The sequence below is a fragment of the Tiliqua scincoides genome, chromosome 1 (genome assembly GCF_035046505.1).
Source record: "Tiliqua scincoides isolate rTilSci1 chromosome 1, rTilSci1.hap2, whole genome shotgun sequence".
Lineage (NCBI taxonomy): Eukaryota > Metazoa > Chordata > Lepidosauria > Squamata > Scincidae > Tiliqua > Tiliqua scincoides.
This window is the reverse complement of record NC_089821.1, coordinates 294248394-294392572: the sequence shown is the minus strand read 5'-3', so window position 1 is coordinate 294392572 and position 144179 is coordinate 294248394. Positions and strand designations below refer to the sequence as shown.

Here is a 144179-nt window from a genome sequence, read left to right as displayed (position 1 = left end):
AAGAAGCAGCAAACCAACAGCTCTCTGCACACCCACTCGGAAGTGCTTCGCTTTTCTGAATTCCAGTCATTTATATGCCCTGTGGCTGGGAAAAGGATGGATCAACTACCCCATAACTCTGATTCTAGTCAATGCTCTAGTTTTTGGATTTTTTCCCCACATGAGTTTTCCCTAACTCCTTATGGCTCCCTTTGTGTGCAGACAAGGCCATTACAGTATACTGAATGACCAGGCAGCTATGAAAAATGGGCAGATGTAGAAAAATTCTACATGAAGCCCAGTAGAAAAATTCTATTCTATAGCTTCCTTTTCCAATGTGAGATTCCTTTTCCAATTTCTGCACAAAAATCCAGGAGTACAAAGAAAACCAGTTTGCTTCCCGCCTCCACTGAATGGTGCTTGATATGGAGTCCTCATAATGTGCTAGATGCAAGGAGGGCTGTGAGTTGTAGTCTTTTTGGTGCTTGGGCCAGTTGTTGTTGGCAACCGTCAGTCTCGAAAGACTATGGTATTGCGTTCTGAATGGTGGTTCTGAAACAGCGTCTAGTGTGGCTGAAAAGGCCGATTCGGGAGTGACAATCCCTTCCACACTGAGAGCAAGTGCAGTCTGTCCCTGGTCTGTCTCCCTGGCTATGGGCCTTTGCCTCTTTGCCTCAGTCTGTTGGCCAAGTATCTCTTCAAACTAGGAAAGGCCATGCTGCACAGCCTGCCTCCAAGCGGGCCGCTCAGAGGCCAGGGTTTCCCACTTGTTGAGGTCCACTCCTAAGGCCTTCAGATCCCTCTTGCAGATGTCCTTGTATCGCAGCTGTGGTCTACCTGTAGGGTGCTTTCCTTGCACGAGTTCTCCATAGAGGAGATCCTTTGGGATCCGGCCATCATAGGGTTGAAAATACTACTAATTCCCATCCCCCTTTGGGTCTGGCACACTGTGATGACTCTATGGCTGCATCATTGGGAGGAGGGAGAGCAATGACTCTCCATTCTCCTATCTCCAGAATTAGAGGTAGAGTGCTACTAGTTGCAGTGATGGGAGAGGAGGTTTCTTCATCTCCTGCTTGGGAGTTACCCAGAAACAGGCTCCTATGGGAAGTAAAATGCGAGATTAGATGGAACTATTGCCTGATCCAGCACAACACTTCTTAGGTTTTTCTGCTGCTACCACTAGAAAGGTAAACATGGGAAGAGAGGGAATGGTTGGGAGAGAGGGAGACTTTAACTCTAAATTGGGCAAGAATGTGTTAGATTATCATTTTTTATTTTCGCACTAGAGAAGACATGATAAAAGTGTCAGATTTGACTTCCAAAACTGTGTGCACGTAACACTCATCTGCATCACTAGTGAAATATATCTGTGTTGGCATCCTTCAGTCTCGGAAGACTATGGTGTCACACTCTGAATGGTGGTTCTGGAACAAAGTGTTCTCTCCAGTGAGCGAAGCCTGGGTAAAGTAGGTATGGAGGATAGGCTGTTACCCGTGCAGCAAATCCCCCCTCTCCACGTCGCTGAAATGGCCCAATGGAAAGGCAGAGGCCAATACGGTTGGTTCCAGCGGCGTCGCAGGAGTTGCCAGAACGTGACTGTGTTCAGCCATGAACTGCCTCAGGGACTCCGGCTCCGGATTTTGCCTCGAGGTTGACTCCTGAAGCCTTTTCCTTAACTGGATGTAGCCACAAGGCAGTGGAGGTTTGGGATCAGAGTTTTCCTTCTCTCAGATGAGCTGCCTTCCCAGGCTAACAAGTCCCATCTACCCGCTGAAATATAGTGAAATATAGAATCCAGGTTAACTGTACTCTACCCTTGTTTAAAAAAAAAAAAAAAAAAAAGGATTCTATAAGAAAAAGTGTCCATTACTTTCTGGTCCTAAGAACACTTGTACCATATATATATATATATATATATATATATATATATATATATATATATATATATATATATATATATATGGTGAATTATAACTAGGATGGTTTAGTGCAGTAGTATTCAGACTGGGGTGTTGTGACTCCCCAGCCTGAGGGCCCTGGCCTCTGCCCCCTTAAGGGGCAGGGGCAGGGGGGAAGGCAGTGACACAATCCCCAAGACTGCATTACTAATGGGGCTGTAGGGACTGGGATGTACCCACCAGTCCCTGCAGCATCATCCTGGGAGTGCGGGGAGCCCTGCATGAGCGCCTGCAGGGCTCCCTAGCTGGTTCGAAGTGAAAGTAGAGCGATCATGCTGCAAAACCGGAAGTGGAGTGTGATCGCTCTACTTTCACTTCAAATCGAGCGAGCTCCTGCACAGCTCCCCACACCCCCAGGACAATGCTGCAGGGACTAGTGAGTGGATCCCAGTCCCTGCAGCCCCCCTGAGCGGCGCAATCCTGGGGATCACGTCGCTTCCTCCCCCCCCCCGCCCCTGCAAGAACTTACTGTGCTTTTCAAACTTCTGGAGAGTTACCCAGGTTTAGTGGCTAGGTATGAGTAGCATGAGCAAAGCCATCCTAATTAGGAAGGGTTTAAAAGTCAATAAAAGGGTAAGAAGTTCTGCCAAATTAAGGTCTTCACACCCGTGTTTGTGTGTTCTCTTTAATAGGGATAGTATGAAAACCTATTTTCTCAAAGAGGTCCCTGATTAGACTAATAAATGTGAGTGAGGGTCAGCATTGGATAAAATGATGTTACAGTGAACCCTACTGGTTTTGGAAACTGTTGGAAATTGTGTAATTTTGGCAAAGTTTTGAGATGAAGCCCCACCTGTATGTAAATAAAAGCCAATCAATGGTTTTGCTCACTTGTTGCCCACCTATTTTCCATCTTGTATGTAAATGGTATGTTATCTATGTCCTATTAAAACTGAGCCCCATTTATGATGTCAAACCTTCCGCGAATGAGAAGTCTGGATTTTCAGACAAAAAGATTGTGTAGTATAAAGGTTAAAACCCACCAGTCAGACGAGGTCCATGCTTTGGACATGAGTCCGGTGGACCAATTGTATACAATTCAATAAAAGCCTGTGAACTTTCATCCTTGTGTACCGAGTCATTCTGAGTTGCTTATTTGAGTGGCTGTTTGGCCTTGCAACAACCTCACAGGATTGTTGTAAGGACAAAAGGAGGAAAGGAGCCATTTATACTGCCTGAGCTCCTTGGAGGAAGGGCAGTATAGAAAATGTGAAAAATAAATAAGGTTACAATCCTATGCACTTTCCTGAGAGTAAGCCCTATTGACTATAATGGAACTTACTTCTGAATAGACATGCATAGGACTGGGCTCTACGAATCCAATCCAATCCTATCCAATTTTGCAGTGCCAGTGCAACCATGCCAATAGGGCGTGTGCTGCATCTTGTGGTGGAGGGACAGTCAGAGGCCTCCTCAAGGTAAGAGGACATTTGTTCCCTTACCTCAGGGCTGCGCTGTGGTTGCACCAGTACTAGAAAGTTGGATAGGATTTGGCCCTAAGTCTTGCAAACTCTATTATAGTGTTGATTGCCAAAACAGAAAACTATGGTACATCTGGTGCCGTCTGAGAATGCAAACAAAGGAGGAAAGTTGACATGCTGGTTAGAAGTGAATGGAGACCCCCAAACGTGACTTGGCATGAAGACTCCTAGGTTGTTCAAGCAAGAAAAACCTCAGAAGATATTTGCCAGAATGATTCCTAGTAGTCGGCATAGAAGAAGCTCCATAGATCAAAAATAATAATGAAAACAAACTTTAAAAGGAACATTTCACCTTCCTGAGCTTTCGAGAACTACATAATGCCACTCACCACACACACAATCCTGGGATCATAGATATAGCCCAATCAAGCTGAGGATTCCACCATTGACTCCAACTGAATCATAATCAGGAACATGTTTTGCAATATGAGAGTACTCCTTTGGCGGCAACATAAATTAAATTTAGCTCCAGTTACATAAAAAAATAATAACCTTAACACTTTTAATCAGCATAAGAGGTTTAGAGACCCACAAGTGATTTAAAGTCTGTTGGCCTGGGTAGTGATGCATTTGCAATATTGTGCATTAGTCAAATCGCAGGGATTATGTTGGGGGTGGGGGACCCTCTGAAGCATAATAAATGAAATTATATAAAACAATAAAAGCTGTACAGAGCATATGATGGGCAAAATCCTGCTTTTACTAAAGATTTTAGAAATTTCCCTTTAGAGTAATACTGTACATAAGGAGGATCTGGCCCTATTGAAAGTAGTAAAGGCTGGAAGACATTGACTCTCTGGCTAATACAGCAGGATTATCTGGTGTGTTAGGAAAACAGATTGCAGTGTTTTTATGCAATGTTAACTTATTTGACCCAACAGTGAGCACAGGGCGAAAGCAGCAGAACTTCCCTTCCCCCATATCCTACAAAACACAGCTACTGATTCCAAAGGGTAATAAAAGAGAACTGATTTACTTGGCAGTCAGATACAAAAGCTGTTTGGCCACTCATTGGCCACTCATGGTACAAAGATATCTGAATACAAGAGATATTAAGGCCACAAGCCTATACAGACTTGATTGGGATAAATTCCGCAGGTAAAAGGAGGGTCAAAAGGGGCCCAACAGATATAGTGCTTAAGTTCGCAACTTTTCTCCCCTGCTATCCCTGGGATGATGAATGATGTCCTAGGATCATCTGATTGGATGTTAGAGCCACCTAAGCATCCCACCCCTTTTCCAACCAGCTGAGCTTGGCTGCCCAATCTCAGGAGAGTTGACCAAAACCCTTTGTTTTTTGGGGAACTCAAGACATGTACTTCATTCTGTGGTTCTTCAGTATTGGAGCTCAACTCAAAAAGGACAAAGGAGGATGTATTGATGACTAGTGGCTTCACCAAAGTATCACAGAAATCTTGGGAGGGGGAAGGGGATAGAAGCATCCAAAAATAGGAAAAAAATATATACAAAAAATTAAGGGTTTAACCCCTGGGGGCTGGGGATAAGAATAGGCCCTCGGTTTGGCTGTACTTGTCATAAGAAGCGACTAAACAGCCACCAGGTAGATGGGACTCGTCAGCCTGGGAAGGCAGCTCATCTAAGAGAAGGAAAACTCTGATCCCAAACCTCCACTGCCTTGTGGCTACATCCAGTTATGGAAAAGGCTTCAGGAGTCAACCTCGAGGCAAAATCTGGAGCCGAAATCCCTGAGGCAGTTCATGGCTGAACACAGTCACGTTCTGGTAACTCCTGCGACGCCACTGGAACGAACCATATTGGCTTCTGACTTTCCATTGGACCATTTCAGCGACGTGGAGAGGGGGGATTTACTGCATAGGTAACAGGTTTCTTCTACTTTACCCAGGGTTCGCGCACTGGAGAGGACACTGTTCCAGAACCACTATTCAGAGCACAATACCATAGTCTTCCGAGACTGAAGGATGCCAACATGTACTACAACTCTTGGTGAGATTTATTTTCAAAGTAAATGTGCATATGATAAAACACCTTTCTCTTAAATGTGTCTGAATATTGATATGCAAAGTTGCCTAGTCCTATGTCTCTGATCCTCCTTCCTAATTTCTATTTTAATGGCAGTTGAACTGTATTGTATTGGCAACCTTCAGTCTCGAAAGACTATGGTATCGCGCTCTGAAAGGTGGTTCTGGCACAGCGTCTAGTGTGGCTGAAAAGGCCAATCCGGGAGTGACAATCCCTTCCACACCGGGAGCAAGTGCAGTCTGTCCCTGGTCTGTCTCCCTGGCTGTGGGCCTTCCTTCTTTGCCTCTTAGCCTCAGACTGTTGGCAAAGTGTCTCTTCAAACTGGGAAAGGCCATGCTGCACAGCCTGCCTCCAAGCGGGCCGCTCAGAGGCCAGGGTTTCCCACTTATTGAGGTCCATCCCTAAGGCCTTCAGATCCCTCTTGCAGATGTCCTTGTATCGCAGCTGTGGTCTACCTGTAGGGCGCTTTCCTTGCACGAGTTCTCCATAGAGGAGATCCTTTGGGATCCGGCCATCATCCATTCTCACGACATGACCAAGCCAACGCAGGCGTCTCTGTTTCAGCAGTGAATACATGCTAGGGATTCCAGCACGTTCCAGGACTGTGTTGTTTGGAACTTTGTCCTGCCAGGTGATGCCGAGGATGCGTCGGAGGCAGCGCATGTGGAAAGCGCTCAGTTTCCTCTCCTGTTGTGGGCGAAGAGTCCATGACTCGCTGCAGTACAGAAGTGTACTCAGGACGCAAGCTCTGTAGACCTGGATCTTGGTATGTTCCGTCAGCTTCTTGTTGGACCAGACTCTCTTTGTGAGTCTGGAAAACGTGGTAGCTGCTTTACCGATGCGCCTGTTTAGCTCGGCATCGAGAGAATGAGTGTCGGAGATCGTTGAGCCAAGGTACACAAAGTCATGGACAACCTCCAGTTCATGCTCAGAGATTGTAATGCAGGGAGGTGAGTCCACATCCTGAACCATGACCTGTGTTTTCTTCAGGCTGATTGTCAGTCCAAAATCTTGGCAGGCCTTGCTAAAACGATCCATGAGCTGCTGGAGATCTTTGGCAGAGTGGGTAGTGACAGCTGCATCGTCGGCAAAGAGGAAGTCACGCAGACATTTCAGCTGGACTTTGGATTTTGCTCTCAGTCTGGAGAGGTTGAAGAGCTTTCCGTCTGATCTGGTCCGGAGATAGATGCCTTCTGTTGCAGTTCCAAAGGCCTGCTTCAGCAGGACAGCGAAGAAAATCCCAAACAAGGTTGGTGCAAGAACACAGCCCTGCTGTGCAAGAAGCCCTGTTGGTGCAAGAACACAGCCCTACAGTTGAACTGTACAGTGCTGGAAAGCACTGACATAAGGGGTTAGGATTGTGCCCTTTATCATGCACGTAATTTCTGTTTGCACAGGGTAGGAATTATGAAATTCTAGAACATAGCAGACACTTGACCTTGCATCAATGGTCTTATGAAAAAAAAAAAAGTTACACTGTGAAAAAAACATAGAACACTTCTGAGCTGAGCCACATCACAGATTCATCACTGAGTCATTTTTCCTGGAGGATGTATCCAAAAGTGGGCAAGAACACGAATCTTGATTAACCTCAAGAAATTATCATGAATGAAAAACAGAACTTTTTAAAAAGTGTGGCTGCAACAAGTGTCCTCAAAAAAACCAAAGGATCAAACTAGATTAGAATGGATTTTCAATGTGGATGAATTTTAAGTCAGCCATAGTATTTTCATCTGATTGACTAATTATATCAGCACAAATAATATATGTCACCTTTGGATTTTTTTTTTTTAAAGAAACTAGGGTTATATTCCTGATACACGTAAAAGCAATAAAATTAAGTCAGATGTTTTAATATTTGCTTATTATTACACCAATGCTTCAGAGCCTTGTTGGCTTCTTACTGCTTTTCCAAGGGCTAATTTTAACTCCTAACAATCTAATTGGCTTAATACACCTAAGCTCTCCTGCTCATTTTGCATTTTCAAGATGGTTTTTATCAAAAACTATGGTTTTTATTAGACACATGCTCATTGCTAGAGCATGTGTCATATGTAGAAAAGAGCAAAGGGTACCGCCCTCTCAAGACTGTACCAGTTTAGTTTGCAAGTGAGAGAATCAGCCAAGAGATCACATTGCAAAGATAAGCTTATGCCCTACCCCCCCAAAAAGACAGAATTCCTATTTTTAATAATAAAATTTTAAAAAGCAGAACTCTTTTCCTCAGAACACTTAAGAAAAGTGAAAGATGCCTTTAGATATATTGCAAGTCTTTTTTAAAAAAAGGTACTGCTTAGAAGCCAGGATTACGCTGATATGGAGGTGGAATTATTCATTTTTGTTATAAAAGAATTCTTGCTTGACATTTTTGTGTATGTGGTTTTGAATTTATTGTAAACCACAATTAGAAAAGGAAAAAGTTAAATTACCAGTAAAATAGGAGAAGTGATCAGAATTTCAGCAGTAGTAGTACTTTTCCTTCCACTTTCAAAGTTTCTTGATCTAGTAGTGATATCAAGAAAATGTAGAGATAATGGAGACTTGTGCAGAAAATGAACAGCTCTTAAGGGAAAAGTTTATATCAGCCTGGTTTTCTGAGAACTGTTGGTTTTTATGATTTATTAGCAACTACTGTAGTTCTAAAAAGGAAAGTTAGGTGACAAAGTAGAACACTTTCCAAGCAGCCACTATTTCTTTATTATACTTTCATATCCCCTTTTCTCCAAGGAGCTCAAGGGAACATATACAATTATCTCTCGCCCACCCCCAGAACTATAAGATAGATTAAGCTGAGAGAAGGTTTACTGGCTCAAGTGAACCAGTATGATTGAGTGGATTTAAAAATCTAGAAGCACAAAAAGATACTCAGTTACTTCAACCAAAAAATTAGGACCCACTATTCTAGAGATAACTGATCCCCATCGAAATGACAGCAATCCATGCAAGTCAATTTCAAGATCAAACTTGTTTACGGATTTTTAAAGTAGCCATGAATTGCTCTCAAAATAGAATTTAAATTCTCTCTTGCCTATTGAGAACGTATTTCTTGCAACACGCAGCATGTTCCACAATCTACTAACCAAAGGAGGGGGGTTGATTTTGTCCACAGATTTAATAGGACGCAGCAAGTTCTGATTAATCTGGCATTGAGATAAACTCATGGACACCATCCAGCCAGCTAGTTTTCTCACTTGATTTTTTCTCAGAAAACAAATATATTTACTGTAAACCACAGATGTACTGATTGAGCCTCTGAACCAAATTTTGGATTCTTGCAATGTCTCATGGGAAGCCTGGTTTGTATTAGCAGGAAAGCCTAACCCTCTCTGAACTTCAAGAGACAAGAGATTTGTCTGAACAGGCCATCTATTTTCTGAGAATTGGCATTCTCATGGGCATTTGCAGCTGTATATCCTTCTGCCTAGAACAGCCATGTGCTTATTATGGTGAGTCACCTGAAAATTGGGCAACTGGAGTGTACCTGATAGTTACTATAGGTCAGAGTGAGCTCATCATTCAATGTTTGATATAAAACATTGAATATCATTGGGGTGCCTCTTTCAGTTATGCTCAAGGAAAGGAATTGTACTTAATGTATATAATAATTTGCTGAGCCCTTGGATAATAGATGTGGGTCAAACAAGAGGTTTTTTTTTCCATTAGTGAAATTTAAATTGCAGACCCTAATTAGATCTATTATAAGCTTTGATGCTTCCTTCTCTCCTTAGAAAAGAAAGCACCTGTTCTCTTGTTTCTTTCATTTATAGTTCTGTGTTTCTTAATTATTTTATATCATTGCATTTAGTCATATTAATTTTTCTTAATTAATTAAATTCTTAATTTCTGTGTTGGCTCGGTCATGTTGTGAGAATGGATGATGGCCGGATCCCAAAGGATCTCCTCTATGGAGAACTGGTGCAAGGAAAGCGCCCTACAGGTAGACCACAGCTGCGATACAAGGACATCTGCAAGAGGGATCTGAAGGCCTTAGGAGTGGACCTCAACAAGTGGGAAACCCTGGCCTCTGAGCGGCCCGCTTGGAGGCAGGCTGTGCAACATGGCCTTTCCCAGTTTGAAGAGACACTTGGCCAACAGACTGAGGCTAAGAGGCAAAGAAGGAAGGCCCATAGCCAGGGAGACAGGCCAAGGACAGACTGCACTTGCTCCCAGTGTGAAAGGGATTGTCACTCCCGAATCGGCCTTTTCAGCCACACTAGACACTGTGCCAGAACCACCATTCAGAGCGCGATACCAGAGTCTTTCGAGACTGAAGGTTGCCAACAACAATTTTTCTTAATTAAATCCTTTGAAACTGAGTGGACTCTGAGAGCCCAATCCTATTCCTATGCAGGCCTACTCAGGAGTATGCCCCATTATAGCCAATGGAGCTTGCTCCCAGGTAAGTATGGATAGGATTGCAGCCTGAGGGCCCAATCTTATACAAATTTCCAACACTAAGGCAGCCACAATGCAGCCCGAAGTAAGGGAACAAATGTTCCCATAGCTTGAGGCCTCCAAGACTGCCTGCCCAATACAGGAAGCACTGCATACCCCATTGGCATAGCAGCACTGGCACTGGAAAATTGGATAGGATTGGGCCCTGAGTCACTTCTCCTTCGGTTCTTACAGTGACAGTTTGCAGGAGTATGCATCATGACCCAGTGGCGTCACTAGGATTCGAGTCAAGCACAGGTGCAGGAGGCCTGCATGTCACCCCATGTAGTGGGCAGGGCAACACCCCAGGTGGGCATGGTGATGTACCATTGCCCTGCCCCCACCGGTTTTTTGGCTGTACCTTTTGTTATAACAGATATTTCAATGTGCTTTGTTTCATTGCATTCTGCATGAAATTATGCATTGATTGATATATAACATGATGGACTTATTCCTCCAAACTCTGATTTTAGTGATTTTGAAAACTTGTAGAGTCTCACACACACACATACCCCTTGTCAGCTTACTAACAACTTATTGCAGCAGTTCTCAAACTTTTAGCACTGGGACCCACTTTTTAGAATGACAATCTGTCCAGGACCCATTGGAAGTGATGTCATGGCCAGAAGTGACATCATCAAGCAAATTAAAATAATTATAAATAATTAAATTAAAATAATTAAATAAGGGGGAGCCAGTCCTGTTCCGCCAAGTGAAACTACTCTGAAGTAAGTCCTATTGTGGTCAATAGGGCTTACTCTCAGGAAAGTGTAGGTAGGATTGCAGCCTGTGAGCCCAATCCTATGCATATCTACTCTGAAGTAAGTCCCATAGTGGTCAATGGAGCTTACTCTGTAGTCTGCCTGCAATAACAACCCCCAAAAAGAATCAGTGAGATTTCCAGCCCTCCCTAGTGCCCAGCTTAAAGTTCTTCTGTTTCATGCATATCAAGATAAGGACCCTCCTGGCTTTGCAAGTGCAAAATAGAAAACTTCCCCTTACCAGTTCAAGCCACTTTTTTATCCTTTTCGGGGGGGGGGGGGAGGCTGCCTCCTTGCATTTGTTGCACTCCAGCTCCATTGGATTCAGACCATTCTGGTGTCCTCACATTCCCCTTTGCCTGGCCTGACCACCAGCCAAGGCACGTCTGCCTACTCACGCGTAAATGCAACATGAGGCTGCTTCACTTTCCATAGGACTCCATACTGGGAGGGGGGACCTCCTCCAAGTTTTTGGGGGCTGCATTCATTGGATCAGAACCATTCTGACCTCTTTGGAGTCCTCTCAGCCTGCCTCAACTGCCGCCTACTTGTGAGTAAATGCAACCACATGGCTTCGTTTTGAGCACAAACTCGCAGCTGGGAGGGGGGAGCTTCTCAGGTGTTTTGGGGGGGCTGCATTTCTTGGATCGGGACCATTGTGGTGTCGTTGGATTCCTCTCAGCCTGCCCTTTCCGACGGACTATGGCAAGTACACCTACTTGTGAGTAAACGCACGATGCGGCTCATTTTCACTTTCCATAGGGCTCCATGCATTTTTTCCTTCTGGTTTTTTGGCCATAACTTTTGAACAAAAGGAGCTATTTTGATTGTTTTTTGCACTGCACTCTGCTGGCCATTTCACATCCAACAGTGTATGGCATGAAGCGGTAGCTCCTAACGCCACTAAATTAGTGCGTCCTTCCCCCAAGGCGCATCACCCCCCCTGCACATCACCCAGTGTGGACCGCACTCCCTGCACCCCTCTAGCAACGCCAGTGTCATGACCAAAGATGACAAGATCCATAGAGATGCAGGTTTGGGGGAATATGTGAATGAACAATATTTGTGTCTCCACAGCATGTAAGAACATTACAAATGACAGCTGAGAAACTATTTTGCTAATACGCAAGAAACAATCGACATAGGTGATGTCCCTGGAAGAGGCTATCAGCCACCAGTGGCTGCTTATTAGGACTGGGCAATTCCTACAAGTTGGGTATCTTGTGTTAGAATAATAGATCTGGAATTTATGATCTACAAGCTCATCTAGTCCAAACCCCTCTCAATACAGACTGTCCCCAACTATAACAGAGAGGTGGCTATCCAACCTCTTCTTAACAGCCTTCAATGATGGAGAGTTCATCAACTTCCAAGACTAGACTGTTCTACTGCCAAACACTTCATACCATCAGGAAATTCTTTGCTATGTTTAATCAAAATCTCCCATGTAATTTAAATCTGTTTGTCCTGGTTCTACCCTGTGGAGCAACCAAGAAGAAATTCTATCCGTCTTCCACATGTCAGACCCTGAAATATTTATAGTTTTGTCACCTTTTAGCCATCCCTTCTCCAACAAAGTATGCCCAACTGCTTCAACCTGGCCTCTTAAGACAGTCTCCAATGCCCTCTAACTTAGTATCTCCTCCATATACAAATTGGGGCATTCCCACTGCCATCTCTGTGTTGCTTATATGGAACTTTTTCTTTATCTACAGATATAAGAATCCATTAACTTGACAGACCACTTAATGTATCAAAGTGGACTGTAGTCATGTCACAGTGCAATTGCTAGCTGCAAAGGTGCCACAGAGCAGACACAGCTAAACAAAAGATTTGAGAAGTCAAATAAGCTTTAAAATGTTGGTTAAATCAAATGAGAACCTGTTGGAATGAAACAGAACTGTCACTATGAATTGCATTTCAGGTGTAAACATTGCAGACAATGGTGAAGCTTGTGGCAGCTTAAACAGCTCTGAACAATCAGAGGTTCTCCATAACATGGAAACAAATCTTCAATGCAATACCATAAACAAACCTTTAGTATGAGATTTCACTCTAATGGCTCCACTCTTTATCATTACGATGTTTTTGTAGAAGAAATGAGACAGCTAGGATCCAGGGGGAAAAAAGCAATAGGCAGGAGGAGTGCTTGAAAGAACTGACCTGCCAAAGCAATTTGCAAAAATTACAGACACTCACCTTTAAGGGAACACTGCCAGTTAGCATAAGGTTATTTGCCCAAGGTTATAAACCACCCAAGAAGCCAATTTTATTATATTTATACTCCATGTTTCACCCAAAGCAGCTTTCAGTTAATATGCTTGTTGGTTATGTCTCTCTGGTCATGCAACAAGGTGGCAAATGAAATGATGAACAACAAAATGTTACTTGATATAGTCATCATGCTGCTTCAACTGCAGGCACCCTATAAGTGAAGCATCAAGATGGAAGCCTTGGTGGAGGACTGCTAGGTAAAGCTACATTCATGCGAGAATACCAGTAAGAGATCATCTGCATGGCCCTAACTGCTTTACAGAATAACATTTTGCTCTGACATTGTCAACTGAACTCCGTTGTACTTTCCTACTCCATTCAACTTCCTTTATATATTATATCTTTTTAGCTTGAAAAATGGATATTCAATAAACCAATTAGTCCGGCTACTTGGATGTGTACTGGATGGAACTGGTCTGAATTTGGATAATTTTGTGTAGCAGACGTTTGGCAAGAGAAATGGCTAAAAAGTACTAACCTATATTATAACAAAATGTATTTTGCTACATATTTATTTAGCTCTACCACATAGGTCACTCTCACCCAGAAGAATCAGTTTTACTCTAACTGGGCCTGTGAAACTCCAATAGATTGTCCCAGAAAAGTCTGGGAAGTATTGAGCTGGGAACTTTTGAGAGCACAACTTATTCCAAGGCTAAAATGCTGCTCTGTGTTCTTAAAAGATAGGTGGGAAGCTGATACAGGAAAAATAAATTGTTTAATCAATTTATATTGTCATATCCTTCAAAAAACCTTAGGGAGCTAGCTACAAATCAATAGAATAAAATCAATTAAAATAAAAAAAAGTAAATAACAGTTTCAAATTAAGGAGAAACAAATTCAATATCTAATTCTAGAACTTTATTATTATTTTTTTAAGAACCAGATCTCCTCAAATAGTCACTGAAAACAATATGAACTTAACGGACCTCCTAAAAGTCTGAGCACCCAACATGAATTTCCAAAGTTTGAATTTCAGGCATCATGAATTTCAGGCAATTCAGTGCACAAGAGATTCAAACTATCAGGCCGACAGAATGGGGTCTCCATTCACACACATACCTAAGAAAATAAACCTGCTGTCTTTACAGTGAAATGTTTCTACAACATTTTTTGAGTGGCGTTGGAGGTCTTGTGTACTGCAAGAACACATCAAAGAGAGAAATGAACTACAGAAAACATTCCTAACAGGATACTAAAGAACTTCTTGTGACAATTATTTTAGGGCCCAGTGGGGTATATCTATTTGGTTTTTTTCCAAATGAACTAGTAAGTGTCTGAAAGCAATTAAATTTACTTCAAAAGTAGCAGGCATCCTGCAGTCCCAGTTGCAAAACATATCTCTAGTGTTCGGCAGAGTCACCTTTCTTTCTTAATAAGTGCTTATTTTGAAACACTCCCACTGGTTCATCCGTTTCTAACGGACTTTAAAACCTCATGTTTCAGTGTAAGCCAACCTTGGGGGATTGGAACAAGATGAAAATAGTGCGCATAGTTTTCCCACACCTTGTTTACCATGTTACTATTCCATGGTATTGTAAGACAACACCAGAAAACATGAACCACCAAGCCCAATGAAGGATGCTAATATTGAATGCTTGATGTTCAAGCCTCTGCAAAAAATACTGTACACTGCAAAGTATGGCGAGAATCAGCCCTGTCTAAGGCCTTGCGATACATACATTAATTCTAATATGAGTGTAAGTGTTAGGGTAGTTTCACACTCGCATCTCCACTGTGTGCACAGAACCACACCAGCAATGAAGCCTGCTCACATGAGAAACCTGTTCAGATTGGAGTTTGAACAGGAGCTAAGACTAGGAAGAAGTGGAGGCAAACATCAAGGGTCTTAGACTGCAATTATGTAATCATGCGCCCCTTCCTTCAGCCACTTGTCCTTCCAAGAGTGAATCCCCCCATCTTAATCAACTGAAACCACTTTAACAGCACAGTAGTTAATGCTAAACCAGTTTAAGGATTTTGATCAGAGTTTGGAGCCAGTTAAAAACAAGTTAAGCAGAAGGTCTTGGTTGCAGTTAAAAGTAGGATGTAGGAAGTTTGCCTCAGAGACAGAGCACTCATTGTTTTTATCCATGGTTTAAGGGACACCAACTATGCCTCTACCAACCATAGAAGAGAACACCTCATGATTCTTATGAATCTGAAAATTTGCTTCAGCTTATTTAAAACTACAATTTTAAGAACATAAGAGGTGGCCTACTGGGTTCATCTAATCCAGCTATCTGCTTCCCACAGTGGACAACCAGGTAGCACTGAGGACGTCACAGGCAGGGCATGAAGAGAGTAGCCCACTCCCACAACACTGATTTCCAGTGGCATATTTACGTCTGAGCCTGATGGTTTGATATAGCCATTGTGCAAATACATAGGAATTTATGTGTGTGCAGCTGATTGCAGGATGGTACCCTAAGTGCCTGAACTTCATACTCTTGGTTTTGCTTCTTTAATATCACAGGGAGCAATAACAGCAACAATCAGATATACTCAGGATGATCAATTACAGGTTATCTGGGGAAACTTCAAGCTCCAAATGATTTAACTAATCTGTAACTTTGAAACCAATTTTAGATTGTCAAAAAAATCCTTGAATTGTGAGACCATCTTTAACAACACACCATATAGACATGTTTTTCCTCAAATTATAAAAATACACAGAATGTATTAAGTGTGAGATGGATTTATTACCCTTTTTTAAAAAAAAAGCAGTAATATAACATTAAGTTTCTAACTGTTTTAAACTTCAGCAACGTTTAATTTATAATTTGGTTTCCAACTCAAAAGAGTTACATATTTTAAAAAGTAATTTTTCATGGTGCAGACAATCAGAAAGACACTTAAAAGGAAGAGGTTCCAAAATTGTGGTATCACTGAGATGCAAAATTGCTCCCTACATTCAGGATCAAAGTCCTCTCTGTCTATTAGGTAAAATTCACCGATTTGACAATTGGGGAAAAATGTGAAAGCCAAATATGCATTATTTAGGTTGTACAGTATATATTAAAATAGAAGTATTATTGAAAAGAACATGTAATATTCATACTATCAGGATGGAACAAACAAAACCACTATATTCAAGTGTAGAATTGTACCCCCCCCCCCAATTTCTTATTTGAATATAAAGTAGATGGTTATCAATTGTGACACTGCCCAAAGTGATGGAGTGGTGTGAAAAGTACGTAGTCACATTTTTCCATCTATCCAACTATATTATTCTATCTTAATCTGGCATCCATACATGGAGAGCGACACAAATAAAATAAATGCATTTTCTCTCATCGAACATAACTGAATGCAGAATTCATTACTCGTTTTTGTATCTAGCATACATTTTCAGAACAGTGATAGAATGATTATTCCAATTTTTTTTAAGCAAGGTAACAGTCATTATCTAGTTACACAAATGTGGTCCTCATGTCATTCACAGCTTATAGGGCTCCTTAAATGCCTTTTCCTGCTTCTTTTAGTTTTCGTAACAAGCAGATAGGATTAATACCAAGGAATTCAAAATTAAAGTAAAAACTTTAAATCAATCATTTTGTTGATCTAATATCAGTAATAAGATCTACTGGATTATTTTCACCACCTTGGAGGCACTCATTTTAAGAGTTAGCAATCATAGGGTGCAATCCTAACCCCTTATGTCAGTGCTTTCTAGCAGTGGCATAGCAGTGCCAATGGGACATGTGCTGTATCCTGCAAGCACTGCCATAAGGGGTTAGGATTGCGCCCATAGGCTTTTAAATTGGTCCTGCAATCTGTTCTGAGGTAGAGCTCCAACTTTGCTAAGTACCTCAGGGTTTTCCCCATACAACATTCATTGCAACACTGGAAGCCAACTCACATGCACATTTCCTATGGTCATCACTAATTGTGGGTAATCAAGTAGTTTGTGGTTCGCAATAACGAAGTGGCCAAAATGATTGTCCACCAAAAGAAGACACCTTGAAAGCATCACCAAAAGTACTTTAAATGTCCTAATATTTAACTACATCCACCCGTATACTACCATGTTGCAATATTAAGATGCATGTTAATTTTCAGGGGAAAGAACTATCATCAAGACGACTAATATTTCATAGCCTACTGAATTTGGTTTTACCAAAGCAACAGTGAATTTAAAATTCCCCACAAAATCAAAAGTGAAAGGAAAGCATTTTAATTGCAAAATAGACTTCTGACCTTTACATTTACACACTTTGAATTCTTACATAAAATCTTAATATTTTAAAGAACAGTTCTCATAAGAATATCTGTAAATGAAATGCTGTCAAACAATGTATAATAGGTATTTTGTAACAAAAGTTTTGTATTTGTTTGAAATAAAAGTTGGTGGAATGTACAGGATATCTGTATACTGCTACCTCTGTAACTCATACAATTACTCCAACATTCCAACAGGCAATTTTGCTGGAAACCTACATATCAGCTAAATGCCCTATAAAATGTGCGCTGCCAAACAATCTCAAAAAATTAACAAGTCCAGGTGTATCATATTTACAGTTCTTCTTCAGACAATGGCATATTGCTCATATAAAAGGTCTCTAATTTTATAGAAATCTTCACAGAGACAGCCTTCCAATCCAATACGTCCAGTTTCGGTCTGTAACAAAAACATAGTCTGTTTACTTACTGATTTTACAAAGAAGAGATTTGCGACTTCACTATGGGACATAAAAGCAAATACACATAAACGGAGACCACTTACCCTGCGAACAGCCACCACGTTGTTACATACAAGGACCCCTCCTACAAATTCAGCTTGAATTCCTTCTCGCAAGAGAACTTGCTTGAAGTCAGACAGTCTTGGTTCATTCATGAAGACAGACTGATGTCCAGGAACCTTTTGTGAAGAAGGTGCAAACCAGAAGTTCATTGAAAAGATGTGAACAAGAAAAATACTCTTCGCAATGTTAAAGTTATATGTGTCATGATTAATCCTCATATTGCTAGGAGTATGCCAAAACCATTCCATTGACGATTCTGTTAATTGAAAAAGAACATGTTTTATAGGTGGTGGTTGGTGGCAACATCAATGAGAACACCCGTTTTCAGTAGTGTAATCTTGGGCAAAAGAGGACGTAAGTCTTTAGGAAATTAAGGATCTTTAACAAAGATGTGTTGGGTCAACTGGTGCTTAATGTGCCACTTCTAACCCACAAGGCTATTCCGTGTGACTGAGCGCAGTCCAGACAAATGTTGATCAAGACAAGATAAAATCATCCAGTTTTCATACCTCATTTGGTGGCAAGGGTTCCAAGGTGGGTATGATCTCAGTTTCCTCACATACTTCTTTGTCATCTTCTCCAAAGAGGCTCTTCATGGCCTTCTGCTGGGCAACAACACTGGAATCTGAAGAGGGTGCATCCACTTGCATTTCCAAATCTTCTCCATCATCTCTCAGTTCCCCTTCTTCCAAAATGACCCCAGTGTCCACTTTAGAAACCCGCATATCCAGGACTCCGTCTATCCATGCCAGTTCAGCATCTTTAGCTTTACAAAACTGAAGAGAGCTGACCAGAGAGTCTTTCAACCTGACCTAATTAGCAATTAAAGAATATTTTTAAAAACAAATAAACCATGGTCCATTTTTCATGTCTGATACTTGCACTAAATGAAAGTTTACTTTCATTTACTTGCACTAAATGAGTTTCATAGTTTCATTTACTTGCACTAAATGAAAAAGGATCCCTTGAGAAGTCACAGTTTGGAAGACACTGTGAAGGATTATAAATCACAATAATTCTTTAATCTTGCAGTTATTGTGGGGTCTCCAAGAGTCCAGCCCACATGTGAAACAGGTCAAACAATTTCCTACAGACTAAGAAGAAAGAGGCACCTGAATAATATAGCCTGTGGGGCCAACAATCGTATAAATAGCACATTTGATCAAGGAGCTGACTGAAGATTCAGATATGCAACTTGGTTTGGTATACTTTTGCTTTGAACAGGTCTGGTCATATACCTTACCAAGAAAGTCACATCAAACAGGAAGTGGTTTGTTATCAATCCAAGTTGTATGAAATGAATGAGGCATCATTACCACTGGCAACAGGTTCTTGTAAGATTTAGGAGTTGCGTTCCTTGATATAGAAAGAACTTCAAGGTTTCATAACTTGTTTTCAAACCTCTTTCTCTTGCACTCTATAGTGCATGCCACTATATAATGCAAACTGCTATGTAGCAACAGCAGCCAACTGCTTTGTAAGATGAAGGCTCTAAGAAATACCACATAGGAAAAGGCAGAGCAGAGAAAAGCTGCTTGAGATGAACAATACCACCCATGAAGGTAGATGAGGTTGTACATACTATCTGTCCTTCCTTCAGTAGAGTACAGCAGTCTTACAGACACACATTTTCCAGTCTGCAGAGTGTTAACCACCTTGTCTGCGTCAACTTGTGTATAATAGGGTAGCTTAAACAGTAGATCTAACAAGCAATTTAACCGGAAGGAACGGTTCTTTGTCTATGCAAGTAACTAAGGGCGCAATCCTAACTAACTTTCCAGTGATGACCTAGCTGCAGTGCAGCCCCAAAGTAAGGTAGCAAACATGCCCTTACCTTGAGGAGGCCTCCTTGACTGCCTCCTCACTACAGAATGCAGTGCACACCACATTGGCTCAGCTATGTCAGTGCTGGAAAGTTGGTTAGGATTTTGCCCTAAGTATATGTTTGAAACAGAGTAAACACAACAGGGTTTTAAAAAAAAGTTAATATAGCTGTCCAATCTTGTTTACCCAATTCTAAAATCTTACCTGGTATATGTGAGTTTCACTGGTTGCATCTACAGTTTCATGCAGTTTGGGCATGTAAACTTTAATGTCCTTTCCACCAAATGCTCTACAGCATTCTGCAAGATCCTGACTGGCGTCAGGAGGTCCATGGACAATGATCAACTGCCGCGGCTTCATCTGATTAATGATTTTTTTGATGGAGTCTCCATCTGAGCGCCCTTCATAGTCTATGTATGTAACACGAGCTCTAAAATTTGATGTAAGGAAAAAACCCTCAGCCATTTATTTACTGAATGCATTATTCATTAATTTGATTACAAGAAAGAGAACAAAACTCACAATGACAGAACAAAGATTACTCAAAAAAGAATTTGAAAGGTAGCCTCTGAGCACTTCTTCTAATGACATTACCCACTGCAGAAGTAGTCCCAGAGCTCCACTCCCCCCACCTCCCATTGACTACACATGATCACAACACACTCACTTTATTTCCATTGATTCTGTTGCTGAGATGCATTTGGTAGGAACATCTGCTAGATCCTGATCCATAGGTTCTTCTCCATTTGTGAGTCCAGATTCCAGTTTGTTCTTTTCTTCTTCTGTTGCTTGAAGTTCTGGAACAAGGAAATCCTCTGGTCTAAACAACGGAAAATCGCTAATGGTGAATTGGAGATATGTCAAGGAAATTTATGGTAGAGATCACAATATGCATAAATAAAATAACTTCCTTTGCTGTTCAAAAGCTCCCAATCGTTATATCAAAGCACAACAAAAGAATATTGATCCAAATCCAGGAATTCATGGGTTGAGTTCATAACAGATTTCATGGACTACATGTCCTTTTAAGGAAAGCTTTTCAAAAATTTGGAATTGAAATATACTACAAGATACACACTGTGGCATTTTTATTGAAGGCAGGCAACGTTGTGTTGTCCTTTAAGAAATAAGAAATATTTCGAACAACAGCAAAATGGTGGCTACATTGTATGCCAAACTTGCTGTTTCTTTCCTAAGGTATTTATATGACGCTTTTAAATATTTTGGGATATCTGTTATTTACTAGAAGTCTTGGGATGCAATCCCAGTTCAAATAGTATTTAAGCCATTTCTGCCCAATGCCGCATATATGCAACAGGGATCAAATGTGTACACCTGTGGGCTGGGCAGAAATTGGTTAAACATAATGGCCATAACTAATGCAGTGCTATGTGTACTTAACCATTAAAAAAATGTAACATGTTAAAAATGTTACTTAAATATGTATAAGTGTACTGGACTGCAACCTAAATAAGAGGGGAAACCCTATAGCAGTCATACAAAGTGGCAAATGATAGGAATTTAACCAGAACTTCTGAATTTTGATTCTACTCCTGAATTATTGGTAAAATGCCTTCAGAGCTTGCCCATTTATTAGGTTTCCTATATTTAAAATAGGCATGCATTACCTTTGCACAGAATTTTAAACACACTAAATACTACCCTTTTTATCTGTTCCACGTACTTGATAATTTCTCCATACTCGTCCCATTTAATTCTCTCTTCTGGAGCTGGAAACATGGGGTAAGACTTTTTGGCCTGTTTGAAGAAGCTTCCTTTTCGGTTACCTTCACCTTTCATCATCAAATCATGTTTAGTTTTATGAACAGATGGTTGATCAACATCCTCTTCAGCATCACTCTCATCACTGGAATCAATATCTGCTCTAAAATGAAAGCCGAAAATAGTTTAGAGTCAGACCCACAAAAGTACAAAAAAAATTATACTTCCATCCTAATCTTACTTTCCAAAGCTCAGAATAGATGTCAGGGTACTCTCATCTATACAATGATCAAATCCCACAACTGCATACTGCAGCCAATCAATGCTATAGCACTAGCTGCTCACTGAAGGGGCCTAAAAGTTCTATATTGCATGTGCAGTCCAATCCTATCCTTCACTGGAACAGGCAGGTCACTTGGCCTGCACCGTATCCAGGACAGGGTTGGGGCTGGCTATGGCACAACCTGGGGTGAGGGGAATCGATTCCTCTTAACCTGGTTAATATGGCAGCAGCTTGAATGGGGTTACTTGGATTTGCGTCACCAAAATAGGTGAGAAGGTCCTGCCTAAGTGATGAATCCTGGCTCCACCCCCCTTCCTGAACCAGTCAGCCCACCACCTGTCCTGGATAACCCTTCTCTCACCCTTTCCAGACCCCTGCACTGGCCTGACTCAGCAGGTGGCAACTAACCTTATTTATTTATTAGATTTATATTCCGCCTTTCTCCCTGAAGGGCACCCAAGGCGGCTTGTTGGTACTGTGGAGGCCAGATTCAGTCTCCCAACTCTCCCAGTGGCACAAAAGTGCATTACGGTTCAAGGGACTTGTGCTGGCCTAACAGGGGCTTTGGAGTGCACCCAGAGCAAAATATTTCAAAGAATTACAGCAAAATGGTGGCCTGCTCTGCTGTTTCTTAAGTTATTCTTATATTACCATATATATTATATTACTTAGCATTACCCCTGCTAACTGGGTAAGAGGCACTTTTTCAAGTGGGTGCTCCTCTTTTTAGCAGGGGGAGAGTAACAGGCCCACTTCACCCCAGCAGTGTCTTTTCCAGTGGCTGTCTGCTGGTGTTCTTTTTGCATCTTTTTAGATTGTGAGCCCTTTTGGGACAGGGAGCCATTAGTTATTTGATTTTCTCTGTAAACCGCATTGTGAACTTTTAGTTGAAAAGCAGTATATAAATACTGTTGTTAATAATAATAATAATAATAATAATAATAATAATAATAATAATAATAAATGTAGCTCTTACATATTTGAGGATATGTTATTGAATTGGGAGGTACTCATGAAGCAATTAAAATAAATGGAACTTGTTTCAAAATTTAGAAACAAACTGTTCAAATGTTGCTTAAAAACTTGGTGCTGAGCAAGTATTAATGTAGCTGCAGTAATAATACTGCTTTTACTTAAGTTAAAGATATGCCAGACATACCACCACATTCTAAGGCTATATTTTTGAACCATTTCCAAAAACATTTATGACTATGGTCTACAAAGAGAGAGACTCACTCTTTGGATTGCTCTAACTTTTTAGCAGCTTCTTTCTTCAATTTTTCCTTCTCTAGGTATTCCTCAAGTTCTTTCCCTTCCAATTTGACCCTTTTTCTGAGCTGAAAGAAAAAGTACTTATAAACAAAAAAGAGGGAATAATTGCAGGCATAAAAAGCAATTTAAATGCTTTTTTTTTTAAAAACAAACAAACAATGGATATCAATACATACTCTAATGGATTATAAGCAGTCATGGTTAGGTACAAATAGCAAATTGCCAAAAGCATTAAAAGCTTCAATGCTACATATCAAATTAAAAAATTACTTTGATAAAAATTTAATTTACAATGGAATGTAATAATTGATGTATACAACAAATCTCTATCTCAGTGATTTTCAACCTTTTTCATCTCACAGCACATTGACAAGGCACTAAAATGGTCAAGGCACACCACCAGGGTTTTGACAATTAACAAGGCACACCATGCTGCCATTGGGGGCTCACATCTCCCATTGGTCCTATTAATAAATGACCTTCCCCCAAATTCCTGTGGTAAATCTGTGGACCACTCGCGGCACACCAGTGTGCCATGGCACAGTGGTTGAAAATGGCTCCTCTATCTCCATACTTCGTTAGATTAATTAACCTATTATAATCTTATTCTGCTGATGCAGGCAAATTGAGATAAAGTTAGAGAACTGTTAGAGCTGCTTCAGATATTCTTACATGCACACATGAGTATTTTGTGAAAATGTTTAATGAATGGATGTATGCACCAGACATATTTTGTGATACTCTATGAAATCACATGTTCTATGAACTCAAGACTACCTGTGGTTCCATGATGCTTACTGTAAAATGAGAAACCTTCCTTATTTCTTGGGAAAATGTTTTCAAAATACTGGGGTGGGCACATATTCGCAGATTCACTTATCTGCAGATATGGGGGGGCCCCCACACCATACACCCACTCTCTGAGGGGAGCTGCACTCCCCTTGCCTGTGGAGGGTATTCTCAGCTCTGCAGAGGCCATAAGTGTCCACCCACGGTCTCTGCGGGCCTCTGAATGACTGTTTAAAGGAAAAAACTTGACTTCCAGTTTTTTACTGAAACCGAGTGACTCTTTAATGCCTTATAAGGCATAGGGAGGACAAGCAAAGCCTTGGAGGGGGGGCATGGGCACCCCCAGTTTCATGTAAGTGGATGGGGTTCTAGAACAGAACCCCGTGAATACTGGGACACACCTCTACATTATAGGAGGGAAGTACAACATATACCTTTAAACAAAAATGAGCACACCTGTGCCAAAGCATAAGGTTATGATATAATCACAATTACGCAACTTTTTCAAATATTAGATTTAAAATTTGATTATTCCCTTTCAAATGCAAATGGTAATTTCAACCTTTCTAAATGTATGATCAATTAACATAAATTTATTAGAACTCACAAAAATGCTATTCTAACATTTTAAACATTTATTCCTTGTGTTTTAAAGAAACTGAGAGGGAAAGTATATTTGCTCCATATTGATAGAATAAGGACAGAAATTCTTTCAGCAGTAATGTTATTTTCTTACATCTTAATCAGACACATAGTTAACATGAGACTTAAACGTTTCAATTCTAAAGTCCCAACCATTTTGACAGAACATATTTTCTCAAGAGTGTAGTTTGGACTGCAGCCCAACTGAACTAGTAATATTTTCTTACCTCCATGTCAATAACCTTTTCAGAGGGGTTATCTATCAGGAATCGTGTTAGTGTTCCAGGAGTGGTTCTATATGTCAAAATGATAGAGTTTTTGGGATCCTGACACCATTGTATAAAGAGATCTCTTGAAAAACCACAGTCCAAATCTGGTTGGCTGGCAAGGACAACTTTGGGACTAGGAACTCGAGCCAAATCTGAAAGTCCATGGCACAGAGATAGATGACGAAACTGGAAAGGATTGTTCCTCTTATCTTCAAAGCACCTCATTAGTTTGTCACTCATCCATTCCACCTTTGATTGGGGGAAAAAAACAAAAGAACCACTGACCACATGATCTACCTACTTTTTAGGAAAATAAATCCTGATCTGTGTGTACAATATATATGATGCACAAACATTATTTATGAACATATGGGCAGCCCAATCCTGAGCAGCCTGGAGCTGCGGAACCCGGTGGCTCCACAAAGGGCTCCCGCCGGATCCCGAGCCTTACTTCCTGAGTAAGGGAAGCAGTCCCACAATATGACTACTCACTTTAGTGGTGACTGTTTGGTCGCCGCTAAAGTGAAGGTGCACAGCCCTCCCCAGTGTCTGGGATCCTGCGGAGCTTGGCTCCGTGGACCTGCCTCTCCCCCGCCCCTGGGAACACCTCCCCCCTCTCCGGAACGCCTCCCCCATGCCCCTGGGAATGCCCCCATTCCCCGTTCCGCAGCCTGGTGGTGGCAGGCACCACCGAGCTGCGGAACTCGGGTGCCCGCCGGGCAGTGGCTCAGCACCAGCCAGAGCTGAGCCACCTCTGGCTGAAGCCAAGCGGTAAGCCCCGCAAACGTGCCTTATGGCACATTTGCGACTGTGGTCTGCGCCATGGAAGTGCGGACCACAGGATTGGGCTCTCAATCATCTAAGACAGAGTGAGAAAACTGGTTCATCTGGATAAGCATTCTCTAGTTCAATTGGCAATAGCTCTTTCAAGATGGTTGTATAACAAGGAGGAACTTCCCTATCTAGACTAGTGACAACCTTCCTATTTGGATTTTATGGGTTGGATTCCAACTAGCATTTGCATGAGCAGAAAGTCACTCATGCGGAGGGGGGACACACAGGATTTTCACCAACTCCCTCCTTCATTGGCAACCTACCACACTACATCCAACACTATTCAGGGAGGTCCCCAACCTCAGAATTGGCTATTCCTGGGGGGTGCTGGGTGATGCAGGACAAGAGGAGGCAGGAAAGTCCCATTTTGCAAGTGGCATGCTGCTTGCAGTTATCAGGACCCAAGCCTTAATGTAGACAATTAAGAAGATTAATATCTCCTCCACAATATTGAGGATTTAAGTTGCTAGCAAAACAACACAGTTACATCTTTATAAATCATTGCAATTGGGGCAGTTTATTGGGGCAGACTACAACAGTTTATTGTAGTCACATAAATAAGCTGAAAACAAACCTGAGATTTTGAGAACTCCACAACGTTGTAACTGACGTTATTTAAAAGTGCTAAAGAGTAGACTCCTAAACCTGCATCTTTTGTTCTCCATATTTGATCAAGTAGTTGAGCAAGTTCCAATACTCTGCCTGCAGTGTCCACCGCTATTAAGACATTTCCATCCCCTCTCAGAGTTTCCAAGACATTTGCTGGAGATATAAAGGCAAGCAGACTTTATTAGCTATCTAGCAGCACTTTAAATATAATTCATAATTGTATAAAAGTTTATTTCTCATTGTCACAGAAAAACCTTGTTAGTTCAAGGATGAGGCTTTAATCCCTATGTGGTTTGCAGCAGTTTTACAGTTCAGTCTCCAAATCCAATTTTTATTAAATAAATAATTTATATCTGCCTTTCTTTACCATTCAAAGCAGTTAACGAACAGCCCAGATCCGCTTAACATATAACATTAAAATAGGACAAGGCTTTAAAAAAATGTGTTCACAACACCATATAAAGGAAAATAATGAAAAATCCCCAAACTAACAATTTTCCCATGGAATGTGAGCCTAAAAATAAAGGTTTTTACAGCCTCCTTAAAGCTCTACAGAAAGGACCTCAGACTTCGCTATAGAAGACCTTCCATAACATTGAAGTCGCAAGGAAAACGGCCCTAGAATGCCTCCATATTAATCTCATCTTCTGAAATGAGAGGCCCTTAAGCAGTTCACTTTAACATGGTGGCCTTAAAGGAAAATAATTAAAAATTACTTATGTTTTATTTAATTTAATGGAAAATAACACCCACAAAAACAATTCTGAAAATCTCCTCTTGATCACTTAACAGCAGTGTATAAACTTGCCATTTTTTAAAAACCGATTTTATGAAAAGAGTCATTTTTTAACACGTACACTCACTATATACATCTTCCAATTAAAGATCTCAAGTTCTTAATTTTTTTGGAAAGCCATTCAAATAGAGGAGGAAAAAACCAAATTCACAATCCTATTAAGAGAATACATTTCCTGTTTTATCATCATATTCATGAGCACTACACAGAAGCTTGGATATAAAATTCTGCCAAGACCTAAGACTTCATCCATTATCAGTACTTTAGGTAATATGGCCAAACACATACTTAGCAGTTGTTCATCTCTTTGCTTCCGTCTTGGCTGTACGTAAGTAGCATTAAAGGAATCTGTGATAAGCAAGGAAGGCCTGCTTAGCATTTCTAGGGAACATCCATTCAAATGGCTGAAAAGCAAGTTACACCAGACAATTTCAGTGCTGCAGTTAATTTAAAAGAAAAAAATCTAACACTAAAATGCATAGACCAGAAACCACTAGGATTCAAGTCAAGCACAGGTGCAGGAGGCCTGCGCGTCACCCCATGCAGTGGGCAGGGCAACGCCCCAGGTGGGCATGGTGATGTACCATTGCAGCACCCCCACCAGTTTTTTGGCTGTTCCTTTTGTTATAACACAGATATTTCAATGTGGTTTGTTTCATTGCATTCTGCATGAAATTACGCATTGATTGATATAACATGATGGTCTTATTCCTCCAAACTCTGATTTTAGTGATTTTGAAAACTTGTAGAGTCACACACACTCAACTTACTAACACCTTATTGCAGCAGTTCTCAAACTTTTAGCACTGGGACCCACTTTTTAGAATGACAATCTGTCCAGGACCCATTGGAAGTGATGTCATGGCCAGAAGTGACACCATCAAGCAAATTAACTAAATAATTATAAATAATTAAATTAAAATAAAATAATTAAATAAGGGGGAGCCAGTCCTGTTCCGCCAAGTGAATCTACTCTGAAGTAAGTCCTATTGTGGTCAATGGGGCTTACTCTCAGGAGAGTGTGGGTAGGATTGCAGCCTGTGAGCTCAATCCTATGCATGTCTACTCTGAAGTAAGTGGTCAATGGGGCTTACTCTGTAGTCTGCCTGCAGTAACAACCCCCCAAAAAGAATCAGTGAGATTTCCAGCCCTCCCCAGTGCCCAGCTTAAAGTTCTTCTATTTCAGGCATATGAAGATAGACCCTCCTGGCTTTGCAAGTGCAAAACAGAAAACTTCCCCTTACCAGTTCAAGCTACTTTTTTGTCCTTTTTAGTGGGGGGGGGGGGGGGGGAAGGAAGCTGCCTTCTGGAGCATTTATTGCGCTCCAGCTCCATGGAGCAGTCATGGAGGCCTCCTGAAGGGAACATTTGATCTCTTACCTTGGTGCTGAATTGCAGCTGCCGTAGCACTGGAAAATTGGGTAGGATTGGGCCCTTGCACTTGTTCATATTCAAATATCAACACTTCTCAATACATTTATTTCTCAATTTCATGACACACAATAGCTTACATTTTTGTCATTTTATCTCAGAAATAACTCTGTTTCGTGTGTCTTATCCCTGGATTGTTTTTTGTAAGATCAGCTGTGAATATTCCCAAGTTCAAAAATAGAACAGTAATAGAAGCCCAAAAAGGGAATTTAGAACAACAACCTTCCTATAAATAAAACTCAAACCTATCGCTCTGTGCATAAATCACGCAGATTTCTATAGGCAAAGTAAGATATCTACTGCTTTAATTAGAACATAGAAACTACTTGGAATAGTGTCATTTTTTTCCAATAACACTTGAGATTATATTCTTAAGATAGTTCTTTTCTCTTTTGAATATTTATTTATCAATCAATGAAAACAAAATCAGTAAACAATACAACCAGCAACTAAAAAAACACCATGCTGTCTACCTATATGAAGTACATGCATGCCCCCTTATCTGCAGGAGTTCCGTTCCTGAAATCCCTGCAGACAGCTGCAACCATGGATACAGGCATACGCCTGTCCCCGCAGCCTGGACCCTTCAGAGTCTCGGCTCCCCTTGCCTCCGGAGTGATTTCTGAGCTCAGCAGAGGCCACAGATGCCCATCCACAGTCTCTGCTGGGCTCAGACTGAGCTCAGCAACTGAAAACAGGTGAAATCCCCAGGCCTCCCAATGACTTATAAGGCATTAAAAATACCACTTCCAGTTTCTTCATGAAACCAGAAGTCACGTGTTTTCAGCTGCTGAACTCTGTCGGAGCCTGGCAGAGGCCATGGACAGATGTCTGTGGCCTCTGCTGAGTTCAGAAACCCCTCTGGAGATGAGCAGAGCTCCTTTCGCCTCTGGAAAAGGCATGTGCAGCAGGGCAGGCACAGGGAGCCCCCATGGACCCAATATATGGTTAATTGAATCTGCAGATACGGGGAATGTGGTGTTTTTAATGCATACCTATAAATATCATATTTATTGCATGATATGCTCCATATCATATCCTAATTCACTACAAATTCCCTACCATCTAATCTAAATATCAAAGAATATAACAATCTCCATATGCACTTCTTATACATTGCAAGTGGAAGATAGTTCTTTCATTATGTTGTGGTATTTAAGGAAACTAGCCATTGATTCTTTAAATTTTGTTCTAAAAGAATCGTGATTTAAAATAAGAGCAGAGTATAATCCAGGGGTTCCCAAAGTCTGCATCATGAAATCCTGCAGGTTTTGGATGCCACCATCTTGAATCTTGTGAAATTTTGTGAGGTTTGGTCATCACCATTTTGCGAGATCTAAGATGGTGGTGCCTGGCTAAGCAAAGAAGAGGCTGTGGGGCACCATGACCAGCAGGTTTGGGAACCAAGGCTATACTCCCTCAGTCTATAGAACCTTAATATTTTTCCCATCCATGTCACAGCTTGTAATTCAAGGAGGGTCTATTTCTTCAATCACTGTGCCATCAAATTATCCCATGTATGTAAACCGTTATCACATTCAGGGATCTAATGGATCTTGGCTATTAATGCAGGCTTAAAATAGCAAATTACTACAAGTAGCAAGTAAAGTTTGACCTCCACAGAACACAGGAAATCTTATAAAATGGAAATGAGGTTAATCTTTTTCTTCTTTCAGGTCGCTGATGTTCTACTTATAACAAACCCAGGAACATGTGGCTTTGCAGGCTAACAATTTCTGTGAATTGAGTTGCAAAATTGTATTATTACAAGGTCAGGCACATGTAGGAATCAGAAACACTAAATAATGAAGCCACTGTAATATCAGTTAGTAAACAGACATGACTGGCTCTTGTGTACATACATCTCCCTCTTGTGGTTGAAGTCAACAGCATAAACAATTTCTTCTTCTCCATCTTTAACAATCTTCCAGATTGTGCCTCCTATCATGTGGCCTGCTGGCAATGGTGTGATGGAAAGCCCATGCCCTTTCCCTAAGAGAACAACAATCGTATTTCAGAAATATAAGGTTGGTTGCAGTCTATGGCAGGTAAAACAGGAACAGAGTTATTGCCAAAGGAGTGTTTCGCAAGCTATTCACTCTATAGGATTTACTGAAGTATTCTTATCTAAACTGTTCTATGTATATCTAGGGCAGTGTTTCTCAAACATGGTACTTGTACCATCAATTGTACTTGAGGTGGTGTCCAGTAGTACCCTCGGGACCCCCACACCCCCCACTGCCTGGTAGCGAGACCATTAATACAACAAGAAGCAGTAGGAGGCTTGACTTGGTGCAGAGAGCTCCAGCACGAGCTTTTCACATGCTCAAAAAAGCCGTCCTGTCTGTCCTGGGCCTCTTACCAGTGTTTGTCGCATTGCATCCTGCCTCCCAATCTGGAAGTAAGTGGTGATGACATCATCACCAGTTACTTCTAGTGATACTTCCAATAAGTGGACCATGCAAAGTGGTAGAGGGGAATAAATGCTGATCTAGGGAAAATGAATTATGAATTGTAATTTTAATGCAACTGCTCTTCTTTAGTAGTAACTATGGTCACCTAAACCACCAGAACAGTACAATTCCAACTTTGCAAACAGAATTGCATATTCTTTCACACCTCTTTTATTTGGTAGAGAGGGGGGAAAGAGGTAGAATTGACTGGTATTTGCTGAAATCTAAATACATCACTGGAGGTTGCTAAATAAAAGGTCATCAACATCCTTGTGTCTCCTTTCAACAAATCTTTCCTCCATACAAAGGGGATGATGATAGGCATTAGTAGTTGACCTGGTGAACAAAGAAAAATGATCTTTCCCACATTAATATGCTAACAGCTACTTCAAATTTTCACGGTATAAGTACCTATGTTCAAATTTTACAAAAGGAACCACATTTATGCAAATAGAAACAAACCTATAACAGAAAACATTTAACCCTTGAAAAGTAAGTAGAAATATACTTCTGGCATTTCCTAGTCCAACAATCTGCATGCTGCAATAAATAGATGGAACATGAGCTAGACTGCTATTACAGCAGAACTCCTTATAGTAACAGTACTGTCCATGATCACTGGCTTTACAAATCTGTATTGGTAAACTAGAATATTGGATTATGATATATACAAGTACCAGATGACAGCAACTGAGTCTTGCCTCTCTATAGCCACGTATATAAACAAGTAAATAACAGAAGTTTCAACAGCCTTGTTAATTCCTAAAATAGTTTATTGTTTACTTTTGTGAGGAAAAGAAGATACAGGATGAATTCAGACATCACAAAAACCATGGTTAAGGATGCTTAACTATGGCTTAAGAAATGTTTGAATTGATAAACTATGATTTTAGCTGTTATTCTGCTTCCAGGTACATTGCCCTAGGGATGAGAGTGCTGAGCAGATAAAAAAATGAAATGCTTTAAATATGGTTTGCCTGTATGCTTTGGAAGCTCACACACTAAACTGTGATTAGCATAAACCAAGTTTGGCATGATTTAAGGGAATCATAGATATTAGCAGGCCTAAATAATAGCCTAAAATAGATAATAGTCTAAAACAGATATAACATTGCCTAATTTAACTTAACTGAGCCCCTCCTAACTAAAAAAGGAACACCAATGTCCCCTCACCTTTATTTTTATATTCTACTAGTATCTACAAGATTTTTGCTAAACTGCCTTGGGTATCTCTCGATGTGAGGGGAAAGCTGGGATATAAATACTTTAAATAAATTTTTAAAATCCCTAACCATTTTCCAAAGGGGCCTAAACATTGTTTTGTGTTTTAAAACAAAGCACTCTGAGGCAAAATATGCAAACAAACTACACACGATAAAATGATGCTTTAACAAAGTTTCTTTTTACCTTTCAAATTGACAATCTGAGAAAATTTTAGCTGTTGTATTTTATCGAAAGCTGCATCCACATCATCCAGAGTAAACAAAGTGAAGTCTTCTGTATTGTGACGTGACTGACCAAAAGAAAACAAACAACCCGGAAAATATTCTTAGATATAACAATCATTTTGGCAGAATTTAAATGTTTGAAAACAAGCAAATTTCAAGTGACCAATACCTGATAGAGATCATACATGAACATCTGGCCCATTTTGTACACAGGGATGGTTGCATAAATGGCACAGTTTAATCCCATCTTTCCTACTGCATATGGAAGTGCACCCAAATGTAAAGGATCAGGATGTGAAAGAAGAACTGCATCAACCTGGTGAACATGCCTAAAGAAACGAAACAGGAAAAAAAGTTGCAACGTTCTACCCTTTGAAAAAGTTACCTTGTTGCAGCGTTCTACCCTTTGAAAAAGTTACCTTGTACTAGCAATTGCATTTAGTATGTCATTTGAGAACTGCACACCTCAAGTTTTTAATTCAAACACTGTTTTTATGGATTTGCACGTTTCATAAAAATAGCTACACAGTAAAAAACAAGATCATGCCTGTTCTTGGAACAAATGGGAAACAGTATATGGGGAAAATGCCATACTCTGCTGAAGACACACACACACACACACACACACACACACACACTGAATTAACATGCAATCATTTATCACCAATATTCCTACTACTTAAGAGCAAGAAAATTACAAATAGCCCCAGGATGGACAAATACTATAATGGAAACCTATTAACATTCAACAATATTTTTTAAGGTTCTTTTATAGGTTCTGAAGGTTTTCTGGTGCTTCAGAAGAGGGTCCTGTCAGTGATGGCTCACTCTTTATAGAATTCTTTCCCCATGAGGTCAATTTGGTGCTTTCTTGTGCAATTTTCTGGCACCAACCGCAAGCCTGTATAATTTAACAACCCTACATCAGCCTGCTCTGTTAATATGCCTCCAATGCTAAACTCTGTGGTTTATTTTTCTCTCCCCTTTCTATGTGTTCTCTTACTGCTGTGATTGTCATATTTTCAGTCTTTGTTTTTCATTAAATTTGCTGGAACAGGCCTTGAATTTTACGAGTAACGCAAGTTGTAGTTAAAAACACAAATAGTTAGAAAATAAGATCTGCAAATCATAAGAACATAAGAACAGCCCTACCGGATCAGGCCATAGGCCCATCTAGTCCAGTTTCCTGTATCTCACAGCGGCCCACCAAATGCCCCAGGGAGCACACCAGATAACAAGAGACCTGCATCCTGGTGCCCTCCCTTGCATCTGACATAGCCCATTTCTAAAATCAGGAGGTTGCACATACACATCATGGCTTGTAACCCGTAATGGATTTTTCCTCCAGAAACTTGTCCAATCCTCTTTTAAAGGCATCTAGGCCAGATGCCATCACCACATCCTGTGGCAAGGAGTTCCACAGACCAATCACACGCTGAGTAAAGAAATATTTTCTTTTGTCTGTCCTAACCCTTCCAAAACTCAGTTTTAGTGAATGTCCCCTGGTTCTGGTGTTATGTGAGAGTGTAAAGAGCATCTCTCTAGCCACTTTATCCTTCCCATGCATAATTTTGTATGTCACAATCATGTCCCCCCTCAGGCGTCTCTTTTCTAGGCTGAAGAGGCCCAGATGCCATAGCCTTTCCTCATAAGGAAGGTGCCTCAGCCCAGTAATCATCTTAGTCACTCTCTTTTGCACCTTTTCCATTTCCACTATGTCCTTTTTGAGATGTGGCAACCAGAACTGGATGCAATACTCCAGGTGTGGCCTTACCACTGATTTGTACAATGGCATTATAATATTAGCAATTTTGTTCTCAATACCTTTTCTAATGACCCCAAGTGTAGAATTGGCCTTCTTCACTGCCGCCGCACATTGGGTCAACACTTTCATCGACCTGTCCACCACCACCCCAAGATCTCTCTCCTGATCTGTCACAGACAGCTCAGAACCCATTAGCCTATATTTGAAGTTTTGATTTTTTGCCCCAATGTGCATGACTTTACACTTACTTACATTGAAGTGCATCTGCCATTTTGCTGCCCATTCTGCCAGTTTGGAGAGATCCTTCTGGAGCTCCTCACAATCATGTCTGGTCTTCACCACTTGGAAAAGTTTGGTGCAAACTTTGCCACCTCACTGCTCAACCCTGTCTCTTGGTCATTTATGAAGAGGTTGAAAAGCACCAGTCCCAGGACAGAACCTTGGGGCACACTGCTTTTCACCTCTCTCCATTGTGAAAATTGCCCATTGACACCCACTCTCTGTTTCCTGGTCTTCAACCAAGTCGCAGTCCAGGAGAGGACCTGCCCTCTAATTCCCTGACTGAGGAGTTTTTTCAGTAGCCTTTGGTGAGGGACCGTGTTGAACGCCTTCTGAAAGTCCAGATATATAATGTTCATGGGTTCTCCCACATCCACAGGCCTGCTGACCTTTTCAAAGAATTCTATAAGGTTCGTGAGGCAAGACTTACCCTTACAGAAGCCATGCTGATTCTCCCTCAGCAAGGCCTGTATGTTAATGTGTTTTGAGATTCTATCTTTGATTAGGCATTCCACCATCTTACCCGGTATGGATGTTAGGCTCACCAACCTATAGTTTCCCAGGTTCCCCCTCTTTCCCTTTTTAAAGATTGGTGTGACATTTGCTATTCTCCAATCCTCTGGCACCGTGGCCATTTTGAGGGACAAGTTGCATATTTTAGTCAAGAGATCAGCAACTTCATTCTTTAATTCCTTAATATCTCCTGGGTGGATGCCATCAGGGCCCGGTGACTTATTGGTCTTTAATTTATCAATGAGGTCTGAAACATCTTCTCTTTCAACCTCTATCTGACTTAATTCCTTGGTCAGGAGGGGCTGTTCTGGTAGCGGTATTTGCCTGAGGTCTTCTGCCGTGAAGACAGATGCAAAGAACTCATTTAATTTATCTGCCATCTCTAAGTCTCTTTTATCGCCCCTTTCCCTCCCTCACCATCCAGAGGGCCAACCGCTTCTCTGGAGGGTTTCCTGCTTCTAACATATTTGAAGAAGCTTTTATTATTCCCCTTAATGTTGCTGGTCATGCGTTCCTCATAGTCTCACTTGGCCTCCCGTATCACCTTCTTACATTTCTTTTGCCAGTTTATGTTCCTTTTTATTCTCCTCATTAGGGCAAGACTTCCATTTACAGAAGGAAGCTTCCTTGCCCTTTACAGCCTCTCTAACTTGGCTGGTTAGCCATGGGGGCACCCTCCTGGACTTAGTCAAGCCCTTCTTCCTCTGCAGTATACAGTTCCACTGGGCCTCTGTTACTGTTGTTTCAAGCAGCCTCCATGCACTCTGGAGAGAATGGACTCTTTTTTACCTTCCCTCTCAACCTCCTTCTAACCAGCCTCCTCATTTGAGGGAAGTCCGCTCGTCGGAAGTCAAGGGTTTTTGAGACAGATTTGTTCGGTATTCTTCCCCCGACGTGTATATCGAAACGGATCACAGTATGATCACTGTTCCCCAATGGCTCAGTAACATTGACATCTCTAACCAGGTCCTGAGTACCGCACAATATTAAATCCAGAGTCACCTGCCCTCTGGTGGGCTCCGTGACTAGCTGCTCTAAGCCACAGTCATTTAACATGTCAAGAAATCTGGTCTCCTTTTCGTGACCAGAACACAAATTGACCCAGTCAATATGAGGATAACTGAAGTCCCCCATGATTACAGCCCTGTCCCTCCTTGTCACCTCCCTGATCTGTATCCTCATTTCAAGGTCCCCTTCCGGTTTCTGGTCTGGAGAACGATAGTACGCCCCCAGTATTGCATCGCTCCTCAGGCCTGGTAATTTAACCCACAGAGATTCTATGGTGGAGTCGGACCCACCTACAATCTCTACTTTGCTGAATTCTATCCCTTCCTTAATGTAAATGGCCACCCCACCTCCAACATGCCCCTCCCTGTCCCTCCTGTAGAGTTTATAGCCCGGGATTGCGGTATCCCACTGATTTTCCGCATTCCACCAGGTTTCCGTTATGCCCACTATGTCAATGTTTTCCCTAGTCACCAGACATTCCAGTTCTCCCATCTTTGCTCGGAGACTTCAGGCATTTGCATAAAAGCATTTGTACATGGAATGCCCCAGGATGGGCTGCTTATTCGCTCCTTTGTCCCCGCATCCTCTCACTGTGCCAAACTGTCTATCACATCCTACCATTCCCAATTTCTTCTCCTACTCTGCCTTTGCCTTGTTGTTCTCTAACATCCCCATCCTTGTCCCATAGCGATGAGAAGTTCCAAACCGGATGCCCCTCAGCTCCTGTCGGTCTTCCCCCAGGGATCAGTTTAAAAGCTGCTCTGCCACTTTTTTAATGTTATGTGCCAGCAGTCTGGTTCCATTCTGGTTCAAGTGAAGCCTCTTGCACAGGCCCCGCTTGTCCCATAACGTTCCCCAGTGCCTAACGAATCTAAACCCCTCCTCCCTAAACCACCGTCTCATCCACGCATTGAGACCCCTGATCTTTGCCTGCCTAGCTGGCCCTGCGCGTGGAACAGGTAGCACTTCTGAGAATGCTACCTTTGAGGTCCTGGCTTTCAGCTTCCTACCTAATAGCCTAAATTTGGCCTCCAGGACCTCCCGGCTACACTTGCCCACGTCGTTGGTGCCGACATGCACCACAGCCACTACCTCCTCCCCAGCACTATCTACCAGCCTGTCTAGACGAGAAGTGATGTCCGCAACCACTCTAATAACCCTTCATTAGATCCACTCTAATAATCCTTCATTACCTATGTATAAGGGTGCAACATACCTTTACATATGGGCAGAGGCAACTTCTAAAGTAGTGCCCTTTTATATTTAGCAGAAGGACAGGAAGTGTCGCTCTCTTCACCTCAGCATGGTGTCTTTTCCAGTGGCTGTTGCCGATGCCTCTTCTGTATTTTTTTAAATATTGTGAACCCTTAGTTCCCTGTATTCAATTTGATTTATTTTACTATGCAAACCGCTTTGTGAACTACATTTGGACCCTTGGTATCCATGGAGGATTCATTCCTGGACTTCCCATGGATACCGAAAACCAAGATAAATAAATCTGCAGGTTTCATTCATAGGACCTCTGGACACAACCAGAGATGTTCTCCGGTCACCATTCTGAGGCTTCTGCAGGTCTCAGAAAGGTCTCCAGAGGCGCCAGAAAGGCATTTCCAGTCTGTGGATAAATCAGAAGTGCCTTTCTGGCACCTCTAGAGGACTTTCTGAGGCCACAAAAGCGGCACACATCTCTGGTCACATCCGGGAGCTCAGGTCCAGTCTCCATTGCAGGTTTGGAACCCGCGCTTAGTTAAAACAGTGGGTCCCAAATCTGCGTATAAGGAAGCAGAACCTGTACTCTGTTGAAAAGCAGTATACAAATACACTGCTGGTGTCTCTGAAACAACTGAGAAGTAAACAAAGCAGAAGCATTCAGAAAGTGCTGGAATTGCAAATCATATATGGGAAGAAAAAAGGACTCAGGGCTGAATCCTATTTCCAGCATCAGTGCAGCTGCAATGGAGCCCTGAGGTAAGGGAACAAATGTTCCCGTACCTTGAGGAGGCCTCTGACTGCCTCCCCACCACAAGATGCAGCGCATTCACAAAGCTGCACTGGCATTGGAAAATTGGATAGGGTTTAGCCCTCCACTGGTATTAACTACAAGTTATTGGTATTGACTACTAGGGCCCTGATCTCACTCAAACATGCCACTGGTATTCTTGTACATCTGAATAAAACATACACTTGTGGAAAAAATTTTGGAGTTATTTGCAAAGGAGCAACATTTTTCATTAATAGCTGGGTTCTACTCACTTTCTTAGGGAATCAATGATGTCCAAAGAAAAATTCTCATCCCAGCCACAATCCAACAGAAAACGAAATTCATCTACCTGAAGTAAATAGCAGAGAGCAGATTCTTCCTGCACCCCTGAAAGGGTGGTTAACTTGATAATGGATGTCATATTTTTCTTCTCAGAATTGCTCACCAAAATTGTCTGCTGCAAAACAAATGAAATGTACAGGTTGAGACTAATTATTCTCCTGGCTTCAGTTCCAAGCACTCACGTGGATTAAAAAAAACAACAACACTATAGCAAATCAATTTAAAAAACAAAGTTTCTTTGCTCCAATGATTGAAAAACAGCCTTGGTGACCTTTTGACTCTAAGATAAGAATCATTAAGAAGACAATCCATCTTTGGATTGAGGGGCTGAGCACTTCACTCAGCCCCTCCCTTCACCAATGCAAAATGATCCCTTTCTTTCTTGCTCAGGGGGAAGGGAGGGGTCTGAAGGAGAGAGAAGAATTGATGGATTGTTAGCCTGCTGCCCTCTCTCTCTCTTTCTCTCTCTCTCATTAAGGAGGCTGTTGTTAAAGGACTGTTCAGTTTTGAAAAATGATTTTAAAGGGATGCATTTTTCCCCTTCTCCAGGGATCAGCACATTCCTTCTCATTTGCAGGGGCCATTTGTGTTGAGTCAAATCCGTGTATAAAAAATCCATGTATAAATAGGCTGGACCTGTATTCTGAAAACCAAAGAATATGTTCCATATGCTATAGGGTTCTTAACTGTCTCAGGTCCTAAAATTAGGAAAGAATAGCAAAGATAACTGAACAATAGTTTCCAACATTCCATCATATTCTAACAACGTCCCTGAACACCACCAAAATAAGCCTGTGCAGACAGGATCAGCCTGATACTGACAGGCTTGGGTCAAGGCACTCCTTCATTTTCTTCTAGACAAGTGAACAGAAGCTACTCATTCTTATGGAGGAAAGTAAAGTACTGCACACTTGAATAAGGACAAAAGATACTCTCTACTTCCAATATTTGGAGGCTCCTCACCCAAAAACAGGGATCTCAGACAGGGATAAAACCTGTATCTGTGGGTAGAAAACATAAAAACCAAAACTCTCTATGTTGGGTTTGCAATATATACACCTGCCTCCCTTAACCCCACCCACTGATGAATCAGGCATTTTATTAATTTATTACGATATTTATATACTGCCTCTCTCAATAGACTCGAGGAGGTTCACACGGGCAGGATGAATATAAATTCATTTTTCAATGAGATGTTTACAAATATTATTCCATGAGATGATCTCATAGAAACTCCATTCAGGTGTTTTCCTTCATAGTGCAAGTCATCAACCTGGCTCTCACACTTTCCAAACTATTGTAGGCAGCTGCAACCAAGCTTCCGAACGGTTTCTCAAAAGTGTTATCCCGGGTTTTTTTGCCTCCCAACTCTTCCGTACTTCACTCCACACGTATTATGCCAGTGGACTCTTGGTCTCCCATTCAAGCAATCAATCCCACTTAGCATTTTCAGACAAGGTGACAGCTCAACCTCCAGAGCACACCTCCTGCCCCCATCACTATCTCTAAACTTAACTAGATTTGATAGTAGCAAATCTATGTGCCAGAACTTGAGGCACTGCTAAATCCCTATAGACTGGAGGTAATTTAAGAATATAAATGGTGTATGTTAAACCCTACACCTGCTACTTTTCACCTGTTTTCTCCAAATGGGCAGAACAGAAACAACTACAGGTAGGAGGAAAAACAAGGAGGTGAGGAAAATTGTTTTCAAGCAGGAAAACGAAGGCAGAGTAAGGGCACTGCATACCCCTTACAGCAGCCCTTCTGGAGCTTTAAAACATTCTCACCTCTGTTTTACAGGAGCTCAGCACTACCCAATTTTGCTCAAATCACTGTCCCATCTTGTTTGGCCTCAGGAGTAACCCCATCAAAATGTGTATATGACTGGGTTATCAAATCGGATTAGGATATTAAACACGTACACATGCAGCAGGGAACTGTGAACTGTGAGAGCTGTTCACACATTAACCTAAGCCCCAGAGCATATTTCAATGTGAATGACTATAGTTGGGAACATTTTCACAAAACAATTCATGCTTGCTATATACAGATTTGCATTTGCATTGAATGGATCATGTGCACAACTGTACCCAATTACAGTTTAATGTGAACTTTCCTATGCTCAGTTGAAACAAATTAGACACTTAGAAGCCACAGGTCTAGGTGCACCTATTTTTATCTGACATACTTTACAGCCTTATCCAAACCATATTTATTCAGAAGTAAGGCCCACTGAGTCTAACAGAACTCAGGAAAGCATGCAATCCTATACTTTTCAACTCAGAAGTCCCAATGTGTTCAATGGGACTTACACCCAGGAAAGCACATATAGCAGGGGTGGCCAACCCATGGCCACAAGAGGCTTTTTGACATATAATGTGTGGCTCACAGAAATAGATGGGATGACTGCCTTTTTTGCATCACAATTAATATAAACAGTAAATAACAATTTTTCAATTTTTATAGTTATTTACCAGATATAAACTCAAGAGTCCATTGGATTACAATGTAAGTTTAATGTTCATGGTGAGTAAAGGTATTTACAAATTTAAGTGTTTATTATCGTGTCTCTCAAGCATCTCTCTTAATGCTCTCAAACAGCTGAAGTTTATCATCTTTCAATAAAGCCAGTTTGACCACCCCTGACATGCAGCCTAAATGCACCCCTGACTGCAGCCTAAATGACTAAGTAGAGAGTGTAGGATTGCCGCTCTCCATAAAAACATAAGACAAGCTTCACTGGAAAAGTTCAAAGGCCCATCTAGTCCAGCTTCCAGTGGTCTACTGGAAGATAACACCTGTGCGCCCTGGGGCATCTGGTGGGCCACTGTGAGACATAGGAAGCTGGACTAGATGGGCCTTTGAACTTTTCCAGTGAAGCTTGTCTTATGTTTTTATGGAGGGTGGCAATCCTACACTCTCTTCTTAGTGGTTGGAAGATGGGCCTCTGGCCTGATCCAGCAGGGCTCTTCTTATGTTCTTATTCTGTTGCCAGTCCATTACACCTGGCATTCTGAAGTAGCCTACTTCTAAAATTTGGAGATTGCATATATGCATCATGTCTGGTAAAGAGTGATGGTTTTTCCTCCAGAAATCTGTCCAAGCCCCCTTTAGAGGCATCTAGGTCAGATGCCATCACCACATCCCACAGCAAGGAGTTTCTCAAGCTACCTTGTTTCCCCACGTACTGATTCCATCCCCTTTTTCTAATTCAATTTGCTTATATTTATCTCTTTCCCTTCTGTAATTAAATTGCATTGTTGCTATTTCATGAACCCGGGTTAGATGGGCACCATTGCTGTGGGTTAGGGTAAGAATATGAGCCCTGATGTTTGTGAAAATAGATTAAAAAAAAAAAAGAATATGAGCCCTGCTGGATCAGGCCAAAGGCCTATCTAACCTAGGAGGTTGCACATATCCATCACAGCTTGTAACCTGTGATGGACTTTTCCGCCAGAAATCTGTCCAATCCCCTTTGAAAGGCATCAGGTCAAATGCCATCCCCACATCCTGTGGCAAGGAGTTCCACAGGCTAAAACCAGGAGGATGCACATACCCATCACGGCTTGTGACCTGTAATGCACTTTTCCTTCAGAAACCTGTCCAATCCCCTTTGAAAGGCATCCAGGCCAGATGCCTTCACCACATCCTGTGGCAAGGAGTTCCACAGGCTAAAATCAGGAGTATGCACATACCCATCACAGCTTGTGACCTGCAATGGACTTTTCCTCCAGAAACCTGTCCAATCCCCTTTGAAAGGCACCCAGGCCAGAAGCCATCCCCACATTCTGTGGCAAGGAGTTCCACAGGCTAAAATCTGGAGGTTGCACATACCCATCACAGCTTGTGACCTGTGATGAACTTTTCCTCCAGAAATCTGTCCAATTCCCTTTGAATGGTATCCAGCCCAGACGCCACCCCCACATCCTGTGGCAAGGAGTTCCACAGATTAATTGCACTCTGGGTAAAGAAACCTTATCTCCAGTCCTGAGTCTATGAAGTCACAGCCAAACTCTGTGCTGGGGAAGGGGGGAAACCATAAAGAGGAAAGCAGCCCCAAATCTGTATACCTGGAGCCCTTCAGGCAGCAGCCGCCCCCCAGCTCTGCCCCTTCCTTCTCCCCCAAGACTCCATCACAAGGAGGCGGGAACCCCTAAGCCACCCTGTACCCCCAGCAGCATGTGTGAGAGGGAGGCAGGGGGAAAGGGGCAGCAAGCCCCCCCCCGTGTATACTTATGCCCTTACCTGAGCTGTAGCCCCTCGTTAACCCCCAGCCCCCAAACCTCTTGGGGACCTGACAGAGGGAGGAAGAAAGGCCACCAGCCTCTCAGCCACACTCGGCGACCCCTTCCGCAGCCGCCATTTTGGCCTGCCAGGGAAGAACCGGCAGCGCCAGACCGCCTGCGAACTGGGACGCGGGCTCTACCATTGCGCAGCTCGGCGGGGGGAGCCCACTCTGAGGCATGGAAGCACCACTGCCCTCAAGAGGCCTCACCGCTTTTAATGTGTATTATGATCGCCGTTTCCTGCCATGCCGTAGCGTTTCGGGGTGTGTAGAGTGCATGGCAAAGCCGTCAGAGGGAAAAGTCTCCCCCTCTCTTTGCTGTCCTCGTGGTACCTCCCAACCTCCCCGCTCTGAGGCGGCTCTTGCGCAGTTAGCCCCGGCTGTGTCCTTTCAGCAGTCGTCCTTCGCGTCCGCAAGCAGACCTAGGAAGCCAGGGCAGGTAAGAGGGAGGCTTGTTGGGCATAGAAGAGGAAGGGACCATTTCCAAAGAGGGTGGGTGGAGGGAGAGGCTATTAAGGATGCAACCCTAGCCACACTTTCCTGGGAGTAAGCTCTATGGACTGTGGTGGGACTTGCTTCTGAGTAGGCAGGCATTGGTTTGGACTCTGAGGCTGCAATCCTTTCCACACTTTCCTGGGAGTAAGCCCTATTGACTGTAGTGGGACTTCTGAGTAGACAAGACTGGGCTCTAAGTCAAGTCAATTTCCAATCCTGGCAATCATGTTATGTGCCCTGCAATAGTTTATTCATATTAATGACCATCCTTGTTTCCTTTGGACCATTTCCCCATTTCCTTCACTATGCAAACTGCTTTGAAAACTATTTGTTGTTGAAAAGTGGAGCATTTTTAATACTTCGGCCCCATTTCCCCCCTCCCTTTTCTTTCCTATGCAAACCTATGCACATTTTCCTGGGAAATCACCCTGGGAAATTTCCTGGGAAAATGTGGGTGATTTCCCCAAATCCCCCAATATTAGTAGGGCAATTGGGGAATGTGAGCTCCCAGACAAGTGCAGTGTGTCTTGTCAATTGTCAAAAAAATTGTCAGTTGTAAAAAAAAAAAACTGATAGTGTGCCTTGAAAATATTTTAGTGCCTTCTCAGAATGCAATGAGATGGAAAAGGTTGAAAATTACTGTTCTAGAGGAAAAGTCCATCACATGTTACAAGCCTTGATGTGCAACCTCCTGGTTTTAGAAATAGGCTACCTCAGAATGCCAGATGCAAGGGAGGGTACCAGGATGCAGATCTGTTGTTGTCTTGTGTGTTCCCTGAAGCATCTGGTGGACCACTGAGATACAGGAAGCTGGACTAGATGGGCCTTTGACCTGATCCAGTGGGGCTGTTCTTATGTTCTTAAACACCCACAGGATTGCAGTGTACAGATATAATACTCTAATACAGAGTTTCTCAAACTGTGGGTTGGGACTAGGTGGGTTGTGAACCAGTTTCAGGTGGGTCCCCATTCATTTCAATATTTTTATTTTTAATATAGTAGACTTGATGCTACCATGGTATGTGACAGCTTTTGGAGAAATGTAACAATGATAGTAAAGTAGCAGGTCAGTAACAGATTAAAAAAAACCAGTACGTTTATCTTCATACCAAGGACCATAAGATACAATATGCGACAGATATTCAGTAATCTCTACGTTACAGTCACAGCATCTGTCAACAAGTTTGTATACTTGTACTTATGTTCATGCTTAATAAAAGTTAATGAAAAATGAAAAAAGTCAAACTGGGGAAGATCTGATAAACAACTCAACTTCTTAGCTGCTGTGTTACACTAAGTCTCTGGATTGCAAGCCCTTCTGGGCAGGAGACTGTTGTCAAATTCTGTGTAAGGTGCCATGTGCTGTATAAATGGTGCTTCATAGCTGATATATGTACTGGGGCATAGTCTGAGAGTGCATAGATTTATAGTCTTAGCTGCATTTCTGCAGCCTCCCAATTCTCCCCTTATTCATTGATAGCTACCTGTGGTGTCTCCCTTTACTCTCATGACTCTCATAGACGTTGAGGTTTAAGTGCACTCCTTCCAGAATTATGTATACCTCTGTACAGGACTAGGCTGCCCAATATGTGTTCAGAAGCCAAGGTGCTTTAGGTGCTAAATATTTATTTCTTTATAATAACAACAACAACAACAACTTTATTTCTACCCCGCCTTCTCCCCGGAGGAACTCAAGGCGGCTTACAACAAAGTTAAAACAAATTAAAAACATAATTTAAAAACAGATAAAAGCATATTAACAACATATCATAAAAACAGTAGTCAAATAAAAGTAGTCAGGTAAAAAGAGCATAGAGCAGCAAATCATAAAAGAATCAGGCCTGTAACCAGGTGTTTAAAAAGATATTAAAAGATTTTGAAAAGATGTTTAAAAAGGCCGAGAACTCAGAAAGCTTGTCTAAACAGAAGGGTCTTCAGGCCTCGCTGAAAAGTCTGAAGAGAGGAAGCCATTCTTAAGTCAAGGGGGAAGGGAATTCCATAGCGTTGGTGCCACTACTGAGAAGGCCGTATTTCTTGCCGCCGCCCCATGTACCTCCCTAGACGGCGGCACTTGTAAAAAGGCCTTCTCTGATTATCTAAGAGGACGAGCTGGATTGTATGGGAGTAGGTGATCTCTAAGATACCCTGGCCCAGAGCAGTATAGGGCTTTAAAGGTCAAAACCAGCACCTTGAATTGGGCCCGGAAACAAATGGGCAGCCAGTGCAGCCACCGGAGAAGAGGACTGACAGAGTCAAACCGCCTACCTCCAGCAACTACACAGGCCACTGCATTCTGCACTAGTTGCAGTTTCCGAACCGTCTTCAAGGGCAGCCCCACATAGAGCACGTTACAATAATCTAACCTCGATGTCACCGTGGCATGGATCACTGTGGCCAGGTTTGCACGATCCAAGTAAGGCTGCAGCTGGCGCAGCAGCCAAAGCTGAGCGAAGGCCTCCCTAGCCACAGCCGCCACCTGGGAATCCAGGAGCAGCTGCGAGTCCAGGTGGACTCCCAAGCTGCGGACCTGCGGACCACAATATAGTTGTGCTTGATGTCCAAAGGCACCTGAGTGACTGGCAAACAAAGCATACACAGTGTTCACCATAAAGATAGGACCATAATAGCCTCTGTAATGTCAGTAGAGAACAACTTAGTAAAGGAAGAGAAATTCATGGAAGCCGGATCTGATGCTATTTGTTAACCATAATAGCAGAATGGAACCATCATACTAGGAAAAAGTAAAATATGGAATACTAGTTGTAGTAGAGGCCTAGTACCTTGACCACCAGTTTGTTGCCTTTCTGGAGACATTCTGTTTGGGTGAAATGGGATGTTGGGCTAGATGGCCCTTTGACCTTGTCTAGTAAGGTGCTTCTTATGCTTTTATTTCCAATTAGGAATCCCATTTAACCCACAAATCTACATTTAAAAAAAGAGGAGGGACACAGCTATTACTCTTGGGTCTTCTTATTTGTGAGTCCAAAGTAGTAAGAAAAGTAATCTAAGGGCCCAATCCTATCCAATTTTCCAGTGCCAGTGCGATTGTACCAGTGGACTGTGAGCTGCATCCTGTGGTGGAGGGGCAGTCACTGGGGCCTTCTTAGGGTATGGGAACATGAGTTCCCTTACCACAGGGCTGCACTGTGGCTACATTGGAGCTGGAAAGTTGGATAGAATTATAAGGGCCCAGTCCTATCCAACTTACCAGCACCTGTGCAGGCGTAATGCAGCTCCGAGGTAAGGGAACTAATGTTCCCTTACCTTGAGAAGGCCTCCGTGACTACCTCCCCACCAAAGGATGCTGGGCACAGCCCATTGGCATGCCTACACCAGCACTAGAAAATTGGATAGGATTGGGCCCTAAATCAGCAGTCAACATCAAGTTAATATTTTTTGGTATGCACCCTCTTTTTCCAACCCTTACTCACTGGTTCTTTTGTCTTCCCTTTTAGCCAGTGTAAATTCCCATACAACGCCACTTCTTGTCATCCTACATCGCCTGGTATGTGGATTGCATATCCTGCATTTGTGGCATATCCTTTTTGTGTTACTTGTATGTTGCTTTTATTGTTCCAAATTGATGTACAGTACATGTTTTATTAAAAATTCTTAATTCTTTGCAGGCTACAGTTTCCTTGATGTTGCACCTTAATGCCATATTAAAAAACCCAAAAAGCATCACTACAGATTAGAAAGTCAAAATGTCTGAGGGGTTTTCATATTGGGGTCTTCCCAGCTCTACATGGAGACGCAAGAATTGAACATGGGACCTTCTGCATGGAATTTGTGTTCTCCCCCACTTACCAGTGGCCCTGTGAACTGTATCAGCGATTTTTGCCTGTTTTTTTTTAATCTCACAGCACAGGATCAAAGTGCTAAAATTGTCAAGGAACACTATCAGTTTTTTTAATGATATGTTATCATTTTTAAAAAGAAGAGTATTAAGATTGTGTTTAAAGTTCAGTAACATGATAGATAAGCATAAAATTCCTCTCTCACAGTTTTTAGTCTGTGGCCCCCTTCAAGTGTGTAGGACTCCCCAGTGACTTCAATCATTGCCATGTATTGAAAATGTGTGTGTCCAAACACTACTTGGAAATAATTAATGTTTTGGGCTTTTATAAATGTGGCATTGAATGCAATATGTTCTTTGTTCTCTTTCTTGTTAGTAACTATGGTGAATTTTATCCATTTGGTGCGAGAACACTGGGTCCTGGCATTGGTTCCCTTAGGAATTGTGGCAGGATGTTACTTTGATAGGAAGAATGATGAAAAGTTGACACAGTTCAGAAATAAGAGCAAGTTGTTCCAAAGGTGAGTTGAGATTAGATATACCTGAACAGCATGATAGTAACTCTGTGTATTTAAAATTATAAAATTACTTCTTCTTGGGAATTATCTTGTTGCCAATATTTGAGGAAATCTTGGGAAATCTGGTTGCCAGTATCTGAAGTTTCACTGTTGCTTAGGGTTGTACACTAATAGGAAGAAAAGCAGGGTTTGAGGCTAAGTAAATTCCTAAAAAATGAAAGCCTTAATTTTGTGTATCCTGCAGATAAAAATTGTTCATACCCATAACAAATGCTAGTAGCTTTTTAACAAAAGTATGAGGAGTGCGTCAATAGCTTTTAAGACAGCTGTTTTTATAATGAAAGTTGGCAAACTTTTCATTAGTTTGTGTGGCTAGTAAAAAGAGCACGATACTGTCCAAAGGCAGTCAGACTTTGAATGTTAGATATTCAATCAAGTGGCTCCCTTTTAGCAGGTCAGGTTCTCCAAAGTTTGAAGTTATGGACTCAGACAAAGGGGGATTGCTTATGATCTGATCCTACCCATGTTTTCTTGGAAGATGAGGCTTGCTCCCAAATATATCATATGCATAGAATTACTATGCACCTTTGGGTGACATTACTATTTTGGCTAATTGCTCATCATTTTTGTTTGTTTTGCAGGAAGCATAACTATATTAGTATTAAAGTTGTGATTACTGGTACTAGTTGCATTAATACAAATACACTGTGAGAACTAGTGGGGCATAATGGATAGACTGTAAAACTTAGGCTATGGAGACTATCTTTTTGTTTTGAACTTATATTATACAGGGCCTATTTAGACACTAAGGGCACAATCCTAACCCCTTATGTCCGTGCTTTCCAGCTCTGAGGTAAGCTGGAACAAAGCTCTGAGGTAAGGGAACAAACATTCCCTTACTTTGAGGAGGCCTCCGTGAGTGCCTCCCACCTACTAGATGCAGCACATGTCCCGTTGGCACCTCTATGCCAGTGCTGGAAAGCACTGACATAAGGGGTTAGGATTGCACCCTAAGAAAAAATATTTCTTTATAGATTTATTGTGACCAAATGATAGGGCAAGATGTATTAAACAGTAGCAATATAAAATAACCCAGAAGCCCCTTAGCCCTTTGTCCAATGCGAGCGGAAACCTATGCTTGCTTGACCAATTCCCCAGGCAGTTGGCAGTTGGAGCAGAGTTTTTCAGACAGGGAAGGGGATGTTAAGAGCCTGATCCTGATGGGCTTATGTCGGCCCACTGCCAGCTCTGCTCCGCCAAATCCATAGCCCCACAACAGGCCTCCCTGACCTTACCCAGTTTGTTACCTTACCCAGAGGAAGGGGACAAATGTTTTCCCCAATGAAAGTCCCCTTCCTCTAAGAAGACATCAGGAGCCGCTGGCAGCTGCCTTGCATCCATATGATGCAGCAACAGCCATTTGGCGCCGCTGCAGCCCTGGGCGCCAGGCAGCTCAGGATTGGGCTGTAAGTCCCTGCACCTACTCCATTTTATTTACCCAAATGTTTGCTTCAAATAAACACTGTAAGAATGGGGGGCAGGACTATGGAGTGGGGCAGGGCTAGCCAGCAAATTCCCAGATGATGTGAAATTGTGGAGACTCTGAATGTTTTCATAATGTCTGAGGGAAGCTACAAAGAATGCATATATTTTGTCAATACCTATTCACTGGAATAAGGTTTTCAAGAATGGCTTCAGTAAGACAGCTATGGAAGTAGCTGCTGAGCTGTTCATGTTGTTAATGTCTTGTCTGGCATCCTCTCCTAACTAGCAATGCTCTGCTTGCACAAAAATTTTTGCAAGATACAGTTAGAAAGTTGAGAATGCCAACAGAGCTTAGAGGTGGAGTCATGCACTCAGTGGCATGAGCTTTGTGTGATAATGACATCTAAATGTCTTGTAACTAAAATTAGGTCATGTTAGAGAGAGCTGTATAGAAGTGTATAATTACCGAAATCTCACTCTCCAAATCTGTTACGTCATAGTTACTTGCTAAAAGAGTATAATTTAAAATCATAAAGCTGTATTCTGGAAGAAATGATGTCTCACTTTATGTTCTTATCTTTTCACAGAGAATTGAAACCTGGAGAAGAAGTCACATGGAAATAATGTGTGTCAAATGAGAAATACCTTCATACAATTAAATCTACTTATATAAGCTGTGTGATGGTGGTTTTTGTCATCAAATGAAATAAGAATTGCTGTAAGAACATAAGAACAGCCCTGCTGGATCAGGCCATAGGCCCATCTAGTCCAGCTTCCTGTATCTCACAGCGGCCCACCAAATGCCCCAGGGAGCACACCAGATAACAAGAGACCTCATCCTGGTGCCCTCCCTTGCATCTGGCATTCTGACATAACCCATTTCTAAAATCAGGAGGTTGCGCATACACATCATGGCTTGTACCCCATAATGGATTTTTCCTCCAGAAACATGTCCAATCCCCTTTTAAAGGCGTCTAGGCTAGATGCCAGCACCACATCCTGTGGCAAGCAGTTCCACAGACTGACCACACGCTGAGTAAAGAAATACTATGTTTTTTTTTTCCTTATGTATACATATTAGGCTTCTGAAAAGGGTTGGGAGTAGGCAAGCAGATGGTGGCTCACCATCTCCCTTTGCAGCTCCCAGTTGGGAACAAATCAAACATATTATTGTGTTTTGAGTATTATTGTGGGATCCCCCCTCCCCCACATTCAGTGAACCTTGCTGTAAAGGATGTGTGCAGACGATTGCAGTCCAATTTTATCTTGCATTTACTAACTAGAGGTTAGACATGCAGTAGCCTAGGTAAACACTATTATGATTGCCCTAATATTGTTAACTGCTCCATTACGGATAACAATGTAGAATTTCAAAGCCTTGCTTGTAGGTTAAATTATGTTTTGAAAGTATTTATATTTTAAGTTTTTAATTGATTTTCTGGCATCACATGTTGATTACCATTGCAACCTCCTGATTGAAGGAAGATAATCTAGCTTCTGACTGAGGCACTGGGGATAGTAATATAGATAACTTCCTTGTTCATGTTGGAAACCACTTGTTCTTTTCTGAAAAAGTGAATGTTGCCTATACATGCCAAGTTAACAATTTAGCATTTTAGTGTAACTGACGGTGCAATCCTATCCTGCGCTGGAACAGGCAAGCCAAGAGGCTTCCCTTTCCTTTCCCCTTACCTCTGGGTAAGGACCGCTGGCCCTTATGGATCTCCTCGGACTTGCGCCACCTCTTGAGGGCGGGCGGAGGGCAGCGACAGGGGTGGGCAAGTGGGGAGCAGGAGGTGGGGCTGGGATGTGGCAGTTATGCCGAATCCCAATCTCCATTCCCGGGGAGAAAGGAGCAGCTATAAGACGCTCTGCTCCGCTCCGCTCTACTTGGACTTGCACCACCTCTTGAGGCTTACAGTTGCTCCCTGCTCCCCGGGAATGGGGGTTGGGATCCGGCATAACTGCCACGTCCCAGCCCCGCCTGCTCCCCACCCAGGAATACCTGCCTCCCGCCTCCCCCCACCTACCTTTGCTCCTTGTGTTGGCCCAGCTGGGCCAACACAACCAGTGCAGAGGACGCCAGCACGGAGACTTGTGTTGGCCTCCACAGGCTGGCGCTTCTCAGAGCGCCAGCCTGGCTTCCTCCTGAGGAGGCCGGCCCAAGTCAAGGGCTGGATTGCGCCCTGAGTGAGCAGCAACCTGTTTCTCCTATCTCAAGAACTGTAGCAGCAGAAAGAGAAGCTTATGCTCTTATCTCAGGTCACATTTCATGTGAAACATTTGTGGGAGGGGTCCTTTAAAGATTTTGAAGAACAGTACAGGTCGTGTCTCATTATCCGCTGGGCTTCTGTTCCACAACCCCTAGTGGATAAAAAATCTGTAGATAAACAGTGCAAAAATAGATTTAAAAACCCACTTCCAGGTAGCTTGCACTTCCATTGCTCCTAATAAAATAATGTCTTGACATTCACAGGGATTTGATTCTGGGACTCCCAGCAGATACCATAAAATGTGTTAAATAAAAGCAATTTTTAAAAAATGAAAGTGCATCCCTTTACAATTGTGCTTTAAAAACAGCTTTTTTTTTTTTACTGTTGTAGAGGCAATCAGCAGTTAGAAATGCAAAGGATCCCCTGCCTTTGCCTGGCTCAGCTGAAGAATGGAATGATCACTTGCATGACTGTCTCTCTACAACAGTAAGAAAAGCAGTTTTTTAAACTTATTTTAAAGGGATGCATTTTTTCCTTTCTCCAGGGATCAGCACATTCCTTCTCATTTGCAGTGGCCATTTGTGTTGAGTCAAATCCGTGTATAAAAAATCAGTGTATAACAAGGTTATACAAGGTTAACAAACAGCTTTGAATGATGGGTCTTCAGGCACCAAATGAAGCAGCACTCACATGCAACAACATAGTGGCTGAGAGAGATAAAATGTGAGTTCAAATTATATGTTTGGAATTCAGTCCATGTAATAAAAAGTTTTTCAGAAAAAGGGACAGGATCACCAACTTCTGAAAAAGACAGAGCAATCAGCATCATGGGACCTAGGGGAATAATTGTACAGTAAGTTGTAACCCCTGGCCTCTCAAATTCCAGACTCTGGTACCCATTTTCTGGGGAAAGGGGCTAGAATGCACGCTTCCGTTAGACCAGGGGTCTCCAAACCCTGGCCTGGGGGCCAAATGTGGCTGGCAGAGAGCCTCTAGCCGGCCTGTGTCCAGCCTCTGATCCCCTGAGAGCCTCTGGCCCAGTTGACCAAACACAACCAGAGTTGTGCTTGTGGGGTGGGGAATGGAGTTCCATTTAAGTATGTGCTTTATTTCTTGGGCCCTGTTGGTGCTTGGAGAAATCCTGGACATTTGAGCCCATTCATTCATCTAAGTTCCATCTCTAATGTATTTAAATTTTATATTTAATTTTTTTCCCCAGCCCGCAACACTGCCAGGTATTTGATGTGGCCCTTTGGCTGAAAAGTTTAGAGACCCCTGCACTGGGAACTGACGAAGGGCCCAATCCTATCCAATTTACCAGTGCTGGTGCAGCCATACCAGTGGGGCACGTACTGCATCCTGTGATGGGGAGGTAGTCACAGAGGCCTCAACATATGGGAACATTTGTTCCCTTACCTTGGGGTTGCATGGTGGCTGCACCAGTGCTGGAAAATTGGATAGGATTGGGCCCATAGTAAGCTACACAACTCCTCTAAATCCCATGTTCTGGTATCTATTCCAGTTATAAATGTAAAATTGCAGGTCCCTCAGGACTAATTGGGAATGGTGCAGAAATTGCTGAACTCCCTAAATTTATTTATTTATTTAAAAACTGCATAGCCTAGCTTCCCCCTGATAATGTTTGTTGTGGCTTAAAATGAGTAAACAAGACTTTTAAAAAAAAACAAAACACAAAATACAACAGACTAGCACATTTTAAAAACCTTCTAAAATACAGAAGAAACAAAACAAGAAGGGAAAACCAGGTGAAAAGGAAAGTTTTTAGCCCTTGCTGGAAGACCCTATCCCAGTGGTTCTCATACATTTAGTACTGGGACCCACTTTTTAGAATGAGAATCTGTTGGGACCCACTGGAAGTTATGTCATGACCAGAAGTGACAGCAAGCAGGAAAATTTTGAACAATCCTAGGCGGCAATCTTACCCACACTTACCCAGGAGTAAGTCCCTTTAATGTCATTGTTAAAAGAATATATATAGTAGCTTGTTAAAAGTATAGCTCTGTAACATTCTCCCAAATGCAGTCACATACCATGGTAGCATCAAGTCTAATGTATTAAAAATAAAATATTGAAATGAATGGGGACCCACCTGAAATTGGCTCGCGACCCACAGTTTGAGAAACACTGCCCTATCCTATCCAACTTTCCAATTTATTTCAAAAATTTTATAAATTTTTTTTATTTTAATAAGAATGAATTATTGATATAAGCAAGGATTTTTTTTAACTACCCAGTTGTAGTGTCTCTCTTCTGGCTGCCCCATAATCACACAATCCTCACAAGAAGCAAAATATTGTGTCCACCTGTTCTGCCCCCTGAAGATCTTCTGGGAGAAGTTTTCAGAACACTTGCTAGGCCATAGAGTTGCACCACTATGTTAAAGCACTGCAATGATATGCCGCTTCCGGTTTTCTTTCAACAGCATTGCCACGCTTCCGGTTTGCCCTACATATGGCGGATTCTCAGCAGAACCGGAAGTGTTGACTGCTTGTTATTTTATCTGATCTCTAGGGCGTGAGTAGAGTTCGCCCAGAGAAGGAGGCGGGGTGGAGACTCGTCACAGGCCGTGATTGGTTGCGAGGGGCGCGCGTTTGATTGGCTGCGTCACGGTCATGTGGTGCGGAGGTCGCCGCTGCGGTGGCGAGACAAATAAACATGGAGGCCATCTTTCACGAGAGGGTGAGTGGCTGCTGCCCAGAGGCGGGGAAGGGCCGGTGGCGCTCCAGCTGGGGGGGGGGGGGTTGGGTTGAGGAAGGGCGAGCTCCAGCAGAGCCTGCCAGGCTGGGGAGCTCAGGCTGGGGAGCACTGGGAGGGGGAGTGCTGGGGAGCCTGTAGCTGTGCCTGTCCCTCACTCCCCACCTACCCCCACCCTGCCCCAGGATGGCCAAGGGGACAAGGAACCCCAGGGTGGGGGTGAGAGGGGGTGAGGCCCCAGGCACCCCAGAGAAGGGTTAATAGGGGTTGGGGGGCCAGACACCCCAAAGTGGGGTTAAGAGGGGACAAGGTACCAGGCACCCCCAAAGTAGGGTTAAGAGGGGACCAGGCACTCCAAAATGCGGTTGAGAGGGGTTAGTGGGGCATGTCACCCCAAAATGGGGTTGGGGGGACAAGGCACCCCAAAGTGGAGTTAATAGGGGCTAAGAGGGGACCAGGCACTCCAAAATGCAGTTAAGAGGAGTTAGTGGGGGACAAGTCACCCCAAAATGGGGTTGGGGGAAAAGGCAGAAGGCACTCCAAAGTGGGGTTAAGAGGGGACCAGGCACCCAAAAATGGGTTTATGAGGTTAATAATAAAAATGGGGTTAATATTAACTCTATATTGAGTTGATGTGGTTAATTAAAACACTTTATTACTTATTATTAAATTGAAAACTACATTACTTATACTTTATAACATATAGAGTGCAATCCTAACCAACTTTCCAGCACTGGCATAGCTGTGCCAGTGGGGCATGTGCTGCATCCTGTGCAGTAGGGGATAAGTGGGGGCATGTGCTGCATCATGTGCAGTAGGGGATAAGGCTATGTTTGTTCCCTTACCTCGGGAGTTGCATTGCCCTTACCTCAGTGCTGGAAAGTTGGTTAGGATTGCACTCCTAATTACAGGAAGGTTATGCACTGCTGGGCCATGCAGTGGGTGGGGAGGCAGAGCCTCCCTGCCAGTCCTTCGAAATGCACTGCCACCATGGGAGATGCAAGGTAAGGAGGCAGATGAGGCTCTACCTTTGCTGCCTCCCCACCCACCACTTTTCCCTGATGCGCTGCCCACTCACAGGGAAAAGGGGGATATTTAAGTTTTTTTCCAGGACATAAGGCTACAATAAAAGAAAGAGGACTTCTGGTCACCCTGGGGCTCTTAGACCTTTAAAGCTCCACACAGACCAGGGTATGTCAGGGATGTCTATTTCTACACACATGTGCCCTGGATATTGAGATGTTCAACAGAGCCTCTTCTCCATGTCTAGGCTTGCAGACTGGAAGAATTCAGTTTCTTGCAGACTGCAGGAGCTCAGCAGGGCAATTAGCAGCTAACTTGCAAACTGGAGGAGCTGAGCTCTTTGCAGTGCAGTTAGCAGCTATCTGATTTTTAAATAGCCCAAGGGCTAGAGGCAATTATTTGATCTTTCCATCACCCCGTGTTTTCATTGGAGAGTCTGCTCCATGACCCATCAAAAATTGGGATGTGACCCACCAGTGGGTCCTGACCCACCCACAGTTTGGGAAGCACTGTGGTAGCCAGAATCATTTAATACAGGCAGCTATTTCTCCAACTCGATCCCTGCATGCTGAAGGGATCATAATCCCTGCAAATAGTGGCTATGAGCACTTAACAAGGAAGTGGTCATTTAACGTGAAAGCCATGGGTCTAGTGGATGTGGCTTTGGGTTGCTGCATGTTTCATCTTTAAGGAGTGTCCCTTATTTCAGATATCCTACAGTCCATTGCAGTCCACAAAAGAGATCTTCGTTGTTGCTGCTAAATTTTCCCCAATATGTCCTCTGGAAAAACAAAACAAAACTTGCTTGCCTTGTTAATCTGGTATTGATGATATTTTGTTTCATACTTTCATGTCACGGTCATAACATGATTATGACAAAGTTGTTGGGTAATGTTTTCATCTTTTTTTAAAATGGTGGTTGCTGGGTATGGTAAAGCAGATGTGTATTTCTCTCTGAGATGCAAGCTCCACATTTCTAGACATAATTAGGATATTATTATATACTGGTTACTCCTGTGTTTCACAATAGGCATAATATTGTTATCCATGAAATGATTCACTTGAATTAGGTGGTTAGAAATGGCTTGTTAATCATTATTATTGTATCCTGTTCTTCCTCTATGCAACTCAGGATAGCATGAATGAGATGCTATATACCCTTCCAACAATCCTGTGAAGTGCATTTGACTGAAATGTTGTGACTTTCCCAAGGCCAGCCAGTGAGCTTCATAGAATTTTAAACAAGCGTTTTTCAGTTAGACACTTTGCAAGGCATTACACTGACATAGTAGCGTTCAAGTACAGATTTGTCTAGATTACTCCCAATATCCTTTCCAGCTCTGTACCTTTATGAACATCCTTATGAAAGGACTCGCTTCCTAGGTGTAATAACCTTGTAGCTAACACTGTCATGGAAGAACTAGAAATTGCCAGGCAGAAGCGAAAAGCACTTTAGGTGACCAATCCCTCAGGTTACTCCCTACATTACCCCCAACAGCTCCAGTAGGTCTTCTGGCACTGTGCCAAATGCAGTGCAGGGGGCTATAGTTGGAGGGGGTACTGATTCTTCCCTCCACGTGTAGAAGTACTTTCTGCTTCTGTACAGGTATCTTTGAATCTAAGGCACTTTCTTATGTAAACGTTTGTGTGTGTTACATGTATCCTCAATGCACAGCAACATATACAATGACTTCTTTCAAACTATCAGAACATAAACACCCAGATGGTTGATTTATGTAATTGTAGGTATTATATTTTGTCATTTTAATTTAATAGATATATCTCTGAAGCTATGTAAATCTGAATATGAGAGTGCCTAGGAAATTGCTGCTTTTGAAGTTCTTGCATGAAGAATATAAATTTAATAAAATAAATAAAAGTTAATACTTTTTAAATTAGCATTTTATCAGTTTTCAGAGGTTGTCAGGGTTACATTTAAATACTAAACAACTATTTCAAAAAGTTTATGTTAACAAGAATAAAATGTATAAATGCAGAGCCACATTATCTCTTCTGAAGTAAGAAAGCACAGCATATGAGTATAGAAACCATTTAACCAAGCCACTTATGATTGTATAATGTCACAAATATAATTGTGCCTCAAAAATGCCTCTTCCTACATGCATACTTTCTGCCAAGACATTGTCCACATCTCATTCCCCCCTCATCTAACACTTATAGTAGAATGCATGAGAAGAAGGCAGGAACATGAAAATGAAAATTTTCTTAAAACATTGTCATAGTTGGAAGTAAAACCACCCCATACACCGTACATCATATTTATTTATAATACTTCTAACCCACCTTTCCTCCAGTTTCGTGGGCACCCAGTGTGGTTTTAGAATGTTTCGTCATGAATGCTCTTCTTGAATGATTATAAAATGGTCAAGTATTTTGTACTGAACTTATAAAAGAAATAGACTGCAGATATCAATCCAACCATATTATCTCTAGTATAGTTCAGGCAGTGTTTCCTGTGTTTTTCCTTGTGTGGAGAAAGCCAATGTTGTTGACTTTCCAGTCAGTTCAGAATATAATTCCATTAAAAACTAGTTGTTGAACAAGGACTTAATTTTGCATTTTGTGAAAAGTACAGAATTGGTTTAGTTGTTTGGGCAATTCAACTGATCTTAAGCAAGAGTAGCTATAGCAGTGGTTCCCAACCTTTAGGAGACTGCGGACCACTGAGGCTAAAACTGGAATTGTCACGGACCACATGCAACCTCCTTCCCCCCCCCAAATATATTAAAATTTTTAAAACAGGTGGCCTTCATTATCCACAGGGGTTCTATTCCCAGAAACCCTCAGATAAGGAAAACCACAGGTGTCTGAAACCTGTGGTTTTCGGGCCACTTCCCCAAACCCAACTGAAACTGAGCTCTGGTTGGTCCAGAGGCTCTTATGAAGCCCCCAGAGGTCACGGGCGGATGTGCACGGCCTCTGCAGGCTTCAGAAGAGCCTCCAAAGGAAAGAGGAGCACAGCTCCCCTCACCTCTGGAGGCTCCAGGTTGACCTGCATCACAAGTTTGGGGACCTGCAGATGAAGAAATCCGTGGGTACCGAACCAGTGGGTAATGCAGGCCACCTGTAATTAGAAAAGATTTATTAGATATTTATTATTTATGGAGAAGGTTTGTGGTTTCATGCTTTTGCTGCTAGCTGTAGCTGCAGGTTGTCCATTCTCTGCCCTCTCTGGTGGTCCATGGGGGACTGTTTGCTCAGAGAGATGCTAGAAGTGATCAAAAGCGGTGTTTTTCCTGAGACCTCACAGACCACTTCTCAGAGCCTTGTGCAGACCACCTGTAGTCCCTGGACCACAGGTTGGGAACCAGGGAGCTATAGCGAAAGGTTCATGCAAAGAATGGTCAAAATTCAGATGTTATAACTTGTTGAAAAATAACTTGAAAAATATAACTTGTTGAAAAATAACTTGTTTTGTATATCGGCATCTTTAGGTAGTAAACCTCTTTGACAGGGTATTTCCTGTTCAGCCGAGTAGGAGACAGAATCATTGAAAAATTCTTGCTGACCTATATGAGAGGAAAAGATCTTCTGGTCCAAACTATAAACATCTGGATAAGTGATAAATTGACTTGAGAAGTAAAACTCAATGCAAACTACTTGCTTAAGACAGTGTTAGCACAAAATTACATTTATCTAATATTGCTATCTTGCACCTCTTCAGGAGATAAGTAGTACCGGGAAGGAAATGGTTGGAATATGGCTTTGTGCCAATTGCTGTCAGACCACTTCTCAACACCAGAAAAGAATAAAATGTTTCTTTGGTTTTTAAAACATTGCATTTAAAGAGTGAAATCATGACATAATATCATGCTTTTTTGTGTTTTAAATGTCCATTAGCAAGAAGGCTCCCTATGCGCCCAGCATTGTTTGAATAATTTACTGCAAGGAGAGTATTTTAGTCCTGTAGAGTTGTCCTCTATTGCACAGCAGCTGGATGAAGAAGAGAGAATGAGGATGGCAGAAGGAGGAGTTTCTAGTGAAGAGTATAGAACATTTTTACAGGTGATACCTTTAAAGCTATTCTTTTCTGTAAACCCCATGTTATAATAGTATCAGGTGCTATAGTCTGTATTCACTTGGCCAATTTGTTCCTGATTTCACACCTCCAGCTTATAGAGAGGGCACAGGAAGAGTGGGTGGTGTGGGATGTTCTCTAGCGTAAAATATTTATGGAGCTTAGTGTGAATAGTGGTCATTGTATTTTCCTTAGTATTGTGGAACACTCTGCTCACAGTGTGACTAGGGCTTGCAGTCCTGTATGCACTTATCTAGAACTAAGTCTGAACTCTATGGGGCTTACTTCTGTGCAAGTCTCTATTGTAAAAACCTTTCTCTTTCAATCACTATATGAAATTAAATTCCATTTAAATCAATGGGGCATGTTATGCTGTTGCTTTAAAGAAAAATCCTGGAGATTGTAGCAGAGATTGCTCCCTTCTTTCTATGTAACCAGAAAGCCTTGTCTCTCTGCTTTCATTAAAAAAACTATGGAATCACTTGGCTAGTTTGTATGAATACAATATTGGTTGAAAGCCTATGAAATGTAAGTGTACTTACTAATGTAACAAAAACTTCTCGCTGATGTTGGAGTTCAAATTCTAAGGTCTTTCCAAAGTCAGTGAGGAGAGATGAATATCAGAAAGTCTCCTTTGCTAAGCATTTCTAATTTTAAGGATTAAATAATTTCATTAAAAGTGTGCTCTGCACTGGCTCTGCCTCCTTATTTCTGTATGGCAGAGGTTCCCAAACTGGGTGTTGTGATGTGTTTCCGGCAGTGTCATGGGACCTGCACTGGCAGAGCCACTCGGCAGTTCTAGTAGAATGTGCCATGTGAAGATCCAAAGTGGCAGCCTGAGCTGCCTGCAGATGAGTTCACTGTCCTCCCTGGGCCATTTTACAGGCCGTTTTGAGCATTTTTTCCCTGTGTTACCTGGAAGTAACATGTCAGTATGTTGTGTGTCATTGGCACTTAAAGATGGTGTTTCGTCATCTGCAAGGGTTTCGTTCTCAGAACCCCCATGGATACTGAAAACTGTCTTAAACAAAATCAATAAAGACATTTTAAAACATGTCCCTTTACACAGCAAAAAACACCCTTTCTTACCAATATAGTATTGCAGAGCGGCAATCAGGAAGCCTCAGGGCTTAAAACAGTTCTGTCTGAGTTTGTGCGGAGGCAAGGACCTCCTCCTGTTGCCTTGGAACTTCCACTTTGCATTCGTTCAGCTCCAGAGTAATGGCAGTAGGTCCTTGCCTCAGCGCGAACTCAGAGCTGTTTTAAACCCTGGAGACTTCCTGATTGCTGCTCTGCCACACTACAGTGGTGAGAAAGGGGTTTTTTTGCAGTTTAAATGGGCATGGTTTTTTTATTTAAAGGTCCCTTCTCATCCATGGTGGCTGCATTGAGTCAAATCTGTCAGTGGTGAAACCATGAATGAGAAGGGTGTAATTCCAGGTTTGAAGCTCAGTGGCGTGTCGTCGGGTGGGTAAGTTTGGGAGGCGCTGCTGTATGGAATAGAATCATAGAGTTCGAAGGAACTTACAAAATAATTGAGTCCAAACCCCTACCAATGTGGGCTGCCCACAACTTATAACATCTTCAGAAGATGGCTATCCGCCTTAATCATCCTGTTTTGTTATCTTTTTAATTTTACATTGAACAGCAGCCTTCTGGAAACATGGATGACAGTGGCTTCTTCTCCATTCAAGTAAGCATTATAGTCTCAATTACTTTGGAAAATTAATTGTGAAGCATAAACTTTTGTAATGTAGTGAATTTTAGTTAGCGAATACAATCCATTTTCACATTTTAGAGCTGTTCAGGAGAAATTGGGAAAAAGTGATCATTTTGTAAAACAGATTTTATATTTCCAAATGTATAAAGAATAAATCTATGGAATGCAGAGATCTTTGGATTGCAAACGTGTGTTTGCAATCCTGTAAATACAATTTAGAACAGCCATTTTCCACCACTGTGCCGTGGCACACTGGTGTGCCGTGAGCGGTCCACAGGTGTGCCACAGGAATTTGGGGGAAAGTCATTTATTAATAGGGCCAATGGGAAATGTGAGCCCTCCACTGGCAACATGGTGTGCCTTGTCAGTTGTCAAAAACCTGGTGGTGTGCCTTGACCATTTTAGTGCCTTGTCAGTGTGCCGTGAGATGGAAAATGATGGCAATCACTGATTTAGAAGGTCAAATACCATTGATTTTGGTGAGATTTAAATATCATTGTATAAAGGTTTCACTGAAACTTGAAGTCTTCTGTGTACCATGTTTAGAAATTTGAGTTTTTGTGTCTGTTTCAAAGTGGCAGAAACTCTGGAAAATTGAATTCTTCCTTTATTTCACAATTAAATGTATTGTTATGATAAATATCTCATAACTGCAACAGGAGCAAAGTGCTGAAGCCCTGTCCCTAGTTTTATTCTGTTCCAAGTGGCTTCAGAGTGCTTTAAAAAAAGAATGAGAGGAAGAAAAGAAACCTGTGACAGCATGAGCATTTTGTCATTATAGTTCCATTTTACTGTAGTTTGCTGTCTTCCTTCAGTGTCTGAGGTGAAAGTGAATTGCTTCTTAATCTTTCCCAACAGCCTTTCTCCTAAACAGCTTTAAATGTACTAAGAAATTTGATATCAGGCAAAAAATGTAATATCAAATATGTGACATCAAAACTTTACATAAATTACTTTAAAGCTTAGCTTACTGTATTTGATAGGCCTCAATAGTTATTCTATACCCTATGTCTCTGTGCTGACCAACTTAGAATATGGGTTTTTTGTGTGTGTATGTGGAAGCTTACAACCAAGGTGGCCAATCACCATCTTGCGCTAAAAGCTTTTCTAGTCAAGTAAATTCATTAGGCAAATAACCTTTTGGTATCTTATAGATATGCATTCAGTTATTTACCTAGGATAAAATCAAATGATCATTGTACTGCTGCTTTTACAGGCAGTTCAGGAGTTATATGTGCCCTTTGAAAATCTGTTGGTCAAATTGTGTATTTGTTGTTCACCCTTAAATGTGTTTATATATGTGGTTTGCTGAATGTAGATTCATGAAGGTTGACTTTCGAATTTTCTCACCCCAGTGCTTTTCTTTTAATATAATTTTTTTCCAGTCCCAGCTTTGTGAAAACAATATTTGTTTTTATAGTGGCTAAAATGGTTGCATTGCTTAAATTTATAACTGACTGGTTTGTCTCATGAAAAGTGCTGTTTTTTGACAGGTTATAAGCAATGCCTTGAAAGTTTGGGGTTTAGAACTAATCCTCTTCAACAGCCCAGAGTATCAGAGGCTCGGGATCGACCCTATGTAAGACTTTCTTTTTAGCTCCCTGCTTCCATTATACAAAACAAATAATGCAAGAAAAAGAAACCCTATCATTTTCCTCAGAGAGTTCCTTTTGAAAATTACTATCTCAAGTTCTGGTTTTATCCCCTCAGCGTTTTCTTTTTCATATTATTGAGGCCTTACATGTCCATTTGTCCTCTGAGCCTTCATGACATCTCAGTATCTGTGGCATCACAGAATGCTGACTTGAATGGTACGTGGCATCATATCGGCTTTATGACATCACTGTGTGTGTCTGTATATATAAAGCACATATATAGATATACTAAAAGAATGCTATTGGAATACTCTGAATCATCAAAACAGATTAAATGATGAAATATCTGTGTTAATTATACTTGTATTTATTAAAATATTTTTAAATATAAAAATGGTAACAGTAGCAAAAGTGTGTGTATATGAACAGGTATTTAATATTGTGTGTGTTTTTTTTCTTTCAGAAATGAAAGATCTTTTATTTGTAACTATAAGGAACACTGGTTTACAGTTCGAAAGTTAGGAAAACAGGTGACAGTGCCTTTTTTTGTTTTCAGGAATTTATTTCAAACTTGAGCATGAGTATTGCCTTTGAGACCAGATATTAGATCATTTCAGAACCTAGAATTATAATTGGATAATTTTGGTAGATGCTTATCTTTATCTCAAAACAATAATGTCACTTGATGTTAGTGAGCTGAGGGAGAGTTGTATACAAAAGTTCCATTCCAGTGCAATGGCCCATACAACAGGAGGGGCAAGAAGATACTGTAGGCTTTTAAAAATTTTAATTTGAGGATAAATTTGTGCTCAGTTGGGACAGTGCACACAGCAAGCAGAAAACTCAATGAAATTAGTTTTGAAATAGTTAAAGTAAAGAGTTAATGACATAAGAAGAGCCCTGCTGGATCAGGTTAAAAATGGTGAGACTTTGCTGCAGCAGAATGGGGCAGGCTTGCTGGCATTTGCCCATTTTAAAATGCACTAAAATAAAACTGGCATTGGGGACAGCTGTTGCTCATCATCCCTTAAGTCACAGACTATATTTAACTTGATTCTACAAGGTAGCTGCAGTAGCAGTGTATGCTTCATCTTGGGGAAGAATTGCATATTCTCATGTGCAAATTATTAAAGCTTAGGTTCTCAGAAGATGAAATATTTCTACAGTAGAAGATGTCTTGAGAGGAGGTGTTTGGACTGCTGCCAGTTTTTTTTGTTGGCATCCTTCAGTCTCGGAAGACTATGGTATTGCACTCTGAATAGTGGTTCTGGAACAGAGTGTCCTCTCCAGTGTGTGAAGCCTGGGTAGAGTAGATAAGGAGGACAGACTGTTACCCATGCAGCAAATCCCCTCTCTCCACGTCGCTGAAATGGTCCAATGGAAAGGCAGAGGCCAATGCGGTTGGTTCCAGCGGTGTCGCAGGAGTTGCCAGAACGTGACTGTGTTCAGCCATGAACTGCCTCAGGGACTCCGGCTCCGGATTTTGCTTCGAGGTTGACTCCTGAAGCCTTTTCCATAACTGGATGTAGCCACAAGGCAGTGGAGGTTTGGGATCAGAGTTTTCCTTCTCTCAGATGAGCTGCCTTCCCAGACTGACGAGTCCCATCTACCCAGTGGCTGTTTAGTCGCCTCTTACGACAAGTACAGCCAAACCGAGGGCCTATTCTTATCCCCAGCCCCTGTATTGGCAACCTTCAGTCTCGAAAGACTATGGTATCGCGCTCTGAAAGGTGGTTCTGGCACAGCGTCTAGTGTGGCTGAAAAGGCCAATCCGGGAGTGACAATCCCTTCCACACCGGGAGCAAGTGCAGTCTGTCCCTGGTCTGTCTCCCTGGCTATGGGCCTTCCTTCTTTGCCTCTTAGCCTCAGACTGTTGGCAAAGTGTCTCTTCAAACTGGGAAAGGCCATGCTGCACAGCCTGCCTCCAAGCGGGCCGCTCAGAGGCCAGGGTTTCCCACTTGTTGAGGTCCACTCCTAAGGCCTTCAGATCCCTCTTGCAGATGTCCTTGTATCGCAGCTGTGGTCTACCTGTAGGGCGCTTTCCTTGCACGAGTTCTCCATAGAGGAGATCCTTTGGGATCCGGCCATCATCCATTCTCACGACATGACCAAGCCAACGCAGGCGTCTCTGTTTCAGCAGTGAATACATGCTAGGGATTCCAGCACGTTCCAGGACTGTGTTGTCCTGGACCCCAGCCCCTAGGGGAATGAAAACTGCTGCCAATAAATGGCCAAAAACTACACATTTATGATGCTAAAATAAGAATAGTCTGGAAAGGTCTCAGTAACTCTTCCATACACTTTCTCACCATCTCTCACCATTCTATTATCTACATGCATTTTACACACGTTATTCTTTTAAGAGTCAAACCACATGTAATGAATAACACATGCTAGCCCATTACATGTCTTTGTTCTTAAAAATAATATGTGGAAAAGGGCATCATATCTGGAGCAAAACTGCATTGAGTATAAGAAGGCTTTAATACCACAGGCCTACAAAATAGAGGGTCAGAAAAGTTTTTCCCAAACTTTATGGTGGTTTGATATGAATTTGGCATGCTGATTCAAAAAATGGCATCTGTTTTGCACTATCATGTCTAGTTTTGGAGATTCAGAGCCATGGTGTAGGCTTCCTCATGAGGAAGCTGCTTGAACCGTTCACTAAAGAGGCTATACTGTATCTCCAAAACTAGACGTGATAGGGCAAAATGGATGCCATTTTTGGAATCAGCACCCTAAGAATACCCAGGAATTGGTGTAATGTTTAAGGAAGCAAAATGTGTGTTGGCCTGTGTACTTTGCCCCCATCATTCCAGATCAGCTTGTTCCACCCCATACTATTTATTGAAAGCCTGTGGACCATTTTTTAACTGCCATAACTTTTGTGCAAGGGTGCACTCTTACATTCTCCATTTCTCTTCAGTGCAGTTTTGCTCCAGACTGATTTCCCCCTCTTTCCCCACGCATTCTTTTTTACCAGTACCAAAGGACTGAATGGGGAAATCATTTATTAATCCTAAAGGGTAGTTAGAGCTAGCTAAATCAGTAATGTAGTGTGAGCCTTTTGGATGACACATTCAAAACTAGAGAACCTATAGTGAATTTAATTAGTTGGGAGGCCATGCATAATGTACTGAAACAGTATTGCAAAGACTGAGGCCTGCCAGCCTTTAGAACACAGGCCAACATTTGTGCAGACAACAAAAATGTGTTCTGCTGTCCTCTCAACTTGGGTGATAGCCAGGGTTTTGTACTTGAGGGGTAACTATGACATAGAAGATTAGTTCTGGCAATGAAGTTTAACATTGCATTAACTGCTGTATCTGGATTTGGTTGTGTCTTGGAAGTATGCATATCGTACAACTTTCCAAGACGCAACCATTATTGATTTGATAGCGTGACCCATATCATGTTTTCTTCTGTATGTGTTTTGCATTATAAATAAAAAATTGTATATAATGCCTAGTGCAATTTTAGTTGCTTTATTATAATCTTCTTGTACTCTAAGTCAGAAATGTAAATCAGATACACAGTCAGAGGGGACTATTACTAGAACATAGGGCTGTTCAGACATCTCTCACTCCCATCTCCACTCAAATGGCAAGATGAGAAATCATAACTTACCATTCGTCTGAGTGATGTTCATGTCTTTTTTGGGGGGGCAGGGGGAAACAAAGAATGGTTTGTTACAACCTGAGATTGGAAGTTTTGAATCTTGGGATGTGAGGGGAACAGGAGGTGTGGAACACCATAGCTCATTCTTGAGCAACAAACAGTGACTGCCCCCTAAATCTTGATAAAACTGACAGCTCAGTGAAACTAAAATACTGACTTGCCTGTGGGTTTTCTAGTCGACATACTTGGGATGTGACCCTAAGGGTGCAATCCTAACCCCTTATGTCGGTGCTTTCCAGCACTGGCATAGCCATGCCAATGGAATATGTGCTGCATCCTGCAATTGGGTGTCACTCACGGAGGCCTCCTCAAAGTAAGGGAATGTTTGTCCCCTTACCTCAGAGCTGCATTGCCCTTATGTCAGTGCTAGAAAGCACTGTCTTAAGGGGTTAGGATTGCACCCTAAGAAGCATTCATTGTGTACTAGTACTACAGGGAAGGCAGGTTTTCTTGGTGTTTCTATTGTAACACTTGCCCAGTTTTTAAAGCAACTTTCTTTTTTCTGGGAGTAAGAACTGTTGCACCAGAAACAACAATATGCACAATTCTCTCCCATGTGTGCATAACACTTCCTTTGATCCCAGCCTAGCACTAACAGCTTACATTACAGCTAACAGGACTAACAGCTAACATTACAACTTATCAATATTCAGTGGAAGTGATTGATCAGGAATTTGATCACCTGAATAGCTATTTGCAAGCAAGGGATCACATCTGTTCAATTTTTCTTCTTGGGACAAGTGGCAGGTCAGCTGTTTCACATACTTCAGAATTAGGAGGCAGTAAAAATACTTGGGGCACAATCCTAAGTTTCCCTTCGGCCGGCACAAGTCTCTTGAGCTAGCCGAAGAGTGTTGCGGAAGTGCTGTAAAGCATTTTCATGCCATTCTTCAGGAAGATAGGCCGGAGCACAGACATGCGCCAGTCTCCCCACACTGACATGGGCCCCAGGGACGGGTGAGTTTGCATTGGCTGAGCTCAGCTGGCACAGGGGTCTGAGGTGGTGTGGACAGAGCAGGGAGGAGGAGGGAGGAAGGCGTTTCAGGGCAGGGGAGAGCAGGAAGTGGGTGTTCCCAGGGGTGGGCAGGCAGGAGTGGGAGGCAGGGCCAGGATCCAGCACTTATGCTGGATCCCAGCCCTGTTCCCAGGTGGCGCAGTACAGTCCCAGTCTGCTCGAATTTGTACCACCAATTTAGGTGGCGCAGATCCGAGTAGCCCCATTGGGGCTGCTGCAGCTCTCCCCGGAGTTAGGGGAAAAGTTTCCCCTTGCCTTGGCCCAAACCTCAGACAACCTGAAACTTGCACTGAATACAGTGCAGGTCCACAAGCCTGCCTGTTCCAGCGCAAGTTAGGATTGCAGTATTGTGTTTTTGTGTGAAATGAACTTATAGCAATTCTGTAGCAATTACCTTAGGCACCAACTAGGTGTTTTGCCATGTACAAAAATGGACTGTAGTCTGAATTGCATGTTTTAACTACCTTTTTTTGAAATCTGTTTTTAAAATTACAGTGGTTCAACTTGAATTCTCTCTTGACGGGTCCAGAACTAATATCTGATACTTACCTTGCACTTTTCCTGGCCCAGTTACAACAGGAAGGTAATGCTAATTTTCAAACATTGAACCTTGTCACTTGCAAGCAAGAGTAACACATAAGACCAACCATTAAGTTCTCGCAAGAAGCCTGCCTTTCTCATTTTAGTGAATAAAGCAATGAAATAGCTAAGACTTCAATCTTGTACATCCCTACCTGAGTGTAAGCCTGATTCAACACGCTGGATTGACTTTTGAAAACACACATGCATTGGTAGTGATTTTTCAGTGATAAAATAAAATACACATAAAATTGCTTTTTACATTTCTCTTTTTTGTAAGGAAAAAAAACAAAAACCCTGAAATTTGCACCAAAAAATAAGTTTTCTAACATCACTACATATTGTTCACTATAGGATGGTTTGAGCTGGACTGGGGGGGCATGGGTAATGCCTGTGGCTGCATCTGCTGACGCTATATCACCTACCTAGTACACTTTAAAGTGATTATAATTTATAAAAAATGTGCTTTTGGAATAAAAACCCATAACACCACTTTCAGCATGTATCATTTTTGTCAAAAACAAAATCTGCAAAAAAGAAGGGAAAAAAGTTTAACACCTCTATCCATAGGATTTCACTACAAGTATATTACTTAGAATGAGGGGAAACCAAAATCGCATAAAACGGGTTAATGGTATAACATATTTGTACAGGTTTTGTTTTCCCCAATACTTTCCATCTCATCCCCTAATTTCACTGTCATGTTTATTGATAGGTTATGGTCTCTCTTACTTTGGTTATATGCTTTTATTTTCTTCAGGCTATTCTATATTTGTTGTAAAGGGTGACCTACCAGATTGTGAGGCCGATCAGTTACTACAAATGATTCGGGTACAGCAGATGCAGAGGCCAAAATTGATTGGGGAAGAGACACTACAATCAAGAGATCAGAGGTAAGGTAAATAAAAACTTGTCTTTTCGTAAACGTTGAGTGTTCATTGAGAGTACTTTTAAATTCTGAATGTCAGCCAGAATGTAGAAGATAACAATAGAAGGCGGTGAGAATTTGAAACACCTCTCTGTCTCGCTCTGCCTTTCACTTGTTTTCATTTTATCTGCACAGCTCTTTTGTGTAAGCAAGAGAGATACTACTCAGCTTCTTGATAACCCAATGTCCCAACAATCTCTGCCACTACTTCCAAGTTTGTGGCTGTCTCCTGAATCCTAATCCACACGGAGCACAGAAGGGAAGTAAAGTATTCATTATCATGAGATAGTTAAGAGCCACCAGCAAGGTTGAGTAACCACAATAGAAGGTATATCCAACTTAAAATAATAAATCATGTATTAATATCTGTATGGCGTGTTCAAGAGATGGGAAGAACATTTTATACAAAGATCTTAAAGAATGCATTTGACTCAATTTATAGATTCCCATGTGAATACAACTGGCTGTTCATCTACAAGATTTATACTTGCTTTTTCATAAAATTACCGAAGTGGCTCCTACAAGGATTCCAGAAACATTGTGCTGAAAAGCAATGTGCTAAAGAGCCTATCCATGAGCCCGCTGACTTGTTTTGTGATGGCCATTTTCTTCCTGCATATTGTATATTTGCTAAAAGGCACCTTTTAATATCTAGGGAATTTCTTCCAACTCAGTTCTGCATCTAAATTAGCACAGTGATTGGATCTCTGCCTCCTTGTGTGGCAGGCTCTCTAAACGGAAACATAATGCTTTGCTCACAACATAAGACAATGGAAACTCAGCTCATTGTGACTTTGAAGAGCATTCATGTTGAATTTCCTAATTCAACAAACGAAGATGCAGGACAGTTCAGTGACTGTAGGGCAGCATTGCCTAATGTGGAGAGGGGAGTTCCTTGTTCTCCCTAAATTCTTGAGATGAAGAAAATTTATTTCCTATCATCTTCTTTCGGTTGTGATTAGGGTAGAGCTAGAAATTTTGAATCCATAGCTAGAGGTGTTTGTTTCTTGTGAGTAATCGTAAGTCTTACTAACACAATGAACTTCTGAGTAAAAAAAGTCGTTTTCAAACACCTCTATCCATGTTGTCTTCTTGTAAGTGGCAGTATTAGTTACCACAGATTCTGAACTTTATGCTTTGAGATCCTTGAACTGTGATTGCTATTTTGGTTATTTTTTTGATGCATTTTCTCTGTTACCTTTGTAATTTATGAAAATCTTAACTTTAACACTGAATGATGTTCCTGTTGCTTTTAAAGTGTGGCAAAAAAATTTTTTTAAAATTTGCATTCAACTGAAAATATCAACTTCTATCTTTTGTAATCTCTACCAGGGTACAAAAAACAGACCTGGAACAAGCACTAGATGTTAACCATGCCTTTGATGGCACAGGCATGTTAGATGAGGATGAAGAAAATTTCCAGAAAGCACTTGCTCTCAGCAGACAAGAAATTGATATGGAAGATGAAGAAGCTGATCTCCGTAGGGCCATTCAACTTAGTATGCAAGGTAAAATACTTTTAAAAAATATATATGTCTTGCAGCACAATCCTATCTTGTCCTGAATCGGGCAAGCCAGGAGGCTTGTCCTGTATCCAGCACAAGATAGAAATGCAAAGTGGCTCAGCCAAAGGTAAGGGGAAACTGTTCCCCTCATCCCTGGGTAACCCACTGCAGCCCCTGTGGGTCTTCCCAGACTTGTGCTATTTCCTGAGTTGGCACAAGTCCGAGAAAAGCGGAGTGACTTGAAGCCACTCTGCACTGCATCCCTGCACTATGGGGGCTGGGATCTGGCATAACAGCCGGATTCCAACCCGAATCCCGCTCCCCACCCATACCCGGGGCTGCCCTCCACCCACCCTCCCTCCTACCTCCTCCCCGCTCCACAAATCCTTGCATCAACCAAACTTGGCCAACACAAGGCTCACTCCATTGACACAGAGGCTGAATTCAGCCTCCGCAAGCCAACATGCCTCTGTGCGCCCGCTCAGCCGACTCATGAGGAGGCACAAACGTGTCTTATGGCACATTTGTGACCCTCCTGGGCCAGCACCAGGGACTTGTGCAGACCCAAGGGCAAGTCAGGTTTGCACCCCTTTCTGGGCCAGCATAAGGGACTTGTGCCGACCCCAGGGCAAGCCAGGTTTGCACCCTTGGGGCACAATCCTAACTTGTACTTTGGCTGGCCCAAGTCCCTTGGGCTGGCCTGGGAGGGTCACAAACATGCCTGCGGAGGCTGACAGAAACCTCTGCGCCAGCTACTTCCCACTGCCTTGCATCAACTCGGATGAGCAGATGTAAGGACGAAAGGTAGGGGAGAGGGAGGGAGGTGTTCCTGGGTGGGGCGAGGGCAGGTGGTGGGCAGCCCTGGGAGCGGGCGGGTGGGAAGTGGGAAGCGAGGCTGGAATCCAGCAGTTATGCTGGATCCCAACCCCCGTTCCCAGGGAGAATGGAGTGGATTGAAGCTGCTCTGCTCTCTTCAAACTTGTGCTACCTCCAGAGGTGGCGCAAGTCCGAGAAGACCCATTGGGGCCAGCGGCCCTTACCCAGGGGTAAAGGGAAAAGTTTCCCCTTGCCTCTGGCTAAGTCTCCTGGCTCGTCTGTTCCAGCACAGGATAGGACTATGCCCTTAGTCTTATTCATTCATGTCTGTCATCTATAGTTTTGTGTGGGGTGAACGTAAATATTCAGTGATCTCAAGAAGGTGAATTGCCTTCTTAATATGGTCTTGATAAACATAGTTTTTATCAGCACTCTCCTTCTGTCATGCAGTCTAGAATGAATAACACTTGATCTAGAACTTATTTTAAACTTGAATCAAGTTTAGCTATCCTCTTTTTAACTCAATTTGTCCCTGCAATGGTGTTTGTCTTCTACTTTTAGGAGGCCAACGAAGTGGCTTCTCAGATTCCTGTATGCAGAACACTCCACGTTTGTCTGCAACAACAAACCAGTCTGAATCGCTTACCTCAGAAGAGCTTCGAAGGAGAAGACAGGCCTATTTTGGAAAGTAATATAGACTTTTCTGGAGTGGAGTTTGTGCATACCACAGTCACTGTATGGCATGACCTCTTCCAGTCTATGATTAGTTTTTAATAACAGTGAGAATCTAATTCTAAAAAGAAGTTTTTTTAGCCTTGTTTTCATTCTCTTAGAGTGTTCATTCTTAGCATTGCCATAGAACATATAAAACTATTTTTACCAAGTAGCAGAGTAGCACATAGAAGTTGAGAAATCTGGAAAAATGTTTGATCTGTATTTGTGGCTAAGTAAGCCTCATCACTTTGTGTGAAAAAAGCCAGCATGGTATAGCATTTAATCAAAGACTGGGGAGACCCGAGATCAAATTCCCATTCAGCTATGAAGCCCACTTGTTGACCTTAGGCCAGCCTCATGCTCTCAGCCTAATCTCCCTCAGGGTGATTGTAAGGATAAGAGGGGGAACTGACAGGACTGTGTATGTCGCCTTAAGCTCCTTGGGGGAAGACTGGGATATGGATAAAAGTTTTCTCATTATAAATTCCCACTATACTATAAATGTGTTCTTTGTGTATATTCACTTTTTCCAGTAAGTCTTGGATCATAATGTTTTCTAATGTTAACATGGCCACCAGCACTTTGAATTGGGCTTAAAGTGTACTAGTAACCAGTGTAGCTCTCTTAGTGCAAGTGAGTTAGGCACAAACTGAGGTGTCTTTGTAAAGTTTTGTAAGTTTTTCAGAATATGGCTGCACCAGCTAAAATTTCAGAAGTCTTTTAAGGGCAATCACATGTAGGCCATCTTATAATGTTCAGGTCTAGATGTCAGCACAGCATGGATCACTGTGGCTACACTCATTGTCTAGAAGGGCTGTAACTGGCACATCAGCCTCTGACTTATCAGTGGCATTTAAGTATATAAATTCTAGAACAGAAAGATTCTTGAAATAGTTGTTCTGACAAAAAAATTACTTTCTTGTCAGGTCCAAGTTAATAACTTCTAATATATCTTCAGAAGCAAGTATTTTAAACTGTTAAAGACAGAGAGTCTTCCTTTCTGTTGTACATCCATTACGGGGCCATATAGGTGGCTTAAAGTCTTTTAAAAAGTCAAATCTAAACAACCAGTCAATAAACATAACAGACGAAACAGTGATACAACTTAAGGAAGGCCAAACAAAACAGAAGGGCTAAATTGGGGTGGAAGTTAGGGAAACTGCCACTGAAAAGGTGCTGTGCCCCAAGGATCAAGCAAATGTTCACCAGTATTGCTTTCTGGTACCTACCTGGCATTTGTTACATTAACTAGTACAACTGTTTTCCAAAGACAGGGACCAAGTCTGTTGTTTAAGTGCATGTACATAAATAAGTAGTATATTGTCTTGCTGGCTTATCTTCAGAGTTCACAGATTAATGGTACTTCTTGAATATTTTCCACATTATTATCATAGATATTTTTCCAATTTGTGTGTGTTAGAAATTTATAGATACTTAATTTTACAAAAGGTCTCTATTGCTGATCACTGAATAAGAAATTTGCTAAGCCTATCACTCTATGATCAGGTGTCCACTACTTATCTTAAAACGAAAACAATTCCATCTTTTCCAAGAAGAAAAAGTAAACCAGCTAAGACCAGAAAGAAAGGCAAGGAGTGGTGGGGATATTACCTTTTTCTAAAGGGGAGGTGGTAACTTGTGTGTGTGTGTAAAATATTTGTCCTTATTTTACAGCCTTATCATTAAATTCTTCATATTTTGATTCTGTTTAAATTAATAATTGATTTTTTTTAAAGACAACAGCAGATGCATCAACAGCTTCAGAATCCAGAACTCCATGATGTACCGACCACAAGTTCAAATGCACTAGGGACTGATCCAGGTGCTACTTTTATCCCTCATGATATATTTGATGTATTATCTTGCTCTTCTGTCCTCTTTAATCCACATGATTGATTTTTTTCCCCCCTTTCTGGTAATGGATAAAAAGTTCTCTGATTTTAATGATAGATCACCTTTAATGGGCTTAAAAATATTTCCTATTTGGGAAGATTTGGTATGATTCTGTAGTTGAGAGAATGTTATGGGTCATCTTGCAGGCTACCCGCTATTTGATTCTAGCCAGTCAAGAGATTTTCTGATTATATATGTGAGGGGTACCCCGAAAAGGGGGGGGGTCTTAGGGCGTCATCTGATGGGGTGCCGAGGGTCGGCTGGATGGTCTCATGGGACCCCTGGGTAGGTGTCCACCTCCCTGGGGTTCCTTGCAGGGGAAGCCTCAGACCAAGCCAGGGGGAGGGGGTTCACAACACCCTTCTCCTCCTCCCTGGAGGCAGGACCTGAGGCCCTTGGTCTTCAGGCAGGGGCTCCAGCTCCAGCCTCTCCCTCTGTAGCACTGCCTATCATCACAGGCCTCCCTGCTTTTATCCTCCCCAGCTACACCCTCGGCTCCTCCCCTTCCTCCCTCTCTAGGCTTAAAGGGGCCCTGACCCTGGCCTGCTTCCCTCCTCTTTGATGGTTAATGGTGACCCGGCCCTGCTCATTGCTCTGGTCAGGTGAGCCCTGGGGGGATGGTCTCTCCCACCCAGCTGCCTTACGTCTTTCCTGGTCAGCTGGAGAAGTGGTGGTGGCTCTATGGCCAGGCAGTTCTGCCCCTGGTCTGCAGCCAGGTAAGGCAAGGGTCGGACAAGGGCTTAATCCCTGACACATACATAAGACATTTCACAGTTCATGTAGGTCAAACATTTCAATATATACATTATACATTAAACATTTCACCTTTCTCTGTTTTATACAACTCCACTGACACACATAGAGAAAGGGGAAGTGTCTGTGGTCATGGAAATCAGTAATAGCCCACTTCCACTGCCACCCCAACTTTGTTCTCTCTATGACAACTGTGTCCAGTTATTATTGATCTTTCTTTCTCTTCTTGCAGCTATCTCCTAACTGTCTTGGCTGCTTGCTAATTCCTACCTCTTTTATTCCTGTTTCCATACAGTCCCTCAAATCTGCCTGCATGCCTCAGTAGTCTCGTGAAAGAACCACGGTCTAGACTAGAGCACCATTGTAAAAATTTTCCTTTCTTGGAATTCTATGAATTACGTTTGTTGAGCCAGAGAAATCTCTTTTGTCCTACTGAAGTTACATTTAGTAGCAATGCTGAAGTCCCCTCTTGCAGTTGGATAAGCAATTGGATACATGCTAAAAAACAGAACTTTCAGTTGCTTTTGGTATTATACAAGCATTAATTTTATTGGTTAAAGGTAAAAAGAATTCACAAAAAATAAAGGGAGACATGATATAGAAGTTGTCTTGTCTGTTAAGATCAGCAGGGAAGGTCCTCCTCTGTAGCCCACCAATCTAGGATAGTGGTTTGCGTGGGACCCGGGAAAGAGGCTTTTCTGCAGTTGCACCAAGCTTCTAAAACTCCCTCCTGAGAGTTGAGCCTGGCCTTGTCTTTGCTAAGATTTCTGCCGGGAAGCTAAGAGGCTCAGGGTGGATGGGAGGGCTTTTTTGAGCACATGAAAACTGCATGCTGGAGCTCTGCCTGCCAAGCTGCACCTCCTCCTACTGCTTGTGGTGTTGCAGTGCAGGTCTCACTGCTAGGAGGCGGGAGTCTGGGGGTCCTGTGGGTACCATCGGACACCATCTCAATTATCACTGGTTGAGAAACACTGATCTATGGGTGATGTTTGTCTTTTTTAATCCCCCTGAAGAACTATGTGTGGGTTGTTTTTTTTTTAAATTGCTACTTCAACTGAGTTTTTTTTTCTTTAGTGTACTGTTCTAAGTCACCTTGGGCATAATTTTTATGTTGGAAGGCGGTACTTAAAATATAATGTGCTGGGTTTTATTTATCTCCTTGTTTCCTGCCAGGAGGTGATATGAGTGAAGAAGATATGCTCCAAGCAGCCATGAATATGTCTTTGGAAACTGTTAGAAACAGCTTGAATGCAGAAGAAAAGAAATGACAAAAACCCATATTTTTTTTTATTCTGTCTAAACATGAAATCCTGTATTAATCCTGTGCGGGTGGCATAAAGGTAGGGTTCATTTCACTAATGTACTGAAGCAGGTTATAGCCCTAAAATATATGGGGCTGAGGATCAGAATTAAAGGGTGATATGTGTGTAGCAAAAATAAAATGGATCACTTGAAAGGTTTTCGTTTTGCTGATACCGATAGTTTGAATCAAGTTGATTGAGGCCCTCACATGAGCAAAAAGTTATCTGTATATCCTAAATATCTCACCCAGCACTTTTTTGACCCCATGCATTAATTCTTTGCAATATCTGCAAATAGTTTTATGGGGCAGCTACCCCAATCAGACATGACTGATTTTTTGAGTATTTTTGCTTCAGAGTAACACCAACTGTCCATACCTAGATACATAGCAACCCCTCACAAATCATCCTGAGACTCATGTATTGGGATAGTGCTAGACATCTGCAACTTAGGTATGCTTAAAGGAATTCCAAGCACTTCTACTGTATCCCAAATATTTTAAAGACTGAATCAATATAGTTTGATTCAATATAATCTGAGAATAATTCTCCAAGCATTCAATTGCACAGTAACCTAATAAATATAATGTTGAAAAGCACTTCATCCCTTTCCAACACAGAAGTCTGTAGTGGATCAGATTATTTCAAATTCTTTTACCGTTATATCTGAAAATCACAAAAAGATCTGTTGAAGTTCTGGAGCTGATCTGTTAATCACATTTTGTCAGTTTTAAGGACTGGAGGAGATATGCAAACCAAACAAGCTCATCTTGGCTTTTATTGAAAGACTACTTTTAAACTATAAAGGTAACACCAGTTCCCCTCCCTTCTTTTCAGAAGAGATATTTTCTGTTATACCTATTCCACTAAATTTTGGGCAATCCTGGCCTCAAAGCAGCCAGTGGTGTCTCTAAGGGGGTGTGCGCCACACCAGGTGACATGTATGGGGTGGAGGGAGTGACACAATTACTAGCCAAAATTTTTTAAATCCTGGTATTTTGAATAATACTATCATGTTATATTTCAATTGTGTCATTTCATGAAGAATGCAATGAAACAAATCTTGTTGATATATCTCTATTCTATCAAAAGTTAATAGCCAAAAAACCAGTGGGGCTGGGGTAACGGTACATCACCATGCCCATTGCCCAGGGCATTGCGTTGCCCACTGCATGGGAGGAGGTCCATGATAGGGGGTGATGCGCTGGCCTTCCACACTGGGTGACACAAATCCTAGTGACACCACTGTTTCCAGCGCAAGCTATCAGTGGTCACTTGGATGTTGGTTGACTAAATTGAAGAAGTGGTGAGGTATTTATAATGTATAGTAACCTTAATCCATATTTTGTGGTATAGGAATTATTTTCTGATTCTTCTCCTTTCTGTCTATTACTGTGTTTTCTACAAGTATTCAAGCTGACTGGATGAACACATGTAGCTGCCTTATACAGTCAGACCACTGGTATATATAGCCACAATTTACTTTGACTGGCAGCAGTTCTCCAAGGTGTCAGTTAGGGGCCTTTCCAAGCCCTGCTATCTGAATTCCTTTTAAGCCATTTCTTCCCAATGTTGCAGATATGCAACAAGGATCGAATGTATACACCTGTGGACTAGGCAGAAATGGGTTAACTGGACATGCTGGGAGTTGAACCTGGGACATTCTGCATGCAAACCATATGTTCTCCCACTGACATCCTTCCCAGTATTCTAGGCTGCAATTACAAGTAAGGAAGCTGAGAAAACAATTCAATGCCATGACTTCAGTGCCACGTTCTTAATGTGTATACCTGCTGTCTGAAATGAACCCTGCACTGTTACCTATGTGTTAAGAATGGATATTCATAAATGAATGTGTGTGGGTGTGTATTTTATCACATGTTAATGAATGTCTTCTACCTGTTAGAATTTTGCAGCTTTTCATAATGGCCTTTGTTCATGCACCTTACAGTTTTTTCTATCATTGTTTCTATTATTGAGAAAAATTAGGGAGCAAACTTTGCATGCTAGTTTTATTCTGTTGAATTATACATTGATATAGAAGATTACTGTGACAGGGTGACCAAATTTGGCATTCTGTGTTACGAGAACAACTTTAACATGTTCATTTTTTGGTTTTTTTTTTTTGTAACTGGTGCTTTTAGCATGCATTCTGTTTACATTATGCATCTTATGACTATGGTGTTGGATTTCTACAGTGTTCAAACTGTATTCTGCCATAGGCATTTGCCAGACATCCCAAGAAAATCTTTCAAAGCTATGCATTAATTTCTTTTGCTAACTTGCAGAATTACTATATGGTTGTACCATACTTGTGGGTCATCCCTAGTTGCTGAATGATATTTGTGGTACTTTAAAGAATCATAAAGTTCAAAAAACAGATTTTGATAAAAATTTGTTTACAATAATGTTATTTTAGATGACTTGGCTACTAGAACAAAATAGAAACAGGCAACACATCTCACGTTCTTGCATGCTTCCTTTTTATTGACTTCTGCAAAAACCATTGCATACCATCGTATGAGTAATGGGATTTGACCCTGAGATTAGCATTGCTTTTAATAATGCACTTAGTGTTACCATTTTTCTGTGCTTCTGGCAGCATTGATGGGCCTTTCACAACTTGATTTTTTCATAGCAAGAAATTATCTTGCTGGATATCAACACAGAGTTCTTACTTAAATCAATAGCATTGGTTTCATCAAGTTACCTGCATTGGTTTATGTTTTTGTTTTTCTGCTTTCACAATATTACTTGAACCTAATAATGCAAAAGGATTCATATAAAGCATGACATGAAATCAGACCAGTTTGTAAAAATCATAATTCCATGTTTTCTTTATACTTTTTCAATAAATGGTATTCCTTTGGACAAAACACAAGTGAAATCTGGATGAATTTTTCCTCTTTTTGTTTGGGTGTAGATGCCCAGGTTTTAAAAAAATACATGTGCTATATTAGTTATGAAGAGTGCATATAGTTTTCAAAAATTACTTTAAAATATCCTGCAATTTAAAATGATATTTTGGTTTATTTTAAAGGATAAAACTGCTGGAAAACTGTTTCACTACAGAACTCACATAGCACTTGTATTTCTGCAACCTTTATGTTAAAATACAAGAGGCTTTCTGAGACAAGTCTACAAAAACTAGTTTTAGAATGCTTGTGAAAGGTTTGTGATTGCAGGCTTTTGCAATCATCAGGCTTTTAATCATCAGTGCTCAATCAATATAATCCCTAGTTAGGTAAATATATAGGGCAGGGATGTAAAACATAAGGCCTACAGGCCCCTGAAAGCCATTTATCTGATTGATAATTGATATAACAACAACAGTATTTATATACCGCTTTTCAACAAAAAGTTCACAAAGCGGTTTACAGAGAAAATCAAATATCTAATGGCAACCTGTCCCAAAAGGGCTCACAATCTAAAAAGATGCAACACCAGCAGACAGCCACTAGAAAAGCCACTGCTGGGGTGAGGTGGGCCAGTTACTCTCCCTCTGCTAAATAAAAGAGGAGATCTGATATCTCTCCCAGATTGATAATTGGGCTCTCTCATCTTAAAAATATGCACATTTGCACATTTTCTCTTCTGTCATTTGCAACTAATGAGTTTCTGTGTGAGAACAAAGTGATTATTTCTGGCCTTCATCTTCTTAATGATATCACTTTCTGCTTAAAGTCACTTCCAGCCCTCAGCTGGCACCATGACTGCTAACTTAACTTTCTTTATGAAATGAGTTTGACAATTTTGATAAAGGGGATTATGATGATAGAACACTTTGAGGAATTATTCATCTTTAGTTTTTAAAAATTACATGATTTTTAAATTTATGGCTTTGTATGCTAATTTATTAATTAACACTACTATCTGATAGTGACTGGGTATTCTGGTTAAACTGTATTTATTTTTTGCCCTAGTCTAATTGAAGCATTTGGAGAATATAGGATCTGTTCTGGCAGAAAAGATGGAATAGGGCAAATTTAAATTTCATAGGTAATCGGAAGTCCTACTCTAATATTTAGGTTGTTTATAGGTGTCTCTTTCACATCCTAGCCAACGTCAGTGGTAACACCAGAATTTCATTGTTTCTACCACCACCCTATCCTCTCCCTGTCCATTTGGACTGCTCAGTGGAACTGTACATGTAGCCATAAACCTGTTATCTTCCAGTTCGGAATTATGTCAGCAGTACTCCTATTGTACAAGGGACTCCTTTTCTGTGACTAAGGAAGCATTATTCCTTAACTCCAACTTGCTCTCAGCTCAATGATTTTGGAGGTGTGTGTGGTTCCTGGATGGTCTTCTTGAAGAAAACAAGAGTAGTGTTTGAGATGAGGGGGAAATTGTGGAAAAAGCCCATAAGTTTAATGCTGAGCCCTGGGAAAAAAGAGAAATCTTGTGTGTGAATATAGCCTGAATAAGATGAGCCAAGTGTAATAAGCTTCATTCCATTATTTGTGAATCACTTAAGAGACTGAGAGTGATTGTTTCCAATTTAACCAGGAGGGGAAGAATAAACACAGTGAAGGCCCACTTTGCCATTTAGATCCAATACTCAGAATGTGTTTCCTGCCTAGAAGCAAAGAATCAGTGGTAGTAGGTATGCATGCCTTTCATAACCAGAACTTACTCTCTTGTAAATTGTGAATTTGTTTTGTAAATAAAATTTATTTTAAATCCTGTTGCTAACAGTAGACATCTTCTTCCAAAGCTCAAGTGTTTGGTCTGTCCTCTTATGATACTGGCAGTGTGGGAATGAATTATGAAGGGAAATTATTGCTCTATTTTCTGACTTGATTATTGAAAGAAATATGACTTTCGTTCCTAGAACAATGAATATGTGAGTACACTGCATAAATCTCAAAGAGAATGAATATCAGTAAAAACAGTTTGGGCATTTACAGTAGCTGAAATGCTTGTTTAATACGGCTAAATTTTCCAGAAAATGTTACATGGAATCAGTGTAGACTTGGATTACTCCACAGATTCCTCATATTCCCATTTTTGTGCTCTAACCTGGAAATGTGATGGTAGTTTAGAAGAGCCTCCTAGTCCTGAGAATCTTGTGTGACTTATTTATCTGAATGATTTATATCCCGCCTTTCCCATGCCAAACCAAATGCCCAAGACACTTACAAAGCTTCATAATCTGTCAACAATAAGTAAAAAGAAAAACATCAGAGCATTAAAACATTGATTCTGACATTAAACACTAAAACATTAAAACAAAGCAAAACAGAATTTTGTAAAACAAAGCAAAATGTTTATGCAGAAATTATATTTATTTTTTCTTCAAGATTTTTATGGATAAAGTACAATCAAAAACTGGGTCAGGAATTATAACAAAGTCTAAAACAAAAGGGCATACAAGTCAATAATGACACAAAAGCATTGAGTGTAGAATTTTCCTTGCCCTTTATACCAGTTCATTGCAGCCCTCTGAAGCACAGGGGGAGTCTTGCTTTCCACTTAGCTAAAAAATCATTAATCAAAGACCACATTACTGACATGGGCCCACGGCAGAAAAATATCCTGACTCTTAAGGCCTTTCTTCCAGACCCTCTACCTGGGAAAGTGGTACAGGTGAATACTACTGATGGGGCCTTTTCAGTTGTAGCACCCAAGATCTGGAGCAGTCTCTGAAGAGAAGTGCACCTGGTCTTAGCAGCAAGAGTTTCATTGCAGCATGTGTTCGCAGAATGTTTTAAATAAGGATTTAACCAAGGCTGCTACTGTAATGACACTAGCTTTGCCAGCAGTCCCTGCTGTGACCTGTGACTCTGTCCAGAAAGACTGAGGAAGGACTGGCCAGAGAAGTTGCAAAAAGAAAACACTCTGAAGGGGGGGGTGACAACCTAGGAGCAGATCTGTGGCAGGCTGGTGAAGACTCATTGTTGAAGAGATGGAGCAAAGGTATGCCAGGGTCTGTGGCACAGGTTGTGCTTCAGCCCTGGAAAATGGGAACCTGGAATGTTGCTGCTCCTGTGGGTCCTGCTGTTCAAGTGGCAGTTACAGAGATTTGATTGAAGTGTTTATCACCCTATTTGGATCCTGTTTGTGTGCCCCACCTCTGGGGACGGCAAGCCTCCCTATTTTATCTACCTAAGTCAGATAGAGGTTAAAAGAGAAGATGTTTCAGACCTCATTGATAAATTAAAGATCAATAAGTCACCGGGCCCTGATGGCATCCACCCAAGGGTTATTAAGGAATTGAAGAATGAAGTTGCAGATCTCTTGACTAAGGTATGCAACTTGTCCCTCAAAACGGCCACAGTGCCAGAAGATTGGAGGATAGCAAATGTCACGCCTATTTTTAAAAAGGGAAAGAGGGGGGACCCGGGAAACTATAGGCCGGTCAGCCTAACATCTATACCGGGTAAGATGGTGGAATGCCTCATCAAAGATAGGATCTCAAAACACATAGACGAACAGGCCTTGCTGAGGGAGAGTCAGCATGGCTTCTGTAAGGGTAAGTCTTGCCTCACCAACCTTATAGAATTCTTTGAAAAGGTCAACAGGCATGTGGATGCGGGAGAACCCGTGGACATTATATATCTGGACTTTCAGAAGGCGTTTGACACGGTCCCTCACCAAAGGCTACTGAAAAAACTCCACAGTCAGGGAATTAGAGGACAGGTCCTCTCGTGGATTGAGAACTGGTTGGAGGCCAGGAGGCAGAGAGTGGGTGTCAATGGGCAATTTTCACAATGGAGAGAGGTGAAAAGCGGTGTGCCCCAAGGATCTGTCCTGGGACCGGTGCTTTTCAACCTCTTCATAAATGACCTGGAGACAGGGTTGAGCAGTGAAGTGGCTAAGTTTGCAGACGACACCAAACTTTTCTGAGTGGTAAAGACCAGAAGTGATTGTGAGGAGCTCCAGAAGGATCTCTCCAGACTGGCAGAATGGGCAGCAAAATGGCAGATGCGCTTCAATGTCAGTAAGTGTAAAGTCATGCACATTGGGGCAAGAAATCAAAACTTTAGATATAGGCTGATGGGTTCTGAGCTGTCTGTGACAGATCAGGAGAGAGATCTTGGGGTGGTGGTGGACAGGTCGATGAAAGTGTCGACCCAATGTGCGGTGGCAGTGAAGAAGGCCAATTCTATGCTTGGGATCATTAGGAAGGGTATTGAGAACAAAACGGTTAGTATTATAATGCCGTTGTACAAATCGATGGTAAGGCCACACCTGGAGTATTGTGTCCAGTTCTGGTCGCCGCATCTCAAAAAAGACATAGTGGAAATGGAAAAGGTGCAAAAGAGAGCGACTAAGATGATTATGGGGCTGGGGCACCTTCCTTATGAGGAAAGGCTACGGCGTTTGGGCCTCTTCAGCCTAGAAAAGAGACGCTTGAGGGGGGACATGATTGAGACATACAAAATTATGCAGGGGATGGACAGAGTGGATAGGGAGATGCTCTTTACACTCTCACATAATACCAGAACCAGGGGACATCCACTAAAATTGAGTGTTGGGCGGGTTAGGACAGACAAAAGAAAATATTTCTTTACTCAGCGCGTGGTCGGTCTGTGGAACTCCTTGCCACAGGATGTGGTGCTGGCGTCTAGCCTAGACGCCTTTAAAAGGGGATTGGACGAGTTTCTGGAGGAAAAATCCATTATGGGGTACAAGCCATGATGTGTATGCGCAACCTCCTGATTTTAGGAATGGGTTAAGTCAGAATGCCAGATGTAGGGGAGAGCACCAGGATGAGGTCTCTTGTTATCTGGTGTGCTCCCTGGGGCATTTGGTGGGCCGCTGTGAGATACAGGAAGCTGGACTAGATGGGCCTATGGCCTGATCCAGTGGGGCTGTTCTTATGTTCTTATGTACCATTCAAATCATGTTATGATTTGACTGTTATGATGGTAATCCCATTGTGGCCAATGGGGTTACTCCCAGGAGAGTGTGGCAGCCTCAGAGCCCAAGCCTACGCCTGCCTGCTCAGGCGTAAGCCCCATGTAGTCAAAGCGGTTACTCCCAGGAAGGTGTGGACAGCATGGCAGCCTCAGCCCCCACAGCACTGCCTGCCTTCTGAGGCCCCCACAGGGGAGAGAGGAGCAGGCGTCCCAGTCGCCAGTATCCCGACGTGCCTTGTCCCGTGGGACACGTCTGGGGCGCTCCAGCCGCCGCACTCTATGGTAGCCCGGGAGGTGTCATGGCGGCCGTTGAGGTGGCAGCAGGAGCTCTCACAGCTGCCTGCGGAGACCCCATGCCGGCTCTCGCGTGAGGCTTTCCCCGCGGCCTGTCTCCCTCCCCCGCGCAGCTCCCCTGAGGAGAAGCCGGCTTGGGTGCGAGGAGCCTGCTTGGCCGCTGCTGCGAGGAGCCCTCGGGCGGAAGGCATGGCGTCGTGGCTGGGGGGCCTGGGCGCGGGCCTGGGGCAGTCGCTGGTGGGCCAGGTCGGGGGCAGCCTGTCCTCCCTCACTGGGCACATCTCCAGCTTCACCAAGGACATGCTGCTGGAGGGGGCCGAGGAGGTCGAAGGTAAGGGGCGAGGGGCGGGCTGGCAGCCCCAAGGCTCTCCAGCAGGAACCTGCCCTGGCTGGGGAGACAGAGCCTCCGCACCAGGGCACTTCGAAGAGCTCCACCACCTTGTGAGGGTCCCAAACACACAGCCCACACACTTGTGGTGGGTGGGAGGCAGTTGAGGCAGGGCCTCCCCGCCGGAGCCCTTTGAAAAGCAGCACTGCCGTGTGAGGTACCCACCACCCACACGCTTGCGTTTGTGCGTGGGTTGTGGGTGCTTTGTGCGTGGGTGGTGGGTGCTGGGTTCCTCACATGGCGGTGGTGCTTTTCAAAGGACTCTGGTGGGGACTCTTATCCACTGCATGTCCCTGCTCTCCAATGTGGGGGAGACCAGGGAGCTGACCACAAGTTCCCTGGTTCATTTGGGAACTTGAACAGCTTCAAATAAAGTTTTAAAGAACCCTGCTCTGATGCATACAAGCCTGTGTCTGTTTCCCTTGAGCAAACCCCACTATGCTTGCTGGGGCTTAGAAATAGTAATAATAATGTGCTGTAAAAAGATTGCACAAACTAACTACAAAGACGTGCCAAGGTAGCAACAATGATACACTGGAACATCTGTAAAAAAAATATAAGCTACCTGCAGCCAGGTAGCTTATTTGAAATTTGGGGGGAACTACAAATTTGAAAAAGTCCTTGAAAATGAAGATGCCAGAATATGGGATTTCCAACTACAGACAGTCAAACATCTATCGCAGCATACACCAGACATAACTGTACCTTCTCTTGCTTTTATTTTAGTTGGTACGTGCAATCTTTTTACAGCAGTATTATTATTATTATTATTATTATTATTATTATTACTACTACTACTACTACTACTACTACTACTACTACTACTACTAAAATGGTATTTATAATATCAAAATAGAATAAAAACCAGGCACCCCAGGTCCTTGGGAAGGACTCTATGTCTGGATAAAGCAAACTGGTTAATAACACCTACCTGACTGTGAAAATATATTATTATTAACAACAACAATAATAGCAACAACAATTGGTTTTTGTATACTGCCTTTCTTGATCATTGGATTACTTCTTTGACTTTAATTCAAGGCAGTTATTATTAATTTATTTAATTTATTCACAGGAAAACATGCATAGGATTGCAGCCTTAAAGTGTGTTGTGCATCATGGCAGTGAGAGACAGAAAGGGTTACTCCCAGGAGAGTGTGGCAGCCTCAGAGCCCAAGTCTACGCCTGTCTGCTCAGGAGTAAGCCCCATGTAGTCAATGGGTTTACTCCCAGGAGAGTGTGGCAGCCTCAGAGCCCAAGCCTACTCCTGTCTGCTCAGGAGTAAGCCCTATGTAGTCAATGGGGTTACTCCCAGGAAGGTGTGGACAGCATGGCAGCCTCAACCCCCATAGCACTGCCTGCCTTCTGAGGCCCCCACAGGGGAGTGACAAAGTTTCACTGTACTTAGTGAACAAAGCATATATACCTGTTTTATAGTACATACCTGCAGTGCGAGGCCCCAGTTGGCTGTTGCTTCCCACAGGAAACAAAAACAAACCATGAGACTGCTTTGTGTAGGACAGTATGCGTAAGTTATGGTTGGTTTTTTCTGTATGGTGGCATCTATGCTGGAACTGTGTTATGTGTGGAGGAGTTCCATGTGTGCTGATTATGAGAAGTGACCACTATAGAATGATCTTTGGCTGTTTTTAGTTGTGGGATATGACAGAGTGTTTTGGAAAGATGGTGCTCCTGCCACCATCTATATTCATAGGTGACCTGTCAAAATTGATGTGATACAGATAGTTAATATTGGTCAAAGAAATCTAGTGCAGTGGAGTTGGTATTTGCAGTGCTGCCCTGGAGCAAGGTAAATGGAATAAATGTGAGAAAGTCTAACCTTCTCATTGAGACATGATAGAAATTGGGAGATGAGTTTTAGCTACTACCTAAAGAAAAACATTAATAATGACAGGTGAAGTTGTTGGTTGAGAAAGAATATTATTAATGCCAATAACAAAATCCAGGCTATGCATTCTTGGAAGGAATTTATGCACCTTGAACATAAGAAAAGTCGGTTCAGGCTAAAGGTCCATCTGGTTCAACATTTTATTTCCCACAGTGTCCCACCAGCTGCTTCTGGGAAGCCCACAATCAGAAGGGAAAGGCAAACAGACCTTTCCCACCACAGCTTCCCTGTACCTAATGGAGATAGCACAGGGCCCAGCTGAAGCTATTGGGCTGCTTGCTGAAATTATATTTCAGTCAAATGTTTTAGACTTGTGTCAACATACCCTTTCCATTGTCATACACTTCCTGTGTTGTTAACTGTTAAAGAATTTTCCTTCCTAATGTGCCTGAGAGTCAGGGTAGATGCCAGGTTGCTGTAGGCCCTGGCACAAACCTCTTCACTTGCCCCTCCATCCCCTGATGGGACTGTGGGCACTACAACTGCTATAAGGGTCAGGGGTCAGCCTGGGCCTCAGATTGGTGTGGCCCCTCAGCCAGTGTCTAACCTGGCCAACCCCTGATACCACTGCTACAATGAGGAACCAGCTTTGGTGATAATTTTTGGAGTGGTGAAATCTGTTCATTACAATAAATTTTAATTAAAGTACAAGACTCTTGTGTTTATCACTTCAGTATCTCACAAGGAGCTGTTTGCGTGGAACAGACATCATGTTAAAAAAATGCAAGATTGCCAAAGTCTGTACTGCACACTCAGAAGGCAAAGTTCAAATGTTGTGGTAAAGTTTTAGTGTCACTGCCCACTTAAATGTAAAACAATAGTGAGATTCCAGGGATGATCTTTCTTCCAGTAAAGTGTTGTGACACACACAGTACTTCAGGTGTCTCCTATAAGAATATGTAGAATATATCTACTATAGGAACGTACAGTCATTTCCAGTACATATGTCTCCATTTAGAATTTGTAATGACTTGACTATCAAGTTTTCAGAAGTTAAATCTATATCAGACGTGTCCAAACTTTTTGCCAGGAGGGCCACATCATCTCTCTGACATTGTGCCAGGGGCCAGAAAAAAAGAATTAATTTACTTTTAAAATTTGAATAAATTTACATAAATGAATATAATAGAGATGGAACTTATATGAATGAATATCTCACAATAGCTCAAGGCCTATAAAAGGCCTTGCACAAAGCAAGGCTGGCCTTTTCTTCACTGCCGCTACTGCTTCACAAACATGAAACAGCAAGCAGCAGATGAAGCCGTTGGCCCACTGCTCGCTTGACGGCCCTCGTGCTGAGAGCAGTCATGTTGGGCCAGCATGGGCTCCAGCAAATCTCCAGTGGGCCAAAGTCTCATTGGAGACTGGGAGCTCCTTGTGGGCTGGATTGCAGTTCCCGAGGACTGCAAATCACCCCCAGACTGGGGTTTGGGTACCCCGGTCTATATGAATAACAGTTTTTAAAGATTAATTTAGACAAAATAGAAGTGCTATTGATCAGGCATTGTAATTGCTGTACAATCTGTTCTGGACTCGTTTGCTGTCTCCCAGAAAGAGCAGATGCCCCTGCTGCTTACCTTAGATGCACAGATGGCTTTGATGCACAAGTGACTTTTACCAGTTTTATCTGGCTTACAGACTGTGTTTCTTCTGAAACCACATTAGTTTAGTTACTTTCATCAGTTTAGTTACTGGCTGGACTACTGTAATGCTCTCTATGCAATTCTACCACTAGTCTTGGAACACACACCCGCGGACCCCCTTATTCTTCCAACACGTGGCCTAACCTCAGTTCATCATGTGCCCTCTTCTAGCTCATTCATTCCACATGTTCACTGCTCTCACAACAGAAAACAGTCCAGGCTCAGCAATAGAACACATTGTAGTGTGACAAGAGTATCCCCAATCCTTTCTGATCAGGGATTTCCTCTCACTGAATATCCCAAAAGGCCAAAGTAGAAATAGGAGAACAGTCTTGTTCACACTGACCCAAAATGACAGTTCAAAGAGGCAGTCCCCCTTAGTTCTGCCTCCCATGGAAGATCCAGAGAAATACTCTTTCAAAAAATGATGCTCCTAAAAATGGAGAATATGTGCACCTTGAAAGTGGTGGGTCCTCTCTCACAGCTAATGTTGTGGGTGACCATACTGATAATCCTTTCAGCTGGTTAACTTCAGGGTCCCTAGGATAAATGGAGGCACATGTGATGATTATGACTACAATTCTGTTCCTAGCCTCCTGATACTCCTGCTAATCAGCAGTGCAGTCTAACTTTCTACTGGCTAGATATTCCGAGTCAGTCAAGGCCAGGCAGATGCTCGAAAAAAACTGTCCTTATCCTAACTTTTGTCACTGTTGGCTATTTTGGGTCTTTTTAAAGGACCACTGACTTCCTCTAAGGGCCATAGCAGCAGTCTTTGTAGCTGAAGTCCCTCATATTTATCTTAGATTGTCATTTCTTAATTTATTAGTGTAAAATGTGTTCAAATAGGTACTTGTACTCTGTAGTATAATTTTTGGTTTGTGTAATATGTTTCTCTTCTTATTCTTTTCAGGTACTGCAGCAGATTTCCCTGGATCTAACTCTAGTCTGAGGGGTGTAGAAAATATTCCTGCAGCATTGAGGTCAGAGGTAAGAGATTATAGAATTTAGTATGGAAAAGTTAAAACATACTGAAAAATCATACATCTGTTTGAGGATTATAAACTCAAAATCTTCTCTTGTGTTAGTTCTATCTTACTCTCATGCAAGAGGGGTGTGATTTTTTTCCAGTGATTTAGGGACCCTCTTTCAGTTCCCTGGATGTAAAAAAAACTCACTTCTGAAGGTTGTGAGGACACAGATGCAATATTGTTTGCAAGGCTGGAGAAGGAAGAGGGAATTGACAAATATTTCTCCTTCTTCTTTTGCATAAAACTGTACTTGCACAAGTGAGGGTTTGAAAACAGTCTTTAATTTAGGGTGCAATCCTAACCCCTTATGTCAGTGCTTTTCAGCACTGGCATAGCGGTGCCAATGGGACATGTACTGCATCCTGCAGTTGGGTGTCATTCACGGAGGCCTCCTCAAACTAAGGGAATGTTTGTTCCCTTACCTTGGAGCCACATTGCCCTTATGTCAGTGCTGGAAATCACTGACATAAGGGGTTAGGATTGCGCCCTCAGGCTGCAATCCTATCCACACTTACCTGAGAGTAAGTCTCATTGACTATAATGGGACTTACTTCTGAGTAGACATGCATAGGCTTGGGCTCTGTCTCCTTAACGTATTTACAGTAAATTACTGAGCTGAATTTTGGATTTTTTGTTTGAAGAGTAAATTTACTTTTTTTCTTAGAATGAGAGGTTGAAGAAAGTTTGTAATGATCTGGAAGAAAAGCTTGAATCAGCAGAGCTTCAAATAAAACAACTGTCCGTGGAATATCGGAATCAGCTACAGCAGAAAGAGGTACAGTTGCATAGAAAATGTTGATTTATTCACTCTATCAGTAACTTATAGCAAGAAAATGAAAACCTAAGGTTGTATATAAGTTACATCAGATTTTTTTTTCTCTTCCACTGGTTCTATTATTGAAATGAAATATCAAGAACGCTTCATGTGAATTATGTAGTATCGTGTGTTTGAAGTCTTCTTTGCACATTATTTATTGTCTCAGATTGCTGAGCATTTATTTATGTTGTCTCATCTGCTGAAATGCAAGATAGCCTATCTTCATTCATGGTAATGTGGAGGAGCAACATATTTTTCACATTTTTTTAAATATCCAAGGACCTCTAGGTGGTGTACATAGTTTCTTCTCTCCTTTTTGTCTTCACAACTCTGTGAAATAGGTGAGACTAAGAGTTAGTGAATGACCCAAGGTTGCCCAGGAAGCTTCATGGCTGAGTGGGGATTTGAACCTGGCTTTTCCAGGTCGAAGTCCAACTCCCAAGCCATCCTGTCTCAAAATAGGGATAATTGTTGCTTTAGTTCTTCATAGACTTTTGGAGTTGCTTCATTGACATCGCTGTAATTACACTGGGATACAGAAGTATAAAAAAATATGATGTCAACATTATTTTAGGTTTGTCCCAATTTTCTCAAAGAGACTGACATGGTGCAGGCATTTACCCAAGCCAAAGATCTGTTCCCGTGGTGGAGGAGTGAAAGGGCCCATCATTAGTCATGACATCGGTTATTATTTATTTTACCAATTATATCCCACCTTCCGTGTAAAAGCATTTTCAGGGCGGGTTAGAAAACAAAACATAAATCAATGAAAGGATCCGATCACAGGTTGTACCCAAAGTAACCCAAGTAGAACTTTGTATCCAAAGTAGCACGCGTCTCTCTGCCTCTCTCACTGCAGTCCCTGTGCCCCCCTGAAACCCACTCTCGAAGATTAGTGGATCCTCCAAAACAATGTAGAATGAGGTGCCTGAAGTTGAGGTGGGAGTTAGCAGAAATTGGGACACTTGCCATGTGTGAGTGGGAGTGTCTTTGTACTTGTACAAGGCACTTTTGGATAAAAGGCAATAGGATGTCTCTTAAAAGTCAAGATTCCTACATTCCATTGAATTTAATAGTACTTAAATTAGTAATGACTCAGAGCCCAATCCTGAGCTTGGTGCTCTGGCTTTCTGCCGGAGCGCACTGTCGCAAACGTGCCGTAAGGGCTAGCGCTGGGCGGGTGCCCGTCCTCTGCTGCTCGGCAGTCTCATGGACCGCTGAGCTGTGGCACGGTAAGCGGGGGTGGGGAGGAGGCGGTCCGGGTGTGTGTGTGGGAAGGGTGGAGAGAGGGTGGGCTGGAGGCGTGCCAGGGGGAGGGAGCGGGGAGGCAGGAGGGAGGTCTGGTGAAGCTGAGCTCCACCGGATCCTGACCATTCGTGTAGGGCTCGGCGCCCTACACAAACGCCTTTACCGCCAACCTTTTGGTCTGCAGTAAAGTGAGTAGCCCCATTGCGGGGCTGCTTCCCTTACCTGGGAGAAGGGTATGAAAGTTCCCTTCTCCAGAGGCACCGCGCGCGGCAGGCTGTGGCGCGCAGGATGTGGCAGCAGCTATTCTCGGTGCCGCTGCAGCCACGCGTCCCGGGCAGCTCAGGACTGGGCTGCAATTATCTCATTGATTTCAGTTGTGTTTTGTCATGACAAACTAACCCAATGGCAGCAGCAAAAACATGTGGCATAGGTGTTGCACATGGACAGTCAAGGTGTATTATTCCCCTTCCCTCCAGTTTTTTAAAAAGAAATGGTTACCGTATTTAGTAGTCTGAGCACAGGGCCATTCACATGAAGCACATGAGTATGTTGGACAGGAGCATATGGCCCTGTATTTCTTTCTTTATTACTAGAACAATTACCAAAGTCCCTTTGCCCTTGTATATTGGATGAGAATGCTTTTAGTAGTCATGTTACAATCAATTTGTAAGGTGCAAAGTATGATCAACTTCTGAGATTACTTGTTTCTCATAACTAAAATTGTACTTTCTGTTCTGTATATATTTAGGTGGAAATCAGCCATCTTAAAGGTAGGCAGAATGCACTGCAGGAGCAATTGCTGAAGGTTCAGTCAGCTGCACAGTCAGCACAATTAGGAGCTGGTGTCTTGCCATCAACCACTACATCAGCTTCCTTTGTACCTGTGGTTAGACATAGTTCTCCCAGTTTTCAAGGAGATGATATGGACTTTGGAGATGTAATCTGGTCCCAGCAAGAAATAAACAGATTGTCTAATGAAGTTTCTCGACTTGAATCTGAAGTTGACCACTGGAAGAAAATTGCACAGGTGGGTCACTGCTTTGTATGACCAATACGCTGAATTTATAATGCATTTTTTTTCATTCAGCAGGTTACCCTAGTGACGGTCAGGAATTTGTGAGCATTTTTCTTGGCTTTTCCCATTATTTCTCACTCTCGATGTAGAGATATTTTGGTTCTTTTCATTTCCATTTTTAAAACTGGGTAGAAAAAATACATTCAGAATGCTGTCATACTGCCTACTGTGCAATCTTTTTTCACTTATCTCCTTTTATTTGTTTATTTTGTTGTATAAACCACTTTATGAACTTGATTATTGAAAACTGGTATATAAATATTAATAATAATTTGCAGGGTGCATTCTTGCTGGGAGATGTTCACTTGTCTAAGGGCATTTGATGTCTTGGCTATGATTTGTATGTAGATTCTCTTACCTTTCTATTTGTTGGGCTGCACTGATTTTGTAGATCTTCTTTACCCAGTGGTTTTCAAACTCTTTGGGAGTTAGAAAACCACTCTAAGTCCTTGTGGGGGCAAGGGGAGGCAGCAGGTGCTGGGGGAAGGCAGCGGCACAATCCCCAGGATCGCGCCACTTAGGGAGCTGCAGGGGCTTGGCTACACGTACCTGAGCCTCCTGCAGCCTCCCGGGGGTGCAGGGAGCCCTGCGTGACCTTCTGCAGGGCTTCCCACAGCTTCAAAAGTGAAAGTGGAGCGATCATGCTCCCCTTCCATAAGAACATAAGAACAGCCCCACTGCATCAGGCCATAGGACCATCTAGTCCAGCTTCCTGTATCTCACAGCGGCCCCACCAAATGCCCCAGGGAGCACACCTGATAACAAGAGACCTGCATCCTGGTGCCCTCCCTTGCATCTGGCATTCTGACATAGCCCATTTCTAAAATCAGGAGGTTGCACATACACATCATGGCTTGTAACCCATAATGGATTTTTCCTCCAGAAACTTGTCCAATCCCCTTTTAAAGGCATCCAGGCCAGATGCCATCACCGCATCCTGTGGCAAGGAGTTCCACAGATCAACAACACACTGAGTAAAGAAATATTTTCTTTTGTCTGTCCTAACTCTCCCAACACTCAATTTCAGTGGATGTCCCCTGGTTCTGGTGTTATGTGAGAGTGTAAAGAGCATCTCTCTATCCACTTTATCCTTCCCATGCATAATTTTATATGTCGCAATCATGTCCCCCCTCAGGCGTCTCTTTTCTAGGCTGAAGAGGCCCAAACACCATAGCCTTTCCTCATAAGGAAGGTGCCCCAGCCCAGCAATCATCTTAGTTGCCCTAGATGTTGCCCTTAGATGTTCCGTTTTGCTAAACATCTTTCAGCCATTTCCAAACCAATAGGTGTGTTTTTTTTTCCTTTTTAGTTTTCCAAACCACAAGGAGGAAATAATACAGATCAGAATGAAATATGCAAATTGCAAAATATTATAAAGGTAAGAGCTTGATGAATTGCTCTTCTCTTACAGTTCATTTTCAGTTGTGTAAAGTAGTGTTTATCATAAAGAACCTATACACTATGATTAAAGTTGAGCATGAAAATAAATTAGAATAAGAATTAGAATACAGGTTTTTCTTTGGATGTTTTAAAACAGATGCAGTTATACCATTTGATTATAGCAGGGGTTTCCAAACACTGGCCTGGGGGCCAGATGCGACCCACTGCAAGCCTGTGGCCCACTCAACTGAATGTGACCATAGCTGTGCTCCAGTTGCGTAAGGAGGGTGTTCTGAGGGCCGGGGAGGCCATGCACCTCCCCTCAGAATGCCTTCTAAAGGCCTAAAAGCATCCCTTCCTGGTTTTCTTGAAAAACCAGAAATGATGTTTTTGGGCTGTCTGAAAGCCTTAGGCCCTCTGAGGCTTTCAAATGTATTTATTTAAAATTTATTTTTCCGGCCCTCAACACCATGCCAGATATTTGATGTGGCCCTCTGGCCTAAAAGTTTAGAGACTCCTGGATTATACAAGTTATACCTTATACCTTTTGAGGTGTTTGCCTAAAGAACAGTGATTTTGTTTTAAAAGCAGTAGTAGTGTAGTAGTATTTTAAAATCTCTACCTTTCAGTCATATTTAAAATTGCCTTTCAGTAAAATTGCCTTTCAGTCATATTTAAGGCAATTTACATATGATACTGACTTTATTAGTTACCATACAGTGTAGTAGGAAAGATGGTTGAAATAATGCAATCCCCTAGAATACCGTTAATATTCAGTATCAGCTGGTTTTTTTTGTTAGTTGTTGATTTTCATTTGTGTTTGGTTACATTGTTGTGAAAGTTGTTTTTACTTGCTTCAGTTGTTGGTTGTAAATGTCCTTGGATCACTTTGAGAAAGCTGGAGTACAAATTTTTACAATTAGGTTTCTGTGGGGGATCCATTCCAGGACCCCCTCAGGTACTGAATCTGAGAGAATGAAAACTGCAGGGGTGGGCATGCAACGCTGATGTAGCTCCTTATCTGGGGGCTGTACCTGGCCTCCCCCCACTTCAGAATACATCTTGAATGAGGCCAGAAGTCACTTTCAGTTACATCTGGAGGTCCTCTGAGGCCCTCAAGCCAGATATTCCAGTCCACGAATGCTGAGCCGATGGATAAGGAGGACCCACTGTAAATGCAAATAGCCAAAAAGATTTATTAATAATTATTTTTTTCTTGGACATTCTCTTAGGGCAAATAAATTAGTTTGTGGTGTCTGCCTGGAGTCTTACAGCAGTTTGGCTCTGTTTTAATGAAGAAGTGGCAGTCTCTAAATAAACCCATTTAGATATTCTGTACTGGAAAGCTTACATAATTCCTGTGTCTTATATGAAACATTGTGTGTTGTATTCTTTTATGACTTGTTGCTGCTCTATGCTCTTTTTACCTATTTTTTTTATTCTGACTGCTGTTTTTTATGATGTGTTAATGTTTTTATTTGTTTTTAAATTGTTTTTAATATGTTGTAAGCCGCCTTGAGTCCCTTCGGGGAGAAAGGCGGGGTAAAAATAAAGTTATTATTATTATTATTATTGTTAAGGATAATAGAATATGAATAACAGAACTTTCAAAGTTCTTAAATCACTTTGTGTACTGACTCTTCATTGTGCAATAACTTACACACTTTAGGAGCTAAAACAGAACTTAAGTCAAGAAATAGATGAACATCAGCATGAACTGTCAGTGCTACAGGATGCACATCGTCACAAATTAGCAGAGATAAGCCGTCGTCATAGAGAAGAACTGGGTGAATATGAAGAACGAATAGAGGAACTTGAGGATCAGTTACAGAAGGGTATTGTTTTACTGGGAATTTTTTGATAAGCCTTTTGTTGAACCTCTATGTCATTTTCCTCTTGGGGGGGGGAACAAAATGTGCGAAAAAAAACACATTTAAGAACACCTCTACCTGTGTGTTGCCCAAAAAAGAACATGTTGCAGTCTTTATAGAAATTATTGTTGGACAAATTTATTTTACTTTCCCAAATTGAAGTGATGTGCTGTTTTTATTTCCCTCAGCTGTCACTACTGTTTCTGATCTTTAGATCCTACTTTTCTATAAGAATATAGTCAAGGTCAAGAAAAAGAGTCACAATAACTTCTCAGCTGTGAATTTTGTTAACAGCATTCTAATATTTCTTTACTCAGCGTGTGGTTGGTCTGTGGAACTCCTTGCCACAGGATATGGTGACGGCATCTGGCCTGGATGCCTTTAAAAGGGGATTGGACAAGTTTCTGGAGGAAAAATCCATTATGGGGTACAAGCCATGATGTGTATGCGCAACCTCCTGATTTTAGAAATGGGCTATTTCAGATGCAAGGGAGGGCACCAGGATGCAGGTCTCTTGTTATCAGGTGTGCTCTCTGGGGCATTTGGTGGGGCCGCTGTGAGATATAGGAAGCTAGACTAGATGGTCCTATGGCCTGATCCAGTGGGGCTGTTCTTATGTTCTTAATATTTAGTTGGGTTACTCCACACCAAAATTCTTATAATGCTATCCTTTCTCAAGTGTTTAGGTTGAAATTCAAGGCTTGATTTCCATAATAACTAAAGATCTTACATGTAGACTGCCCATCTTTGGACACACCCTTTCCACTAGCCTGGTTTGGAAATTGTTGACTGTACATCCTGGAAATTCCTGTTTAGCTGTTGATAGAGACATGACTTAACAAGCTATTTGGGTGTTTTGTAATAAAGAAGCTCCTAAACCTTTATTAACTGGATCTGATAACCTTGTCATAATTCAAGATCCATCTGTCAGCATCAACTCATGTCCCCAGTTTTGATATTCATTTATTGTTATCTCTTTTCATTTTAATTATTTATGAGAAAAGTTAAGAGATAGCGATTGGCCTGGGCTGGGTGAGGATATGGATTTGGATCTCTCCCAGATATTTTGCATAGTTCTGAGGTGAGGAAAAAGAATATGCCTAGGATTTCTGGCAGACCACTTTCCAACATTCATCCCATTCAGAGCGGCCCAGTGGTAGAATTAGTTGCTCTCTCCTTCCTTAGAGACAAATTGCTTGGTAATTTTATTGCTAGCAACCTACTTCTTCAATTTGTTGTTCAAAGTTAACAATTCAGTAGTATTAAAGATTACACTTTTGTAGTAATGGCTCTTTTTTTTTTTTGCTAAATATGTACATAAATTACTATTTTTAGTGATTTTCAATCTGGAAGATTTAAGTTAGAATTTGAAACATTAAATGTCAAAATTACATTGCTGATTGTTCATGCTGATAATGTCTGACAACTTCTAAGAAAGTAATGCAGGTCCAACCTTGTTATACACAGATTCCCTGCAAATGAGAAGGAATGTGCTGATCCTGGAGAAGGGGAAAAATGCACCCCTTTAAAATGCTTTTCTTACTTTTCTTAACCTTTAAAATGCTCTTCTTACTGTTGTAGAGATTTTTATTTCAACAGGATGAGAAGGACCCTTTAAATTAAAGGAAAACAGTCCTTTGCAATAGTTAGAGAGAGGGCAGCCAGCTGACAATCCATCATTCTCTCTCCAAGAGACCATCTCCCTTCTCCCTGAAAGAAAGATAATCCTTTCTGAGTGTCTGGAGAGAGACTGATTGTTGGATGATTTAATGACTCTATCTTAACATCACAAAGGTCAGCAAGGCTGTATTTAAATCACCTGAGCAAAGGGACTTTGTTTTTTAAATTGATTGCTATAGTTGGATTTTTGCTATCCAAGTGAGTTCTGGGAAAGAGTCAATAATGAGACTCAACCTGTACCTCTAATCTGGACAGAATTTGCTTTTGAAGTGCAAAAAACTAGCTTAAATATTAGTGAGATTTTGGCAGAGTGGCAGTTGAAAACTAAGATATTTGTTGATTTCTGTGGAACTGAGATTTCCCATTCAGAATAATTATTAACTCAAGAAACCATATTTGCAGAACAGCCTCAGTTTTAATTTTACAGTTGACTCAAGAGTACATTAACTATTTTTTGCATTATTGGTTCTTGTAAAAGCATTTTTCTAAAATCATTTTTTCTGTTGCATAGATAAGTGTGGGAAAAGCAATATTTTAATAGCATTAAATATTATTATTGTTGCTGTTATTACTGGATATTGTTGTAAGTATACTGTTTTGTTTAGGTGTTGACACTTCTTCTGAAGATGGCTTACAGAGCAGTAAATCTGGATCCACAGCACCATCCATGGAAGATAAAATGAAAAGTGTAAATCAAAAATTGGCATTAGCAGAAGAAGAGAAAAATGTTCTCTTAGAAGAACTTGAATTGGTAAAAATGGAAAAAAGTCAATTAACAAAGGACTACGAAAGACTGAAATCTGAATTCAGTAAATCCCAGGCTTCTCTTTCTGAAGAACAGTCTAATTTGAAAACACAGGCACAAGTCCCTGAGCGTGAGGCAGAATCACTGCAGAGAGAAGTGCTCCGTCTACAGCAAGCGCTGTTTGGTATGAAGCCACTGGGAATTAAGGGTTATAATGTGTCTATTGTATAAAAATATTTTTGGCAAACGTTGAGAGTGGGCACCTAAAAGGCCTGTGAGCACACACAAAATATTTCTACGTACAATGGGATTTGGCAATTTTCTCTTCTGTTATCTCCACATACTCTGTGGAATACTGCCCCTGATTCCCCCTGATTTTTGATGTGCAGGGGTTGCTGCCCAAAGGGGGAAAATTGAACAGTACCTGTACCGTGTGTAGTTCTTTGGATCCCCACCTAATGTATAAACATGTGGTATGTCTGTCTACACCAGCCATTTTCTACCTTTTTCAGCTCACGGCACACCGACAAGGCACTAAAATTGTCAAGGCACACTACCAGTTTTTTACTTACATTAAATCACTACATTACAATTAACTGTTAATATAATTAATACAAATATTATTACATGACAAAGAAACTCACAAGAAGCTTGGAAAGGAAAGGATATGTGATTGTGAAAAGGATGAAAATGTTATTAAAGTGTTATGCGAGAAAGTGCTGGCAAAGAGAGGTCAGATTGAGCACATAGGAGAGCTGTGGGGTGAGGGGCAGTGAAGAGACATGAGTAAAACAACTACAGGATTCAGCTGGAGTGGGGGGAAGATAGAACTTGAAGCAAGTGATTCTGAACATTTGGAAGGTGCGGAGGAGTGAAGGGTAAGAGACAGTAAGAGAGGTGCTGACTGCAGTTATGAGATTTGGGGGGCAATGTGCCTGTGGGAGGGAGTGGGGTGGGGAGAAGTGCCAATTGCCTGCTCCTGTATTTAAGAAAAAAGAAATGTGACCAAAAGCCCAATCCTAGGCATGTCTACTCAGAAGTAAGCCCCATTATAGTCAATGGGGCTTACTCCCAGGTAAGTATGCAGAGGATTGGAGCCCAATACCCTTCCCCTAAAAGGCAAAAGGCAGTGCAAGGAAGGTGGCTTTGGGGAGTTGCAGGCAAACTGTGACAAGGAAAAGGGACTCTCCAGGACCCTTTGAGCCAGCCAGTTCTTAGGCTGGTGGCCTCAGCAGACTCACTCCCTTCATACCTGCTTGCCTGCTCCTGACTCCCTCGTTCTCACTCACTCCACCCACCCGGGACCTCCTCCAAGCTTCTCTGGTCACCCAATCGGCACTCAGAGGAGGCAAGGACTTAATACCCAATCCTAGGCGTGTCTACTCAGAAGTAAGCCCCATAATAGTCAATGGGGCTTACTCCCAGGTAAATCAGGATCAGGTTGCAGCCTTCGTCTCGCTCAGGAGCAGGAGCAAGCAACAGCAGGAGGTGCAAAGCAGCTGCGACCAGTCCCTTTGCTGTCTGGCTACCTGCTCCTTTCCCTTCTGCTGGTCGTAAGGCTAAAGCAGCCACTTCCCCCGCGTGCGTGGCTGCTGCCTGTCTGCTCTGATCTCACGGCACACCTGAGGCAGCCTCGTGGCACACTAGTGTGACGCGGCACAGCAGTTGAAAAACGCTGGTCTACACTACAAAAGTATTGATTGCTAACTTAATAATAATTATGTTCATGCTTAACATTTTAAGTAGCTCTTTAAAAGCCCAATCCTGTGCTCAGCGGCATGGCTCCATGCTGCCGAGCACTGTTACAAATGTGCTGTAAGGCACGTTTGCCAGCCTCACTGCCGGGCTCCCACCCGTGCTAGCTCAGCGCCGGCCAGTGCTGGTCTAGTGTGGGGTGATTGCCCAGCTTCCACGGCTTGGTGGTCTCCCAGACCGCCAAGCAGCAGCATAGCAAGCGGGGACGGGGGCAGGGAGGAGGCGTTCCGGGGAGGGGAGAGGCCGGCGGGGAACAGAGAGAGGGCGGGGAGGAGGCGTGATGGGGAGGTGTGACGTGGGGAAGGGGGTGGGCTGGAGGCATGCCTATGGGAGGGATGGGAGGCGGGTCCTTGGAGCTCTGGTCTGCAGGATCCAGGGCACTCGTGTAGGGCTGTGCGCCCTACATGAGTGCCTTTACCTTACTGCTGGCCTTTTGGTCAGTGGTAAAGTGAGTATCCCTGTTGCGGGGCTGCTTACCTTACTTGGGGGGAGGGAACAAAAGTCCCCTTCTCCCGAGGTGCCTCCCGCGCTAGCTCGGGAGGCGTAGGATTCAATGGCAGGCTTTCTCGGTGCTTTCAAGCCTGGGTGCCCTGGGCAGCTCAGGATTGGGCTGTGAGTGTGTAAAGTGCATCATATGTATTAGCTTGATGTAACTCTGAAACAACCCTACATATATTTCAAATGGGGCTGAGAGGGAGTGTCTTTCTTAAGCCCTCCTAGTGAATTCATATCAGATTCAAATTGGAGTAATTCTGATTTGCAGCTAAGCTGCTACACCATACTGCTCAAATCCTTGCCCCATTTCTATCATTAGTGAGAAACAGAACCAGTAGTACAGTTTTCTGCCACTTGGTTGTCTGTATTATTGCAAACATGATGTGAATCTTTTTTTCTTTTCTGCTGCATATTCTGATGTATAGGAATCTAGGACCATTCCAATGTGTTTGGGAGTTCATCTATATTGATATTCCATCACTAGTGATACTGTATGGGATGGGTATTTCCCCAAGCTATAGGCTTACAGCTGGAGTTGTCTTTTGAGGAATAGATTGTTTTCTCTGCTTTTTCCCTACACTTTCTTGTTTCATTGAGGCTGCAATCCTAACCACACTTTCCTGAGAGCAAGCCCCATTGAACAAAATAGAACTTTCTTCTGAGTAGACCTGGTTAGGATTGTGCCCTAACTTGTTCAGAGCAATGCCTTTGTCAATATGAATAAATTTTAAGACCATGAGGAATAATTCAAAACTTTCCTCAGCAGCACTTTAACACTCATTTGAAAAACAGGAAAACTGTCTCACATCTTTCCGATGATAAAACCAATCTTCTGCTTTCAGCCATCATTTACCTCAGTTGAAAGTGTTGGTTCCTCACTACTGCAAAGATGAAAATATGTATTTAGAAAATAGTTTTTATTATGTTTAGAATTGCAGATTTTGGTGCTGCCTGTGCATTTCTTGCCTTTGAAACCTACACCACTATCCATCTTCAGTTTATTTTCCACTAGGAGAAATAATTTATTTTTTCACTGTGTTTACAGATGCAGAAAATGAAATAATAAGACTTAAAAGAGCAGATCAGGTAATCAGATTACTAAAAACCATTCATAGCAGTGCTAATAAACCAAAAAGCTAGAGAAAGCCATGTATGTTCTCAGAATGGTGTTGTGTTCTTTAGGTGTGAGTGTTCTTGTTTTTCTTTCATGAAATTTAACTGTGAGATCCTTGGTTAAAAGTTTTTATTTTTCTTGCATAAAATATTAAAATATTTAGAACCCCCCCCCCCCCACATCAGACCGTGCTCCAAGTGTACATATTAGTAGAAGTTAGTCTGCTTATCCATACTGGGTATATGCATTGCTGCTTTTCTGAACTGGGAATCAAGTTTAGAGCAGGGGTTCTAACTTTTTGTCACAAGTAATTTTCTAAAGTAAAGAAAACTCTGTCAGAGAATACCCAAGCTTAACTAAACCCAGTGACAGCTCAGATAACAATGTGTTCTCTTATCTTGAGCTTGGGGTCTGACAGATCAGGGACTCTGGGGCCCGTGATGGAGCAAAGCATTTGTTAAGGTTGACAGGTTTTCGTGCACATAAAGCTGTCTTCAAAACTTTTGCTGTCACACTTTCTTATTCCTCTCTGCCTCCATAAGGCTGCAGGAAAGGGTGATTCTTTGACTTCTAACCAGAATTTCTATACTGTAGAAAGATTTCCAGGAACCATGTAGGCTGCATGTTGCCCACCACTGCTTTAGTGCTGTTGTGGAAGAGATGCCTAAAAACTCATTGTTGTGAATAGTAAACTGCTCCATTTTTTCCCATCATCATCAATATGCAGAAAGTATACACAGACTCCTGTAGGTCACAATGGAAATGTTAGCAAATGTGAAGGATTAAAGCACTCCCACACACAGCAAACGAACTTTTCTTAAGAGCTGGAGTGTCAGATGGAGTGAGTATGGGCATTCTGGCAGCTTTTTGGTCTTCCTGCTGCCCTATTCCAGTTTCTCCTTTGGAAATGGAGAAATTGGAATGGTGCGGAGAGGGAGATAGAAACGCCCTGGCTCAGCTGTCTCTGTTCTGAGCCTGCTCAATGATTTTAGCAGGCTTAGAACATGGAAGTAATTGGCAGTGACGTATGACTTCCAAATTACTTCTGGGGTCGGCCGAACTGGAGGTCATGCAACACCCCAGCTGTCCAAAGTTGGACCACTCTGATTTATACAATATGAAATGTGCACAAACATTTAGGCTTCAGTAGTTAGCAAGTTGAACAAAAAGGGCAAATATGGTGACTACTCTCTTTGGATCTATTGCTTAACTTTCCATTAGACCAGGGGTTCCCAAACCCTGGCCAAGGGGCCACTTGTAGCCCTCAGGGACTCCCAATCCAGCCCGCAGGAAGCCCCCAGACTCCAGTGAGCCTCTGGCCCTCTGGAGACTTGCTGAAGCCCGTGCTGGTCCAGTGCAACCGCTCTCAGTGTGAGGGTGACTGTTCAACCTCTCCTGTGAACGGTGAGATGAGGGCTCCCACTACTGTTTGCTATTTCACATCTGTGATACAGCAGCGGCAGCGACAGGAAGGCCGTCCTTGCTTTGTGCAAAGCCTTTTACAGGCCTTGAACTATTGCAAGACCTTCATTCATATAAGTTCCATCTCTAATATATTCATTTATGTAAATTTATTCAAATTTGAAATGTAAATTAATTCTTTGTTCTTCCCCAGCCCCTGACACAGTATCAAAGAGATGATGTGGCACTCCTGCCAAAAAGTTTGGACACCCCTGCATTAGACTAACAGCACTTTTGCTGGTTTGAATTAACCAGCAAAATTAACTGAGTTTAATTTTGAGTTCTCAACAGAACAGTTTGCTTCCCAAATGATTTTGCAAGGTCTGTTATTTAAATCTCGATATTTATGAATATACTTATATCAATTTTATCCTATTAAATTTAGGGTATTTTTTCTGTCTAAATTAAGGAAGGATTTCAGAAAGAACTATCAAATTTACAACCCGGCTATGAAAATACTACGTATATATCCACCAAAGAACAGAACGTAGAATTAAATCAGTTAAGACAAGATTTGGAAAAGAAACAGTACGAACTTAAAAAAAGCATTGCTGAAAAAGAAACCCTAAGAACAGAACTGGAAGAACTGGACAAGCAAAATCAAGAAGCTACACAGGTAACATTTGTGAATTAAGTAAAAGAAATAGCATGTAATCCCACACAATTTCAGTGTGTATGAGTATGGATGCTGTTGGCTGTTCTTAAAAAAATCTAAAGCTATCATTGACTAGTCTGCTTCTAACAATTGCTTATCAATGAAATATTTTTATTTCAAGGAGAAATAATATCCTTCAAAAAGGAATATTGTTTAAAATTGAGTATTTTTAAAGAAGTGTTAACCTGCATTTCTTATAAGCAAGCCAGTTTCAAAAATCTTCATTTCAGGTTCATAGGTTCCTTTTGGGTGACACAGAATACTGTGTCTGACAAGCAGTTCTTTGTAACTTCATTTAACAACCCACTGACGTGGAACAATGTCGAACACAAATTAGAATGTGTTTATGTTAGATTTAGTTACTCTGAAGAGAAGTTTTGCAAATAATAATTTGGGATTGGCTACTGACCTCTTTCTCCCAAAGCTGTGTTACTCTTGCCCCCCCCCCCATCTTTCAACTGGCTGTACCACCTGATGCAGACCCTGTGCTCTTCTCAAGTCAGGACTACAATGTAGCTGTAGTGGTAAAATGCACAGCTTGTAATCTTTTCCTGTCTTGAAAGAACTGCTGGTTCTTTAGGGCAGAAAAAGGATAGCCATGCACACAGCAGACATGGAACTGTACTCCATGTTGGAAGTTGAAGTGCAGATAAATTCACACTGCCATCTTTGGCTTTATATAACCAGGATAGGCACCTGGAGTAACTTAAGTAGATCAGATCAGATCAGAAACCTTTATTGGCATCACGTAACTTAAGTCTATTTTTTGAAATATTTGTATTTTTAAAAATGATCTTGTTCTGTTAAGTGCTATTCTTGGTAGTGATTGGAGAACAGAAGTTGGAGGCTCACTAATGAAACCTCTGAACCAGTGGATTGATGGGGGGGGGTGCCCTGTTTGCTACCTCTACTTCACCAACATCTGTTTTTGCCCTCATCTTCTGGGATGCTCTTCTAGGCCATAAGAACATAAGAACAGCCCCACTGGATCAGGCCATAGGCCCATCTAGTCCAGCTTCCTGTATCTCACAGCGGCCCACCAAATGCCCCAGAGAGCACACCAGATAACAAGAGACCTCATCCTGGTGCCCTTCCTTGCATCTGGCATTCTGACATAACCCATTTCTAAAATCAGGAGGTTGTGCATACACATCATGGCTTGTACCCCATAATGGATTTTTCCTCCAGAAACTTGTCCAATCCCCTTTTAAAGGTGTCTAGGCTAGACGCCAGCACCACATCCTGTGGCAAGGAGTTCCACAGACCGACCACATGCTGAGTAAAGAAATATTTTCTTTTGTCTGTCCTAACCCGCCCAACACTCAATTTTAGTGGATGTCCCCTGGTTCTGGTATTATGTGAGAGTGTAAAGAGCATCTCCCTATCCACTCTGTCTATCCCCTGCATAATTTTGTATGTCTCAATCATGTCCCCCCTCAAGCGTCTCTTTTCTAGGCTGAAGAGACCCAAACGCCATAGCCTTTTCTCATAAGGAAGGTGCCCCAGCCCCGAAATCATCTTAATCGCTCTCTTTTGCACCTTTTCCATTTCCACTATGTCTTTTTTGAGATGCGGAGACCAGAACTGGACACAATACTCCAGGTGTGGCCTTACCATAGATTTGTACAACGGCATTATAATACTAGCCGTTCGTGAGGCTAGACTTACCCTTACAGAAGCCATGCTGATTCTCCCTCATTTTGCATTTTGAGATTCTATCCTTGATGAGGCATTCCACCATCTTACCAGGTATAGATGTTAGGCTGACCGCCCTATAGTTTCCCGTCCCCCCTCCTTCCCTTTTTAAAGATCAGTGTGACATTTGCTATCCTCCAATCTTCTGGCACCGTGGCCATTTTGAGGGACAAGTTGCATACCTTAGTCAAGAGATCTGCAACTTCATTCTTCAATTCCTTAATAACTCTTGGGTGGATGCCATCAGGGCCCGGTGACTTATTGATCTTTAATTTATCAATGAGGTCTGAAACATCTTCTCTTTTAACCTCTATCTGACTTAACTCCTCGGTCAGGAGGGGTCGTTCGGGTATCTGCCCGAGGTCTTCTGCCGTGAAGACAGATGCAAATAACTCATTTAATTTTTCTGCCATCTCTAAGTCTCCTTTTATCTCCCTTTAGTAGGCCACTACTCTACTAGGCCTCTAAGAGTAGGCCACTACTCTGCTCTTCAGTAGAAGGTCATCATTGTTCTCCACAAACTTCTCCTGCTCCTCTCTGTCTTTGACATTGTGACTAGATTGACAGGAAGAGGAGAGGATGCAAGGTGATGGGTATTGTGAAAGGCCAGCTGATGGGAAGGAAGTGATAGTGTGCCACTAGGTAAGAGAGGGAAAGAGAGGGCAAATAAGTGGGGGCAGGAACTTGAGGAAGAGAATTGTAGTTGTACTCTGCCTTAGGCATGGAGGTTGGGGGGGGGGCTTGGACTTTCTGTGGTAGAAAGGAAATACATATGTGGCCCCTGTAACCACATATTCTGTATCCATGGATTCGCTTATCCGTGGATTAGGTCTGGGGCTCTCCCCAGCATACGCACACCCTCCAGAGGGGAGTCTGAGATCAGCAGAGGACAGGGACATCCTCCAGGGCTTCCCCAGGCCGTCCAATGCCTTATAAGGCATTAAAAACATGACTTTCTGTTTTTACGTGAAACCGGAAGTCACGTGTTTTCAGCTCAGGAGAGGCTGGGGATAGAAGTTCCTGGCTCTGCCGAGCTCAGGCTCCTCTCCAAAAAGAGCAGAGCTCCCTTTACCTCCATGGGGGGGAGGGTGTCACAATTATCACTCAGAGGGTGATTAGAGGAGAGATTAGGGGAAATTCCAAACCTTGGCAGGATGCAACCTGCACCCTTTTTCACCAGCCTAGTCCACCAGGTTTTTTTGAAATACATTCCCTTGGTCAATAAAATGGATTGCACTTAATCTTCAAAATAAAAGAATTTTAGTATAAGAAAAGGTTAGTTCTTAAGGGAACTGAAGCAACTTATAGTTTCTCCATAAACATTAGTATCATGCATTTTAAAATAACATTCAAAACAAGAAAAGTTAGCTGGCTTATCTACAAGATAGTAAGGTTACTGTTTATGTTTACATCAATGTAACATTACAAGACAGTCAGCAGCATAATACTCCATCAGCTGCCTTTTTGCATGCTGCAGTATAAGGACTGCCAACTCTAGCTTCCTTCTCTGCTGGCCTCTCTCTGTGAACCCACACTCAGGTTTTATACTCTAAATTACAAATGAACCATACGTGGACAGCTTCATGTCTTCTTTCTAGCAACCAGCTTGAAATCTCTCTTAAAGGAAAAGGCTCCTTGGTCAACCCAGTGATGGGGGTCAGCCACCTGGGACCGCTAGGATGGGCGATGGCCTGTATCCGCAGTTTCAGCTATCTGCAGGGGCTTCCAGAACAGAACCCCTGTGGTTAAGGGGGCATGCCTGTACCAAACTTCAACTCACCACTCGTCTGCTAGCCAGAGGATGAATGGGCCTTATCACAGGAGAGCAGTAAAATGCATGGGTGTTGTGCAAGAGTCCTGGTACTTTGGACATGAAGTATTATGAAGTTCACATTTAATTACATAACTTCATTAATCTAGAACAGTGGTTCCCAACTTTAGGAGCCTATGGCCCATTGAAGCAAAAATTGGAATTGTCATGGACCATATGCAAACAAACCCCCCATCCCCACACATGAAAAATACAATTAAATACAGTTAGTCTTTGGGTGAGTGCTTGGCAAGATACTGCAAGTGCCAGCTGCAGGCAATCCATTCTCCATCATTCTCTGGTGGTCCATGGAGGAGCATTTGCTTGGTAAGACACTGGAGGTGATCAAAGGCAATCATCTTTTTTCTGGAGACTTTGCAGACCACTTCTCAAGGTGTCGTGGACCACAGGTTCAGAACCACTGATCCTAAAATTATAGCATGTAATACAACAAGATCATTTAAAAATATATAAATTTTTTAATGCAATTATATGGAAATTCATTTCTATGGCATTAAGCTTGTAAAGTGCTCATTTCATAAATCAGAAGAATTTCTTTTAAATGTTGATTTCTTTTTCTTTTAGCATATGATTAAACTGAAAGAGCAGCTGGCAAAGCAGAATGTTGAAGCTGCTAATGCTATAAACCAGTTAAAATGTGACATAGAGACTGAACAAGGAAAAACATCAAATTTGGAATCTGTGAAGCTAGAAATGAACAAGGAAATAGAAGCCCAGCGAGAGAAATTAAATCAGTGTACATTTGCACTTAACGATTTGCATATGACTAAACAGCAGCTAGAGAATAAAATAAAGGAACTAAAAGAACAGCTTAGAACATCCCAGGACTGTAATTCCAAAAATAAACAAGAAGTAGCAGAATTAAAGAAGAAACTGATACAGAGAGAGGAAGAACTTTCAGTACTCCAGAATGAGTTAATCAAGATAAATCAAGAGTCTAACACTAGCCATCAAGATCATTTCTCCAAAGAAAGGGAAATTGAAATTTCAAAGCTGAATGAACAAATTTCCAGAAACCAGCAAGTAAACACAGATTTGGAGAAATCTATTTTGGATCTACAGTTAGAAAAGGAAAAGCTTCATACAGCCTGTGAAGAACTTAAGCATCAATTAAAAGAAACCAGTAATGAGAAGAATAAAATTGCTTTTGAGAAAAAAACCATGCTGGAAGCTTTGAAATTAGAGAAAGCACAGTTGGAAAGTGAACTTAGCCTGACTGAAAGCCGTTTGTTAGAAGAAGCTCATAAATATGAGCAAACTATTGAGGAGCTCTCAAATTCACGCAACCTGGATGCCACTACATTACAGTCTGAACATGAACGTTTAGTTAAACTCAATCAAGAAAGAAACTTTGAGATAGCGGAACTGAAGAGGAACATTGAACAGATGGAAGTTGACCATGAGGAAACTAAAGAGATGTTAACAAGTAGTTTAGCAGGGCAGAAGCAGCTGACAGAGCTCATAAAAGAGAAAGAGGTATTTGTGGAAAAGTTTAAAACTAGGGCTTCTGAACTAGAACAGCAACATGAAGGTTATATGAAGGACCTGAAAACGTTTCAACTCTTAAAACAAAATTTAGAAGACAAGGAAAAAAGCCTTTCAGCCATGAAAGAAGAGAACAATCATTTGCAAGAAGAAATTGAACGTCTGAAAGACCAGCAGAGTAGGTCGCCCCCTTTGGCTGAGCCCAAAACTCTAGATATCATCACTGAGCTTGAAGCAGAAATAACACAGTTAACTGTACTTAAAAATAATTTTGATGAAGAGGTGAAACTTAACAAAAGAACCCTTGAAGATCAGAGTAAGAAAATGACCCAACTCCAGCAATCCCTTCAGGAATATAAAAAAGAAATTGAGGAGTCCAAACTCCAACATGAACAAATGAGCATCACACACAAACAAGTGTGCTCAGAAAAAGATGAGGAAATCAAAAATTTACAGAGAACAGTAGAACAAATTAAAACCCAACTGCACAATCAGAGGCAGGTCATTCAGTCAGAACCCTCAGATCTCTTTCAAGAAACCAAAGTCCAGACGCTAAATGGCGAAAATGGGAATGAGAAACACGACTTATCTAAAGCTGAAATTGAAAGGCTTGTAAAAGGCATCAAGGAGAGAGAAATGGAAATAAAACTTCTCAATGAAAAGAATGTCTCGCTCAGTAAACAAATTGATCAATTATCCAAAGATGAAGTTGGCAAACTTACACAGATAATCCAGGAAAAAAACCTAGAGATACAAGCTCTCCATGCAAGGGTTTCCTCACCATCTTATAGGCAAGATATCCTTTACCTTCAGCAGCAGTTACAAGCCTATGCCATGGAACGAGAGCAAGTGCTGGCAGTTCTTAGTGAAAAGACTAGGGAGAACAGTCAATTAAAAACAGATTATCACAAGATGATGGATATCGTGGCAGCTAAGGAAGCAGCTCTCAAGAAGCTTCACGAAGAAAATAAAAAACTAACCAATGAATTTGATAATAGCAGCCAAGATATGTCCCGAGAAACTATTAAAAACCTATCCCGTATCATTCGAGAAAAAGATATTGAGATTGATGCATTGGGTCAAAAATGCCAAACTTTACTGACTGTCCTCCAGACATCTAACATGGGTACAGGGAGTGAATTAGGAGGGATTAATAGCAATCAGTTTGAGGAGCTTTTACAGGAACGTGATAAACTGAAGCAGCAAGTGAAAAAGATGGAAGAGTGGAAGCAGCAAGTAATGACCACTGTCCAGAATATGCAGCATGAGTCTGCTCATCTTCAAGAGGAACTACAAAGGCTTCAGGCACAAATTTCAGCCGATAGTGAGAATAGTTCTCAGTTACAGATAGAATATAATAGCTTGATTGAGGGCTATGAACAGAATGAGAGAAAGCTACAAACGTTTAACCAAGAATTGGCACAAGTTCAGCATAGCATAGGAGAGCTGAATAACACCAAGGATTTCATTCTGGGCAAGCTTGATATGGTAACGCCATCTCTACCAGTAATCTCATCTGCTACTGAACAGTCAATAAACATTCCCAGTTATGCTGTTTCTCAGATACTTAACAGTGAGTCCAGACCACTAAATGAGGAGCTAGAGCACATGAAGAAAGCACTGCAGGAAAAAGATGCAGCTATCCAAACACTGCAGGAAAATAACCAGAGACTCTCTGATTCGGTGGCCACCTCATCAGAGATGGAAAGAAGGAACCAAGCAGAGTCTGACTTGGAGTTGAAGCGCTTAAGGGAGAGGTGTGATACCATGCAAAAGTCACTCAAGGAAAAAGACTTGCTAATAAAATCAAAGAGTGATCAGTTACTTTTTCTAAGTGAAAATCTTAGTAATAAAGAGAATGAGAATGAGCTGCTGAAGCAAGGTATAACTAACCTAAAGGAGAGAACTCTGATTTTAGAGATGGATATCCTTAAATTGAAGGAAGAAAATGACAAAATAGTGTCAAGATGCCAGGAGAAGGAAACAGAATTCCGAGCACTGCAAGAAACTAACATGCAGTTTTCAATGATGTTGAGGGAGAAGGAATTTGAATCTCATACAATGAAAGAGAAGGCTCTTACTTTTGAAAAACTGTTGAAAGAGAGAGAGCAGGTATGTGATGAGTGAGACACATTTGGTTTGTATCTTTTAATTTTAATTGTCTGGTGTGTGACTGCCAATATGTAGGAGTGGTTTGTTTTTGGTTTTGACACATAAAAGAACAGAACAAGGGCTTTGTGCATGCCAGAGTTTCCTCTCCATCTTATAGGTAAGATACCCTTTATCTTCAGCAGCAGTTACAAGCCTATGCCTTGGAACACAAAACTCTGCCTTTTTGTTGTCAAAATATCTGAATAAAAATGCAAAACACTGCATTTTGGTGTTTAAGATATTTTCCAGTTAGAAATATTATCGTGGCTGCATCTGCTAACTATAATCTGATTATAATTGATAAAAATGTGCCCTTGGAATAAAAACACTTAACACTGCTTCCTGTACTTTTCCTCCTTAAGAAAAAATGAAAATGTTTAAGAACACCTCTATCCATGCGCAGAACATTCCTTCTTGCCATAAAGGAAGCTTCTGTTTGTGGAGGGAGCTGCATTAAAACAAATGGAGTAAAATCAGCAGTAGTTTCATTCTAAAGACTTTTGCTGAAACAAAGCAGACCTCATTGCCCATCTAAAAGCTGACAGAGGTAGGACTAGGCACGCCTATTCTGTGAGCCTTTTCCAGATTTTGGGTGCTGAAACTGAGAAAGCCCTCCCTCCTACAATACCAAGCTGCCATGCTTCTGGTAGCAGAGGTCTCAGAGGAGGGCCTCCAATGAAGAGCAGAGCTTTTTCGACAGATTTGTATCTTGGTGTGTAATGGTCCCAGCTGCCAATACAATACAATAATGGTCCCAGCTGCCAATACAATAATAATAAAAATCACTTGTAGCAGTTATGTGGTGACCTAGATGCAGTTTATATGATTTTTCCTGCAGAGAATACTTACTGGGTAGAAAAACATACTAGTTGTTCAGTATTATACTAGTTGTTCAGTATTATACTAGTGTGTGATCTCAGTTCTGTTTTCTCTATTATAGGAAAAACGTTTTTGAGTCCTGTTTCTGGAAACTACTGAATTCTTCAGTGCCTTAGCTTAACGTATAAGAAGATGTCCTGTTTAAAAAAAAAAAAGTTCAATCTCTTTATTTTTCTTTTTGAAAGGGAAAGGCAGGGGAGTTGAACCAACTACTAAATGAAGCTCAGTCAATGCAAGAAAAAGCTCTGATTTTTCAACAAGAGAGAGATCAAGTCATGTTGGCACTCAAGCAGAAACAAATGGAGACAAATGCCCTCCAGAATGAGGTATGGAATGAAAAAGAGTAGATGAAAGAGAGTGGATACATAAGAGTAAAGTAAGAAAAGCTGAAGAAATGTGTCCTTAATTGCTTTCAGGTGCAGCATCTACGTGATAAGGAGCAGCGTCTAAACCAAGAATTGGAGAGACTGCGCAATCACCTTTTAGAAAGGGAAGATACTTCCACACGTGAAGTTCTAGCAGCTGAGGATCGAGAAGCAAAGCTTAAAAAGAAAATTCAGGTTTTGGAAGAGAAACTGCAGTCCTCATCAACTGCAGTAGAAAATGCCAGGTAATTCTTGTTTCATTTAGTGATGGCAGTATCCTATAACCCTAAGCAGCAAGTAGTTTTTGCTGAAGGATCTCTTAAAGTGGAGAAGGGAGTGGGGTGTGTGTGTGTGTGATGTAGCCCTTAAAGGGTTTGATTCTTCATTGTCCTGCCTCCAGGTCTTGTGGATACTGGTAGCTGTTGTTTTTCAAATTGTGTGAAATTGCCAACTAGATAGTGTATCTGTATGATACAGACACCAATGAAAACAATACAGGTGTATCCCCATATCCACGGGAGAGTCATTCCAGGGCCCCTGTGGATCTAGCAACTGCGCATAAAATGGGGACACTTGGAGTGCAATGATCTGTGTTGCCACCCCCATGTCCATTACCTTCCATTTTCTTCTTTAACAAGCAGGCATGTTTCTTGCTTTTACAGACTCTATAAGAGCAATGCAACAAGCAGGCAGGCAGCCTACAAACTCCAGAGGTCTGTTCTGTTCTGAAACCTTTATTGGCATGTCAACACGGTTTGCAATTAAAATTTACAATTGACACAGCAATTTGCATAACAAACTGGACAATTAAAAGCAGGATATCAAGTTATTTAAATTCTGACGTTACTTTAAGAATCTCAGATAAATAACCAGCAACAGCTGCAGTCAGAGAAACACAAACATCACTCATGAACTTGGAAAGAGTAATATCAGAAGGGGTAAGATCAGAGGAAATCCAAGAAGTAAGGTAATGGTTACGAATATCAAGGTGTACTGGACAAAAAAAGAGAATGTGAGACAAAAAATCAGGAGACTCGTGACAGAAGGGACAGAGCCTTTTCTCCCGTGGAATATTAAAAAAGCGGCCAGAATGGACTGCCGAAGGGAAAATGTTAAAAGGAGCTAACATAAAGGCTCGTCTATGTAACGGGTTGGTTAATGTATAGAAATAATTAGGGGCATGATCGAAAGATGGGGCCAAACCAAAAGAAAGAGGAGAACAAGTAGGATTAAGGTTATTACTTAGATAATTGAATTCGGATGATAAAAGCTTGCCTTTTATCAGTGAATATGCTTTAGAAAGACTCATATCTGCCAGGGATTCTAATGGAAGATCAAGAGAAGATCAAGAGAAGATCAAGAGAAGCAAGTTTGTTGTCTATCAAACGAAACCAAGAAAAAAATAAGAGTCTCTTAACAAATCATATAAAATGGACCCAGAATGAGAATTTAAACACAGTTTAAGCCAAAATTTAAAAGTAAGTAACCAGGCTGTGGTTTTTTTCGTAGAATTCTAGGGATCCCAAATTCAATTCGTGTTTCCACAATTATTTTAGAATTAGGTATACATCTTCCAACAACTGCAGAGGTCTCCAAACTCCAAAGGTCTCCAAACTTTTCAGTATGAAGGCCACATCGTATATTTGACACATATTTCCAGTAAAAAAACCAGTTCTTTACTGACTTACTTAGATACTTAGACGACCCGTTCCTCACGATGTCAGTGTTAGCCTCCTCCACACGGGTCCCAACATTACTTCCATTCTTTGTGGCATTGTGCTTTCGTCAACCATCGTCAGGTAACCCAACCTCTTGCGTCCCTCTTGTTGTGCTCGAACGCAAATGCGTCCACCCATCGTGTCAGTGGACGTCCGAGTGGTCTCTTCCAGTCTCTCAGATACCACTCCAGCATCCTCGTGCTCCAGTGATCATTGGTTCTTTTCGCGATGTGGCCCCCCCATCAATGCTTCATCTTCTTGACGTGAATGAGTGGATTCTTCACGCCAGAGAGCCTGCGGATGTCCTCCCGATAGAGCTATTGGTCCTGCTAGTGTCAGTCCAACGAGTCTGTTTGACAGAGGTGTGGGCCACTCGTAGCTGCTCCGCAAGGTCAGTGACTACGTCAGTGACCACATCTCAGCTCCATAGCAGAGTGTGGGAAGGACAGTCGAGTCAAAGAGTTGCACCCGTAGGGTGGCATCTCTGGTGGCATCGACAACTGTTCTGATGGAGGAGAAAGCGGCCCAATCAGCTTTATGGCATCGTATGAGCTCTGGCTTGAGTTCGTTCTACATGTTGATGAGGCGGCCAAGTTATACAATACAAGGTAGATGTATTCCTCCACGTCCTCAAGCTGCATTGTGCTGAAGGAGACCGGCGATGAATCCGCGAATTGGTTCTAGAGCGAAACTGATGAACAACATCAGTTTTATAAATGAATGAAATTTAAATGAATGAATAAGTTTTTATTGGCACTTCTTTGGAATCATGATATGATTCAGAACAAGAGAGAAATGTGACAGTTACAAAGAAACAATACCGTGCTTAAACTGAGAAATGATATAATGAAAATGTCAAACATTAGCAAATGCAATGGAAGAAAAAGCTGCTTCAGGCCAGATAAAATCTTGTGGTGGGCTGGGTCTGACCCTTGAGCTGTAGTTTGTAGACCACGGTACTAGCCGGACACAGTCAGAACGTTAACAGGAAGCAGGCTTCTGATTGTATTCCTCTTGTGTACAGGCTGACTGCCTGCTGGTCACTTTGCTGTTATAGTGTCTGTAAAAGCAAGAAACATGCCTGATGGTTAGAGATTTGTTTCCAGTGAGTAAGAGAGGATTACAGCCTATGCATTACTGAACACAACAGGCTTACTTCTGAGTAAAATAACACCATTTACAAACACTTCTACAGATTGTTAACGAAGAAAATTTTTAATTAATTATTAACAGTATTTATATACTGCTTTTCAACAAAAAGTTCACAAAGTGGTTTACAGAGAAAAATCATATAACTAATGGCTCCCTGTCCCCAAAGGGCTCACAATCTAAAAAGATGCAAAAGAATACCAGCAGATAGCCACTAGAAAAGACACTGCTGGGGTGAGGAGGGCCAATTACTCTTCCTCTGCTAAATAAAAGAGGAGCACCCACTTTGCCTTTTATCCAGTTAGCAGGGAAAACAGAAGGTAATAGGTGCAGTGGGGATCACAGAGAACTGTACATACCTGAAACCATGGATACCAGATCTGTAGATATTCAGTCTTTTTGGACATCTAGCCTCAACTCCTATGGTCTTTAGCCTTTTCAGGCTTTAACCTTACAGTGAGGACTGCTGGAAATGGTAGTAGCAACCTGCTTTAGATCATGTCACAAGAAATCAGTTAAAATCAAACGTATTATAAGGCAAAATCCAAAAATTTCCAGAATAAGAAGATACAACTAAGAAATGCTTAATATAGGAAAAGAGAAATAGGGGAAGAGAGGGGGGGCTGAACCAGATTTGGATATGAAGGAAAGTCCTGAAATTGTCAGATGTGCAACTGGAATATTTAAATCTGTGCCCTTGGGAGACAGAAGCACAGGTCTAGATCCTGTGTTTCTTACCCTGTATGCTTTGAAAGGCATGAAGAGGGGCTAAAGTGTTTTTGAGATCAGAAGAAAAATGAGTGGGGAAATATAATGGAAGTTTTATAAATAATAATAACTAGGTATTTATATACCGACTTTGTGGTCATCGGATTACTCCTCTGACTTTACTCAAGGTGGTTTACATAGGCAGGCATTTCTAAATCCCTCAAGGGGTTTTTACAATCAGAGGTTCTCTTTCAAGAACCAACAACATTTCAGAATGGATCTTCCTGGTTTGGTCTCACTTCTGGCCTCCAGTTCACCCACGCAGGATGACAAGCAGCTCCATCTCTCACATGGAGGGCAGCCAAGTCGCTTCTTGCTCACACCAAGAGCAGGTGGAATCACTCAGCTTGGCTTGTCAGCTGCTTCAAGGTCTCGGCATTCTCAGCCGTTCAGGGAGCTGCCGGTGTCCTCAAACTGGCGACCTTCTGATGTTATCTTCGGGCTAACGGAGACTCTGCCCTCTAGATCAGACCTCCTGCCCTGTTATGTGTGGCTGTATGTGGTTTGGAGAAAGAAAATAGTTTTCTTCCTCATAACACTAAAAGTAATCTAATGAATATAACATCTGATGAAATTCTTTGGTAATTGATTAAATGAATATGTCACACATTGCATTATTCCTGAAAATCGCTATCAAAAGATTTGGCAGTGACTTTAGAAGGGTGCACGTGCACATGTAAGCACTTTGTAAATGGTTCTCTTTAGATGTTGCTTAATATCTACTCAAATTTTTCACATCTGATCATAAGCTCTCTTAAACTGGCATTTCTACTGAGGAAGCTCCATTCCCTGGTAGAGGCAGAGGTATTCCTTAATTGTGGGATTCACTTGTGGGATTCACCTTAATGTCAGCAGGAGGCAGGTCCAACTGAAAAGGCAGCAGGAAGCTCCATGCGTACAGGGATCCATTTCCCCTGACCATCCCTGCCTCCCGTGGAATTTGGTCACCTTTTTGGCAAGCTCCTTCTCAGCTTTGTCAAGGATAAGAAGAAGGCATTCAAGAGTTTCCACCCTCCCTCTTTTAACTTAAGAAAAGTAACTGTCCTTCCAGGAAGACTATCTGTAACAGATGTGTTCATGCAGCAACTGTTACCCTGCAGATGCCTGATCTTGTCTGATCTAGGAAGCTAAGCAGGGTCAGGCCTGGTTAGTACTTGGATGGGAGACCGCCTGGGAATACCGGGTGCTGTAGGCTTATACCATAGTCTTTCGAGACTGAAGGTTGCCAACCATGTTTATGATGGAAAGATATCCATCATATTCATGTTTTAGAACTGTCATTTATATTTTGAAACTGAGATAAGTGCTGCCAGATATCTGGAGCCTGAAGGAAATGGATTGCAAAAGTGAGAATTCCTTATCACCTGGTTGATTTATATTTCATATATCTGTTTGAAGCCATCAGGCAAGCATGCAGGTGGAATCTTTGCAAGAACAATTGTACCTTGTTACCAGGCATAGAGATGAAACTGTTCTTCAGCTAACAATTTCGCAAGACCAAGTAAAACAGTATGCTATGTCCTTGGCCAACCTGCAGATGGTGCTAGAGCAATTTCAGCAGGGTAAGTTAATTTCCCCAGATTTAAACATGCCGTGAATATTTTCTGTTAGTATATTATTTTGGTGATAATTAAAAGAGATGTTTTAATAACTTATTTTTAAAAAACTATTAGTAAGTATGAGCTAAGTACACATAATTTATCTTTAGAAGAGAAAGCCATGTATTCAGCTGAGCTACTGAAACACCAAAGGCAGACTGCAGAGTGGAAGAAGAAAGCAGAGCAATTAGAAGATGAAGTGCATTCCTTGCAGGTATGCTGAGTTTGTTCTATATATGCAGCCTGGTGGTTTTTTTTAATGGGTGTGGCAGAAGGATGGGGAAGCATGGAAATTGACATGGGGAACAAGAGACTGCATAATTCCCTATGGGAGAATGAGAGTAAAATTGAAGGAAAGGATTTGGGAAAGGGATGGAATACAACTGATAATATCTAGGAATATTTTCCTTCATATCTCATAGAGGCAGTCAGTGAAACAAGTGACCTAATCTGGATCCATGTGTGCTTTTGTGTTTGAAGCGCATCTGGCTCAAACAGAAGAGATTTAAAATTGGTTTTTGTTATATTGATACCTGTGTTATCACAGCAATTTGTTGTATAATAACCTACTTCATTGTACAGGAAAGTTTACAGGAAGCTAATACAGCCCTAGATTCTGCGTCAAGACTAACAGAACAGCTGGATCTCAAGGAGGAGCAAATTGAGGAGCTTAAGAGACAAGGTAACAGGACGCCGTAAAACCTTGTAAACACTAGATACTGGCTTGGGTCCCAGCACCGCTCACATAAGTGGAGAGCAGTTCTGCTTGTGGAGGAAGGAATTCCCAATTTTTGCTAATTTTCCCCATACCTGTGAAAGCTTATACATTCCATTCCCTGCTGTTTTCGCTGCTCAGAAGAATCCCTCAAGCCAGGATTCCAAAAGTCAGGAGTGGCTTTCGTGAGGACTAGGTGGGTAAGGAGTTATGAAAGTTAGGCCCCCTACCTTGTGTGAACGGAAGAACTTTCTGTTTCCAGTACCATCTTTGGATCCAGGCTTATATTATTTATTTATCCATCTGTCTATTCATGTTTATTTCAAATATATCAACTCCACCTTTCTCCTGCAAGGTGCCCAGGATGGTGCTACATAGAGTTTTATTAATAATGGAAACTGTTGTAAAGTCATTAAATCTTCCGTTTGAGAAGACATTTTACCTTTTAAGATATTTTACACTGCAAGTTGAGAAAATAATTACAAGCTCTTCAGTCTCAGATGTTTACACTGAAGTTTTCTGCCTTCAATACTAACACAGAAGCCTGGATTGTGGTGATGCTCTGGTACTGCTTATTGTTAGGGTGTGCATTCTTTTTCTTGGGAAGCAATGCTTGGGATCTCTGTAAGGTTGCTGTCCTTGGCATATGTGGCTTGAAATAAACTCCACTAGAACACCCTGGGACTTAGGTGTGGATAAACATGTATAGGATTGCATTGTAAGTAGTACAGTAAATAGAAAGCAATTTTTAGAATGGGTATTTAGTGTACTTTGAGGTCTGTGTAGCATCTCAGTTTTGCTGATAGAAAATGAAATCTTAGATAAGCTCAGTTTTTATTGTACTTCTGGTATAAGGCTATTTCTTTTTAAGTGATGGTATTTTTCAATTATTGTGTGATCTCATTCTTTATCAAAATTATTTCAGTGCTTCATAGCAAAATAACATGTGTGAGAGTTTTATTGCGTTGCTTAGAAATGTCAAAGAACTGATTGTAGAGATCTCACACTCGACTTCTGGTTTCTTAACCTTTATCAAATGCTCTCTCCATGTATTTGTAAAGTTTTGTACATTTATGAGAGCAACAAAATTACTTGTGTGTTTATTTTTGTTTGTTTTGAAAAATTTGAGATTCTAATAAGAATTCAAGGAACAGATGTTGACCTGGCTGTCCCTTGTTTGTATTTAAATCACTTTTTTATTTATTTGAACCACTCTTGCTAAAAGATTGCATGGCCAGTAGGAAAGAGGTTCTTCAGAAGTGACTATAGGTAAAAATAAACAGGAAATTTAGTGCTTGACAATATGATGGGGGTGAGGTTCCATTCAAGAGTAGAGGTAAAGGTTCTGTCTGCACATTACATGGCCCCTGTTGCTCTATCCAGAGTGAGATAAAGAGTGGGCCTTAGGTTCATGCATCTCCATCCTCCAACCCCCAACTTACTGAATTAGAAAATCCCATGTTTCTTTGAACTCAGGTAGGTAGGTTGGCAACCTTCAGTCTCGAAAGACTATGGTATAAGCCTACAGCACCTGGTATTTCCAGGTGGTGTCCCATCCAAGTACTAACCAGGCCTGACCCTGCTTAGCTTCCGAGATCAGACAAGATCAGGCATCTGCAGGGTAACAGTTGAACTCAGGACCTCTCTAAAAATGCAAGAAAGAAAAATCCTACCTTTGTGGTTCTATCTTGCAGAGTCTGAGAACTTGCACATTCAAATGTGGGATCTCTCTGCTTTAAACTGTTTATTTCTGTTTGGGGGGAAAGTGCAGGAAGAACAATGGGAAGGAGTGCACAAGCCGGGAACTTACGCTTGATCTCATCCTAGGTACTGTAGAATCCCAAAGACCACATAGCAAGTAAATAAATGCACAATATTATGGCAGCAGTGAATGTTCTTTTACCCTCTTTGCGGTTGCACGTATAAATGTTAGATCTTCTTTACTGTACATGTCAACTTAAATTCTAGCTGAAACTTCTGAACACTGTTCAAGGATAACCCCAGAACCGTGTCCTAGACCTGATCAACTGGAGGGGTTTAAACTCATCAGTGTTAGGTAGCTTCCCTTCTGAAACTCAAAGACACCCAACTATCATCACTACTACTACTTCTAGATTCAGCTTTAGTCTGACAATTTTTATGCAACTTCTTTGTAATAGCTTCTAGACATTGATTTTGAACAAAAACCACTACTCTGAGTTTGATGAAAAATTTAAAATATGGTCAGGTATTGATAATGTTTTATGATGTAGCCGTGGACAAGTTATCTCAGCCCGATTTTATGTAGATATCAGAGACTAAGGTAGGGAATTTACAATCCTGTGACATTCCACAATATTCAAAGAGAATGTAAGAGCCTCGCTGGATCAGCCCAGTCTTCCTGTATCTCACAGTGGCCCTCCAGATGCCTCAGGGAACACTCAAGGCAACAAGAGACCTGCATCCTGGTGCCACTCCCTTACATATGGCAAGAGCAGATGAACAATCCTCGCCCCATGTGTAAACATAGAAAATAGAATAAGCCAGCTGTTGCATCCACTCGCACTGCATTCCATAGATGTTAATATTTGATGATCAGTAGTACTGAAAGACACATAAGGTTTAACAAGTTCCATTAGGAACTTAGTATGTCCAGAATTACATCCCTTGTCTATTTCTAGATGGACATTGTCCATGAAAATTGTTAATGTCATCTCAGTTCTGTATTGAGATTGAAATCCATGCAGTCCCTGGTTCACAACAGTGCTTCCCAAACTCCTACAAGGGAATTAGGAGCACTGTAAATGGTTGTGGAGGGGAGGGGAAGGCAGCCACGTAATCCCAAGGATTGTGCTGCTGCCGCGGACAGGACAGGTTTTTTTACCTAGCTGCAGCCACCTCTGAGCTCTGGGGGGGGGGTCCATTGAGCCCCCCACAGGGCTCACTGCACCCGTAAACATTTCAAAAAAAGAAAACGGGCACTTCTGGTTCTGCAACGAAACCAGAAGTGTCTGTATTTTTCTCTTTTTTGCAGGCATGGGGAGCCCTGCGGAGGGTACCCTGGACCCTCCAGGACTGCAGCGCTGGCTGCAGCTAGGTAAAAAAACCTCTCCTGTCCCTGACAGCAGTGTGATACTGGGCGTTGTGTTGTTGCCTTCCCCCCCATCCCTTAAAGGGGTAGAGACAAGTGGTTCCCTGGTTGGTGGGTCGTATCCGAACACACTCAGGATACTCCTTGGTGGGAGGGGGGTCGGGGGCTTCTTGTAGTGGGGGATTTGATTATTAGAAACATAGAGAGGGGGGTTTGCGATGGATGTGAGGACCGCATGGTGACTTGCTTGCCTGGTGCGAAGGTTGCAGACATCACTTCTCATCTAGACAGACTGGTAGATAGTGCTAGGGAGGAGGTAGCGGTTGTGGTGCATGTCGGCACCAACAACGTGGGCAAGTGTAGCCGGGAGGTCCTGGAGGCTAAATTTAGGCTTTTAGGCAGGAAGCTGAAAGCCAGGACCTCAAAGGTAGCATTCTCAGAAGTGCTACCTGTTCCACGCGCAGGGCCAGCCAGGAAGGCGGAGATCAGGGGTCTCAATGCGTGGATGAGACGGTGGTGTAGGGAGGAGGGGTTTAGATTCATTAGGCACTGGGGAATGTTTTGGGACAAGCAGGGCCTGTACAAGAGGGACAGGCTTCACTTGAACCAGGATGGAACCAGACTGCTGGCACATAACATTAAAAAGGTGGCAGAGCAGCTTTTAAACTGATCCCTGGGGGAAAGCCGACAGGACCTGAGGGGCATCTGGTTCGGAACTCCTCATCCCTGTGGGACGAGGCTAGGGAGGTTCAAGAACAACAAGGTAAAGGCAGAGTAGAAGAAACTGGGAATGGTAGCATGATGGGATGTGATAGTTTGGCACAGTGAGAGAATGTGGGGACAAAGGAGCGAATAAGCAGCCCATCCTGGGACATTCCATGTACAAATGCTTTTATGCAAATGCCCGAAGTCTCCGAGCAAAGATGGGAGAACTGGAATGTCTGGTGACTAGGGAAAACATTGACATAGTGGGCATAACGGAAATCTGGTGGAATGCGGAAACTCAGTGGGATACCGCAATCCCGGGCTATAAACTCTACAGGAGGGACAGGGAGGGGCATGTTGGAGGTGGGGTGGCCATTTTCATTAAGGAAGGGATAGAATCCAGCAAAGTAGTGATTGAAGGCGGGTCCCACTCCACCATAGAATTTCTGTGGGTTAAATTACCAGGCCTGAGGAGTGATGTAATACTGGGGGCCGTACTATCGTCCTCCAGACCAGAAACCGGAAGGGGACCTTGAAATGAGGATACAGATCAGGGAGGTGACAAGGAGGGACAGGGCTGTAATCATGGGGGACTTCAGTTATCCTCATATAGACTGGGTCAATTTGTGCTCTGGTCACGAAAAGGAGACCAGATTTCTTGACATGTTAAATGACTGTGCCTTACAGCAGCTAGTCATGGAGCCCACCAGAGGGCAGGTGACTCTGGATTTAATATTGTGCGGTACTCAGGACCTGGTTAGAGATGTCATTGTTACTGAGCCATCGGGGAACAGTGATCATACTGTGATCTGTTTCGATATGCACGTCGGGGGAAGAATACCGAGCAAATCTCTCACAAAAACCCTTGACTTCCGACGAGCGGACTTCCCTCAAATGAGGAGGCTGGTTAGAAGGAGGTTGAGAGGGAAGCTAAAAAAAGAGTCCAATCTCTCCAGAGTGCATGGAGGCTGCTTGAAACAACAGTAACAGAGGCCCAGTGGAACTGTATACTGCAGAGGAAGAAGGGCTCAACTAAGTCCAGGAGGGTGCTCCCATGGCTAACCAGCCAAGTTAGAGAGGCCGTAAAGGGCAAGGAAGCTTCCTTCCATAAATGGAAGTCTTGCCCTAATGAGGAGAATAAAAAGGAACATAAACTGTGGCAAAAGAAATGTAAGAAGGTGATACGGGAGGCCAAGCGAGACTATGAGGAACGCATGGCCAGCAACATGAAGGGGAATAATAAAAGCTTCTTCAAATATGTTAGAAGCAGGAAAACCTCCAGAGAAGCGGTTGGCCCTCTGGATGGTGAGGGAGGAAAAGGGGAGATAAAAAGAAACTTAGTGATGGCCAAGAAATTAAATGAGTTCTTTGCATCTGTCTTCACGGCAGAAGACCTCGGGCAGATACCGCTGCCCGAACGGCCCCTCCTGACAGAGGAATTAAGTCAGATAGAAGTTGAAAGAGAAGATGTTTCAGACCTCATTGATAAATTAAAGATCAGTAAGTCACCGGACCCTGATGGCATCCACCCAAGAGTTATTAAGGAATTGAAGAATGAAGTTGCTGATCTCTTGACTAAAATATGCAACTTGTCCCTCAAAACGGCCACGGTGCAGGAGGATTGGAGGATAGCAAATGTCACACCAATCTTTTAAAAGGGAAAGAGGGGGAACCCGGGAAACTATAGGCCGGTCAGCCTAACATCTATACCGGGTAAGATGGTGGAATGCCTCATCAAAGATAGAATCTCAAAACAAACAGGCCTTGCTGAGGGAGAATCAGCATGGCTTCTGTAAAGGTAAGTCTTGCCTCACAAACCTTTTAGAAGTCTTTGAAAAGGTCAGCAGGCCTGTGGATGCGGGAGAACCTGTGAATATTATATATCTGGATTTTCAGAAGGCGTTCGACACGGTCCCTCACCAAAGGCTACTGAAAAAACTCCTCAGTCAGGGAATTAGAGGGCAGGTCCTCTCCTGGATTGAGAACTGGTTGAAGACCAGGAAACAGAAAGTGGGTGTCAATGGGCAATTTTCACACTGGAGAGAGGTGAAAAGCAGTGTGCCCCAAGGATCTGTCCTGGGACCGGTGCTTTTCAACCTCTTCATAAATGACCTGGAGACAGGGTTGAGCAGTGAGGTGGCTAAGTTTGCACCAAACTTTTCCAAGTGGTGAAGACCAGAAGTGATTGTAAGGAGCTCCAGAAGGATCTCTCCAAACTGGCAGATTGGGCAGCAAAATGGCAGATGCGCTTCAATGTAAGTGTAAAGTCATGCACATTGGGGCAAAAAATCAAAACTTCACATATAGGCTAATGGGTTCTGAGCTGTCTGTGACAGAACAGGAGAGAGATCTTGGGGGGGGGGTGGACAGGTTGATGAAAGTGTCAACCCAATGTGCGGCGGCAGTAAAGAAGGCCAATTCTATGCTTGGGATCTTTCCACATCTCAAAAAGGACATAGTGGAAATGGGAAAGGTGCAAAAGAGAGCGACTAAGATGATTACTGGGCTGGGGCACCTTCCGTATGAGGAAAGGCTACAGCATTTGAGCCTCTTCAGCCTAGAAAAGAGACGCCTGATGGGGGGACATGATTGAGACATACAAAATTATGCGTGGGAAGGATAAAGTGGATAGAGAGATGCTCTTTACGCTCTCACATAACACCAGAACCAGGGGACATCCACTAAAACTGAGTGTTGGGCGGGTTAGGACAGACAAAAGAAAATATTTCTTTACTCAGCGTGTGGTCAGTCTATGGAACTCTTTGCCGCAGGATGTGGTGACAGCATCTGGCCTGGATGCTTTTAAAAAGGAATTGGACAAGTAGAGTAGAAGTTGCTGAGTTAGGGTTGCTGGCGTTTTTCATCATGCAAAGGTATATTTATATTTACCCATTAAAATGAACTCGTATTACCTATGCTGTTCTGTGCCAGAAAAACAATGTCAAGAATCTAAAGAATACATAGTTCCATGTCTCTTGCTGAAGAAATCATCACCGTGTGACACCATGAGAGCTGGTATGATGTAGTGGTGGAGGCTGCAATTCTATACACACTTAGTTGGGAGTCATGAGCACATTTGTATAAACATGCATAAGATTGTGCTGCAACAGACCGAGCTTCAAATCAGAGCTTCTCTGATTCAATTTCACCTCTGCTATGAACTTGTGAGGTGATCATGGCAAGCTACTTCTTCTGTCAGCCTTAACTCCCCAATTGCAATGTGGGTATTATAATTTTATGGAATTGTTGTAAAGATTATGTCATGTTAAGATTTGTGAGGCACTTTGCACAATCAAAAAATGTTGTATAGATACCAAGAATTATTCATCTGAAGGTTTGCATTACATGGAAATTTTAAATGTGTTTATGAGAAACTATTATGATATACAGCTAATTCGTATTTTATTTTATACAAAGCACTAATATATGGTGATCCATGAGCATATGAGGCTTTTCATTGCCGACATAAAGCAGCAGCCCTCTGTGTCCCTCAATTTAAAAAAAGCTAAAGATAAGTGTCCTCTTATCTTTAAGTGTCTACTTTAATGTCCTCATCTCCTGAAGCATCAGAGGTTGCTGCCAGAAGGAAAAATCAGTCTTGTATGTCCACATGCACCACGTACTGGCTTCTCTACATCCTGGCCATAGGTCTTCAATGTTATTACATGGTGATGGTGTGTTTTTGTGTTAGTCTCCTTCTATAGTTTTTTTTTTTTCCCCTGTAACTGGGTAACTAACTTAAAAAGGCTTTTTGGTATAACAATGATATAAAAGAATTTTGGGATTTATTGGTTTTGGGGTTTGAGTGTGTGTGTGTGCACACATGTGTTTATAAGTGATAGAAGGCTTTTCTTTTTTTAAATTTAAACACTCCAGTGTGTTGACACATTCTGTTGTAATGTATCTTATTTAACATATAAGTTGGCCAGACAGTAGAAGAATTTGCCAGGAAAAACAGTTTAAAAGGTAACCGTTTTTGCTCTGCAATGGTGCTTGAAATGAAATATTTGAGGAACATCTATGTAGGCCATTTAACTTTATATAAGCCAATTTAAGATTAATGAGCTCTTGACAGAACAGTTCAGTTGAAGTATATAAACTGGAATTTCTAATTTTAGTAAAGCATAATGACTTTGTGGGAGTATTATTTATGATACAAGATGTTTCTTAATGGCACCTTCGTAGTGGCCATTTAGTATAGAATTGGGAGTGTTGGTGACGTGTGTTCAAACTCTATAGAACGTTCATCATGCAGATTTCTGTGTCCCAGTACTGACCTTTAATGCTTTTTCGGTGGTTACATTAGTGTTCTACATGATCATACACTTTTTCATCTTTTGAACTGTCTTGTTAGAATGGCTAGATAGCTGCTTTTGCACTTAATGAAGTTTTGTTCAAACAAACAATACTTTATACCTATACAGTGGATGACCTGTATCATGCTAGGGAAACTAGCTATGTTTGAGCAGGCTAGTTTTTTCCACTTACCCACCTGCTTTAATTTTTCTCTGTGTAGTTGATGGTGGAATTTTTTTTTTAACCAGCTGATACTCTGGCTCAGGAGATCAGGTATATAAATACTGTAATAAATAAAAATAATAAAAATAAAACTGAACACTCTATAGGGACTTGGAGATCTGAGAATAATTTGAAAGTTTACAGAAAAGAATCTTTCCGTTTACAATACATGTACAGACATCCCTTTCTCATTTGACAGGTTAGGGATCTAAGCCATAGTGAAAAGCAAAAATGGTTGAAAAGTGAAACCCTGTCTTTTTTTTAGTTTACAAATGTTGCTTCCATTGCTTTTTTAGCTAGCAAATTGCAAATACATTTTTATCTTTGCAAATTCTTGCTGTCACGAATTTCTGCAAATGGATTCTCATTAATGCCTTTGGGAATGGGAATAGACCCGGAGCTAAAGGTGGCGCATGCTCTCTCTCTCTCTCACATACACACACACACACACCAGAAGAGTTTGGATCACCATGTCACATGCAAATCAACATGGGGGAAGGCAATTTTAGCCTTTAGACTATCAGAGGAGAGGTTGAAAGAGCAAAGCATGCATTGAATGAATGTCATCTGTGTATAACTGAAACGAGATGAAAAAGCAGAACGTCTCAGAAAGCAGGGAATACCTGTACTGAGTACCCAGGGGATTCCCACAGGTATATTGAACCCTCTCCTTTTTTTGTTGGTGACTTTGTTTTGTGTACAGACTGATAGGCACTCAACTACTAAAGTTCACTGTTGGAATACAGAGGATGACAGAATATTGGGTAGAGCTATGACTGAAGAGATTGACTCAGACCTTATTTCATTCAATTGAAGTAATAGACTTCCATCTCGGACATAGTTGAGAGGAAACATCTTAACTGCTTCCGATTAGGGAAACTGGGAATACTGAGCAGGTTAAACCCCTGTCTAGTGGTATTCCTGAGTGCATGTCATAATTATTTCTAGTATAAGTAAATGGCTACCATTTCTTTCAGTGAGTGAAAAATTAAAGTACTATATTTGGGGGCAGTTTTGCTATTCAAACACATGAGCCACTGCTACATTTATATTTAGAGCAATATAAAGTCCACCAAGGGAGAGGGGTGGTGTTTCTGATGCTTTTCTTCTCCTTAAGGCAGTGGTATTCAAACTGGGGCATCGCGACACCCCAGCCTGTGGGTCCTGGCCTCTGCCCCCTTAAGGGGCGGGGGCAGGCAGGAGATAGGGGGAAGGCAGCGGCGCTGCCACAGGAAGGCCACAGGATCGCGCCACTCGGGGGCTGCAGGGGCTTGGGTGCGCTTGCCCAAGGCTCCTGCAGCCTCCCGGGGGTGTGGGGAGCCCTGCGCAACCTTTGGCAGGGCTCCCCAGGTCAGGAAATGTGAAAGCGAAGCGATCACACCCCACTCTGCAAAACCGGAAGCGGAGCATGATCGCTCCGCTTTCCCTTCTGATGGAGCTGCAGGGACTGGGGTGCACCCTCCAGTTCTTGCAGCAGCCGACCCTGCGCAAGCGCCTGCAGGGCTCCCCAGGTCAGGGAAAGGGAGAGTGGGGCGATTGCGCTCTGCTTCCCTTTTTGCTGAGGCAGAGCAGATCGCTCCACTCTCCTTTTCCCTGACCTGGGGCACCCTGCAGGCACTTGCGCACAGGGACAGCTGCTGCAGGGACTGGTGAGTGCATCCCAGTCCCTGCAGCCCCCTGAGTGACACGATCCTTCCCCCTGCCCCTGCTGCCTACCCCCACCCCCGCAAAGACTTACTGTGGATTTCAAACTCCCTGAGAGTTTGAAAACCGCAGCCTTAAGGTCTGAATGTTAGTTTAGATTAAGCGGGGTATAGGTCTAGGTTTGGAAAAGCAAGCCTGGCTATTTCTGCGGCAATGGCTTCAGTGATAGAAGGACTACAGATAGGGAAGGGGAATTCTATCTCATTGCCCTTCACCTTCATTGTGTAATTTGTCACTGTGATGAACAGAAGAAGTTACACAGTGGAACCTGTCTCATTACTTGTGGAACAGAGGTGAGCAAGGATGGAGGTTTTTGGTGAATAAGGTTGGAGAAAGAACTCCCTACCACCCTCTGATTAGTTAAGCACTGGTAGCCAGCAATTTGCCAAAAGTTGAGTCCAAAATATATGAGAACATCATTGTAGAGTGCTGTTATGGTATACAGCTGGAGTGTTCTAAATTAGTGGAGAAAGGACTGGAGATCGGTTCCCCACCCACCAGTAATCAGATTTGACAGGCTTATAGCTAGGTTTAAAAATTTTTTTTAAAGACTACTGTATTGAAAAGAGGTTGTTTACACAAGAAAACATAATGTCCTGTTGAAAACAGGCCAGATACATTCCCAGACACAGATTTGTTGGCCCAAACATTTAAAGGATTTTTAAATGGATTTTTTTTTTTTGGCAGGGGAAGTGATATTAATGGAAAAATATAAGACAAACCAGATGCAGGTTTTTTAATTTCCATAAATGGTTAACAGATTGCAGGACAATATTATAAATGTCTGGCCTAACGGAAGCCCATGCTGAATTTTGGCTCTGTATTGTCTTTTTTATAACCATTAAGTGAAGTATTTGATGCATTACAAAAGTAAATTACCTGTTGAAATACATCTTTTTATTTTTGAAAGAGGTTGCATATTGATTACGCAACTAGATGGGCTTTTAGTGTTGTAACTGCAGATGTGTCATAGCAATCTGTGGCTTTTATGAAAGGAAAGAATTACATTATCAAGACAGCTATTTTATTTAAAAACTTGATGGTCTTTTATCCTTTTTTATTTATATTGAGAGAAAATATTAAGTGGTTGAGTGCCTTGTTTCAGATTGACTTCCTTAAAATTTGTTACGATCATCCCAATTTTTATAGTGTCATTGCATTCCCTGTTTGTTTAAAAGCTTCACCTCTTTCATATCCTTGCACAAACACATATCACCAAATTGCTGCCAGTCTTTTAAGAACTTTATCCTCTCCAATGGTAGATTTCAACTCAACTTTTAACAAGGTCACAATCCACTAAACCTATTTATATAAACACAAATGCAGCACATGAACATTCTCATTTTTAGAATTAAAAAATCTGCATCTTCAGGACTAACTTTCTCTGCACTGTTGGTTCATTGTAACTTTTGTTGTATACATTCTTAAAACTGACTTCACATTTTAGTAAAGCCTTCTATTGCTTTGTGGATTGGGATGCTCTTTATGTCAAATTAATGCATGCATTGTTTTGTGAACTGGGTTTTGTTAATGATATGCATCAGTCTGTTTCCAAGACTGGTAGATGCCTCCAGTTTTTACATGAGCCTTGATCTCTGCCCTATCATATGTAGCGTACACAACAGAGCTGTGTATGAACCAGCTTGTAGTTGGCTTAATGTGAAATAGAATTAAATGCATAAAAAATGGCTAGCATCCAGAGTATTACTGGCACAACCTGTGCCAGTGCAAGGCATCTTTCCTATCCTCTTCTCCCTACTGTAGCTCACTAGATCCCTGAAAAGCCATTGCTGTGAATTGGAAGGCCTTTGACAATGTAATGTGATGTGGGGGGCTGCAGAGGGAGGGCAGAATATCTGGAAACTGCAAAGGAATTTGATAGAGACACCATACACTGAAAGAAGCAATGTATGAAGTTCTTCAGCAATGAACTGCTGTTGCTGGGAAACTTCTGTTCTCTTCTCAGCAAGCACAGCTATCCCACAAAATTTCCCTTTGGGGATATTGGTTTCATGATATGGATGCCAAGCACGTCACTAAGCCCTCTCATTTTGAACATCCCATAATTTGGACATTCTTGTTTGCTGCAGTTATTAAGATTGAATTGTGGAATAGCATACTATTAACACAGTGATTAATGGATTTGCTCTTTAGGTCCTTTATAGCACAATCCTATGCATGTTTACTCAGAAGCAAGCCCCTTTGTGTTAATTGGGACTTACTCCCAGGAAAATATGTATAGGATTGCAACCTTAGAGAGGCTTGTGATGATTATTCTTTTGTCTTGGAGACTTGAGAGAGCTCAAGCCTCAGTATTTTTCAGAAACAGTGTAAGATCTTTTGGTGGTCAGGGTCAAATTATTATACAGAGCAAGTATTATTCCTAATTATGTTTAATCTATTTTAGACTGTGTTATATGGAGCATCATGTGTGCATTTCTTAAATAATGGTTTTTTAGATGAGACTTTTAAAATGGTAAATTCACAACAACATTTCAGTCACTTTATAAACAAATTTTTTTTATCAGTTGGCACAACCTCCCAAATAAGCAATAAGCTATAATTGTTCTTGCAGTGCATTTTAGATTGCCAAGCAGTCAATTCAACTAGGAAAAATTGAATTGGGGAAAAATTTGAAGAGGAGCTATAAAGTAACTTTGAAAGACCTCTTGATGCCAAATTTTGCTGCATCTCAAAAGTTCATTGTGGCTTATTTTGTAACCACCTGAGGTGTAAAGGTTATCAAAGCTTGCTTATTCTTTTTGGTGATGCTTACTGAGGAGTTTTAATCCACCATAATCATTGTAGGAGGCCTTATTTTCCCAGCTTTATCTAATTTAACTATTGCTGAAAACCATCCCAAAGCTTGTGTGGTAGGTTTATATCCTCCTGTTTGTGCTTTGGCTAGCTTTCCACTCTGTCAGGGTAATTTGACAGGTATTTTAACAGAAGTTATTCACTGTAGTAAAGCTTTTTCCACATGTGACATTCTACTCTGATACAATATTACTTTGTGCCAATTTATAATCTTTTTCATTGAGTGGAAAGTTTGGCCAGATTGCTTCAACTCTATAAAAAAATGGTACCATTTTAACCTTTGCCTTGCATTAGGAAAAGCTCAGAATCATTATCCACTTAATCTCAGGTTTTGCCTTGATTTGAGTTCGGGAAAATGCAGTGTTGAGTTGTCATGTTAATCCACAGGGATAGATAAAACTGAAGCTGAACCCCTCTCTGCACAGCACATGCTTTTGACAGAATCTTCCAAAAAGGCATACACTATGAGAGTGTTTGTGTTTGCACATTGTCTATGTAAATTATTTCTGTATGTAACTTATTTATAAAGGTGACTTTCTAACTTACTTCTGTAGGTGAAATCAAACAAGAAATGTTGGAAGATGCACAAAACAAGTTAATAAACCTTATAAACAGCACGGAAGGAAAAGTAGACAAGTGAGTGGTTACAAACTTGGAATTTGATTTTTTTTTCTATTTGTTTAAGAAAACCATGAACTTTACTGAATTAAAATGATGACCTTGGATCTTTTCTTAAAGTATTTGTTAAGGCTGTAACATTTTAATTGAACCAGTTGACTAAAGATCTTCCAAACGATTTAATCATGTGCATTCTTGATACAATTTTAGCAGAAGCATGCTTGCTCCCCTTCTAAATTGGCACCTACTGTTTTCCTCCCTGCTTGCTTGGGTGACAGGACTGGAAGAAGGAGTTAAACAGAGGCTCAAAGCTCACTTGTGTGCCAGTGGCAATGCAAGCTCTATCCTCACCCCCAGAGGAATTGGCTTGAGGAGGAAAAATTATGATTAGCCCACCCCACCAGCAAAGCATGACGTAATACTAGCACTGTCAGTCCGGCTGCAAGATTGCAGTTCAGCATATTTCCTTGAGAATAAGCCCCATTCAAATTGGTGGGATATTTCTGAGTATCCTGATCCAGAAAGCATGTTTGTTTTCCTGTATGTTTAATCAGTTAAACCATTCCTTGTGCCAGCACAGGTCTGCTGCACTGGCTTCTCAGTGTTGCACATGTGACATAAAGCATGTTTGTGGTGACTTGGGAGCAGACAGTGCCTGCACAAGGATGTGTGCTGGCCTGCTCCCGCGAAATTCCATCCCTTTGCTGCCTGATCCAGGTAATTTTGCACTGGCTTGGGCAGGCCAATGCAGAGGGTGAGAGAGGGTGGTGGGAGGGTGGGACAGAGGCAGGGAGGGCATTTTAGGGCAGAATAGGAGGCGAATCTGGCTTGGAAGGGGGTGGGATCGACCATGGCAGCATGTGCCGAATCCTAACCCTCATACCTGGCCTGGGCAGCCTTACATGGGCTGCTTGGATTTGCACCAGCATTTTAGCTGGTAGTAGTGCCTGGGCCTTGACAAGGGGTAAGGGAAAAAATACCCCTTACCTCAAGTTGACGTCCAGCTGTCTCCTAACCTGCCCTGGATACAGCACAGGCCAGTCAGCCTGCCTGTTCCAGCACAGGTTAGGATTCAGCTGTAATTCATTTTCTAAAATTAATGTGATGAATCAAGCAAGGTTTCTTTAATTAAGTAATAACTGTGGCATTTCAACAAAATGAGAAACAATCAGAATTTGTAATTTCTGACACAAGTTTGAAGACAAAATGAAAACATGGTCTCCCTGATCATGTACACTGTTTGCATCTTGCTCAACTTTTCGTGTTTGGTGGCCTTTTGTAAAGGAAGTTACTTGCTAATTTTTGTTCATTATGTACAAGAACATGCGAACTTACAGTCTAATGATACATATCTCTGAAATTTAAGAATTTATGTTCATGCAAGGGAGAGAGAGGTAAATTTCACTGATTGCCCCCTTTCTCTGCATGCCTCTCCACCCCTTGAAAATCTGCTCCTGATGTTTGGGAGATCCTCGGGAGCACATTTTCAGAGGACTATAAAGGCAAGGCCAGCATATCCATGAGGCCAACTGAAGTAGTTGCTTCAGGCAGCAGATTGGTGTGGGTGGCCTGATCTCCTACTCGCCTCCACTGCTCATTCTTCTCTCTACTTCCTGGATTAGAAAAGAAAGAGGAAGAGGAAATGTGGAGGGGAGGAAAGCTGAGCTAAAACATTGGAAAGTTCTGGAAGATGGGAGGAGCAGACTCTGGCACATCATCTGTTGAGAGGGGAAGCACTTGGCATATGCGACCTCAGACATCCTGAGATCTTGGGCCAACCCTGTGTAGAGGGAAGGGGAGAGCAGCTGAAATTGCCCCTCCTTTCTTTGTGTGAGTAGAAGAAACTTAAGATATAACCCAGAATCTATCTTTTTAAAAAGCACATCTTGCCAGTGGCATCGCTGGGGGGTGCAGGTGGTGCTGGCCGAACCAGGTGACGTGCACGGGGGTGACGCACTAAAATAGCGGTGCTTAGGAGTAATACCATCATGTTATATAGCATTGGATGCAGAATTTCCAGCAGAATGCATTGCAACAAACCAGATAGAAATATCTCCTTTCTATCAAAAGTTATGGCCAAAAAACCAGAAAACAAAAATGCATGGGGCCCTATAGAAAGTGAAACGGAGCTGTATCGCACGTTTACTCGTGAGTAGGCAAACCTGCCTTAATCTATCAGAAAGGACAGGCTGAGAGGAATCCAACAACATCCGAATGGTCCTGATCCAATGAATGCAGCCAAAAAAAAACCTGAGAAGGAGGTCCCTCCCTCCAAACTGACAAACATATTGAGCCCTGTGGAAAGCGAAACTAAGCCAAACTGTCGTGTTTATTCGCGAGTAAGAAAACATGCCTTAGCTCATGGTCAGGCCAGGCAAAGGGGAATGTGAGGCCACCAGAATGGTCCCAATTCGATGGGACAAGAGCTCAACAAATGCTCCAGAAGGCAGCCCCCCCCCCCACTAAAAAAGATCAAAACAGAGTCTTCAGCTGATAAGGTGAACTTTTTTTGAGACTTACAAGGACTTACAAAGCCAGGTGGATCCTGACACTGATCTGGTTTAAACAGAAGATCTTAAATTGAACTGGGCACTGGGTAGGGCTGAAAACCTTACTGATTGGCAGGGGGGTATTGCAGGCAAACTACAGAGGAAATTCACTTGGTGGAACAGGGCTGACTTATTTATTTGTTTTACTTTAATTATTTATAATTACTTAGTTTAATTTGCTTGATGATGTCACTTCCACCATGACATCACTTCTGGTGGGTCTTGTACAGATTGTCATTCTAAAAAGTGGGTCCCATTGTTAAAAGTTTGAGAACTGCTGCAATATGGTGTTTGTAAGTTGACACGCGGGGGTGTGTGTGTGTGTGACACCACTAGTGAGCCAAATCACTAAAATCACAGTTTCGAGGAATAATACCGTCATGTTATATATCAATCAATGTGAAATTTCATGCAGAATGTGTTCTATCTTTTTTCTATCAAAAGGTACAGCCAAAAAACCAGTGGGGGCGGGGTGTTGCCATACCCACTGCATGGGTGGTGACGCACTGGCCTCCTGCACTGGGAGACGCGAAACCTAGTGATGCCACTGCATCTTGCAAGAAGGTTAACTAGTTAATAAGTCTTTTTGCCTACGGGAAACTGTAGTTTCCTCCTCTGGTAAGACTTCTACTTAATAGTAGTATCATGAGTAGAGGTGTTTGTTTCCAGTGAATAAGATAGGATTACAACCTAAGTCTTACTGAACACAATGGGCTTACTTCTAAGTAATGTAACTAACACTGTTTTCAGACACCTCTAATCATGAGAGACCCAAAGGTGATGATGACCAACTTTATGCCATAATGCAAAATTTTCTGCTTGCAAAGTCACCTCCAGTGCGTGACATCTCTTCCTTTTGTAGGTAAACCTGAATTATGGAAATTATAGAGTGCCACAAGTAAATGGTAGTAATGGAAAACGTGCACTGTGCCACATCTGTGTTTGACATAGACTAGTTCAGGAAAACACATCTTGATCCACTATTATTTATAAACATCAAAATCTTTTCCAGATTCCTCCAAGCTATGGACACTTATAGCCCAATTCTATGCATGCCTACTCAGAAGTAAGCCCTATTGCATTTAATGAGACTTACTTCCAGTTATGTGTGCATAGGATTGTAGCCTAGATCTTTAAAAAAGTTTATATGTAATATATTGCAAAACAAGAAATTATGATTTATTGTATTCCTGTAATATTGTAAACTGTATTCAAGGAAAAAGCTGCAGAAAGTATAATGTCTCATGTTTCCCCCCCCCCTTTTCTCCATTGTTGGCAATATCTAGTAGTACTTGACTACTTCTTTCTCCATTTTGGGTAGGGTCTTGATGAGAAATCTCTTCGTTGGGCATTTTCATACTCCAAAGAATAAACGTCAAGAAGTGCTAAGGTTAATGGGAAGTATATTGGGAATAGAAAAGGATGAACTGGAGCAGGTAATCTTGATATGTCATGTAGATTGTCTATCAAATGCAGCGTTAATATTCTGTCTTGTTTTCTTGAGTTACTTGGCTAGACATGATGGACCGCTGGAGGTTGAACAAGCTGTATGTTCTGTGAACTCTTTCTGATTGTTGCCTTTATTTTAATAACATAATTATTTATACAAATATGTCACTTTTTCTGATCATGAACTGTGGAAGAAGAAACTGCCTGGGTAGTTGTTTATGTAGATAGAATTCTTATATATTCTATCATCCTGCTCTGAACAGGGTTGCACTCCCTCTAAAGGAGCAGGTCCACAGCTTGGGGGTACTCCTGGATCTGCAGCTGCTCCTGGATTCACAGGTGGCAGCTATGGCTAGGGGAGCCTTTGCTCAGCTACGGCTGATTTGCCAGCTGCAAACCATACCTGGGTTGCTCAGACCTGACCATAGTGACCTATGCCTGAGTGACATCCAGGTTAGATTACTGCAACATCTTCTATGTGGGGATACCTCTGAAAATGGTCCAGAAACTGCAACTAGTGCAGAACACAGCTGCCCTGTGTTTGCTGGGACTTGTCAGTTCGACGTCGTCCGGCTGTTGATTCAGCAACCACACTGGCTGTCAATTTAGTTTCCAGGCTCAATTCAAAGTGCTAGTTTTGACTTACGAGTTTTGACTTGACTCTATAAAGTTCTCTGTGGCTTGAGTCCAGGGTATTTGAGAGATTGCCTCCCTCCACACAATCCAGCCCTCAGGACATCAGAGAGGGCCTTTCTAACTGAGCCAGCACCAGCAGAGGTGAGGCGGATGACGGCAAGAAATAGGGCCTTCTTGGTGATGGTTCCCCACTCATGGAATTCCCTCCCCCTGGAATTGAGAACAGCTCCCTCTTGAGTCCTTTTGGCAGAGCCTTAAGACCTCTTTATTGAGGGAAGCTTTTGTATGCTGACACTGGAGGGGGGGGGGCTAGCACTTTTTTATGAATGTATTTTAACTATGATCCAAGTTTATTCTATTTTATTGTTAATTGTTTTTATCATATATATTAATATTTTAGTACTTTATTGTTTATTTGTAAGTCACTTTGCGTGCCCTTAGCAGGATATAAAGGCAGGGAATGAATGAATATTCATTTAGTGCAGTCCATCTGAAATTAGTTTTATCAGTGCATACAGTTTTTAGTCCGCTTGAATTTTTTGCACAGCAAGTTTTTTATAAGCAAATGTAGGATGGAAGTGAAGAATCAAAGAAATTTGAAGTGAAAAGTCTATTTGATGCAAAGTATGAGAGGTAGAAGTGGATTATAACCTGTGTGTGTGATTTTGTGATCCAGTTGCTGTCAGAAGATCAAAAAGGAGTTACCCAGTGGATGACTGGATGGTTTGGTGGAGGAAGTGGTGGATCGAAAAGTGTCCCCAGCACACCTCTGAGACCAACTCATCAATCAATTTTCAACAGTGTAAGTATTTAGTGTTAGCTGCATGTGTGTGTGTAAAATGTAAGATTGCTAATACCATAGTTCATCACTCTTGTAGAAGATCTGTGTGTGTGTGTGTGTGTGTGTGTGTGTGTGTGTGTGTGTGTGTGTGTGTGTGTGTGTGTGTGTGTGTGTGTTCCCATCCCATTTATCCCTCGGTCTCCAGTTAATCATTCTTGTAGTGTTGCCTGTACATGTGTATTTTGCAATTTCAGACTGGTTGCTTAAATTTCCCCTTTGCTGTTATTTATTAATTACATTTATTTTTAATAATAGTAAAAAATAGCTAACTTTCTCTAACAGTTTTAAAGGCTTTTATTCAGAAAGCACAGGACTCCCTTTTTTCTTTACTTTGTTTCTTTTCTCCTAAATCAGAGTGCCATGAAACTGGCAGTGGAGGAGATCTTTTGCTGACCTAGATACGCATTCAGAGTCTCAACTCATAGTTTGGTTTGAAACCTCTCAAATACTAACTGTTATAACACTAACTGTTAATTTAGAGCCTAATTGATTTTCTTGTATCTGGCCCCCAGATCAGCTAAGATTAGTAATTGGCTAAAAGATTGTAACACCTTTTGGTGTTTGTGTCAAATGACTTGTTGTATTTTAAAACATTGAGAGTATAAAAGTGATTTGTACAATCATGATCTATCACTGTTGAGCCAAAGATGTATAGAGACTTGTGGCACTTGGAAGACTGACATTTATTGTAGCATAATGTTTGTGGAGTAGATTCCATTATATTTGATGAAGTGGGCCTTACAGTGCAGTCCAGTGCATGTCTACTCAGAAGTGAGCAGCACTGACTTGTGTGTATAGGATTGCAGTCTTTGGTGATGAGGTCTTTCATGTGCCACAATAAACTTGTTAGACATTCATAGCAAAAACAACACTAGATGTCTTCTGGAACCTTAAAATAGAAAGGCTATCCCTTATCATATGTACGTATATTCCCAGAAGTATTGTTTGCATTTGTTTAACAAATATGCACCTTTATAGTCTTTCTCAGAATTATTTGTGAAGTTCCTTGAGACAGAATCACGCCCAACTCTTCCACCACCAAAGCTTTCAGTTCATGACATGAAACCTTTAGGAGCTGGCAAACCTAATACTAATCCTTCTACCAATATCACAGGTAATGTCTCTTGTTTCAAAAGGTACAAATTTTTAAATTTAACTTTAATACAGTGATGACTTTTCAGGTGAATATTTGCTTTCCAAAGCTATATTTAGATATTTGCACATTGGCATTTGCAGCAGACCCATTATGTGACAGCAAGAAAATGTTGTACAACGCTGATGAGTTAAATGGGGGCTACAAAATATGCTTTTGAATAGATCATTGAAAGTTTGCCTCTATGTGCAGAATAATCATGTGCAGAATAATCAAACTGTAGCAAGCAGTTGTGAATGTTTGGTTTTAAGTTCAAGTTTACTGCTTCATGCTACAGTAAAGCTGGAAGATTTCCAGTGCGAAAGCTTATCTTTGAAAGGTTATATTTTCAGTAAATTTATGTTTTACATACTTTTGTCCTCTTGTCACTTATGGTATAATAGGAAAGGTTCTGTGTTTAATTTGGCAATCATCCAGTTTTCTTGTCTGGACTAAAAATTCTAAGGTATTTTGTCCATTCAGGAATTGGATTGTTGCCCTGTAGAACCAGACACCCATTCTATATCCCTTAATTGTTTTGGTATTTTAAATTTCTGATATTAAGATTAACAGACATAAATACATAGTTCACCCTCAATTAATGGAAGTTTTATCCACTGTATTTAATTATGCCCACTTCTTTTTTAAAAAATGTGGCTACAATCCAGGAGTAAGTCCCATTAAAATCCATGAAATTTAACTTCTGAGTAGGCGTGCATAGGATTGTGCTGTAAATTTCTGTTCACATGCTTTAGGGAGAAATCTTTAAAAAACCTGATTCACACACAATGGCAGGAAAATGCACCCGCATGCCAACTTATCTTTGTGGCTGGGTATAGAATCATCACAATCATAGCAATATGATGTAGGTGATTGCACTTCAGGTGATCCCCTACGCTGCTCTTTGTGTGAAGTCGACATGTGTGTCCCTGCAGTGTCAAATTGTAAAGAAAAAATAGTATCTGGTTATAACTAGCAGTGTTTGAAAACTGTTGTTTGTTTTACTCAGAAGTAATCCCATTATGTTTAGTAAGACTTAAGCTGTAATCTTATTTTACTCACTGGAAACAAGCACCTCTGGTTGTAACAAAAGCGTGTTTGGTGTGAGTGCCCCCTTGAGGGAAGGGGATTGTCCCTACCTTGAAAGAGGCTGTGGTAAGATCTTGTTCCAGGAGGAAGAAAAATTCCTTATTGAGACCTGGCTTTGCAATTGAAACTGATTTGGGTACCCGTATGGATAACCTGCACCAGGAAGTGTGACAAGGGTGCAACCCAGGTGGTTGTTTTGGATATCTCAGCAGCCCCATACACTAAATAACTTTATTGAGAGATGATTATAGTGTAAATTCTGAGAAATATCAATTTCTAGCTTCACAAATAAGAGAAAAAATGATGAAGTTTATTCAAATTGAACTGTGTGGTATCTGGTTTTTAAGATGGTATAAAAAATAAGATAAGCACATGCTGGCCATTGCAAAATTTAATTTTCCATGATCTCTGGAGTGTGTAGGTTGTTTGATGAACAACCTAAGCTTTAGGAGCATATGAGCTTATCCCCTAGTCTCAGAGCTTTACTAAACTGGATGTGATTTTACAATCAGTTTTTTACTGCAAAATATTACCGCAATGAGGTGATCTGGTGATTCAGTCCATTATAAAATGTCCTTGTGGTTCTTTCTCAGAATGTGGAAGCCTGTTTCTTACAACAGCATTACTATGGAAGAATTGTGGGAAGATTTCACCTCAGTATGCTATGTCACTTGCCTTTGTTACATACTACCACGTGGACAGTCATTGCTGCCTCCGTAGAGAGAATTGAGTTTGGATGTAACCATTGAGCAGAGACAAGAGGCAAAATTATTAAAATTCTGTGGAGCTTGCTTAAAAAATTGACTTAAAGAAATGAATTATTTTCATTTTCTGTTGTATTCAACAGGCCTGGGAACCAGTCGGAGACCAGATGCAAATCCGTTCCTTGCGCCTCGATCAGCAGCAGTCCCTCTCATCACACCAGCTAATCTTGCAACAGCTGGATCTGGGCATCTGCTTATGAAACCCATTTCTGATGCCTTGCCCACTTTCACACCTCTTCCAGTAGCACCTGATGCTAGTGCTGGTGCAGTACTAAAAGACCTATTAAAGCAATAGACTATTATAAGTCAGTGATGACAGTAGCAGCACTTTAAGGAAAAAGAGAACACTGCATTTATGTAATATACTGCAAAGAGGCCTTTTGTAAAAACTTGTGCATTTTGTTGTCAGTTGCTCTTAAACTTATTCTTTTCCCCTTTTACAAGTGTTTTTAACTAATCCAGTTCTGGGGTATTATAGACATCACAGGTAAAATAGCCCTTATATTATTTTTCTGAATTTAACTTAAATGGGAAAAACTGATCTGCATGTATAATAACAAAATCAACACAGATACTTAAGCAAATCCTCTCAAGATATGCCAGCCACATAATGTCCATTTTAACTCATTGGTGTTGGTTTGATCACATGTACAGTTTCTTCAGCAAACTGCTACTAAAATATAAACAGAGTGTTGTTTTAGCACAGGGGTTGCCAACCTTTCAACTTTAGGCTCCTGGACCTTTAACAATTGTGTAGAGAAGGGAATCTGAGATTACAATCTACAACTGCTGAAATTCTCTCTTTAACACAATTGTTAAAGGTCCAGAAGCCATAAAGTTTGAAGGGTTGGACACCCTTATTTTAGGGCATCTATATACAAGTTGCACAGCTACAGAAAAAGACTGAGAGCACATTGGAAATCAAGTATAACAGGGATAGGGTACCACTTCTAATCTATTTAAGTCTCCCCTCAGTGATTCCAGTTCACCTCTTGTGAACCTGGAATGGTGGGGAAGTAAGTTCATCTTGCTGTGTGTGCTGAGAAGCCTGGCAACTAGACATTCCTATGCCTTGCATAAGTCATCAGATTCTGATCCAGTCTTAGCACTTCTGTGTTGGGGAAACAATGAAGTGTTGTATAATGTAGCACTGGTATGTCATCTCTATGCTTTTCAAGCATCTTTTCTGCCTTTTGCAGTAGAGTATCATGCAGTGAAGGGCTGGCGCTATGCAAATATGAGGCTCTGAAGCAAATGGTATGAGTTGACTAGGCATGGTGGATCACAGCAGTGCTGCTTCTGGGTGACCAACAAATATTCTGCATCGACCAAAGCCAGTGTACTTAAATGTGCAGGATCTGCTAAGAAAAGTTGTGTTTGTGCTCATGTGTGCACTATCCCTCCTGTGCAGTGTGTTATCTGGTTTCTGCTGAAGAGAATGCTTTTGTTGAAGGTTCATGAGAACTGTTAATTGCAGTTCATTCTTTTGTGTGCAAGAATATCAATACCCCACAACATTTTTGGGTGACATCTCAGTTGAATTTTCCTATCTCTAGTAGTTACTTGGGACAAAAAGAAAGTCCAAACCTACCAGCACAAAGGAATTCATGGATACTTTTTTGGTTTTCTGCATATTACAGCTTAGTGATTGATCACCAGTAGGAAAACTGATTTTTCCATTTGTATAGTCCAAGCGTAAGTATGTTGATTGATTAAAATATGCAGCGCCATAATGGTTCAAGATGTATATTTAAGAGATTGTTGCTGATACACACAGATTTAAATAGAGATTTAAAATATTATCCTTTGTATAGAGCTTCACATGAAGAAAGGCTTATTCCAAATATGTAAATACACGAGAATTAGATTTCTGTAAATGTTGCACAGACTTGTACAATTTATACCGTGTGTCAAAGTATTGGCACAAATACTGAAAGGAATACTTGCCTTTTTGGAAAAATAATTTGACAAACAGCATCTTGTTAAAGTGTCCTTTAAAAAAAACAAAAACAACCCAACAAAAAACTCTCTAGTTTTATGCCATTATTCATGTAATTAGTATTAAAGGAAACATTGTAAGTTCTATATTAGAACTTGCAGCCTTTTCTCCTTTGTATCTCAGTTATTATCTGGCAGTCAGAATTATATTTAAGTATAATCATGGAAATGTGGTTGCCTCGGAGCTGCCACACCAATGACTTTGAAGGGCTTTGTTTGTATTTATATATTGATAAAACTTTGCATCTTCAAATGAATCTCAGATAAGGTGTCAAGAGTTTTTGTTAATAGTGAACTGTTGTATTTTAATTTTTCATACTCTTAATTCTGCTTTTCCGTGAATCACTGCTTTGTAGATTGGAAAGGAACAATTTACTTCAGGAGCTGATTTAGCACATTATAGTTTGGAAACTTAGTACCTCTTTATAAATGTTTGACAAATTCATTGTTTCTTTTTAAAAAAAAAAAATCCTGATTTTGGCAGTTCAGAGTGCAATCTAACTGCACTCATGGCAAATGCAGCAGCCATTGCACCAACTGAAGGTATCACAAAAATGTCATAAAACACGTATGCAGCACCCAGAGAGGAGGCCTTGCTGCCCCGCTGATGCTGCATCCAGGCATTCTGCCAGATGACACCAGTAAGGTTGCATCAGGTGGTGCAGGGGTATGGGGGGCAAGTGGGGAGGGGGCATTTCTGGGCAGGGAGGGTATGCTAATAAATACAAGCAGATATGCTTGGAGATGCTTTTTTACAACAGTATGGGCCTCATGTTGTGATGGATTGTACATTTGTATGTCAGTAATTTGCCCATGTTGTATGTATTCCATGTTCATGCAATCAACTCTCATTTTAAAATATAACTTTTAGCCCTTGTCACTGCAAACATGGACTGAAAGGTGTACAGGCAGTACCCTAGAAACCAAAGAGACTGTGTGCTGAAGAGAATTTTTAGTGATAAGAATACAGTTTCTCTAAGAATGGAAATTGCATAATTTATTTGGGTTACAAAAATTCACTCTGTTTTAGCAAAAACTTTAGTTCTTTCTCTCCTTATCACAGTACATTTGCCAGTCCTGCTTATTGCACACTGGCTTATGAAAGATACGGATAACTGGATGCTTATCTTTATGTTGAAGACAAAGAATTATTGTTGTCGGCGGGGGGGGGGGCAGGAGGTCTGGTCTAGAGGGTAGAGCTTCCGTTTTTCTGAAGATAACATCTGCAGGTCGCCAGTTCAAGGCCACCGGCACCGTGCGACCTTGAAGCAGCTGACAAGCTGAGCCGAGTTATTCCATCTGCTCTGAGCGTGGGAGGATGGAGGCCAGAATGTGAAACCAGATCAGAAAGAAACATCTGAAATGTTGTGGTTCTTGAAAGATAGAACCTTCTTTCAATTGTAAAAATCCCTACAGGGATTTAAATAGCCTGCCTATGTAAACCGCCTTGAATAAAGTCTGAGGAGAAATCTGACGACCAAGAAAGGTGGTATATAAATACCTGTATTATTATTATTTATTTTGAAAACCTGCCAGCAGGTAGTTTAATAAACCACCTGCTGGCCTTGAAACTACCTTGAACTACCTTGAAAACGTGCCAGCAGGTTTAGGGCACAATCCTAACCAGGTTTACTCAGAAGTAAGTCCTATTTTGTTCAGTGGGGTTTACTCTCAGGAAAGTGTGGTTAGGATTGCAGCCTTAGTCAGTTACAGTTAGTTGTATCATCTTGAAAACCTGCCACCAGGTAGTTTAATAAAAAATTTTCTGCCCTGATCCAGCTCTGACCATGCTTTTTTTTATTTGATTAGTTGCGCCAGAATGTCAATAAGGCCGTGCATCCAACTGCGTGTAATGTGATGGCATTTGGATGTCTGTGCACAATAGTAAAGTTCTGAACAATTTTGGAACTAGTCTTTCTTTAGTATTAATACGTATGTAAGCCACTCTGAACATTGTATTGTTGCTGATGAATAGTTTTTGTTTTATTTTTGGTTAATCTATAGTCTGCAAAAGCTGAAGTGGGGAAGAGAGAGATATATCCTTTTAGGTGAAAGGAGACAAGAATTAATTTGATCATAGGTAGAATACAAAGTAAGATCACATCAGGAAACATATCAAATTGATACTTGGAGATCATTGGATACAAGTTCTCTTCTAAGGGCAAACAATTTCAAAACTGACTTAATATAGACTTGCAGCACATTTTAAATATCTGGGAGTACAATCCTATCCTCTCCCAACCACTGATGCAACCATGCCAAAAATGGGCATTCAGTGGGGGTGGGGATCAAGAGGCTTCAGGAGGGAAAGAGGATTTAAATCCCCTTACTCCTACATAAACCCCTGCATAAATCTCTTGACCCACAATGGATCTCTTTGGACCTGCACTAGTGATTTTGCTAGTGCATGTCTAAGAGAAGGGGGGGGAAGCACCGATAATGGAAGGTAGGATCTGGCACCCACTACCACTGCCCAATCCATCAGTTCTTGCGGCCTCCCCAGACAGTTTCACCCTGTCTCTGTTTCATCCTCCCCCCCCCCACCTCCCACAGTGGCTTGCCTGCTCTGGGCAGCTGGAGCTCTGGCAACACAGACCAGGCAGCGCACCATTGAGCATGTTGATGGAAATTGCTTTCTGGCACTTTTTCAGCAATGGCCAGCAATGGAACGTGTGTTCCACTGCCAGCCAGAGCCCATAGGTTTAGGCTGTGTGTTATGGAACATATAGTACTTGAAAGTTCTAAAAGTAGAGTTAGTCATATGCGCGTAATATATTGGAGTGGAAAGAGTGCACTATAGCAGCTGTGCATTCCTATTCCAATCTTCGAAGTTGGCACTGATAAGCTGTGTGTAACCCATTATGTACTTACATAAACAACTGCATTTACTTATAAAATTATTAATAATAGCTTTACAAATCAAAGGAGGTGCATTGATGAGGGCCTGGGCAATGGCAGAGAAGTGGAACAGCATAAGATTCAATTCAAAACAATCACTAAAATCCTTGAACTAGCTTCATGAGGTAAATGTTGATCAGTAATGTACCCTGGGAGTGGAGGATTCAATAAGGAAAAAAGGGAATGTTTGTTTCCACCCCATCCCCACATGTTTTAGTATGTAAATAAAAATATCTTTGTATATTTGCAACACCTGTATCACCAAGGATCACTCCTGAATCCCCACACTCCTATTTTTAAACCATATGGGTTATACAGTATATTCTGCAAAAGCCATTCCTGCATTGATTTCAAAGCAAATTTTTTACTACTACTACTACTACTACTACTACAGTATTTATTTACCGCTTTTCAACAAAAAGTTCACAAAGCGGTTTAGTATTAGCCTTTAACTAGATATGCCAGAAAACAGAAGCATGATCTTAGATCTTATAAAAAGTTCAAAATGAACCTTGGCTGCAACCATACATGTTGCTTCGGAGTTTAAGGAGTTTGTGCATGTGGGTTGGAGATAAAAAGAAGTGATGCTGCTGCTAGATTTTTAGATACTGAGACCTGGAACCTGATGAATAGCATTTCTTAACCT

General features: G+C 41.8%; 4 protein-coding genes across 11 annotated transcripts; 3 read left to right on the top strand and 1 right to left on the bottom strand.

Moving 5' to 3' along the window:
• Nucleotides 1-15596: 15596 nt before the first annotated feature.
• On the bottom strand, nucleotides 15597-42261 carry CPSF2 (cleavage and polyadenylation specific factor 2). 3 transcript variants are annotated; one of them, XM_066628522.1, is made up of 15 exons: nucleotides 42145-42261; nucleotides 37827-38011; nucleotides 32178-32337; nucleotides 31968-32073; nucleotides 29970-30099; nucleotides 26965-27080; nucleotides 25846-26033; nucleotides 24396-24686; nucleotides 22702-22802; nucleotides 21145-21345; nucleotides 20128-20280; nucleotides 19665-19890; nucleotides 18146-18448; nucleotides 17618-17752; nucleotides 15597-17512 (listed from the first exon to the last, which is right to left on the bottom strand). In XM_066628522.1, the coding sequence occupies exons 2-15, from the start codon at nucleotides 37973-37975 to the stop codon at nucleotides 17420-17422; spliced, it is 2352 nt and encodes a 783-aa protein (XP_066484619.1). In that variant the 5' UTR covers nucleotides 37976-38011; nucleotides 42145-42261; the 3' UTR covers nucleotides 15597-17419. The 3 variants fall into 3 exon arrangements, with proteins under 3 accessions (XP_066484619.1, XP_066484628.1, XP_066484636.1); XM_066628531.1 differs by having other exon boundaries at nucleotides 37827-38008; XM_066628539.1 differs by lacking the exon at nucleotides 42145-42261 and having other exon boundaries at nucleotides 15598-17512; nucleotides 37904-37987.
• Nucleotides 42262-42517: 256 nt separating this feature from the next.
• Nucleotides 42518-49151, top strand: NDUFB1 (NADH:ubiquinone oxidoreductase subunit B1). Of its 3 annotated transcripts, none has more exons than XM_066628550.1 (4): nucleotides 42518-42623; nucleotides 46135-46184; nucleotides 46852-46996; nucleotides 49066-49151. In XM_066628550.1, the coding sequence occupies exons 3-4, from the start codon at nucleotides 46857-46859 to the stop codon at nucleotides 49100-49102; spliced, it is 177 nt and encodes a 58-aa protein (XP_066484647.1). In that variant the 5' UTR covers nucleotides 42518-42623; nucleotides 46135-46184; nucleotides 46852-46856; the 3' UTR covers nucleotides 49103-49151. The 3 variants fall into 3 exon arrangements, with proteins under 3 accessions (XP_066484647.1, XP_066484665.1, XP_066484657.1); XM_066628560.1 differs by lacking the exon at nucleotides 42518-42623 and adding an exon at nucleotides 43724-43745; XM_066628568.1 differs by lacking the exon at nucleotides 46135-46184 and having other exon boundaries at nucleotides 42526-42623.
• A 4205-nt stretch (nucleotides 49152-53356) lies between these two features.
• Nucleotides 53357-79646, top strand: ATXN3 (ataxin 3). 4 transcript variants are annotated; one of them, XM_066628491.1, is made up of 11 exons: nucleotides 53357-53391; nucleotides 58291-58455; nucleotides 60120-60161; nucleotides 61682-61767; nucleotides 62247-62313; nucleotides 66972-67059; nucleotides 67816-67948; nucleotides 69316-69491; nucleotides 70866-70992; nucleotides 72755-72840; nucleotides 74838-79646. In XM_066628491.1, the coding sequence occupies exons 1-11, from the start codon at nucleotides 53368-53370 to the stop codon at nucleotides 74930-74932; spliced, it is 1089 nt and encodes a 362-aa protein (XP_066484588.1). In that variant the 5' UTR covers nucleotides 53357-53367; the 3' UTR covers nucleotides 74933-79646. The 4 variants fall into 4 exon arrangements, with proteins under 4 accessions (XP_066484588.1, XP_066484580.1, XP_066484597.1 ...); XM_066628483.1 differs by having other exon boundaries at nucleotides 60117-60161; XM_066628500.1 differs by lacking the exons at nucleotides 70866-70992; nucleotides 72755-72840; nucleotides 74838-79646 and having other exon boundaries at nucleotides 60117-60161; nucleotides 67816-67953; nucleotides 69316-69383.
• A 3490-nt stretch (nucleotides 79647-83136) lies between these two features.
• On the top strand, nucleotides 83137-141308 carry TRIP11 (thyroid hormone receptor interactor 11). The gene is made up of 20 exons (XM_066628447.1): nucleotides 83137-83455; nucleotides 87978-88054; nucleotides 88760-88870; nucleotides 90909-91187; nucleotides 92545-92613; nucleotides 94285-94450; nucleotides 96772-97095; nucleotides 100207-100247; nucleotides 102146-102352; nucleotides 106482-109514; nucleotides 110618-110758; nucleotides 110849-111042; nucleotides 115831-115994; nucleotides 116141-116244; nucleotides 116613-116712; nucleotides 130114-130195; nucleotides 134048-134162; nucleotides 135488-135613; nucleotides 136631-136766; nucleotides 138721-141308. Exons 1-20 carry the CDS (start codon nucleotides 83314-83316, stop codon nucleotides 138930-138932), a joined length of 5823 nt encoding a protein of 1940 aa, XP_066484544.1. The 5' UTR covers nucleotides 83137-83313; the 3' UTR covers nucleotides 138933-141308.
• The last annotated feature ends 2871 nt before the right edge of the window (nucleotides 141309-144179 follow it).

Coding starts and splice junctions, on each gene's coding strand:
- NDUFB1 (XM_066628550.1), top strand. CDS start 46,857: ATGGTGAATTTTATCCATTTGGTGCGAGAACACTGGGTCCTGGCATTG. Junction 46,997..49,065: donor AAGAGCAAGTTGTTCCAAAG/GTGAGTTGAGAT, acceptor ATCTTTTCACAG/AGAATTGAAACCTGGAGAAG.
- TRIP11 (XM_066628447.1), top strand. CDS start 83,314: ATGGCGTCGTGGCTGGGGGGCCTGGGCGCGGGCCTGGGGCAGTCGCTG. Junction 100,248..102,145: donor GACTTAAAAGAGCAGATCAG/GTAATCAGATTA, acceptor GTCTAAATTAAG/GAAGGATTTCAGAAAGAACT. Junction 115,995..116,140: donor GCTAGAGCAATTTCAGCAGG/GTAAGTTAATTT, acceptor ATTTATCTTTAG/AAGAGAAAGCCATGTATTCA.
- ATXN3 (XM_066628483.1), top strand. CDS start 53,368: ATGGAGGCCATCTTTCACGAGAGG. Junction 60,162..61,681: donor GTGGCTTCTTCTCCATTCAA/GTAAGCATTATA, acceptor GTTTTTTGACAG/GTTATAAGCAATGCCTTGAA. Junction 72,841..74,837: donor TGCACTAGGGACTGATCCAG/GTGCTACTTTTA, acceptor GTTTCCTGCCAG/GAGGTGATATGAGTGAAGAA.
- CPSF2 (XM_066628522.1), bottom strand. CDS start 37,975: ATGACATCCATTATCAAGTTAACCACCCTTTCAGGGGTGCAGGAAGAA. Junction 32,074..32,177: donor TCATGTATGATCTCTATCAG/GTATTGGTCACT, acceptor TCTTTTGGTCAG/TCACGTCACAATACAGAAGA. Junction 22,803..24,395: donor AAAAGGTTATTGACATGGAG/GTAAGAAAATAT, acceptor TTTTTCTTTCAG/CTCAGAAAAAGGGTCAAATT.